General features: G+C 37.6%; 1 protein-coding gene across 6 annotated transcripts; it reads left to right on the forward strand.

The window, feature by feature from the left end:
• The first annotated feature begins 1,752 nt into the window (after positions 1–1,752).
• Positions 1,753–92,198, forward strand: TDRD5 (tudor domain containing 5). Of its 6 annotated transcripts, none has more exons than XM_010375673.2 (18): positions 1,972–2,265; positions 2,743–2,988; positions 3,593–4,000; positions 5,745–5,935; positions 29,295–29,378; positions 31,752–31,808; positions 38,084–38,237; positions 41,173–41,345; positions 42,380–42,600; positions 47,136–47,348; positions 47,691–47,757; positions 55,656–55,856; positions 56,832–56,990; positions 58,990–59,151; positions 66,840–67,022; positions 68,402–68,545; positions 73,954–74,155; positions 91,625–92,198. In XM_010375673.2, the coding sequence occupies exons 2-18, from the start codon at positions 2,757–2,759 to the stop codon at positions 91,870–91,872; spliced, it is 3,099 nt and encodes a 1,032-aa protein (XP_010373975.2). In that variant the 5' UTR covers positions 1,972–2,265; positions 2,743–2,756; the 3' UTR covers positions 91,873–92,198. The 6 variants fall into 6 exon arrangements, with proteins under 6 accessions (XP_030792122.1, XP_030792120.1, XP_010373975.2 ...); XM_010375674.2 differs by having other exon boundaries at positions 1,972–2,210; XM_030936262.1 differs by lacking the exons at positions 1,972–2,265; positions 58,990–59,151 and adding an exon at positions 1,753–1,965.
• Positions 92,199–126,351: the final 34,153 nt, after the last annotated feature.

A 126,351-nucleotide genomic window follows, 5' to 3' on the forward strand; every position in this document is an offset into this window, starting at 1 on the left:
CCACGTTGTGATCGCAATACTCTTAGAAGCATCATATTATCCCAGACATGTTCTTTCAAGCCCCTGGAGTCCTCCTTTCTAAATTTACTGTCATACTTTAGTATCTGTTTAATTTTTCAGTTCAAAGAGAGGAAATCAGTTGTCGAGTAACTTTCTTTTGACTGCGGTCTCCTTGGTACAAAAACAAAATGGGAAAAATAAGAATAACTCAGAAATTCAAAAGGAAATCACAAATTCAGCTAATAATAGCATTTTGAGTATATTTTGTAAACTAAATAAACACACAAAAGGCTATTTTTTTCCAACTGTAAGAGATATTTTCTGTCCTTTTGCCAAGGTGGATGTGTTAGTCTCAGGCCTTCCTGGGCCACATTGCCCAACTCACACGGGCTTCTGTATTATGTATTTAGTTAAGATGTGTGAAAATATATTTGAATAAAAGAAGTTCATAAATATGCATTGATTTGTTTTACAGACAAATGGCACCTCTCTTAATTTATAAATTGAACTTGATGTGAACTAATAATATGCAACTAGTTAAAACTAGTTAAGAGGGTTACAGATCATTGTACATGGAAAATATTTCCAGCAGTAAACACTTCCATTAATGTGATCTACAGCTTTTAAAAAGGAGCATCTCAGAATAAGACGGTGGTACAATTTGCTTATTAAAATTGAGGAAAAAAAAGACACACTGGAACACATTAGAAAGGGAAAAGAAGGAATGTGATTTCTCATGATTGAAAGCATGATTTAGATCGGATACAGCTTTTGCTAACTAAGACCAAGGGGCTCTGGCAAGACGGGGTGGTTTTTCCGAATGCCAAACCGAGGTGCCTTACAAAGGCAGCTGCCGATAGTTCTGTGGCACAGACTGGCTCCTGAGAACCCAGACGACCTTGACCCGGCACCCCCACCCTCCATGCCAGTACTTCGCCTGATTTCCATCGCCACGGTATCTGGCCGCTTCAGACATTAGTGGGGGTAGTCAAACGTAGTGAGCCAAACCATGGCATCCCTTAGGTTAAAAGAAAACGGAGTAGCTTTCCCAGAGCCTGTTGGCACTGGGGGGTGGGGGGGTGGAGAGAAGGGTTGTCACGATGGAAGACGAGGACACTAGGCTCATGTAGCACAGAAACACGAAGCCACACGTGCTGGCACAGCCTCTGGGGTGTTCCTTGCTCCCCTTACATTTTATAGGGGGAAAAAAAGAAGGAAGATAAGGTCGTTGTGTGTGCTCAAGCCTCTTTGTTGGTTCAAATTATTTGGTTATTTTGGTTTGTCTTGTTTCTTTAATTAGACTGTACATTTTAAGGTACAAGCCTTTCTATTATACAATGCCTCCCTATTCTGTATCTCTTAAACTACCGTTTTCTGGTTTTCAAGGACTTTGTAAATCTGGCTCATTCTACCAAACCAACAAATACATCCAGATAAATCTCCAGTGGCACCTAGAATGTTGTCCACTCATTTAAAAAGGTCTCCTAGCCCCACCCATTCCTTCATCAGGGATCCAGAGTTGCATTGAGCTCTGCAGGGATTCTCCACCAAGAATCAGAATTGTCTGTGATTTTCCTCAAATGAATCCAGAGCTATTGAATGAGAATCTCTGCTTATCAGACGCGTGCATCCTTTTCTCCTCTTAAATAGTCCCGCAGGTGATTCTGAGGCCCACACGGTCCGCTTCCCTCCCTGCGCCCTGCCGGGCCCCCGGGCTGGAGGTGGTTGGATTGGTTCAAGTACTACAGCCCCACCTCGCGTCTTCTCACCGCTTCGGAGGAGGTAGGCGCCTGGGATCCTGGAAGGCGGCCCGCCTTTGCAGCCCGGCCCAGCGGCTCCTGAGACTGGGGCGGACCTCACACCTGACCCCCGAGCGGCTAATCCTGCCCAACGGTCCCACCCGCCACGTGCCCTCGGGGCTGGAACGCTGCGCCCCGGGAGCTGCCTCCTGGTCAAGAGGCGCCGGTGCGCAGGCGCGCGGGGCCGCCGTCGCAGCTACCTTCCTGCGCCGCTTCCGAGAGGGCGCCCTAGTCTCTACCCGGCGCGCAACGGCAGTATTGGCGTCAGGGCGCGGTGGGGGCAAGACGGGTGACGGGCAGCTGGGCGGTGCCGGGCCGAGAAAGGCGCCTCACCTGGCGCCTCCTGCCTTCCTTTTCACCTCAGGTTGCAGAGAGCCGCCAGGGCAGGTGGAAGGGCCACGCCCCGCTCCCGCGAGGGGCACCGAGAGATGCTGGGGGAGGGGCAGGGACCCCAACCCTAGACCAGGTAGGCGACGTGCGAAGATTGGTGATACCTTCAGGTAAGAGGGAGCAGGGAGCGCCCCCTCGGCTTGGGGTGCCGGAGGTGTGCGGCGGGAGCCTTTCCGTGGGGCCCTCGCCCTGCACGGCGGAGGCGGCATTGCGTTGGCCTCAGTTCCTAGTCCTGGTTCGCGAGGAGCTCCTGAAGGCTTCGCATAGGAAGTTTGCGTTGGAGTCGAACACCCCACAGGAACCCTAGTTAACGCCTCACCATGGCCAGGGGCGGAGTTCTTGACACCTGTAGCTTAATCAACGCAGGTGGAGATTCAGGGCTTGAATCGCCCGGCCACGCGCAAGCCGCAGGGCACCCTCTCGGTACTGCTTCTGCCTTATTACCCTTAAAACAGGCGTCTCAGTTATTGGTATCCCACTGTTGGTTGTTTAAAAAAAATCTTTTTTCATGGGTTTGCCCTCTTTTCCTCATGAGCTGCTTTTCTGTCTTCAGTCCTGTAGGACACAATGTCTGAACAAGAGCGTATACAGGAATGTCTGCGGAAGGAAATAAGATCACTTCTCATTTCCACCAAAGATGGTTTGAGCCCACAGGAGTTGGAGAAGGAGTACCTTTTGATGGTTGGCAACCATCTACCACTCCGAATCCTTGGGTATCGGTCCACTATGGAGCTGGTATTGGACATGCCTGATGTTGTTAGTGTCTGCCACGGTGCAGGTGGTACTGTAATACTGAAAGGTAGGTTTCAGATTTTTGAAGGTCTGTAAACTTTGTAATAAAAACAATTGCTTAGTAAATAATTATTCTAGTTCTGCAGTTATTATGCATCCCAGCCAGTGGGTTTTAATTTGGCGGGGGATGGAGACTCATAGGTGCTTTTGAGGTTGTGGGCAAAGTTAGAACCTCTGCAAAATTAACCGTTCCCCAGACAATCGTGCACTCACAAAAACTACACTTTTACATATGATTTCAGGTTATTGGACCTTAAGTCGGGAGAAATAAAAAAAGGACTTCTTAATTATAAAAATAGGTTTTAAATTCCGTGAAGCACAAGAAAAAACTATTGTAGGGAAGTTTGCACTTCATCCCAAGGGTTTCAGATCTGTCAGGAGTCAATTAGTTGTAGTAATAATACATTAAGTTATCTTTTCTTCAGCTGGTAGAATAGCTAGCAAGCTGTTGCCCAAAATGCAAGAAATCGAGGAATCAAGAGTTACTGTTTATCATGCTGCCTGGATAAACAGCTCCTTGGAGAGTTAAAAACTATAAACACAGATACTAAGGATAAAAATGGGAGTAAGTTTTCTACCTAAATATGATTTCTTTTTTTCACATCTCTTAGCCATTCCAGATGAATCTACCAAAGGAATAGCAAGTTTAGTTGCAAAACAGAGGAGCAGCCATAAGGTTCGAAACTCTATGCATAAGGGAAGACCTAGTATTTATTCTGGACCAAGATCTCATCGGCGAGTACCTTACCGAGGAAGGGTTGCCCCTATTCTTCCAGCTGTTGTGAAGAGTGAGTTGAAGGACCTGTTGGCGTTATCTCCTGTTCTCCTTTCTGATTTTGAAAAGGCATTTGCCAAAAGATTTGGACGATCATTCCAGTACATGCAATATGGATTTCTCTCTATGTTTGAAGTGCTGAATGCGGCTTCAGATGTCATTTCTGTAGAGCAGACCAGAGCAGGTTCTTTGTTGATGCTAAAGAAGAATGTAACAGAGGAAAAGCAGAGAGGATGTCCAGCAGGTATGCATGTGAGCAAATGTTGGAGCAGTCTTGGCACATAGAGGGGTGCGTAATGGCTAAGGTCCATGAGTTTGTTAGAGTTGAAGCCTGGCTCTACTACTTGCTAGCTCAGTGGTCCCGGGCAAACTGTTCAATCTACTTAAGCCTTAGTTTCCTCGTCTTTAAAATAGAAATAACAATATTTGCCTCTCAGGGTTGTGTTGAGTACCTTACATGAGGTGAGTTCTGTAAAGTCTCTGGCATTTAGTAAGCTGATAATAAGTGGTAGCTGTTATTATTTTAAAAACCACAAGATCAGCTCTCGAACACTGTAAGTGAACTTTACATGAATGTGTTCATGTAAATAAGCTACATGGAAAATGAAAAGTTAAAATATTTAAATGATTAGCCTTAACCCTTCTAATCTTTGCCATCACTGGGGCTTATCCTAGGGGACACTTTGGTAATTTTTGTGGTGTAATAATAACCACCTTATCTGCATAGCATTTTACCTTGCATTCTCATTACCATACTAGGTAGGGTAAGTAACCGTGTCTTATAGATAAGGAAATCAAAGCTCAGGAAAATTAAATGACTTTTCCAAAGCCACATGGCTGGAAAAGTGGTGCAGCTAGAGTTAGATACCCAGCTGTTATTGCTGCCCATGCAGTGAGTTTCTGCCCAACTGCTGTGTACATTAAAGGCTCAAGAGACCAATGTGACCATCTGCATAGTATCTCCCTTGACAATATATGGTTTATACACTGAGCATAGACGGAGCCTACTTGGGAGCATTCTATGCCTATTTCAGTGATTTTCTTTTTCTCTAAAATCTGTATTTAGATTAATGTAGGTGAACCATGAGGATGTGTCGCACGTTTATAAACCAATATTTACACTGTGCTGGGTGATGTAGTTTGAGGATATGAGGATATACTTGGATAGGGAAGGCTCTGGAGGCCAGTAAGTGTTTCAAGTCTAGCCCTCAACTTTATCAGTATTCTTGAAGTCCTAAAACTTGGGAAGACTAACTCATACTATTAAACTTGCAAGAGGTTGAGTTGTAGAAAGCACTTTACCAATTTATTGAATAGTGGGGGGGTGAATATTCCTTTCCAGTGATTTTGTTCATGTTCTCCATCCATGGTTCCTACTTCTATCATCAGGATATCTTGAAGTCAACTGGTGGGTTTTTTTTTGTTTTGTTTTGTTTGTTTGTGAACTTGGCCTTAGGGTAAAGAAAGAGCTAGGCTGTGGTGAAGTCTGGTGATGTATCTTTCATGTCATACAACAGAATACACCTCTCCAGTGGTATTCCCCCTTCCTATAAATCTTGAAGAATTTATACTTTATTCTGTAGCTTTTCATCCTCCCAGAACTGTGGTACTACTAGTGGTTATCCAGTTTGAAAAGCATAGTGCTAAGCAGGCTCCTTGGAGACTTTTTTATCTCCTAAATAGGATACAGCTTTTTACATATTGAATCCCACCTCTCTGTAATTATATTCAGGTGACCTTAAGTGGACTTTTAGATAGCCCCAACCTTTTTGGTAACAGTTATGATCTCTGTCTTCCTCTATGGATGACTAATAACTTATACTATATGTAAGTTTTGGCTTGATATAAAATTGTAAGCTTTCTTTTATTAATTTTTACTTCTAAGTTGAAGGCAGTTAGCTCACAGTAGCCTCTGTATGTAGCCACCAGAAAATGAAATAGAAGTTGCTAGTGACAATTTTTCTCTCTTCTTCTATTACTCACAAAAGGTAAAATTTTTACCCAGCCATTTAGAATGAAACAAGGGTCATACTCCACAGGCTTTCCGGTAGCAAAGGCATGCTTTTCACAACCCACTTCAAACATGGAACCACAGAAGCAAATAATGAGCATGGAAAAGACTTCCAAGTTAACTGTAGTGGAGACTTCAAGGCTGAATCACGCTGAAAAATTAAACCAGGTGAGAGATAAGAATTTGGAGATATAAATATATGATGTTTTTAAATTCAGTGGTGTTAACACTTTGATCTGATGGAAAAGTTGACCTTTTAAAAACTGAAGTCATTCAGTTATTTCAAATTTGACTAAGCATTTCCTATGGTTCTGTAGATTAGTAAGCAGTGAGAAGTGGAGTGAAAGAAGAGTACAATTGTATCAACTCCACGGTTTCCACTATTTTCTGCAAATGACTCCCAACTCCCAAACCTGTATCTCTTGTTCCAGTTCCTCACCAAAGTTACAGAAGTGTATTTGCAATTTATCTCATGAATATCTTCTGAATGGCTGCTCCTGAGCATAATAATCCTGGTATTTTTCTGTGACTGTAAATGCTGAAGGACTTTGAATAAAATCTATTAGAATATAACCGATAAATGCCTGGCTAAATCATCATGTTAACAACTTAAGTTAGAGCTCAGAACTAGTACATGGAAATTAAGTTCAAAACATGAAAATGCCTGATTTCTACTAAAATTAGCTTTAGTAACATAATTTACATGTAGTAAAATTTACTCATTTTAACTGTACAGTTTGAGTTTTGATTAATATATAATTATGTAATCACCATCAAAATAAAAAACAGAACGTTTCCATCACCCCCAAAAAAGCTCCTTCATGCCACTTTTGTAGTTTTTTCCCCAACTGCAGCCACAGACAACCACTGCTTTCTATGATTTTGACTTTCCAGGAATTTCGTATAAATGGAATCAAACAGTATCTAAGCTTTTGTGTTTGGCTTTTTAAACTTAGTAGAATACTTCTGAGGTTCATCCAAGATGTATATATCAGTAATTTGTTCCTTTTTCTTGTTTGGTATTAGTACATTATACAGATACACCTAAATTTGTTATCCCTTCCCCATTAGATGACATTTGGGTTATTTCCTCTTTGGTCCTTTACTTATAAAGCCGCTATCAATATTTGCATACATCTTGTATGGACATAGTTCATTTCTCTTGTGTAAATACCTAGGAGTTGGATTACTGCATCATATATAGTAAGTGTATGTTAATAAGAAATTGCCACCGTTTTCCAAAGTGGCTGTATGACTTTCCTTTCCCATGAGATATGTATAAGAGTTGTAGTTGTTACACATCTTTGTTAACATTTGGGATTGTCAGTTTTAAAAATACTAGCCATTTGAGTGGGTGTGTAGTGCTATCTCATGGTTTTAAGTTGGATCATAATAATATAATGATAATGTTGAACATCTTTTCACATGTGTGCTTGCCATTTGTATTTCCTTTTTGAAGTGTCTATTCAAATATTTTGCCAATTTTATAAAACTGTGTTGTCATTGTATTGAATTGGAAAAATTTACACATTCTAGATGTAAGTCCTTATCAGAGACATGTTTTGCAAATATTTTCTCCTGGCCTATGTTTGCTTCTTCATTTCCTTAATCCTGTGTGTTGTGGAAAAGTCTTTAATTTTGATACAGTCTAATTTATTCATATTTTTCTTTCTTTTCTTTTCTTTTTTCTTTTTTTTTTGATAGGGAGTCTAGCTTTGTCGCCCAGGCTGGAGTGCAATGGTGTGATCTTGGCTCACTGCAACTTTTGCCTCCTGGGCTCAAGTGATTCTCTTGCCTCAGCCTCCTGAGTAGCTGAGATTACAGGTGTCTGCCACCATGCCTGGCTAATTTTTGTATTTTTATTAGAGACAGGGTTTCACCATGTTGGTCAGGCTGGTCTCGAACTCCTGACCTCAGGATCCACCTGCCTCAGCCTCCGAAAGTGCTGGGATTACAGGCATGAGCCACCATGCCTGGCCCATATTTTTCTTTTATTCTTTTTTTGAGACGGAGTCTCGCTCTGTCGCCCGGGCTGGAGTGCAGTGGCCGGATCTCAGCAGCTCACTGCAAGCTCCGCCTCCCGGGTTTACGCCATTCTCCTGCCTCAGCCTCCCGAGTAGCTGGGACTACAGGCGCCCACCACCTCGCCCAGCTAGTTTTTTGTATTTTTTAGTAGAGACAGGGTTTCACCGTGTTAGCCAGGATGGTCTCGATCTCCTGACCTCGTGATCCGCCCGTCTCGGCCTCCCAAAGTGCTGGGATTACAGGCTTGAGCCACCGCGCCTGGCCTGTTCTTGCCTATCTAATGGATTTTAATCTGAAGTTACAAAAATTTTCTCCTATGTTTTCTTGAAGTTTTATGTTTTCAGTTCTTTTATTTAGGTATATTATCCATTTCAAGCCAGATTTACATAAGGTACCAGGCACAGATCAAAGTTTTCTGCATATAGACAGTTAGTTATTCCTTATTATTTTGGCACCTCTATCAAATCCATTGACCTCACATGTGTAGCTCTATTTTGAGACTCTGTTCAGGTCCATTTATCTACATGTCTGTTTTTGCCAGTGCTGTACTATCTTTATTATTATAGCTTTATAATATCTTAGTCATATATAGTTTTGTGTCAATAACAGAGATATTATCTGAGAAGTGTGTTGTTAGGTGATTTTATCATTGTATGATCATCCTAGAATGCAGTTACACAAACCTAGATGGTATATAGCCTACTACACACCTACGCTATATGGTATAGCCTATTGCTCATAGGCTACAAACCATTATAGCATGTTATTGCACTGAATGCCGTAGGCAGTTGTAACACAATGGGGTATTTGTGTATCTAAACATAGAAAAGGTACGGAAAAAATACAGTATTATAATCTTGTGGGACCACCATCATACAGGTGGTCTCTTGTTGACCATAAGTCATAATGCAGCCCATGACTAGTTAAGTCTTGCAACTTTGTTATTTTTCAAAAAATGCTTTGGATATTCTTGGTTTGCATTTGTAGATACATTTAATTTGATACAAATCAACTTGTCAGTTTCTGCCAGAAATATATAAGATTGTGATCTTTGTTAGTATCACATTGGATCTATAGATAAGGTTGGGGGAAAAATGACGTCTTAACAATATCAAGTCTGCTGATTCAAAAGCATGGTATATCTTCATTTATTTAGGTCTTTACATTCTCTCAGCAATGTTTTATAGTTTTCAATGCATAAAGCTTGCATATATTTTGTTAGACTTATCCTTTATACCTTTCATATTTTTTAGCTATTATAAATGGTATTTAAAATTTCTAATCATTGCTAATAGAAAATCAATTGGATTTTTTTTTTGGTATGTTGACCTTGTATCCTGTGACCTTGAGTCATGGTACTTGATAAACTCAGTTCTGTAATTCAAATCATTCTAGCAGCTATTTTGTAGAGTTTGGATTTTCTGCATAGACCGTCATGCCATCTGAGAGTAAAGACAGTTTTACTTCCTCCTTTTCAATCTATCTTCCTTTCCTCCAACCCTTACCATACCGTGTAGGCTCTCTAGTATTATATAATATTATAGAAATGTGAGAGTAGAAAAACTTAACTTGTTCCTAACTGTATGGGGAAAATATTCAGTCTTTCATAATTATGATATTAACTGTAGCTTTTTAGATGCCTTTTATCAGGTTGAGGAAATTCCCTCCTGTTCCTAGTTTCTCAGGGTTTTTTTCATGCATGTATGTTGAATTTTGTCATACTCTTTCTCCATACATTGAAGTTATTATAGGACTTTTTAAAAAATTACTTTTCTTGGTTTTATATTCAGCCAACCTTATATTTCTGGATGAATCCCACTTGGTCATTATATAGTATCTTTTTTATATGTTGCTACCTTAATTTGCTAGTATTTTAAGGGTTTTGCATTTATGTTCATAAGATATATTCTGTAGTTTTCTTGTAATGCATTTATCTGGTTTTGGAATCATTTTAATACAGGCCTCATGTGAAATGATTTGGGAAGTTTTTTTCCACCTCTTTATTCTGAAAGAGTTTGTGTAGCATTGGTATTTGTTTTTCTTAAATATTTCGTAGAATTTATCAGTGAACCAAATTGGGCCTGGAGCTTTCTTTGCGGAAAGGTTTTAAACAACAAATTCAGTTTCTTTAACAGATATAGGGCTATTTTGGATTTTATGCTTGCTTTTTTTTTTTTTTTTTTTTTTTAAATGAGCCTTGGTACCTTGTCTTTCAAGGTGCTGTCCATTTCATCTAGGCTGTCAAATTTATTGAAATAAAGTTGTTCATAATGTTCCCCCAATAACATTTTAAGTTCTGTAGGGTCTGTGATGGTTGCTCCTTCTCTCTCTCACACATGTAAGTCTTGCTAAAGATTTATTCACTGATACACAGTCATGCTCCACATAATGACACTTGTGTTAACAAGACTGCATGTGCAACAGTAGTTCCATAAAATTATAATAGAACTGAAAAGTTCCTGCCACCTGGTGGTGATGTAGCTGTTGTAACAACATAGTGCAATGCAACACTTGTATTTGTGGTGACAGTCATATATATAGCACAATTATGTACAGTACATAATAGTTGATAATGACAATGAACAACCATGTTGTGGGTTTGTGTTTTTACTGTAGTTTATATCATTAGAGTGCACTCCTAGCTAAAAAAATTAATTGTAAAACAGCTTCAGGCATTTCCTTCAGGAGGTATTCCAGAAGGAAGGCATTGTTATCGTAGATGATGACAGCTCCATGCATATTATTGTCACTGAACACCTTACCACATGACAAGATCAATTTAGTGTAGCCTAAGTGTAAGATGTTTATAAAGTCTACAGTAGTGTACAATAATGTCCTAGGCCTACACATTCACCACCCACTCACCCAGAGCAACATAAAACCCTGCAAGTTCCATTTACGGTAAGTGCTTTATACAGATGTGCCATTTTATCCTTTATACTGTATTTTTACTGTACCTTTTCTGTGTTTAGATACACAAATACTACTGTGTTACAATTGCCTATAGTATTCGGCACAGTGACATGCTGTACAGGTTTGTAGCCTAGGAGCAATAGGCTATGCCATAAAGCCTAGGTGTGTAGTAAGGTTATACCATCTAGGTCTGTGTTACATACATTCTATGTTTGTACAACAATGCAATTGCCTAATAATGCATTTCTCAGAGTGTATCCCCATTATTAAAAGATGCATGGCTGTATTTTTCAAAGAACAGGTTTTTGGTTTTGATAATTTTTTTTATTTTTTCACTTTTTATTTCGTTGATTTCTGTTCTAATTGTTTTGTAACTTCTGTTTACTTTGGGTTAATTTCCTCTTTGCGCTTAAGGTAGAAGTTTGGTCATGGATTTTGGTCCCTTTTTAATGTAAACATTTAAGGTTATAAATTTCTTGTAAGTATTGCCATAGCTACATCTCCCAAACTTTGATATGAAATTCAAATTTGATATGAAAACTCATCTTCAGGTCAAAATTTACTAACCTCCCTTTTGGTTTTTTTCTTTGTATCATGGATTATTTAGAAGTGTGTTGTTTAATGTCCAAATATTTGGGGATTTTTTTCAGAGATGTTTCTGTTCTAATTTCATTGTGGTCCAACAACGTAGATTTTGTTCCTTATATATTTATTGAGACTCATTATATGGCTCAGAATATGTTTAGGTAAATGTTTCATAATTCACTTCAAAAGAATATTTTGCAATATTTGGGTATAATCTATAAATGTCAATTAAGTCAGTTATGTCATTGAGGATTTCTTTTTAACTGATTTTTAATGAACTACTGAGGGAGGAGTATTGAAATTTTCAAACATAATTATAGATTTGTCTATTTTACCTTTTAGTTCAGTTAGTTTATGCTTTACCTATTTTGTTTTTGGGGTTTTTTCCACAGATTGTTGGGGTACAGTTGGTATTTGGTTACATGAGTAAACTCTTTAGTGGTGATTTGTGAGATTTTGGTGCCCCCATCACCCAAGCAGTATACTCTGCACCCTATTTGTAGTCTTTTATCCCTCGCCCCTTCCTACCCTTCCCCTCATGTCCCCAAAGTCTTTGTATCATTCTTATGCCTAGGCGTCCTCATAGCTTAGCTCCCACATATCAGTGAAAACGTGTTTCCATTCCTGAGTTACTTCACTCAGAATAATAGTCTCCATTCTCATCAAGGCACAGCAAAATGCCATTAATTCATTCCTTTTTATGGCTGAATAGTATTCTATCATATATATCTCTCTCTTGAAGATATATATTCATATATATGAGAGAGAGAGAGATATCATATATATATGATATATATATATGCGCCATAGTTTATTTACTTGATTGATGGGCATTTGGGTTGGTTCCATGATTTTGCAATTACAATTTGTGCTGCTATAAATGTGCATCTGCAAGTATCTTTTTCGTATAATGATTTCTTTTCCTCTGGGTAGATACCCGGTAGTGGGATTGCTGGATCAACTGGTCGTTCTACTTTTAGTTCCTTTTGAGACGGAGTCTTTCTCTGTCGCCCAGACTGGAGTGCAGTGGTGTAATCTCGGCTCACTGCAACCTCCACCTCTCAGGTTCAAGCAGTTCTCCAGCCTCAGCCTCCTGAGTAGCTGGGACTACAGGCACATACCGTCACACCCAGGTAATTTTTTGTATTTTAGTGGATATGGGGTTTCACTATGTTGCCCAGGCTGGTTATGAACTCCTGAATTCAGGCAGTTCATCCACCTTGGCCTCCCAAAGTGCTGGGATTACAGGCATAAACCACCGTACCTGGCCTACTTTTAGTTCTTTAAGGAATCTCCACAGTGTTTTCCGTAGCGGCTATATTAGTTTACATTCCTACCAGCAGCGTAGACGTGTTCCCTGTTAACTGCATCCATGCCAACATCTGTTTTTATATTTTTTGATTTTTGATAATGGCCATTCTTGCAGGAGTAAGGTAGTATCTCGTTGTGGTTTTGATTTGCATTTCCCTGATCATTAGTGATGTTGAGCATTTCTTCATGTTTGTTGCCCATTTGTATATATTCTTTTGAGAATTATCTGTTCATGTCCTTAGCCCACTTGATAGGATTGCTTGTTTTTTTCTTACTGATGGGTTTTTGGTCATGAAATCCTTGCCTAAGCCAATGTCTAGAAGGGTTTTTCCAATGTTACCTTCTAGAGTTTTTATAGTTTCAGATCTTAGTCTAAGTCCTCAATCCGTCTTGAGTTGATTTTTGCATAAGGTGAGATATGAGGATCCAGTTTCATTCTCCTATATGTGGCTAGCCAATTATCCCAGCACCATTTGTTTAAAAGAGTGTCCTTTCCCCACTTTATGTTTTTGTTTGCTTTGTTGAAGATCAGTTGGCTGTAAGTATTTGGGTTTATTTCTGGGTTCTCTGTTCTGTTCCATTGGTCTATGTGCTTATTTTTATACCAGTACTATGCTTTTTTGTTGACTATGGCCTTATAGTATAGTTTGAGATAAGGTAGTGATATGCTTCCAGATTTGTTCTTTTTGCTTAGTCTTGCTTTGGCTATGTGGGCTCTTTTTTGGTTCCATATGAATTTTAGAATTGTTTTTTCTAATTCTGTGAAGAATGATAGTGGTATTTTGATGGGGAATCTGTTGAATTTGTAGGTTGCTTTTGGCAGTATGGTCATTTTCACAATATTGATTCTATCCATCCATGAGCATGGGATGTGTTTCCATTTGTTTGTTTCATCTGTAATTTCTTTCAGCGATGTTTTGTAGTTTCCATTGTAGAGGTCTTTTGCCTCCTTGGTTAGGTATATTCCTAAGTATTTTGTTATTTTTGCAGCTATTGTAAAAGGAGTTGAGTTCTTGATTTGATTCTCTGCTTGGTCACTTTCGGTATATAGAAGGGCTACTGATTTGTATACATTAATCTTGTATCTGGAAACTTTGCTTAATTCTTTTATCAGCTTTAGGAGCTTTCTGGAGGAGTCTTTAGGGTTTTCAAGGTAAGTGATCATATTGTCAGCAAACAATGACAATTTGACTTTCTCTTTACTGATTTGGACGTCCTTTATTTATTTTTCTTTTTTTTTTTTTTGAGATGGAGTCTGGCTCTGTCGCCCATGCTGGAGTGCAGTGGCCGGATCTCAGCTCACTGCAAGCTCCGCCTCCTGGGTTCACACCGTTCTCCTGCCTTAGCCTCCCGAGTAGCTGGGACTACAGGCGCCCGCCACGTCGCCCGGCTAGTTTTTTGTATTTTTTTTTTAATAGAGACGAGGTTTCAACGTGTTAGCCAGGATGGTCTCGATCTCCTGACCTCGTGGTCTGCCCATTTCGGCCTCCCAAAGTGCTGGGATTACAGGCTTGAGCCACCGTGCCTGGCCTATTTATTTTTCTTATCTGATTGCTCTGGCTAGGACTTTCAGTACTATGTTGAAGAGGAGTGGTGAGAGTGGGCATCTTTGTCGTCTTCCAATTCTCAGAGGGAATGCTTTCGACTTTCCCCATCCAGTATTGGCTGTGGGTTTGTCATAGATGGCTTTTATTACGTTGAGGTTTGTCCCTTGTGTGCCGATTTTGCTGAGAGTTTTAATCATAAAGCAATGCTGGATTTTGTCGAATGCTTTTTCTGCATCTGTTGAGTTGATCATGTGATTTTTGTCTTTAATTCTGTTTATGTGGTGTATCACATTTATTGACTTGCATATGTTAAACCATCCCTGCATCCCTGGTATGAAACCCACTTGATCATGGTGGATTATCTTTTTGATATGTTACTGGATTTGGTTAGCTAGTATTTTTGTTAAGGATTTTAGCATCTATGTTAGTCAGGGATATCGATCTGTAGTTTTCTTCTTTGTTATGTCCTTCCATGGTTTTGGTATTAGGGTGATGCTGGTTTCATAGAATGAATTAGGGAGGCTTCCCTCTTTCTCTCACTTGTGGAATAGTGTCAAAAGGATTGGTACCAATTCTTCTTTGAATGTCTTTTCGAATTCTGCTGTGAATCTGTCTGCTCCTGGACCTTTTTTTGTTGGTAATTTTTAAATTACCATTTCAGTCTTGCCATGTATTATTGGCTGTTCAGGGTATCCAATTCTTCCTGACTTAAGCTAGGAGGGTTGTATTTTTCCAGGAATTTATTCATGTCTTCTAGGTTTTCTGGTTTATATGCATAAAGGTGTTCGTAGTAGCCTCGAATGATCTTTTGTATTTCAGTGGTGTCAATTGTAGTATCTCCTGTTTCGTTTCTTAATGAGGTTATTTGGATTTTCTCTCTTCTCTTCTTGGTTTATTTTTCTAATGGTCTATCAATTTTATTTATCTTCAAAGAACCAGCTTTTTGCTTCATGTATCTTTTGTATTTTGTTGTTGTTGTTAATTTCATTTAGTTCTGCTCTGATCTTGGTTATTTCCTTTCTTCTGCTGGGTTTGGGTTTGGTTTGTTCTTGTTTCTCTATTTCCTTGAGGTATGACCTTAAAATGTCAGTTTGTGCTCTTTCAGCCTTTTTGATGTAGGTATTTAGGGCTATGAAGTTTCCTCTTAGCACCACCTTTGCTGTATCCCAGAGTTTTTGATAGGTTGTGTCATTATTGTCATTGAGTTTGAAGAATTTTTAAATTTCCATCTTGATTTCGTTTTTGACCCAGTGATCCTTCAGGAGCAGGTTATTTTCCACATATTTGCATGGTTTTTAAGGTTCCTTTTGGAGTGGATTCCCAGTTTTATTCCTCTGTTGTCTGAAAGAGTGCTTGATATAATTTCAGTTTTCTTAAATGTATTGAGGCTCGTTTTATGGCCTATCATATGGTCTATCTTGGAGAAAGTTCCATACCCTGTTGAATGAAGTGTGTATTTTGCAGTTGTTGGATGAAATGTTCTGTATATATCTGTTAAGTTCATTTGTTCCTAGGTATAGTTTAAATCCATTATGTCTTTAACTTTCTGTCTTGATGAACTATCTAGTGCTGTCAGTGGAGTACTGAGGTCCTCCACTATTATTGTGTTGCTGTCTATCTCATTTCTTAGGTCTATTAGTTTTATAAATTTGGGAGCTCCAGTGTTAGGTGCATTTGTGTTTAGGATTGTGATATTTTCCTGTTGGACATGGCCCTTTACCATTATATAATGTCCCTCTTTGTCTCTTTTAACTGCTGTTGCTTTAAAGTTTGTTTTGTATGATATAAGAATACCTACCCTTGCTTGCTTTTGGTGTCCATTTGCATGAAATGTCTTTTCCATCCCTTTAAGTTATGTGAGTCCTTATGTGTTAGGTGAGTCTCCTGAAGGCAGCAGATAGTTGGTTGTGGAATTCTTATCCATTCTGCAGTTCTGTATCTTTTAAGTGGAGCATTTAGGCCATTTGCATTCAGTATTAGTTTTGAGATGTGAGGTACTATTGCATTAATCCTGCTATTTGTTGCATTCATCGTGCAGCAATGAGGTCTCTCAGCTGTGGATACCAGCACCTGTTCAGGAGGAGGTGGGGGGTAGGGGAGTTTGCTGTTGGTGTTGTACATTCTGCAGGTTTTGACAAATGTGTAATGGCATGTATCCACTACTGTAGTATCATACTGAATAGTTTTCACTCCCCTAAAAGTCCTCTGTGCTTGCACCTATTCATCTGTCTCGTCCCTTAATCCCATGGTAACCACTGGTCTTTTTACCTTCGCCATAGTTTTGCTTTTTCCAGAGAGTCATATAGTTGGACTTATAGAGCATGTAGCCTTTCAAATTGGGTTCTTTCACTTAGTAATATGCATTTAAGGTTCCTCTATGTCTTTTCATGGCTTGATAGTGCATTTCTTTTTGGCACTGAGTAATATTCCATTGTCTGATACTACAGTTTATCCACTCAAACTGAAGGACATCTTGGTTGTTTCCTCATAAAGTTGCTATAAACATGTGTGTGGGTTTTTTGTGTGGATAGCAGTTTTCAATTCATGTGGGTAAATACCAAGGAGTACAGTTGCTAAATTGTCGGATAAAGGTATGTTTGTTTTTATAAGAAACTGCTAAACTGTCTTCCAAAGTGGTGGTACCATTTTGCATTCTCACCAGTGTTGAGTGAATATTTCTGTTGTTCCCCATTGCTGGTCAGCATTTGGTGTGGCTAGTGTTTTAGATTTTGGCCATTCTAATAGCTGTATAGTGGTATTTCATTGCTGTTTTAATTTGAAATCCCCTAATGACATGATGCTGAACATCTTTTCATATGCTTACTTGCCATCGGGTATATCTTCTTTAGTGAGAGATCTGTTCAGGTATTTTGTCCATTTTTTAAAAATTTGATTGTTTATTATTGCTGAGTTTTAGAGTTTTTTTTTTTTTTTTTGAATAATAGTCTTTTATCAGATGTGTCTTGCAAATATTTCCTTCTAATCTGTGGCTTGTTTCTCAATCTTTTGACATTGTCTTATAGAGAAAAAGTTTTTAATCTTAAGACCAGGCAATCAATTACTTCTTTCATGTATTGTGCCTTTGGTGTTGTATCTAGAAACTCATCACCTTATCCAAAGTCAGCCAGTGTTACCTATGTTGTCTTCAAGGAGTTTTATAGTTTTGAATTTTACATTTAGGTCTATGATCCATTTTAAGTTAATGTTTGTGAAGGGTGTAAGGTCTAGATATGTGTGTGGGGGGGTCATTTTTGTTTTCGTGGGTTTTTTTTGCAAGTGGATGTTCAATTCTAGTACCATTTGTGAAAAGACTATGTTTGATTCATTCGGTTGCGTTTGCTCCTTTATCAAAGATCAGTTCACTATATTTATGTGAGTCTATGTCTAGGTTCTCTAGTCTGTTCCACTGGTCGGTCTGTTCTTTCACCATTACCATACTGTCTTGGTTACTGTAGCTTTTTTAGTAAGTCTTGAAGTTAGGTAGTGTCAATCCTCTGGCTTTATTCTTCAGTATTTTGTTGGCTATTCTGGATCTTTTGCCTCCTATATAAATTTCAGTGTCAATTTGTTGATATTCACAAAATAACTTGCTGAGATTTTGTTTGGGATTGAATTGAATCTATAAATCAAGTTGGGAAGAACTAATATCTGGACAATATTGAGTTTTTCTATCCATGAACATGGAATAGTTCTCCGTTTATTTCTTCTTTGATATCTTTCATCGGAGTTTTGCAGTATTCCTTATACAGATCTTGTACATATTTTGTTAGATTTATACTTAAGTATTATATTTGGGGGAGTGCTAATGTAAATAGTATTTTTTTGAATTTCAGATTTCACTTATTACTGGAATATGGCAAAATGATTGACTTTTGTACATTAACCTTGCATCCTGCAACCTTGCTATAATTGCTAGTTAGTTCCAGGAGTTTTTAAAAAATTCTGTCATATTTTCTACATAGATTATGTGATCTGTGAATAAGGGACAGTTTTATTTCTTCCTTCCCAGTCTGTTTGTTTCATTTCCTTTTCTTGACTTATTGCATTTGCTAGGACTCCAGCAAGATGTTGCAAAGCAGTGGGAGGGAACACTCTTTGCCTTGTACCTGGTTAAGTATTTTTTAGAATTTCACTTTATCTTTTTTGTTTATTATCTATATTTTTCTATTTTATAGTTTTAGTGGATGCCTTAGGGTTTTCAACCTGTATTTTTAACTTACCACAATTGACCTTCATATAATATTATAACATTTCATATAAAATATAAGAACCATGGAACAGTAAATTTACATTTCCCCTCTTCCATCCTTTGTGCTCTTATTGTGATACATTTTAGTTCTCATGTTGTATACCTCTTAATACATTGTTATTTTTGCTTAGAAAATGTTTAAGGTAAATAGGAATATTTATTTTAATACTAAAATATTAAAAACATAAAAGTCAAATTTTAAGAAATTAAACATGAAAAAAACTTGTTTACTTACACTTATTTCTGATGCTCTCCAATTCTTTCTGTTTAAATTTCTCTCCAGTATAGTTTTCTTTCTGCTTGGAAAATTTTAACATATCCTCTAAGATAAACCTGCTGGTGGTGTATATTCTTAGCTTTTATCCATCTGAAAAAGTCTATTTTTCATTTTCATTTTGAAATATTATTTTTCCAGGTATAGAATTCTATCTAGTTTGATAGTTTTTGCCCCCTTTTAGTGCTTCAGAGACGTTATTCCATTTTTTTGTCTTCGTAGTTTTTTTCCCTCTAATGCTTTCAGGATTTTCTCTTTGTTTGGTTTTCCACAGTTTGATTGTAGCATCCCTTGGTGTACTTTTCTTTATTTTTCTGCCTAGGATTCATTGAGCTTATTGTATCATTGAGCTTCTTGTATGTAGGTTTATAATTTTCATGAAATCTGGATATTTTGTCTTCAAATATTTTTTTCTCCTTTCCTCTTTTGGAGTACAATAACATCTATTTTAGACTGCTTGTTATTTTCTTGCAGGTCACTGATGCTCTTTTTCTTTCATTGCAGTTCTCTTTTTTTCCCCACTGTGTGCTTCATTTTATATATTTTCAATTGCTGTCTTCAAACTGGTTAATCTTTTCTCCAGAATGTAACCTAATTCCATCCAGATTATTTTTCATTCAGATGTTGCATTTTTCATCTCCAGGTATTCCACGTGGGTCTTTTTAATATCTCATTTCTTCTATTCATTATGTTAATACCTTATGGACATAAGCATATGTGTAAGGTTTATAATAACTGTTTTAGAGGGCTTGTCTAGTTTTATTATCTGTGCCATTTCCAGTTTTTTTTTTCCTATTGATTTTTTTTCTCTGACATGATCATATTCTACCACTTCACATGGTTGGTAACTTTTGACTGGATGCTAGACCATTGTGAATATTTCATTGTTGGGCTTTACATATAAATTACTTTGACTCAATTTGATCATTTTTAGTTTTTCTTTTAAGCTGTATTAGAGTGGGTGCTATAGACTGAATTATATTCTCCCCATATTTATACATTTAAGCCCTAGCCTCCAATATGATGATATTAGGAGATGGGGTCTTTAGGAAGTAATTAAGGTTAGATTAGGTTATGAAGGTGGGGTCCTTATAATGGGATAAACAGCTTATAAGAAGAGACACTTAAGAAGAGAGTTTGCTGTCTCCACGGGAGCACCCTGAGAAAAGGCCATATAAGTACACAGCAAGAAGGTGGCCATCTGCAAGTCAGAAAGAGAGTGCTCACCAGGAACCAAATTGGGTAGTACAGGTCAAATATCCCTTATCTGAAATGCTTGGTTGAGTATCCCTTATCTGAATATTTGCATATACATAATGAGATATCTTGGAGATGGGATCCCAGTCTAAATATGAAATTCATGTATGTTTCATATATACCTTATATACATAAGCTGAAGGCAATTTTATACAATGTTTTAGATAATTTTGTGCATGAAACAAAGTCTTGACTGTGTTTTGACTGTGACTCATCACATAAGGTTGGGTATGGGATCTTCTACTTGTGGCATCATATTGGCATTGAAAAATTGGGATTTGGGAGCATTTCAAATTTCAGATTTTTGGATTTGGGATGTTCAATCTATGCCTTAATCTTGGACTTCCCAGCCTCCAGAACTATAAGAACAATTCTGTCATTTAAGCCACCCAGTCTATGGTATTTTGTTATGGCAGCCTGAGCAGACCAAGATGCGCGGGTCCAGAACAGCCTTCAATCTAGGGCTAATTTAGCCCCACCACTGAAGCATTACCTTTCTAAGGATTGACTCAATGCATTACGAAGTACTCCTACTCTGTCTAGTGGGAACACTGTTCCTAGCCTTATGTGAGCTCGGAGTATTGTTCAGCCTGTTGCTTCTTGTTTGTTTCTCCAGCCTCAAAGAACTTCTCTCCACTTGCACAGATCGGTACTCATCCAGAAACTTAAGGGAGTTCGTCTGCAGATCTCTAGAGCTATTTCTGTGCCACTCCTCCTTTTCCATACTCAATCCTGCAAATTTTAGCATCCTCGTTATCTCAAAATCTGTCTCCTCAATTCATCTAGACTGCCAGGCTCTGTTTCTGTTGCTTCTTCCTACACTATCCTGAAAGCTCTCCAGGCTGTAAGGTGGACAGGGTGTAGGAGGGTGGGTTCAAGGCTCACCTCTCAGTTCTGCATTGTTATTCAACAGCTCTAGATCATTGTTTCGTACATTTTTCCAATTTTCTAGTTATTTATGACAGGAGAGTGGAAGCTATAACTTTTATTTTAAATGGTGAAAGTAATTCTTAATACAGAAAACTCAGCCTAAAAGGAGTTATAGTCTTACTACCAAGAAAGAGTGTTCATTTGTTGCTTTCTTAGTAATTTTCCTATTTTTAGATTATTTTGATTTCTTTTGACATTTCCTGTTTTGAAGAAGCCTGAAACCAGCCTGTTTATCTTTCTTTGTAGGTAAGCTGACTAACTGCATGCTTGTCAAAATCTTTTTCTTTGAAATTCAGAAAGATGATCATGAATTGTTCTGTTCTTTCTCATTCTTTTCATCAAAGAAAATCTTCATTTTTTAAAAATGGATTTTAGTTAAACTGACCTCCAGAAAAGTATCAATACATGCTTCAACTCAGAGTGTGGTAGTGTCTTTTTTCCCATAGTTTCTGATTGTATAACTCTCAGGATTCTGTGTGGTTATTAACTCAAATGTCAATCCTTGAAAGATGGTTAAGTACAAAAATTTTTTCTCATCAAAAAGCCAAACATAGAGTCTAATTGTTTCACATCCATTTTTGGTTACTGACAAAGTTGATTTTTTAATCAGCCATTTTTATTACTTTTAAGTTACTTTTAAAAAGTTCATTTTAATGTTTTTTAAGACAAGTCTCCCCTGGTTAGTCTCCTTTCAGACTTTTTTTCTATTTTTTTCCTGAAAGTTTAGAATTGTTTTTGTAAGTTCCAAAATTTCAATGAGATTTCTTAGAATTAAGTTTAAAATTTTTGAAGAGACTTCATGCATTTCATTAAGTGTATTCATTCATTAACATGTTGTAGTTCTCTGTTTATTCAAGTTTTAATCTTATGCCTTTCATTGCAGATATGTAGTTTTCTTTATTAGAGTTTGGCACATTTCTCGAAATTGTATTCTTAGATATTATATGTTGTGATACTTTTTTCTTTTTCTTTTTTTTTTTTTTGAGATGGAGCCTTGCTCTGTCACCCAGACTGGAGTGCAGTGGTGCGATCTCAGCTCACTGCAACCTGTCTCCTGGGTTCAAGCAATTCTCCTGCCTCAGCCACCCAAGTAGCTGGAATTACAGAGCTGTGCCACCACACCTGGATAATTTTGGTATTGTTTGGTAGAGATGGGGTTTCCTCATGTTGGCCAGGGTGGTCTTGAATTCCTGACCTTGAATGCCTGCCTCAGCCTCCCAAAGTGTTAGGATTATAGGCATGAGCCACCACGCCTGGCCAGTTGTGATACTGTTTTTGCCATTAAGACTGGAATTCTAAGTGCTCATGGTTTAGAAAGAAAGAAATTGACTATTAAATATTGTTTTGAAACTACCGTAGCAAACTTGGTTTGTCAATAGTTTTCCCATAGGTTTTCCCAGTAGACTACCCTATCATTTATGAACAGTAGATTTGCTGTTCCCTTTTCAGTATTTAAAGTTCTTATTTCCATTTTCTAAATTTATTGTGCTGACTAAAACTTCCAGAAAAAAATAATTATAATGTATATTTCTTTTTTTCAGAAATTTTCCATTCTATAGAATTTAGCAGGAAGACTCTACCTTTTAACTGTGAGAGCCAGGCAATAACGAATGCAGAGTTGAGGACATTTGCTCATGGCATGGCTCCAAGTTGAGGAGTGAGAGAGATGCAGATACACTTTCTTCTGTATTTTCTTTGAGTTTCATCCTGAGTTTTGCAGCTCTAATAATTCCTCATAGATGCAGCCTAATAACCACAGTTCACTTCCAGTTGAAGTTTTTGCCACCAGAACAATTTAAATCTTGTTCTGAGAGGGGGGTGGGTTCTAATTCCTAAACTATGAATTTTAATTTATGGTAGGACTACATAATTATCACTACATAATTATCAGATCTCACATAATCCTATTTACAAAAAGTGCGTCTTTCCATTTCTTCAAAACTGTACATCTATTAGTTTGCTAGGTGTTTCCTCAAAACTCTACAAATTTATGTTTTTATGTGCATGGAAAAACATATAACAAAGTTAAAGTGTAAACTTTTTTCTTTTTGATCATCTGTATCTTTTGTTCTTCCATAGTGAACATGCATCATTTTTGTCACAAGAAAATATTATTAAAATGAAAAAAGTTTTTCCTTTGTAAAATGAGGATCAGAATATCTTCACTTTCCTCCTGCAAGAGAAACAGGCTGGCTTGGCCATTTGTATCCCACCCCTGCCCGTTGCTTTATTTCACAAAGCAATTTGTTAGAACAGTTTAAGGCCTCTTTTGAAAGGCATTCAGTTTTATTTTGACTTCTTGAGAGGGAATTTAGAGGAGAAATGAACATTTTAATGGGTGAATAGCATATGGATTTAGCTATACTTTCTGGTGGGTGAAGCCTCAGGTGCTGTGTCCAGCCCAGGTCATCAGAATTTTCTGCATTGTGTGTAGTTCTAGACCACAGATTAGATTGCTTTCCGTTAATAGGTATTTACCTTTAAGAGTAGCAATTTGTCAAGGAATAGAGATCTTGCATTTCTAGGATCTCTAGCCTTAATACCATTTAAGAGTACACCATCCTGCCAGGTGCAGTGGCTCATGCCTATAATCCTAGCACTTTGGGAGGCGGAGGTGGGCGGATCACTTGAGGTCAGGAGTTCAAGACCAGCCTGGCCAACATGGTGAAACCCCATGTCTACTAAAAATACAAGAAATAGCTGGGGTATGGTGGCACGTGCCTATAGTCCCAGCTACTCAGGAGGCTGAGGTGGGAGAATCTCTTGAACCCAGGAGGCAGAGGTTGCAATGAACCGAGACTGCGCCACTGTGCTGCAGCCTGGGCGACAGAGTGAGACTTTGTCTCAAAAAAAAAAAAAAAAAAAGAGTACTCCATTCTACCTGTTCCCTGCCCCCTCTGTCTTATAGATTCAAGACCTTATTGTAACATTCACCATGAGATTAAGGTAGATAAACTTGGAGTTATAAAGAAATATCTTCTCATCTAAATGAAATCAGGGTGGTCTTAGTTTGCACGTAACTTTTAATTTGCACCTAAACAATTGATAGTTTTTACATGAATTAGATGCTTTGCTTGGCATTGCATATAAGAGGTGAAGCATTTTATTTCACCTGATAACCTGACTCAACTGTAGTTCAAGATAAATAATTGGATATATTAAAAATTATCAGAAGGAGCTACTCAGTGGGTTAATTAATACAGTTCTCTGGGGGTTACATTCTCTGGCCAACTTAGAGTAGCTGTTCTGTAGCTATTTTCCCACAAGTTCAGATGAAGTATTTAGTATGGCAAATCAAATTCCATCCTGCCTGGCTTTTAGTCAAATAAGTCAGACCCTACATAATCCTATTTATAGGGTTTTAGTTCTGGCTGCTGTAACAAGCTACAACAAACTGGGTGGCTTGTAAACAACAAACATTTATTTTTCAACGTTCTTGAAGGCTGAGAAGTCAAAGATCATGGCTGTGGTATATAAGGTGTCCAGTGAGAGCCTTCTTCCTCATTCATAGATAGAGGTCTTGTGTACTCACAAAGCAGAAGGGGCAAGGGATCTCGCCAAGGCCTCCCTTATAAGGGCACTAATCCCATTCACGGCGGCCTTTCCCTCATGAGCTAATCACCTCCCAAAGGCTCCATCTCCTAATACTATCACCTTGGGGGTTAGGATTTCAACTTAGGGATTTGGGGAGTAGGGGGTAGAGAGGGATACATCTATACTATAGCATATACCCAACAAATATTTAAGCAGCTGAAAGCATTGCTGCTGTATGTTTCTATGCCAGTTTTGTGATCTTTGTAAGAAATGTATTAATGTTTTCCCATATGGCCAAAAGGTCTGAAGTATATTCATCTGAGATATAACTTCTGTTTCTTTCTGCTTTTAGCCTCGTACATCCTTTTTCCAAAATGCATTCATCATTAGATGTTTCTAAATTATCCAGTTGTCTGTTTTTAAATTTTTTATTACAAAAGTAATATAGATTGATTACAGAAAACTTGCAATACAGACAAGCACAGAAGAAAATAAAAATCACCTGTGTACTCTTATCACGTGAAAATTTGACTTAAAAAATTAAAATCATTCTGGTTCTTAGTTTGTGACCTGCTTTTTTTCCTCTTATGCATTGTTAACGTGCTACATTATTAAATATTCTAATGCAATATAATTTTAACTGATGGTATGATGTGCCGTAATTTAACTTATAGCCTAAGTTGGGCATTTGCTGTATATACAGTTTTTGCTATTAAAAATAACCTTATGATGAAAATCTTGCTCAAGTATGCGCACATCTCTGTTACTCCACAGGATAAATTTCTAGAAGAGCCATCATTGACTGAAAGGAATGTTTACTTTTATGGCTTATCCTGTATGTGGCTAGGCTGTCATCCATAAGAATTGTTTCAGTTGACACTCGCATAGATTGTGTGTGTGCTCCTTTCCTTGTACCTTTGCTGTTACTCAGTACAAATGGACAGTTTCCTTCAGAGATCCCTCCCCACCCACCTGCATTGCCTTTCTGATACCTTCAGGCATATTATCCTTTTGTGACACTCGGGGGAGGGGTGTTTAAAAATATCTTTAATTGACGAGTAAAAATTTTATATGTGGTGCACAACTTGATGTTTTGATGTATGTATACATTGTGGAATGGCTAAATCAAGCTGTTTGACATGTAGTACCTCACATACTTGTCATTTTTTTGTGATGAGAACACTTACAATTTACTCTTAATTTTCAAATACAAAATATATTGTTAAGTGTAGTCAACATGATACATAATAGATATTTTGAACTTACTCCTCCTAACTGAAATTTTGTGTCCTTTGGCCAATGCCTTCTCAATCCTCCCACCCCTTAGTGTCTGGTAACCATCATTTTACTCCGTGTCTACAAGTTTGACTTTTATGTACTTCCCATATAAGTAAGATCATGTGGACTGTGGGTTTTTTTCATTATAATAATTGTAATTACATATATTTATGATCAATTCAGGTCTATCTCTGCAAGTTCCATGAGGACAGGGACCATATCTAGTTTATTTACCTCTGTATATCCAGCACTTAATACGGTGTGAAGCACATACTATGATCTCAGTGCATATTTGTTGAATGAATAAGTGGGTATTTTTAAAATTTTATAATTTGATGGGCAAATAACTATATCTGTTAATGTGTATTTATTTGAGGTTCAGCTTTATGCTTTAATTTGCTACTTAGTCTTCTATTTTATTGCCTATTCATGTTTTGGTTCATTTTTCTGAAAAGTATATCTTTTTGATTCAAAGCTCTTTCTCTTCTGTGGTCCTATAAGCTCCTATCTGAATATAGTGTATTTTGTTACTTTCCATCTTCATTTTCTAGTTCTATCTCATTAACTTGATGTATTCCCCAGTCTTCATGTTTGATGTACAGGCATCTGACACTAAAAGCCTTGTTGAAATCACTGATTACCTCTCAATCTTACTTTGCCCTTCCACATTGTAACTTCTGCCCTCTATAATTATAGATATCCCCAACTTTTCCTGGGCTTTAAAAAATCTCCACTGCATTCAGTTTAAAGTCACCTTAATTTAGACATTTTGCTTGAGATAAACTTTTTTGTTTTAATTTTACTTTTTTCAGAAGCTTTCTATTCCTAGCTAAAAGCTCATCATTTTACTCATCATTTTGCTATCTTAAACCCGAGACTGGCAAATATCTCTTCGTATAGACTACATAGTAAATATTTGAGGCTTTGCAGGCTAAATGTTCTCTGCATCTACTAAACACTGTCCTTACAGCGCAAGAGCAGCCGTAGGCAATACATGAATGAGTGAATATGACTGTGTTCTAATAAAACTATGGACACTGAAATTTGAATTTCATATAATTTTCACATGTCACCAAATAATACCTTTTCCTACAGCCATTTAAAAATATGACCATTCTTAGCTTATGGGAAGCACAAAAAGAGGCCATAATTTGCTAACCTTTGTCATAAGCCATGATCCAGAGAGACACATCAAGTCTGTAATCACCATCCTGCCATTTACCTCCCAGTTTTCCAAACTTTTAGAATTAAGAAATAACAAAAGCCTACCTCTCTGTTCCGTGGTACTTTTGTTTCCTACACAGAATTTGAGGTCCTTGAGGCTGTTTCTGGTCTCATCATTCATCCCTGTAGAATCAGTGATTCCTTCCTCTCTATTGTCTTTCCTAATTTCTGTGGATTCCACCTTTGTCATATCCCTTCTTTTTCTATTCTCTCCCAGCACCCTAGTTAAAACTCTTGCCTAGAGAGTTGCAGTGGTTTCCTAACTGGTTGTCCACCCATCCAATCTAATTTTCGGTTGCCAGATTATAGTTCTGATAATCTCTCTCCCTTGCTAAAAATCTCTAGTATCAGTATCTCTGTTTTTGCCTGTATAACCAAGAAAAACTTCTTAGCTTGGCATTTAAGGTATTCTGTAATAGGACATTAATCTACCTTTCTAGTTTTTCTTTCACTATTTCCCTGATGCCTTAGGCAAACTATTTTATTTAATTTTCTTTATGAAGTTCCTTCTACCTTCAATATTCTCTCTCCCATGTCTGTCTGCAGAATTCTCTCCATCCTGCAAGGTCCTTACAAAAGGAATCCTTTTGTGTGTTTACAGCTTAATGGTACTTACAGCCTTAGGTTGTAGATGTTTATGCGTTGATCTCACTTCCCTACTTAATTGTAAGTGCCTTGAGAGGAATTACACCGTCAAAGGTAATCATCTTTTGTCCCTGAAACACCTAGCACAGTGATAATTTAATACGTTATTGTTATCGAATCTACAAATGGCAGGAGAACCTTCGGATGGAAAGATCAGTTATCTTTAGAAAGATTATCTTACTGATCACTGGGAGACCTTTAGGAAATTATCGCATGGCAACTACAGAAGAAATGTAAAGAATCTAAGACTAAGGGGTAGGACCTTTTGTTAAAGCTAATGATGTAATCATAAGTATCTAATCCTCTCCTTCCCAGAGCCATGGAAATGCCCAAGAAAATGTGAAAATAGGGGAAAACCCTCAGAAGCTTGATAGGGAGCCATGCACTTGCCAAAACTTGGAGGGGTTTCCGCTGAATGCTGTGCCAATGATATTGGATGAAAAGAAGAGTAGTCAGTGCCAGAGGGAGAATCCTGCAATGGTAAGCGCTGCTTGCCAAAGGAGCAGGCAAGGGTCATGCTCACACCATGTGCCAGGCATTATGTTATGCACTCTTTGTGCCTCATCACATTTAGTTTTCTTGTCAGCCTTGTGAGAGATGGAGATTGTCTTCATTTTTTGGGTGAAAAAACAGACCTAAAAGGGCACACAGTTTGTGAGTTATGTCAGGCCAAGTAAGAGTGAGAAGAAAGACCAAAAGAAACAGTTGAGAAGGAAAAAGTATTAATAGTGATTGTGTCTGGGTGGTAGGATTTTAGGTAATTGGTATTTTTCTTTATATCTTTGTGACTTAACTTTTTTTTTTTTTTTTAATATTCAGTTATCAACTTTAATGTCGACTGAACATAACTCCACAGTCTTTCACTCTGCTTTAGTTCTCCTGCTGTGGCTCTTCACTGGACCTTGGCTAAATGGATGTTCTCCCTGCTACTTTCTGATCACATCCTCCTGTCCTTCCAGCTTACTTTTCAATTATTGCCATGCATGATTATTTTATTTTAGTGGGGCCTCTGTATGCCATTGAATTCTCTCTACTAAAATCCTCAGACTCCTACTGTCTTAACTCAGATTCCTCCTGTCCTCACTTCCTATCTGCTAAGTTCAGGTTATCATCCAATATTTCCTTAACTTTATTTTCCCACTTTTTCTACTTTCTGAAATGTCTGACCTCCCTCCTCTTTCCTTCTACTTTCAGGAGTGGGCCTTGCTGCTGAAATCAGAGAATGCAGGAGCTATCAGATATTAACTGTCTGTACTTCTGACTCCACATTCACAGAGCCTTTCTTTGTACCCTTACCCTTTCCCCCACTCTCTTTGCTTCTATTGTAACAGAAAAACTTTACCTTCCTGCCTACTGTGCAGGAACGTTCTACCATCCCATCTCTTCCCTGCAGTAGGCATTCATTAAGTATGCTTTTTAGTAAACATGGAATACTTTCATAAATAGGAGAAAATTAGTAACAATTCTTTCTGGGTAAGAATATGGGATTGAATAATAGATTCTAGAATAATTGTGTTAGAAAATGTTAGTTAACCTAGAAAATTCCTCAGCATTTAGTTTCATAATGATTCTATCTACTCTAAGTGTATTTCATATGGTATGAAATGTTACAGTTCCTCTTAAGAACAGTGTTTTGTCTATTTAATTGCAATATGTCTCCTTTTATACATCTTTTCTTTACATATTGTTTAGATCTACCTTTGACTTTCTTTGGGCAGGGGAACTATGACTTGACTTTTTTTTCTTTTTTCATAGCTGGAGAACACATTCAAATCGGTTATTGCACAGATTGGACCTGGAGGAACTATCAGTTCAGAACTAAAACATAAGATAAAATTTGTAAGTAATTTCTGTTTCTGGGAGACAATAATAATTGATTTATAAACTTATATATCATTTGTGGTTGAGTTTGTCTGCAAGTCTTAGTTTACATCTAATCTTTTCTAATATACTGCAAACTAAGTGCCAATTCTTTTAGAATAAGCAAAAGAAACAAAACACGCACTCCTAAAAATTTTTAATGTAAAACTATTTAGCAAATAAGTTCTTCCATAAGTTCTGTCTTCCTTTCCTTCTTCCCCCATCCCATTAAATTACTGTTGACAAACAGTTCAAGATCTTTCCAAATGCCAATTTTATAAATGTACATTACATATTATTCCAGTGTGTGGTATCCCATTATATTGATTTACCCTGTTTCATGTAGAGATCCATGATGGATTAAAGTTTTGGTGTTTTTATCTTTGGCTATGGAAAAAGTACTCCAGTTAATGTCCATGGACATTTTTCTAGAAGTGGAATTGCTAGTCAGAGGCATCTTATGTTTTGATTATAAATATTACTAAATTGCCCTCTAAAATGCTTGAACAAATTTATACTCCCACTGACAGGTGTTATTATCCAATCACATTGTTTTAGTTTATCTCTTGATTTTTACATTAAGCATCTTTTCATATGCTTAGTAGTCATATATATTTTTTATGTGAATTGCCTGTTTATGTCATTGGTCTTACTTGTTTTGCCTTACTAATAAGGGAAAGCTCTTTGGTGTTATGTATTGAGCCAAAGAGTTATGTATACTTAAATTTTTGGTGGGAGCTGTTAATCTTGCTTCGAGTAATCAAGGTGCTATTACAGCTTGTACTGCCTTATATTATTCCATTTCAACTGTCATGATTTTACTAGGAGAGATGTAAAAACCTTGATGCATTCAGGCCCTGTTTTTTTGTTTTTTTGTTTGTTTAGACACTTGAGCAAGTGTCCAATCATTTGTTAAAGGATGTTCAATATGACTTTTTTTTTTTTTTTTTTTTTTTTTTTAAAGAGCTGAGGTCTTGCTCCATCACCCAGGCTAGAATGTCGTGGTGCAATCATAGCTCACTGCAACCATGAACTCCTGGGCTCAAGCAGTCCTCTGGCATCAGCCTCCTGAGTAGCTGGGACTACAGGTGCATGCCACCACACCCAGCTAATTAAAAAGGTTTTGTAGCAACAGGGTCTTGCTGTGTTGCCCAGGCCTGTCTTGAACTCCTGGTCTTAGGCATTCCCCAACCTCAGCCTCCCAAAGGCTGGGTTTACAAGAGTGAATATGATTTTTTTGTGGTACCAAAAATTAGAGAAAAATTAGGCATTAATTTTAAAGGATTGGTTATTTATCAATATTGGATATTCTCCAAACTAGGGATGTCATGTAGCTTAGAAAGTTTATGTATATCTCTCTTAGTTTACATGGAAGTTTCTCCTTGACATATTGTTGGACTTTAAAAACAGGTTTTAGAGAATAGTGTGTTTAGAATTGTTCTTTCATATAAAATCATGAATAACATATATGCACACATACAGGGGTTTCTGAAAGGATGTTTCTTTAAATGTAGCAATGGCTGTCTCTGGGTCACAGGATTTTGAAATAATTTTTACTTTATATTTTTCTGAAGCTTGAATTGGAATTTTGTATAAAATATATCTGGAAAAATTTAGAAAACAAAGATTTTTATACTTTATTGGGATCGAGTAAGTCTACTTTCAGGAAATTATTCTAAAAATCATTGAACTAGTGTGCAGAACTCAAGCATGAGGATAATCATTGCAATATTTGGGATGAAAAATAAGAAACAAAATAGAAGATCAAATAAATTTAGGTGTCTTTAATATTTTGAAATATCTGTGGCCAGTAAAAATGTTTATCTGTTTTTACTGACATGGAAAGATGTCTTTAGTATGATACTTAAAAGCTGGCTATAGAAATATTGACTTATTTTAATATTAAATAGATATTTTGATGTTCATATGGACAATAATGCTGTTTACAGATCTTATTTTTGCTTAACTGTATTTTCCAAAGTTTTTTATAGTGTTTATTGCATTGCTTTTCTAGTAATTAAAATGATTGAAATTATGCTATAGGATGTTTTATGTGAGCTGAAGTTAAATGTGTTAGCTGAGCTTAAAGAAGTGCAGGAATTTCTGGAGAGTTGTGGTATTGCAAAATCATGTAATAATGATTTCTCAACTCTGAAAATGTTGGAAATCACAGTCTCTTTTGTTCTGATGTTTTTTAAAACTGGAAAATCATTTTTTAAAAAACAATGTAATATGACTAAAATTCATTTAATAATGTTACTTTTTCCTTTGTTATTTGTTTATATTATTTTAATATTGTGTCACTCAGCATTTCAGTTGTGTCTATATTGTATTTCACTTTCTATTTATTAGGTTGTATCTAAGTTCCCAGAGGGTTTGTTTATTTCTAAACTGCTTGGAGAGTATGAGGTAAGTGTTTTGCTTTTCCCCAACGCTAATTTTTTATGGCTTATATTTCTTGTGATAGATGGAAATTTTGTAGCTACTCCTTGGATTCTCCAGGTCTGTGCTCTAAAATGGAAGCATTTTGTTTTGCATTTTAGTGTCTTTATTATGAGACTTGAGAATATGATATTTAACAAATAGTTGATTATGTATATGAAGGATATTTTTACCACTTATTGTTCCAATATTATTAGAATAAACATTATCTCATTAATGTCTGACAGTATTATACCAAGTGTCAGTGGGGATGCAGGGAAGCAGAATACCTCATACACTGCTTGTGGGACAAAATGCTCTTAGGGAGCACTTTGGCATTATCAAGTAAAGTTGAAGGTGTGCACCCTCAAGGATTCAGTAGTTTCACTTTTACATATGCGCTCTAGAGAAATTCTTGCACAGGTACACATGAAGACATGTAAAGAAGTGCACAGCATGACATAGGAACAAATGAGAAACAAACGGTCATCAGTAGGATAGTGGATATTGACATTTATACAATGGAATTGTATGTAGTAGTATAAAATAAATCTGCTCTGCAACATGGATCATTTTTAAAACCATAATATTGAGTGAAAAAAAATCAAGTTGCAGAATAATTCAGATAATGCCATATATCCAGTTTTTAAAAAGATAAGTCCTATACATATATTAACTGTGTGCCAGGCTCTATTCAGAGCATCTTTCATATTGGGATATGTTCGTTTTGTTTTCACAACAAATAGAGGCACAGAGAAGTAACTTGCTTAAGCATCAAACATCCAGTAATAGGTGGAGCCAAGATTTTAACCTGGGCAGTCTGGTTTCAGAATCCTAACTCTTAACTACTGTGCCATGAAAACTGTAGGATATTTATAGGTAAAAACATAGATACTGTGAGATAGTATAGCCTAATGGTTAAGATACATAATTCTGTGTGCTATCTTATAGACAATATGGTAGGTCAAGATAATACCTACTTTATAGAGTTTTGTGAAGTTTAAATGACTTAAAAATAAGGCACTTAGAACAGTGTCTGGCACATAAGCTCTGCTCAGCTCTCTGCCTGACCTTTAACTGCACATGCTTGGAGCAGACATAGAGCAGCCTCTGTTCTTTTAAGGCTGAAAGAACTGAAGATATTTCAGCTGTTGCCCAACACAGGGTGGCAGATTTTGGGTTGAAGTTCAGCCAAACTTAAATAATACTGTCCAAAGGAGCATAAAAGATTCCAGATTCTCTACAATACATCTATCATGATGCCTGGAACACAAACCAAAATTACTAGATATAGTAAGAAACAAGAAAATGTGACCCTTTGACAAAGAGAAGGTAATCAATGGAAACTCTGAGATGGTGCAGTTATTGAAGTCAGCAAAAAAGGTTTTAAAGTAACTCTTTTAACTATATTAAAGGATATAAAGGAATATGTATTCAGAGTGAATGAGCAGATAAGATATTTCAGTGCAGAAAAAGAAACTATAAAAACCAAGTGATTTTCATAACTTAAAATATCTGAAGTAAAAAATTCACTAATAACAAATTGAAAATGGCAGAAGAAAGCATTAGTAAACTTCAAGACAGATCAATAGAAATTATCCAATTTGAAGAACAGGGAAACAAAACAGAACTTGAGTGACCTGAGACCTATGGAATAATGCCAAACGGTCTAATGTATCTATTAATATAATTGGAGCCCAAGAAAGCACAGCAGAAATATATTTGAAAAAATAATGGCCCAAGTTTTCCAAATCTTGTGAAAGAAGTTTATAAATCTAAGAAGCCCAGAAAACCCCAAACAAGTAATACAGAGAAAACCTTACATAGGCACATCATAGTAAAAATGCAGAAAACCAAATATAAGTAGAAAATTCTGAAAGCAGCCAGACTAAAAATAACACACTTCATACAGGAGAACAGTGATACAAGTGATGGCTGACCTCTTGAAGCAATGCTAGAAGACAATGGAATGACATCTTTAATGTACTCAAAAGAAAAGTACTGTTAACCCAATATTTTATATCCAGTGATAATATCAAGAATGAAGATGATGAGATAGACATTTTCAGGTAATCAGAATTGCAAGCAGACTGGTACTATAAGAATGCTAAATAACGTTCTTCAGGCTGAAGGAAATAATGCCAGATTGGAACTTTAATCTTCAGGAAGGATTGAATAAAGGATGTAGTAAATATCTGGGCATATATGAAAGACTGCCTTTTCTGATCAGTTAAAATATATGACTGTTTAAAGCAAAAGTTACAGCATTAAATAATTGGGTTTGTAACATGAACATGTAATGCATATGAAAACTACTGCATAATGAGTGGAGGGGCAATACCTGGAACTATAGGGTTGCAAGATTCTTTTATTTGAAGTGGTACAGTAAGACTGAAAAGGATGTATGTTGGTTTTGCTGGTGAATTCTGTAAAACATTTAAGGAAGAAATTATATTAGTCATGTACAGATTGTTTCTTAAAATAGCAAATAATATTCCCCAACTCATTCTTTTTTTTTTTTTTTTTTTTTTTTTCCTTTAAAGAGTCACTGTCACCCAGGCTGGAGTACAGTGGCATGATCTTGGGTTACTGCAGCCTTGAACTTCTGCTCTCAAGTAGTCCTCCTGCCTCAGCCTCCTGAGTAGCTGAGACTGTAGACATGTGGCGCCATGCCCAGCCAATTAAAACAAAAAATTGTTTTAGAGACAAGGTCTCACTGTGTTACCCAGGCAGGTGTTTAACTCCTGGCCTAAAGCAATCCTCCTACCTCAGCCTCCCAAAACGTTGAGATTACAGGCATGAGCCACCATGCCTGGCCTCCCCAACTCATTCTATGAATACATTGTCCTGCTACTAAAGCTTGACATAGACATTACAAGAAACCAATTAGGATATGTTTCTCATAATGTGGACACAAAAAGTCTATTACAAAACAGTAGTAAATTGAATTCAGCAATCCCTGAACAAAGAGGGGTTTATCCTCAGAATGCAAGGTTGAAGTAACATTTCAAAAGGAATTAAGGTAATTCACCATTTTAATAGAATAACAAGGAAGAAAAGCCATGTGATTATTTTGGTAGCTGCAGAAAAAGAATTATCAAAATTTAATACCCATCCACAATTGAAGCTCTCAGAAAACTAGGAATAGAGAAGAAATTCCTCATTCTGATAAAGTGCATTGGTGAAAACCTATTAATATATTTGTCATACTCGATGGTGAAACACTGAACAATTCCCCCTTAAAGTCTGGAACAAGGCAAGTATATCCGGTCATACGGCTTCTGTTCAACATTGTATTGCAAGTTCTAACCAGTGTAATAAGAAAAGGAAATAAAAGGCATGAAAACCTAAAAGAGAAAAAGTTAAACTTTATTTGTAGAAAACATGATTGTTCATGTAGAATATACTAAGGAATCCATGAAAAAAGCTACTAGACTATTTATTAGGTCAAATATGCAAGGTTAGTATACAGAAATCAATTGTATTTTCATATGTAAGTAGCAAACTATCAGAAAATGAAATTTTAAAAATTCTGTTTATTATATTGTCAGATTACTTGGAAATAAAAAAAAGAGATGACCAGATATTATGTGCCCCTCTTTAGAACATAGCATCACTTATAGTATTGTCAAAGAGATCAAACATAAATCTAATCAAGCCTGTGGGGATATCCATTATGCTAATTTGCAGGAAATAAAGTGTTTGTACTATAAGATTGTCAGACCTTGAGGAAACAAAATCATGTAAACAGGATATATACACATATTTGAAGGCATAAATCTAAACTCTAAGAAAAGGATAATTAAAATTTGGTTGAAGATGGAAGGAAAGTAAGGAGGGTGGGAGTAGAAATATATCAATTTCTTTCTTTCTTTCTTTCTTTTTTTTTTTAAGACAGGATCTTGCTGTTACCCAAGCTGGAGTGCAGTGGCACAATCATAGCTCACTGCAGCTTCAGCCTCCCAAGTAGCTGGGATTACAGGCACATGCCACCATGCCCAGCTAATTTTTTTTTTTTAAGTTGTAGAGGCAGAGTCTCATTATGTTACCCAGGCTGGTCTCTAACTCCTGGTCTCAAGCAGTCCCTCCTGCCTCAGCCTCCCAAAGTGCTGGGATAACAGACATGAGCCTCTGTTCCCAGCCCATCAATTTCTTCATTGTTCATAGTTGGGAGCCAATAAAGCAGAAAGCATAACAAAGGAATTAGGATAAAATATATCTGACATAATAAATTGACTAACCTTTTAAAAGAAACTGAGTCTCAGGATCAGATAGCAAAACTCAACTGTGTCTCATGTACTGATATAGTAATTGAAAAAAAGCAAGATGTACCTAGTATATGTAATCTATTATGTTGAATCATGTTAGAGTTTTGATAATTTCTGGAACGTTTTAACAAGGAACTGGCAATACTGGTTACTTTCAGGGAAGTGATTGCTAGGTGACTGAGGAATTTTTTGTTGTTGTTTTGTTTTTTGCCAATTTAACTGAAGTGTTTATTTTTAAAATAGTTCCTGATTAAACTCACATCCTACTTTTTAATAACCAGATCACTCAGCATCATTACAGTTTACTGAAATACAGATAAATTCTAAAGGAGAATGTGATTTCTGAATAAGAGCTGTCAAGTCAAAATGATTGAGAAATCCAGATGAGCACTGTGTTCTCATCTGCTTGTTTCTCTTGGTGCAGAGGAGACAGCTGGAAGATGGCAACTTAACATTTTCATGACCGATTTAGCAGATAACAACCCAATATAAAACTCAAAAATAAATTCACAACATAAATTGAGGAAACTGAAGCTTATTCACTTTAAAAACCAAAAGGATGGAGAATAATATATTAAAATTCAAATGGGAGACTACCTGAAGAGCCAAGATGAGGATACATATCAGAAGGTTTTCCACTCAGAGCATTAAAATTTGCGTTAAAAAGATAATTTGCACGATAAGTTTTTCAGTATGAAATGCATCTAAAGAATGAAGATAGAAGTCATTCGACAACAAAAAAGTCTCTTTAGATGTAGCAGGTTTTGTTTTGTTTTTTAGGCTCAGAAATAAGCAAATTTGTCACCTTAGGATAATACAATAAATGCAACATATTTATTGTCTTTCTTAGAATAATACCTACAATAGCTGCAAAATATGAAGACTGAAGGCAGCTTTGGAAGAACATTTCACTTTTAACCCTTTGGAGTAGATTTTGTTTAATGTTTTAAGAATTTGTGTAAGATAGACTTATTATAGATGAGTGAAACTAAAACAATGTTGGTGATGCTTTTGACTATGGAATAAACAACTGATGATAGACGGTCCTTTTAAGACATATAAAATGTTTTCTGTTTGAGGAATGTATTCTATGTGTCTATCCCATATATATTGTCTCCTGTCTTCATTTGGTATGACTTTTCTTCTTTTCTAAGGCAAGAAAATCAAACTGTATGCTATGGGAAATACACCGATAGATATCTGCTCATTTATTCCAACTTCTCTTTTTTTTTTTTTTTTTTTTTTGAGATGGAGTCTCACTCTGTCACCCATGGAGTGCAGTGGCGCAATCTTGGCTCACTGCAAGTTCCACCTCTCGGGTTCACGCCATTCTCCGGCCTCAGCCTCACGAGTAGCTGGGACTACAGGTGCCCGCCACCATGCCCGGCTAATTTTTTGTATTTTTAGTAGAGACGGGGTTTCACCGTGTCAGACAGGATGGTCTCGGTCTCCTGACCTTGTGATCCACCCGCCTCGGCCGCCCAAAGTGCTGGGATTACAGACATGAGCCACCATGCCTGGCCTTTATTCCAACTTTTAAGGCAAAATAATAAAATTTAAGGAAATATTTTTAAACAATAATTTCTCTACATGTTGGAGGTGATATTGAATATTATCTTTATTGGAAAATAGAGAAATACCAATAGTTTTATTACAACTGTTGTAATTTGTGCATTCTCCTCTTGTTTTTTTTAAAAGAAGACTTGCTTTATATTCAGATATTGTTAAAAATGAGAAGTGAAAAGCGCCCACCCTAACTTTTACTTTAGTTTACCACATTCTCTAAAAGGAACTTGACATTGACCTAGAAGTTTTATGGTAAGGGATTATTGGTCACTTGGTTTGTTTTATACTGGTATGGAAGTGAGCCTTTACTCTTTAATACTTGAGTTCATTGACCATTTAAGATTTAGTTTGGTTGTCCAAGGACAACTGTATATGTTATATATCTGTTATCTAATGCTGTTTCATGTAATTTCTATTTTCTTGTGACAGGTGATTTTTAAAGAGCAACTATCGCCAAAAAAATTAGGCTTCTTAAATGTGACAGAACTTGTTGGAGCTCTTAGTGACATTCTTCATGTTGAGTTCAGGGAAGGACAGCAAGACTTACTAGTGTTTGATGTGGATAAGAAGCCTCTACCACCTGGTGAGTAGAACCGCAGTATGATGCAAACCTCATTTTTATTGTCCTTATGAGGACAAAGAAAACACGAAATAATGCCTAGCCATGAAATGTTTTATATAATGACCGCCTTTCTGGTGGCATTTGTTGTAATAAGGTTAATCTGTATTATTAATAAAAATTATCTGAATTTTAAAATTTTGCTTTCTTCGGCCGAGTGCAGTGGCTCACATCTGTAATCCCAGCACTTTGGGAGGCCAAGGTGGGCGGATCACGAGGTCAGGAGATCAAGACCATCCTGGTTAACACAGTGAAACCCCATCTCTACTAAAAATACAAGAAAACCAGCCGGGTGTGGTGGCGGGTGCCTGTGGTCCAAGCTACTCGGGAGGTTGAGGCAGGAGAATGGCGTGAACCCAGGAGGCGGAGCTTGCAGTGAGCCAAGATCACACCACTGCAGTCCAGCCTGGGAGACAGAGCGAGACTCTGTCTCAAAAAAAGATTTTTTTTTTTTTGCTTTCTTCATTGTCTAGACTTTTTGATAATGCTGAAGGAAATAAAGTTTCTAAAATGGTGATCTGATAGTGCAGTGGTTCTTAACTCAGGCCGTGCATCAAAAGCTTTTTAGAAATATATGGAGATGCAGAATAAATGGGTGTGCGTTGGGACCCAGCACTTGTATTTTTTAAAATAAACTTTCAATTTTAGGATAATTTTAGTGTTAGAGAAAAATCATAAAGGTAGTACAGAGTTCCCATATACCTGTCACCCAGTTTCTTCTAATATTAATGTCTCATTTACCATGATACATTTATCAAAACTAAGAAATTAACATTATACATTGCTAGTAACTAAACTCTAGACTTTATTCTGATTTTACCAGTTTTTCCAAGAATGTCCTTTTTCTGTTTCTGTATCCACTCCAGGATAATACCACATTGCATTTAGGGCACTTGATTTGTGTTTTGTATTTTGGGGGGATGGGGGAACCTTCTTTTTCTTGAGATATTTTTATATCTCAAGATGTAAAGGTTTTATTGAGATAATTTTATATTCACATGGAGTTGTAAGAAATAATACAGTATGATCCCATGTACCTTTTACCCAGTTTCTCCAATGGCAACACCTCACAAAACTAGATTGCAGTATGGTACTTGTATTTTTGTAAGCCTGAATGAGTGGTTATGATGGACAGGTTTTTTTTTTTTTCCCCCCAAATGTAACTACCTTTATTGATTTTTCTGATTTTTAAAGTAACTCGTGTTCATTCTAAAAATATATAAACAGCACAGATGAGTAGAGAGAGAACATTTTCTATTATTTTATCCCCCCCTGAAATAATGCTGTTAGAATGTTTATATAGCCTCCAAGAGTTTTTCCAATGAATATGTAAGACATAGATAGATCTTTTTTTTTTTTTAAATCACAAAAGCTGCACATGCTTGTTTAAACAATTCCAACAATACGGAGGTAACTAGCATTAATAGTTTTAGTGTGTTTATTTCTGGACCTCTTCTGTATGATATAGCTAATTATCACATGTATAATTTTTCCTATACAAAACAGTAGTGTATAAATACAAATTTACCTCAACTTATGATGGGGTTCTATCCCAATAAACCCACCATAAGTAGACAGTGCATTTAATACACCTAGCCTACTGAACATCAGACCTTGGCCTAGCCTACCTTAAACATGCTCAGAATACTTACGTTAGCCTACAGTTGGGCAAAATCATCTAATACAAAGCTTATTTTATACTAAAGTGTTGAATATCACCTGTAATTTATTGAATACTGTACTGAAAGTGAAAAACAGTGTTGTATGGATACTGGAAGTATGGTTTCTAATGAATGTGTATCACTTTCATACCATAAGAAAGTCAAACCACTGTGGACATCTGTATTGTGTGAATCCTCATTTCTTACACTTCATATACTGTGGATGTTTTTTTGTATTAGTACAAACAAGCTTATTTCATCATTTGAAGTTACATATAATTATAATGTACTTAACCAGTCTTCTACTGATGGACATTAGGATTGTTTCTGTTTTTTACCATCACAAAGAAATACAGTGACAAATATTCTTGTACCTACATCTTTGTGTCCTTATAACTTCATTTTTTAAGTAGTCACCATGCTTGTAGGTCTATCTGGAGTCTTTTTTTTTTTTTTTTTTTTCGGTGGTAGAGTCTTGCTCTGTTGCCCAGGCTAGAGTACAATGGTGCTATCTCGGCTCACTGCAACCTCCGCCTCCCAGGTTCAAGCGATTCTCGTGCCTCGGCCTCCCAGGTAGCTGGGACTACAGGCACCTGCCACCATGCCCGACTAATTTTTGTATTTTTAGTAGAAATGGCGTTTCATCATATTGGCCAGGCTGGTCTCGAACTCCTGACCTTGTGATCCGCCTGCCTCGGCCTCCCAAAGTCCTGGAATTACAGGTGTGAGCCACCGCACCTGGCCCAGAGTCTGTTTTAATGTGCCAATCTCTTGTAGTTATCATACACATGTAAATTTGAACACAATACATTATTAACTTGAACATTTCCTAAGAATTAAGGAATTGTATTATGGAATGTTAAGTAGGTACGTACATTCTATGTTAAGCAACGAAGAATGTTCCCTGTTTAATTTGAACAAAAAGTAAATTGAAATCAAGATGCTGAAAAAAATTAAGTCTTTTACTAAAGTTTAAGATACCTTATCAGATCACAAGCCTCCCTCCCCCTAACACAAATAGTTTAAGATTTGTTCCCATCTAGAACTTCCCTTATATTTTGCCACACTGAAAGTTCTGCAAAGACAGGTTTATATCTCTCATTTATCATTATCTTTCTAACACCTGGTGTGTTGAAAGTGCTTAGTAATGGTTGTACAGCTATTTAACAAATATGCATAGGCTGCTGTATTGGCCATTTGAGATGGAGTTGTTTCATCAGTCAGAAATTTGTGTTTAGTTCAATCAGATAAGAAAATAGAAGCCAAAGCTTGTGTCTCCAGTCCACCTAGAAATTCATTGTCTACTGTTGCTGTCAAAGAGACTGTATGGAATTGCCCTTCAAAAAAACAAAAAGAGCCACAACAGAAGATTTGCAAGAAGCCTAATGTGATAGTAAAGCCTTTACAGCTGGTGAGTGAGGTTTAAAGACTTTGTGCACTGGATATTCAGCATTATGAAAAGTAAATGAATGTATGTTTCTTTAAACCAAAATTCTTTTTAGAAAAGTCTTATTTCTGGATATGCCATTTATTAGAAGAAATCATCTTTGTACTGAAGTTATATCGTATAGCATTCTTTCTAGTTTTCAGTCTTTTATATAGCTTGCTTTTCCTCAAGGCTCATTTTAAAGTTTTCAGATGGTTTTGAGAGTTGACAGCTCTCTCATGATGTCTTGAAAACCCACAGGGGCTTTAGAGGGAAAAATTGAGAGGCTTTGTTTTGACTGTGTGCCTCAACACTGCTGCAAATTGCCTCTACACCCATCCTCAATTATAGGGTGCTTTTTTTTTATTCTTTTATTGCATCTCCACACACAATTCACCATTTTTGTGTTTTCATCTCCCGTTACTTATTTTGTTGTTATTAAGGATCATTGCGTGCTCTTTTGCCCTTCTACCCTCTCTACCTGGTTTCTTTCATGGAAGGAAAAAGTTTTGTTTGGAGAGCTTGCTGTGTTTTCTGGAGGAAAATAGAAGGCCTAGAGGAAAATGATATGTTTCAGAATGAGAGTATTTGAGAAATCCTGCTTTTGATTGGAAGACTAGTCTGAAATTTAACCTATTAAAGTTACCTTTGACTGCTGATATGTTTGAGTAGGACTTCACTTGGTTCAGCCTGAATGTTTGAAGTATCATATTTTCAATTTTGTATAGGGCAATTGTGTAACACTTTAAACTCTATACCTAATGTTATAAGGCAGTAGTTTTCATATTTTAACATAGGTAAGAATCACCCAGAGAATTTTTTTAAATGCATAATTGTGGGCCCCATTCCCAGGCATTCTGAATCAGTAAGTCTGGGCTAAAGTTCAAGAATCTGTATTTGTATAATTTCCCAAGTGATTCTGATAAAGGTGGTTCATGAAATATACTTTGAGAAACATGCCATGGGGTTTGAAATCTCACCAAGAGATTTTTAATGTTTTTTTTTTTTCTAACTTATAGCAAGTAGAAACAAACAAATCACAGCTCAACCTGGCAATGGCAAATCATGACATCCCGCCAGATGCTGTGCCGGACAAGAAATTATGCAGACTCCCACCATTAGACACCAGTTCCCTCGTAGGGGTCTTTGTGGAGTATATCATCTCTCCCAGTCAATTCTACATCCGGATCTATAGTAGGGATTCGTCAGAGTTACTCGAAGACATGATGATTGAAATGCGGTAGGAGTCTGTTGTTTTCAATGTGTTTTTCACATATCTCTTTTTTTGTTTTGTTTAACTTTTTTTTTTTTAAATACTTTTAAGTTCTAGGGTACATGTGCACAACATGCAGGTTTGTTACATATATATACATGAACCATGTTGGTGTGCTGCACCCAGTAACTCGTCATTTACATTAGGTATATCTCCTAAAGCTATCCCTCCTCCCTCCCCACAATAGGACCCGGTGTGTGATGTTCCCCTTCCTGTGTCCAAGTGATCTCGTTGTTCAATTCCCACCTATGAGTGAGAACATGTGGCATTTGGTTTTCTGTTCTTGCGATGGTTTGCTGAGAATGATGGTTTCCAGCTGCATCCATGTCCCTACAAAGGACACGAACTCATCCTTTTTTATGGCTGCACAGTATTCCATGGTGTATATGTGCCACATTTTCTTAATCCAGTCTGTCACTGATGGTCATTTGGGTTGATTCCAAGTCTTTGCTATTGTGAATAGTGCCGCAATAAACATATGTGTGCATGTGTCTTTATAGCAGCATGACTTATAATCCTTTGGGTATATCCCCAGTAGTGGGATGGCTGGGTCGAATGGTATTACTAGTTCTAGATCACATATCTCTTAAATCAGCAGTTCTCAAACTTTTTGGTTTCAGGACTCTTAAAAATTAAAGACCCAAGAGAGCTTTTGTTTGTCAGTATTTATTGTATAGAAATTAAAACTGTAAAATTTTAATATTAAAATAATTCTCGTATTAATATAAATAACATTTTTATGAAAATAACTTTAAAAATTTAGAAGGGTGGCATTGTTTTATACTTTTGTAGATCTCTTTAATATCTGGCTTAATAGAAGAAAGTTGATTTTTCATATTTGCTTCTGCATTTAATCTGTTGAGATATGTTTTTTTGGTTGAAGTATCTGATGACATCTGGCCTCACACCAGCGTTTAGTCTGGGAAAAAGTATTTTAATAGCTTTTTCAGAAAATTGTGAATATTCTTTTTTGATAGTATGCTAAAACTTGAGAAATGGTAGTTTCTCAAATGTTGTTTGGAATTTGAACTTTTTGTACTCTATTATGTTAAACCACATTGGTCTGCCTTTACAATTTGAATGAATCTAAGACTGGCTGTGTAATTGCTGGCCCTGGTGCAAAATTAAAATGCAGGGCTCCCTGTTTAAAAGTTACTAATTTCAAGATGGCAACAGCAGAATATTAAAGCAAGCACAAAGCTGCTTCTAAGCATGGATTCAAACTATCCCTGAATGGGTCATACAACTTTATAATATCATGTATTGGTCATTTGGAAAATAACTAGTTTGCTGAATTATGCGGATCTTCCAAATGTTGACACATTTCATTATGCAGTATAAAAATATCACATTAATATCATCACTGATCTCATAAGAAAAGTATTTAGAATTGGGAAGCTGTCAAGCTCACAGTGGTGGATGCAACATTTCCAAAATCCTTTTACTCGAAAGTTTGATTTTTGTCATTGACAACGTGTACTGTGAGTTGTTTTCCTTGAAGTGACAAGCTTGCTTCATTGTTGAAAAATGTATGTCAAAAACCCAAGTCTGTTTTCTAGTGGTTCTTTAAAGCAAAAATGATATGAAAGAAATGGCTAGTTCATATTCCAGGTAAAAATCATGTTTGTGGACTATACTTTGAGAACTACTAACTTACATTATCTCTTTTCTCTACTAAAAACTGTCCTTTGTTAGCAAACACTGTGTAAAATGTGGACATTTTCAACCATTTTAGATTTATTCATGAACAACAATGTCTGATTTACATATTGTTGTTATAGAAGAATAATTTATTTCATTTTATTTTGTATCTCAAAAAACATTCCATGTTTTAAACTTGACAACAGTATGTATTCTTCTACTCAAGGACACCTGGCATAATGTAAGTCGCATAATCACGTAGTAAAAATATATATTCCATTCCAGTATGCCTATGGGACGTTTGTACATGTTTTAAAAGCACACTTACTGGCTCTGTGACCTTGAAGTTACTTTACTTCTCTGGGCCTAGTTGTCTTATCTCCAAAATGAGATAATAATAGTACCTACTTCACAGAGTTCTAAAAATTAAAGTACTTGGAGCATAGCCCAAATGTTGGTGGCTATTATTATTAATACTATAGACTGGGTATAGTGTTGTTCATGCCTGTAAACTTGGCACTTTGGGAAGTCAAGGTGGGAGGATTGCTTGAGCCCAGAAGTTCTGGGCAACATAGTGAGACCCTGTATCTACAAAACAAATTTAAAAATTAGCTGGGCATGATGGTGCATGCCTGTAGTCCCAGCTCCCCAGGGGTCGAGGCTGCAGTGAGTCATGATTGTGCTACTGCACTCCAGCCTGGGCAACAGAGTAGACCCTGTCTGGAAAAAAAAAATACTGTAACTACTGTGTACTTGGTGTCAGAATGTTGAGGCACTTGCACTACACGGATAAGTAAGACATGGTCCTTTGCCTTTGTGAATACCATGGTTGGCTTAAGAAGATGGGAGATACATGGGATATTGTAAAAGGAAGTCATTCTGCCTGGGCAAGGTTGGGGAAAGCTTCACAAAGAGATAATTGAGCTAGGCCTCAAAAACAAGAATTTGCCAGTCAAGGAGGTTATGAGTGGGTATAATCAGGTCCAGTCATTGGAACCAAGGCCAACATTAACAAAGGAGTAAGTGGCATGCCTTGGGAACAGCAATAAGGAAGTGATGTTAGCACCAGTTGAGGTTGCAGGAGTCAGGAAGTGGGAGACAGTGACTGGATGTGATGCTGCAAGACTAAGAAAAAGCTAGATTCTGAATACTATGGGAAGATGTTTTATCTTATTCTGTAGACAGTGGGGAAACACTGCTGGTTTTAAGAAAGCCATTGGAGTGAAGGGACGAAGATCTATTAGTGGATTAGTCTTGATGAGAGTGAGACTAGAAAGGAAGAAATAAATTAGGAAAATGAAAATTGCCAGGTGACAGGAAGAGTGTTGAGAAGAATAAGGGAAGGAGATGATGAAAACTGTTTGCTTTAGAGACTGCATAGGTTTGAGCTGGGTTGAAAACTTATTAGTAGAAGTTTACCTGTGGTGTCTCTAAGTTGACCATGAGAGTCATTGGCAATGTTGAATAGATGGTATGAGTTAGAATTAGGTTTAGCCACTGTTAGATATAATTTTATCATAGTAGCTTAAAGAAGATAAAAGTTTATTTCTTCTTCCCATAATAGTCCAAATATACACAATACATTCTGATATGATAGCTCTGTGGTGGGAGGGGGATGCAGGTGTAGAATCTTGCTGCTCCAGAATAGTGTGTTGTCCCTGTTCACGTGGTCTTGGGTGTGGCTGACCACTACCACCACCCAGTCCTCCTGCCAGTTAGTGGGGAGGGGAAAATTAAGTGGGGGGGATGGGAGAGATACCTGTTTTATTAAAAGACACAACTCAGAATTTTCACTCTTGAAACTGTGGGTAAAATACACATTAAATGTACTCATTTTAACTATGTACACTTTTTCTCATATCCCATTGGCCAAAATTTAATATTCACATAGCCACAGCTAGATGCAGGAGAGCTTGGGAAACCTGAATGACCATTTACCCAATTAAATGGTGGGAGAATCTATTACTAGAGAAAAGAGAAAGATGAGAATGGGTATTGAGGAACAAGTAGCATGTCTTCCATATAATTGGACATATTCCAGTTTTGAAGTGCAGAAAGGATACAGGGTCTTCTAGAGATAGATTGAGAATTAACAATTGATCAGTAGTATGGTATAAGACATGAAAATGGGTGAGACAGTATATAGCAAGAACAATAGCTAATATTTGAGTGCTTACTATATGTGTACACTGTCTTAAACTTTCAGATGTTTTAACACGTTTTATTTTTATCATCCCCATCCTGAACAAGGAAACTGAAGTACAGAAAGATTGTCACACAACTGGTAAATGAGGGAGTCAGGATTTGGACCCAGGTTATTGGTTCCTAAGCTTATATTATGTTATACTTCCTAAAGATAAGACCCCAGTGAACCTCAACATTTAAGGCAATACAGAGCCAATAAAAAAATAACTGTTGACAAAGAAGTAGAGAATTGTGTCTTAGAAACTAGGAAGGGGTTTGAAACAGGACAGGGTAATGCTGCAGCAAGATCATGTGTATTGAAGGCTGAAGAGAGAGGCTGCTGGATTTGGGAGCCATCAAGTCATTGATGTCTTAAAACTAATTTATCCTAGGAAGTACTGGGGAATGAAGTTGGGGTACGTTCTAACCAGCAGAGAATGTGAGAGCAGAAAATGAGTATGTAAGTTTCTCTTTGAAGAAGTTTGTTGATGAAGAGATGGGACTCAGATAAGAAAAAACAATTAGTTGGTATTAATGAGCATTAACAATTTGACAAAGTCAAAATTTTTTTCTTTGCTTTTTGCCAAGACTTTCTGGTTTGATACGTTGATAAAAATTATCTTTAATTTTTTCTTCCCCTATGGATTTCTCTTTCTCTGTATTATGGAATTCCACAGGCGCTGTTATTCTAATCGGCTGGTTTCTGATCGATATGTCATGCCAGAATGTTTTATTCAGCCGGGACATCTCTGTTGTGTGAGGATTTCTGAGGATAAGTGGTGGTATCGGGTCATTATCCATCGAGTCCTTGGGAAACAGGAAGTTGAAGTGTTCTACCCAGACTTTGGAAATATTGGAATTGTTCAGAAGTCCTCCCTGAGGTTCCTCAAGTGAGTTGAATTGAATTAGAACAATGGATGAATTAAATTTTGAATCACAGTGTTGAAGCTCTGTGGGGTTGGGATCTCTCTTTTCTCTTGCCTTCCTCCCTCCAGTCCTTCCTTCCTTCCTTCCCTTCCTTCTTTCTTCTTAGTGCATATTTGACAACTGGGTCATTTCGTTTCACAGATGGATTGTAACTCTTGTGTTGTCTTTTACATGACACTGAATTTTGAATGTACGATGAGACTACGTTTTAGTCTCTTGTTAAGAAAGTGATTATTTGGGTCATGCTAAGAGGTGCATTTAAATAGCAGGAAGATTTAACTTATATATTTGATTATCTATTGCAGGTGCTGCTACACAAAGCTTCCAGCTCAGGCTATCCCTTGTTCTTTGGCTTGGGTGAGACCAGTAGAGGTATGTTTGCTTGTCTCCCATTTAATCAGCAAACACTTGAGTGCCTATTTTGTGCCACGAACAGTTTTACACGCTCAGGATATAAAGATAAAACACAGAACCAGCCCTCAAAGAAGTCAGTGTTATAGAGTATGGAAGACAGACATGTAGACAGAAATTGTTATGCCATATAAAATTTGCTATAGGACAGGTTTCAAGAATGTATGATAGAGGTGCAAAAGGAAGATTGCTTGTTTCGGTCCAAGGTAATCAGGGAGGCATTTGAGTGGCACTTTGAAGGAAGATTAGGAAGATAACTGGATGAAAAAAGAAAGGCATTCCAAGCAAAGGGAGAGTAGCATGAAACATCTCAAATGGGAGAAATTTTAAGTAGTTCTGTTTGGCTACAGAATATAGGATGAGCTAATGTGGGTGCATGGTAGAAAATGTCAAAGAAATAGGAGCCTAATGTGAAACCCACATTCAGAAGTCTGAACATTGTCGTCCTTTAGAGGCTGGGGAGCAACTAAAGGATGTAAATAGGAAACTGCCACCGACAGATAACATTTTCTAGTTTTCAAGATTATTTTCTAGCAACATTTTGGCAGAGATTTGAGGTGGAATGGAGCAGGAGTCATTTTCGTGTATGTAGGTGCATTTCTGTAGTTATAATTATCTTATATACCTAACTTTGTATTTTTCCTTCAGAACTCTTACTAGCGCATACCTACACATTTATTATGCCGTATTTGTCTGCTTAATCTATCAGTTGCTCACATATAAATGGATTTTTAAAATATTTTTTACCTGAAAAATTCTGTAAAGGAGAAAGAGAAACTCACTTCTGTAATCCCAGCACTTCTGGAGGCCGAGGCAGGCGGATCTCCTGAGGTCAGGAGTTCAAGACCAGCCTAGCCAACATGGTGAAACCCCATCTCCACTAAAAATACAAAAAGCCGGGCATGGTGGTGGGTGCGTGTAATCTTAGCTACTCTGGAGGCTGAGACGGGATAATCGCTTGAACCCAGGAAGTGGAGGTTGCAGTGAGCCGAGATTGTGCCGCTGCACTCCAGCCAGGGCAACAAAGAGCGAAACTCCATCTCGAAAGAAAAAGAAAAACAATTACCTGTAATTCCACCACTCGAACATACATAGTTTAGAAATTTGGTGTATGTTTCTTCCAGTTTGTTTTATTGGATGTTGGGAGCGAGGGGTTTTTTGTATGGTTTTCAGCATATTTAAAATAGTAATCATAATATTTTGTATTCTGCTCTTTTGCTTAGCATTATAGCGTAAGTATTTTTATATGTTAAGTTCTCAGTTTTATTGGATTCATAGTGTAATCTGTTAGGTAAATGTGCATCATAGCCTGCTTAACCATTATTGTTTGATATTCAAACTGCTTTTAATTTTTGACTATTAGAAACAATGTATGCAAAATATGTTTTTTGATGGAAGCTTGTATTCAAGGTTGTTTTCTTGGTTGCATTTTATTCCCGAATAAGTTTCTTTTTACCATTTTGCCATCAGGAAGCACAGGATTAAATTTGTGACTCAGTTGTAGCCAGTGTTCATTACTTTCATATCAGTCAGATAGCTTCCATTTTTTGTTCTCTTCTTTTTTCTTTTTTCCTTTCTTTCTTTTTTTTGGAGGCGGAGTCTCCCTTCATTGCCTGGGCTGGAGTGCAGTGGCACAATCGTGGCTCACTGCAACCTCCGCCTCCCTGGTTCAAGCAATTCTCCTGCCTCAGCCTCCTGAGTAACTGAGATTATAGGCGTGCGCCACTATGCCTGGCTAATTTTTTTATTTTTGTAGAGATGGGGTTTCACGATGTTGTCCAGGCTGGTCTTTAACTCCTGGCCTCAAGTGATCCGCCCGCCTCGGCCTCCCAAAGTGCTGGGATTACAGGCGTGAGCCACCGCGTCCGGCCCTCCTTTCTTCCTTTCTAAACTCCTTCTGGCCTTAGGGCTTTTGCATATTCTAATAACTGGAATAGCTTATTCACAGTAATCTCATGGTTGTCCTTCTTGTCATTCAGATTTAAGTCCAAAAGTTATTTCCTCAAAAAGGACTTCTTTGACCTGACAATTAAAAATGCACATTTCACTTCAGTTGTTCATTGTCACCTTGTTTTATCTTCATAATGCTTTATCACCATCTGATATTGTCCTTGTGAGCCCCTGAAATTAAGGAAATTGTCTTGTTCACCACTGAATCTCCAGTGCCCAGAGCAATGGCTTTGTGCATGGTAAATGCTCAATAACTAGGTTTTTAACTAAATGAATCTGTCTCACTTTATTTCTGTGTCTTTTTTTCTGATTTAAAAAATAATTAATGCATTTGGTAATAGCATAATAGCAACAGACTATTATGCCCATTAGCAAAATCGGAAGCAGGCAAAAAAGCAGAAATAAAATGGCAATGGGACTTTTCAAGCTTCTTTTCTGAGAATCTGCAGTCTTGCTGTCTTAAAGAATTATAAGACATTGTTTGGAAATAGCAGAACAGCTGGAAGTTAGGGTGGAAATACTTGAAAGTAGGGAACCACAGAATGGATGAGTTCCCAAATCATTACATATGATCTGCCCGAATCCTTGGGTGACTACTGAACTGTCTTAAGTGCTGGGGAGAACTCAGTAGCCTGGTGAAAAATCAACAGTTGGCATTTGAGGTGACTGAACAGAGATTTCTGTTGCTACAGACTGCAGAAGAGACAGTTTAGAGTTTGGGTCCAGACAGTTTTAACTGCCAGTTAAAAGAAATCATTCTTGAGCATAACAGAATCCAGAAGCTCTAAAACATATTGATAATGTTTGCTATTCAACTAAAAATCACTAGACATGGAAAAACAAAAAACAAAAACGGGAAAATGTGACATATACTCAAGGAAAAAAGTAGTTGGTAGAAACCGACATTGAGATGTCCCAGACATTGCAGTTAGCAGATAAAGACTTTAAAGCAGCTATTATGAGTATGTTCAAGGACTGAGAGATTTACTCATCATTAAGGAACAGAGAAGGAATTTCTGCATTAAGAAACTATTTAAAATAAATGGAAATTCTGGAGTTGTAAAGTGAAATAAATGAAAAGTTTCTGCATAGGCTTAATAGCAGATTTGGAGACAATGGAGGAGTCTATGAACTTTAAAAACAGATCAAAAGAAATTATCCAATATGAAGAAGAGCATAAAAAATAATTAAAATGAAAATGGACAGAGACTTGGTCTCTGGTTCAATATCAGCTACCCCAACAGGGATGTAATTGGAGTCCCAGAAAGAGAGTTGAGAGAGAGAATAGGATGGAAAAAAGAAAGGCCAAATATTTCCACAATGTGGTGAAAGAGGTCAATATTCAGATCCAAGAATATCAACAAACTCCAAGCAGAATAAATACAAAGAAAACCATACCTAGGCACATCATAATCAAACTGCTGGAATCTAAAGCGAAAGGAGAAAATCCTGAAAGCAACGAGAAGGGGGAAAATTCAGGACACAATAATATAAATAATAACTAACTGCCCATTGAAAGGAACAACATGGAAATCTGAAAGAGAAAAAGAAGTCAAGGTGGAATTCTGTATCTAGTGAAAATATCTTATCAAAATGAAGAAATGGAGACATTTTCAAAAAGTAAAAACTGAGCTCATCACTAGCAATCTTGAACAACAAAAAATACTGAAGGAAGTTCTTCCAATTCTGAAGTGAAGTGAAACCAAATGGTAATGCAGATCTACAGGAAAGAATGACGATTATGGAAAATGGTTAAGATGTGGGCAAATATGAAAAACTGTTATTTTTAATTTTATTCTCTGAATTTCTTTAAAAGACATAGAACTTTCAAACTAAATTGATAATACTGTATGTTGGACTTTATAGCATATGTTGATGTAATATATATTTATCCCAAAAGTCTTAGTGCAGTTTAAGCTGTAATAACTATAGAAGTATAAAGGCTACAAATCATGAAATTATTCAAAAGTTTAATTTTTAACCTAATATATACTTGTTTATATGTAATACTCATTTTGTAAATTTTGAGTAATTTTTTAATCTTAATATTTTGTTGCAACTTTTACCACCCCAACAAAAATTGAAATGTAATATTTATAGTAGACTTTCCATTTTTTATTCCTTCTTTTTTGATGTCATTTAAATTTTGTTTTTGGCATAAATTGTTCATAATTTTTTTTATCCTTTTGATGTTGACATCTGTAGTGATATGTCCTTTTACATTCCAAATATGTATTTGTATCTTTTTTAAGGATCTAAAGAGACAGATGTTTGCCATTTTGAATAGTTTTTTCAAAGAACCAAGTTTGGCTTTCTTGTTTCTATTATAAACATTATTTTTCTATTTTGTTTATTTCTGTCTTATTTTTACTGTTTCCTTAATTCTACTTTCTTTGGGTTTATTTTGCTGTTCTTTCCCTAACTTCTGGATGTGCAAGCTTAGGTTATTTCTAGCCTTTAGGTGGATCTCATAAGTTTTACTGTGTAGTAGTTTTATTATTGTTCAGTTAAAAATATTTTCTAATTTATATTTTGCTTTCTTGTTTGATTCATGGATTATTTAGAAGTTTCTCAGTTTATAAACATTTTTCTAATTTGTCCTTTTGTAGTTGATTTCTAGTTTAAATACACTGTGGTCAGAGATCCTCCTCTGGATAGTATCAGCCCTTTAAATAGGAGGCTGCTAGATGGTCCAGTATAGTGTCACTTTTGGTAAATGGTTGTATCTTCTTTAAAAGTATATATTCTGCAGTTGTTGAGTGTAAGATTTTATATATGTCCATAAGGTCAACTTTATTGTGTGAAACTTACTTGTTCCGATTTTTCTGTATTGCTTTTCTGTAATTATTGAAAGAAGTGTGGCTTTTGTCTATGATTATTCTTTTGTGTATTTCTTCCTATAGTTCAGTCAGTTTTTCTTTTGTATACAATTGAGGCTATATTATTAGGTACATATACAGTACCAAAATTGTTATATCTTCCTGGCAGACCGAATGTTTTATCATTATGAAGTTAACCTCTTTTATTTCTACTAATGCAAAAAAAAAAACTTATTTTGTGTGATATTAATAAAACTATCATTTTCTATTTAATATTATCCTGGTTTGTTTTTAAACTATCATTCTACTTTCAACCCTTCTGTATCTTTATATTTAGATATGTCTTTTATGAACTATATAGTTGTATTTTTTTTTTTTTTTTTTTGAGATGGAGTCTTGCTCTGCCGCCCAGGCTGGAGTGCAGTGGCCGGATCTCAGCTCACTGCAAGCTCCGCCTCCCGGGTTCACGCCATTCTCCTGCCTCAGCCTCCCGAGTAGCTGGGACTACAGACGCCCGCCACATCGCCTAGCTAGTTTTTGTATTTTTTAGTAGAGACGAGGTTTCACCGTGTTAGCCAGGATGGTCTCGATCTCCTGACCTCGTGATCCGCCCATCTCGGCCTCCCAAAGTGCTGGGATTACAGGCTTGAGCCACCGCGCCCGGCCATTGTATTTTTTTTTAATCCAGGCTAATACCTTTTGTCTTTCACCCAGAATGTTTAGATTGATTACATTTATTGTAATAATTGAAATATCTGGGTTTAACTCTTACACTTCATTTTGTGTATACTATATAGTCTACCTATTCTTTTTCTCACCATGCATGTCTTATTTTGAAGAGATTTTTAAAATAATTCACTAAGAAATACACTATTATTTTAATAATTACTCTAGGAAATACAATATCCATAACAATGCAAGGATATTAGAGCACTTTAACTCCTTTACCCTCCTCTTCTGACCTTTTTGTTGTGTAATGTTATCATTTTTAACCCCTCAAGAAATTGCATAAAATAATGTCAATTTAGATTTAATTATGTATTTCTCTGCTCTTCATTCTTCAGTCAAACCCTTTGTCGGGACCTGTTCTCCTTCGTTTGAACTGTGTGTTCTTAGGATTTTATTTAATGAGGGTCAGCTGATAGCAAAGTTGTATTTTTTTTCCAAAAATATCATTTATTTTCCACTTATTATACAAACATGTATTTACTAAATATAGAATTCTAGGTTAGCAGTTAGTATCTTTAGCACATTGAAGATACCATTACTGGCTTCTGGTTTCCCTTTTCATTTTCTGAGAAGTCAGCTGTCAGTTTAATAGATTTTCTCCTTTGAAGGTAGTGTCCTTTCTGTCTCTAGGTGTTTTTTAAATTTTCTATTAGTTGCTCATGTTCTTCAGTATTAGTGTGATGTGTTTATGTGTGAATTTATTATTTATGCTACTTTATGGTTCATCAGACTTCATTTGTATTTTGTTACTTTTTTTCATCTTGCAAATTCCCAACTATTATCTCTTCAGTTACTGCCTATTTCCCATATTTATATTTGTATTCTTCTTATTTCTGCTGCTTTTTTTCTGGGACCATAATTAAAAGTGTTAAAACTTCTTAGTTTTTCTTCCATTTCTCTTAACCTTTCTATCATATTTTACATCTGTCTGTCTTTCCATGCTGCATTCTGGGAAATTTTTTCCAAAATACCTCACCCTTCACCAATTTACTCTTTAATTATATCGATCTGTTATTGAATTAACCTATGAGGTTTTAAATTTTGGTTATCATGTTTTTACCTTCTAAAACTTCTTAGTTTTGCTAGATCAATTTTTATAGATTGCTAATTTCTGCAGAAGCTTTCAAGCTGAACTGGTTTTTGTTTGGGTTTTTTTGGCTTTAAGCATAGTAAGTTTAGTTGTTTTATAATTTGTCTAGAAGTTAAAATATCTAAAATTGAGGATTTGTTATATTGTTTCTGTTCTTTTTTGAGTCATTGTTTCTTTGTATGTTTTATTATCTTTGCCTGTGTACTGCTCATTGTCTTTGAAAAATTAACCAGAAGAATGATTGAATAATAAAGACTGAGGTTGCCTACCTCCAGAAAGGATTTACATGTGCTTCTGCCAGATATTTAGAAATATTACCAGTCTGGGACCATGTTAATTTGAATTAACAACTTGAGGATGTGTAGACCACCCTGGTAATGTGAAAATTGAGCTGCAAATCCATGTGAAGGACAATTTATTTTCTTCCTCCCTTACCCTGAGAGTATATCTCCTTAGGGACTCAGTTTAATGAAGGAAAGTTCTCCTGTAAACTCCCCACCATGGGTGCACCTCGGCTTTGATGTCTGTCCCTTTTGACCTGTTAGACCGTCCAGTGGGTCACGCCTGTAATCCCAGAACTTTGGGAGGCCGAGGTCAGGAGCTCAAGACCAGTCTGGCCAACATGGTGAAACCCTGTCTCTACTGAAAATACAAAAATCAGCCGGGTGTGGTGGCATGCACCTGTAATCCCAGCTACTCAGGAGACTGAGGCAGGAGAATAGCTTGAACCCGAGAGGTAGAGGTCACAGTGAGCCGAGATCGCGCCTTTGCACTCCAGCCTGGGTGACAGAGCAAGACTCTGTCTCAAAAAAAAAAAAGAAAAAAACCAAAGTTCAAATTACCGGGATTAGCAGGTTCCCTTAAGACAAAAGTAGTTCTGATTTTCCCTTCAGTTTTGGCCTGATAATTTGTTCAAGCTTGTCAGTTCTTTGATGCCTTTTGGATATATTTCATAATTCTTTTACCTAGAATTTTTAGTTGTTTTCTATGGGAGGGTTGGTCTAATAATCTAACTCACAATTTCTGAAAATGGAAGTTGCACATTACATAATTATTTAAATTTTTTCAGTAATTGCATTTTTTATCATTTTTCCTTTATTCTGACTTTTCTCATCCCCAAATAATATATATCCTCCTATGTGTTATTCTAGTACTTTTATGGTTTTATTTCCACTTCAGTCTCTAGTTCATCAGAATTCATTGTTGTATATGATTATTATAATTCATGTTTAGATCTATCACCTGAATCCAATATCTTGATCATATTTCAGGAACACTGGACATCGAAAGCTATTTTGCAGTTCCAGAAGTTGTGCGGTTTGAAGCCATTAGTGGGGGTAGTGGATGAATATGTAGATGGAATCCTTAACATTTTTTTGTGTGACACATCCTCAAACGAAGATATCTATTTCCATCATGTCTTGAGAACAGAGGGCCATGCTATTGTATGCCGAGAAAATATCTCTTCTAAGGTGGAGCAGTCTGGATGTATTTTGTAATATATTTTGTTTAATTTCACCACGTCAAGGTATAAGATAATTTAATAAAGAAGTTTATTTGGTTTATTCTTTAATCCACGAGATTCCTGGCTTTTTAATGCAGAGCACTCTTAATTTTCATATGACCACAGAAAAACTGCATTTGACTAATTGTCCTTTGAAATGGGAATATTTATATTTTAAATAATTAATTTAAAAAGTAGTTATCTGGCCGTGCATGGTGGCTCATGCCTGTAATCCCAGCTACTTGGGAGGCTGAGGCAGAGAATTGCTTGAACCCGGGAGGTGGAGGTTGCAGTGAGCCAAGATGGTGCCACTGCACTCCAGCCTGGGCAACAGAACGAGACTGTCTCAAATAATAATAATAATAAAAAATAAATAAAAAGTAGTTATCTGAAGTTGTCCTAGAGAAGAATATCACTCCTATTTTGCAATTATTGATAGTATCTATTTCACTGTTATGTTGATAATTTTTGTAACTAGCAAAAACTGTCAATAATGGAGACATTTTTAACTGTTAAAATTTGGAAGATAGGCTGGGCGTGGTGGCTTACACCTGTAATTCCGGTACTTTGGGAGGCCAAGGTGGGTGGATCAGGAGGTCAGGAGATCAAGACCATCCTGGCTAACACAGTGAAACCCTGTCTCCACTAAAAATACAAAAAATTAGCCAGGCGTGGTGACACGCGCCTATAGTCCCAGCTACTCAGGAAGCTGAGGCAGGAGAATCACTGAAACCTGGGAGGCAGAGGTTGCAGTGAGCTGAGATCACGCCACCGCACTCCACCCTGGGCAACAGAGCGAGACTCCATCTCAAAAAGAAAAAATAATAAATAAAATTCTGAAGATAATATACTTCCATAGTATTTGAAAGTTATTAAGTGCTTTCTCACCCTTTTTCTGTTTGTCATGTAAATTAAACCATCGCTTTTCTTTTTTTAATCTTAGGGTTTCAGTGAGCTCAACCCTTTAGCTTTATACACGAAATCCAGTGGAGGGCCAGAGGACATTGTCTTGACAGAACTGGGTTATCCTTCCCAGCAGCACTATTTTAATGAAGACCGAAAGATAAGTCCACAGTCAAAAGAGAGTGAGTTACGTATCCTGGTAAGAGATTTTTGCAAATAGTATTATAATTCTTTTTATTACTGTAATCCTCATTTTTTTAGATGAAGAAACCAAGGCTTTCCAAATTTTGGGGAGTTTGGAAATTTTGCACAGTGATCTTAACAATTTGTCTCTTTATTTGCTGGCTTAAACATTTGCTTCAGTCATGCCTCTTCCTGAACAATTGCTCTTATATACTAAATTCCATTGCTGCCTTTGTGCAGTTGTGACTTCACTACGCTGACTCTGAATGCTATTCTTCTTTCCTCTGCAGTACACAGGTTCTTCTGGTATTCTCATTTCTTACTTTCCCTATAAACTTTCAGCAACTCCTCCCTTCACAGTAATAATAGTATTATAATATTATTATGTATTTTTTCCAGCCCACAGTAATAAGAACAACAGCATTATTTATTGAACTTGTACCACATGGCAGGCACTGTTAAAAAGCATTCACGTGTTAACTAATTTAATCTTTACAGCAACTTACCAGGTTTGTACTTTCATATCTTCATTATAAAGATAGCTTGTACATCTCTAATGCACAAACCCAAAACCTGAAATGCTCCAAAATCTCAAAATTTTTGAGTCCTGACATGATATCACAAGTGGAAAGTTCCACACCTAAACTCGTATAACAAGTTGCAGTCAACATACAGTCCAAACTGTTTCATGTACAAACTTATTTAAAATATTATATAAAATTACCTTCAAGCTATGCATATAATGTATATATGAAACATAAATGAATTCCATGTTAGACTTGGGAGTTATCCCCAGGTTATCTCATGTATATGCAAATGTTTCAAAATCCAAAATTATCCAAAATCTGAAACACTTTTTGTCCCAAGCATTTTGGATAAGGGATACTCAATGTGTAAAAGGCAAGTGAAGCATATGGTGAGGACTTAATGTTTCTTGAACAAATAAACCATGTTCTCCAAGTCTTATATTCCTCATGACAACAGATACTGGGCTAAGAATACAGGATGTGTTTAATTTGAGGGCCAAAAATGTTTTGTTTTATTGATACAATGTCTTTTTATTTTCTTTGAATAAAATGTAAAAGTATTATTTTGTTTAATGTGTTTTATATATCTGACTTTTAAAATAAAATTATAGAGATGGTTTTTTGAGTAGACATTTACTAATTATTAGAAAAGATAAAGGCCATTTTGACTACTGGGAGATTACCTATTATGAAAATTATGTACCGATGTTTCCTACTGCATGTTCAAAACAATATAAAGATTTTTAGATTTCTAGTTAATGTTAAAATTAATGAAGCTTGTATGCCCATAACACTTTCCAAAGCCTGAATTTTTCTTAGTCATTATTACTGGATTAGGAGAATTCTGTTTCTTCATTCTTAAATAGTAAATTGAATTCAACCTTTAATATTTTTAGAATATCCTATCACTCTGTTGGTGTCTTCAAATAATCATAGTTTTATTCTGGAAATGAAATAAGAACCATCTTTTCTGCAAAAGAGAAAGGGCTTAAAACTCTACTATTCCACCCTAGTCTGTACTTTGACATATTAAGACTCCCATATGCTACACACACACCTACACCTCTACACCCAGTTCCTTGTGAATTCCTACTCATCTTTTAAGTGTTATCTTCTTCATTGCATCTTCTCAGATGTCCTCTTCTATCAATCATATTTTGGTCATATCTTTGTGATGGCTGGACTTGGAAGACTGATTCTAGGTCTTTCCACAATATTTTTTAGTTCCTTTAGAGCCAGAATCTGTTGCATTCATCTTTGTATTCACAGAGCTGTCTTGTAGACATTTCGTAATAAAGGCTCAATAAATGTTCGTTGGCTGGAACTAGTATAGCAGGATGGGAAGACCTAGGATCATGGATAAAGCTCTAAAATAATGTAGCATTTTTGTGAACCGTAGCAAAAACTTCCCCCAAAATGTGTAAGCATGTAGATTTTGGAAACAGCATTAATATTGAAAATAAAGGAATTCTCTTTCATATCTACTAGCAAGATATTAATGATGAAAAGTGTTTAAGTCATCTTAAATCTGAGTCAAAGGAGCCATTAAAGGATTCTGAATTTGATTATTTGAAAACCTGTAATAAGAGCTTTGAAGAAGATCCAAAGTGGTCCAACCCAGAGCCAAATGATCTGAAGGAAGAAAATGAGGTAGGAGAAGGAAAGATAGTCTTTGAATATGTAATTAATATAATACACTGAATTCATAAGTGAAGAGGATGGGAATAAACTCTCTTTAAACCCCACTGCTTTTAGTATTACAAATTCTTAGTCCAAGTGCAGTGGTTCACACCTGTAATCCCAGCACTTTGGGAGGCTGAGGCAGGCGGATCACTTGAGGTCAGGAGTTCGAGACCAGCATGGTCAACACGATGAAACCCTGTCTCTACAAAATGTACCAAAAAAAATTAGCCAGCCATGATGGCATGTGCCTGTAATCCCAGCTACTCAGGAGGCTGGGACTTGAGAATGCTTGAACCCGGGAGGTGGAGGTGGCAGTGAGCTGAGATCGTGCCACTGCACTCCAGCCTGGGTGATAGAGTGAGACTCTGCCTCAAAAAAGTAAATAAATAAAATAAGTAAATAAATTTGTTTGTAGTAACCAATACCAAAGTTGTAGCAACATAACCTTGATCATAAAAAAGGTATCTGGCTTTGATGTGTTAGTTCATATCCTGTGACTTGGGGTGGTCTTCAAGAATTATACAGTGGCTAGAAACTAGTATCAAGAAATTACATCTTGAAAAACCCATTGGGAAAAATGTTTACAACTTTTTTGGAGGATGTATTTTTATTTTAATCAAATGTTCATGTATACAAAACTTAGGATCCCCCATGACTCCTTCCCCTGTATTTCCTATTTTCCAGAGCAACCACGTTTATCTCTTTTAGCTGCTTTTGGAATTTACTTCTGTTTCTTTCATTAAATAACATCCTCATGTTGTTATTTCCTGATTTTTCAGTTTTAAGTATCTGTGGATTTGCCACTATGAAAGATGAGGGCTTAGTTCTCTTTCATTGCCTTACCACCACCACACACAAACATAATGTTTTTGTCCCTTCCCCTACCATGTTATTGATATAGTATGTCAAACTTTCCATCAGATCACCATTCAATATTTATATTACTGTGACTATGTAAATGCTCTTCACAGCTTGGCCAAGTATTATAGTACACTATTACACCTTTTTCTTCCCTTGTATGACTTTTTTTTCATGTTAATATTTCTTTCCTTTTATAATAAATTAACACATAGTAAAATTGACTCTTTTGGTGTGCTGTTCTATCAACTTTAATAAATGCGTAGATTTGTGTAACCAACACTGCGATTGGGATGCAGAACAGTTCCATTATCTAAAATAACCCTTGTGCTACCGCTTTGTAATCACAGTCTCCCCACATCTCTAACCCCTAGCAACTGGTCTGGGGTCTGTTTTCTGTCACTCTAGTTTTACCTTTTCAGGACTGTCATATAAGTAGAATCATATAGTATGTAACCTTTGGAGACTAGCTTCTTTCATTCAGTATAGTTCTGTACCTTTGAGATTCGTCCAAGCTCTTGCATGTATCAATAATATGTTCTTTTTGATTGCTGAATAGTATTTCATAGTGTAAATATACCACAGTTTGTATACCCATTCACCTATTGAAGGACATTTGGGTTGTTTCCAGTTTGGGGTATTTATTCAAGAGCTGCTATAAATATTCATGTACAGGTTTTTGTGTGAACATAAGCTTCATTTATCTAGGGTAAATACCCGGGAGTAAGATTGCTGGGTCATGTGATAAGTGTATGTCAAACTTTTTTCCAGAGTGACTATACCATTTTGCATTTTCGCCAGCAATATATGAGTTCCAGTTGCTCCGTTTTCTTGTCAGCACTTGACATTGTCAGTAATTTTGCTTTAGCCATTCCAATAGATGTGTAGTAGTATCACAGCATGATTTTAAATTTGAATGACTAATGATGTTGAACATCTTTTCATGTGCTTAGTTGCCATCTATACACAATTCTTGGTGAAATTTCTGTTGAAGTCTTTTTCCCATTTTTTGATTGGGTTGTTTTCTTACTCTTGAGTTTTGAGAGTTCTTTATGTATTTGGGATACTAGTTCTTTGTCAAATAATGTGATTTTCAAAATATTCTCCCACTTGTAGCTTGTCTTTTCATTCTCTTAATAGTGTCTTTCATACAGAAGTTTTTAATTTTGAAAAAACCTAACGTATCAACTTGTTTTCTGTTATGGACAGTGTTTCTAGTGTCAAGACATCTTGAGTTAATTTTAGTATAAAGCGTGAAATTTAGGTCAGGTTTCATTTTGTTACATGTGGATGTCCAATTGATGCAGCATCCTTTGTTGAGAAGGCTATCCTATCTCCATTGAATTGTCTTTGAAGCCTTATCAAAAATCAATTGTCTATATTTCCGTAAGTCTATTTCTAGGCTCTATGTTCTTCTCCAGTGACCTATATGTATGTCTCTTCATCACTACCACATTGTCTTGATTACTGTAACCTTATATAGTACCTCTTAAAATCAGGTAGTATGGGCTGGGTGCAGTGGCTCATGCCTATAATCCTAGCACTTTGGGAGGCCGAGGTGGGGGGATTACCTGAGGTCAGGAGTTCAGGACCAGCCTGGCCAACGTGGTGAAACCCTGTCTCTACTAAAAAATACAAAACCTAGCTGGGTGTGGTGGTGGGCACCTGTAATCCCAGCTACTTGGGAGGCTGAGGCAGGAGAATTACTTGAACCCAGAAGGCGGAGGGAGGTTGCAGTGAGCTGAGATCACACCATTGCACTCCAGCCTGGATGACAAGAGCGAAACTCTGTCTCAAGAAAAAAAAAATCAGGTAGTATGATTCCTCCTATTTTATACTTTTTCAAAATTGTTTTTAATATTTTGGTTCCTTTTTCTTTCCTTATAAATTTTAGAATCAGTTTGTCTATACCTGAGATTTTGATTGGAGTTGTTATATATATAGATAATTTTGAGGAAAATTGATACTTTAGTCCATGAACATGGTATATCTCTCCATGTATTTAGGTTTTCTTTTATTTCTTCAACAGTGTTATAATTTTCAGTGTACAGGATCTGTACATGTTCTGTTAATTTTATACCTAAGTATTTCACTTATTTTGAGAGCTATTATAAATGTTTTCCTCAATTTTTGTATTTTAATTGCTAGTATATAGAAATTGGTGTTTTTTTGAACTACCTAACCTCACTAATCAATTCTAGGGGGTGTTTTGTTGATTTCTTTTGTGATTTTCTATATCAGTAATGTTGTCTGCATTCGTATGTGCAAATGGATGTCTGTTTTCATGAGATATTGGTCTGTAGTTTTCTTGTATTGTCTTTGGTTTTTGTACTGGATAAGCCTGGCCTCATAAAATAAATCCGAATATGTTGCCCTCTTTGCTGTTTTCTGGGAAAGATTATGTAGAATTGTATTTCCTTTTTATTTATTTTTGTTGTTTGTGTGGATCTTTATTTTCTTAGTTTTTTAAGTAAAATTGCATATATGGTGTATATGTTTCAGTATATGTATACATTGTAGCATGTATAAGTCAAGCTATTTAGCATATGCATTACCTCATATATTTGTATTTTTTTGTGGTGAAAACACTTAAAATCTACTCTGCTGACAATTTTTAAGTATACATTATGTCACTATTAACTGTATAGTTAATAGTTAACATCACTATTACCAAGATGTATAGCAGATCACTTGAACTTACTCCTCCTGTCTACTGAAATTTTGTGTCCTTTGACCAACATCTGCCCAATCCCTCCACCTCCTAGCCTCTGGTAACCACTATTTCAGTCTGCTTTTTTAGATTCCACGTGTAAGTGAGATTGTGTTATTTGTCTTTCTGTGTCTGGCTTCTTTTATGTAACATAATGTCCTCCTGGTTCATCTATTGTGTCACAAGTTACAAGATTTCCTTCTTTTTAAAGGCTGAATAGTATTACATTGTGTATATGTAGCACGTTTTCTTTATTTGTTTATTGACGTACACTCTGTACAGGGTGAGAGTTGGAAGTATTTGCTCATCTATTTTCTGGAAACAATTATATAAAATCGGGTTCTTTTTCAGGGAGAGAAGTTGATTTTTAAAATGTTTGGTATTACCTTATAAAACCATCTGGGCCTGGAGACTTTTTCCCAGAAGAATTTAAATTATAAAATCAATTGCTTGAATAGATACAGGATTATTCAAATCAGCTATTTTATCTTAGTCTTGGTATTTTGTGGTTTTTGAGGAAGTGACTCATTTATCAAATGAGGAATTGGTTCACTTCATCTAAGTTGTCAACTATATCTATAACATTGTTTATAGTATTCCCTTATCCTTTTGTTATCTGCAGGGTCTGCAGTGATAATCTCCTATTACATTCCTGATGTTGGCAATTTGTCTTCTCCCCTTTTTGTTAGTCTTGCTAGAGATTTATCCATTTTATTGAACTTCCCATTCCCAGAGAATAAGCTTTTGGTGTCACTGGTTTTATCTCTTGTCTTTCTGTTTTCAAGTTCATTGATTTCTTTCTTCTTTTATTTTCTTTGGGTTTATTTTTGCTTTCTTTTTCTATTTTTTTTTTACGATGGAAATTTACTTTATTGATTTGAGACCTTTCTTTTCTAATGTAAGCATTGATCTATGAGTCTCTACATATCACTTTAGCTGCATTTCACAAATTTGAACATATTGTATTTTCATTTTCTTTCAGTTCAAATATTTTATAATTTATTTTGAGATATTATCTTTGATCCATGAATTATTTGGAAGTGTGTTGTTTAATTTTCAGGTGTGTGGAAATTTTCATGTTAACTTTCTGTTATTTCTTTCCAGTATAATATGGTCTTAGAACATACTTAGTATGATTTCAGTTATTTAAATTCGTTAAGGTTTGTTTTGTCAACAGGATGTGGTCTAGCTTAGTAAATGTCCATGTGTCTTTAATAAAAACGTGTATTCTGTTTTTGGGTGGAGTTTCTATAAATGTCAGATCCAGTTGACTGGTTGTATTGTTCAGTTCTTTTGCTCCTTGCTGTCTACCAATTTTGTTGATTACTGAGAAGAACAGTGAAGTCTATAACTATAATCTTGGATTTTGTCTATTTCTCCTTTCATTCTATCAGTTTTTTTGTTGTGCATTTTTAAGTTCTGTTGTTAGGTGTTATCCATTTAGGATTCTTATGTCTTGATGAATTGACCCTTTTATCATTATGAAATGTCTTTCTTTATTCACAATTACTTTTTTTTGCACTGAAGTCTGCATAATCTGATATCAACATAGCCATTCCAGTTTCCGTGTGTGTGTGTGTGTGTTTGCCTGGTATATTTTTTTCCATCCTTCTAACCTACCTGTGTCATCATATTTGAAGTAAGTTTCTTGAGACAGCATATAGTTTGATTATTTATTTATTTATTTATTTAATTTTTTTGAGATGGAGTTTTACTCTTGTTTCCCAGGCTGGAGTGCAATGGCATGATCTCGGCTCACCACAGCCTCTGCCTCTCGGGTTCAAACTATTCTCCTGCCTCAGCCTCCTGAGTATCTGGGATTACAGGCATGCACCCCATGCCCTGCTAATTTTGTATTTTTAGTAGAGATGGCTTTTCTCCATGTTGGTCAGGCTGGTCTCGAACTCCCGACCTCAGATGATCTGCCCACCTTGGCCTCCCAAAGTGCTGGGATTACAGGCTTGAGTCACTGCGCTTGGCCTAGTTTGATTATTTTTTAATCCACTCTGACAATCTGAATTTTAATTCGTATGGTTTGGACCATTTATGTTTAATGTGGTTATATATATGTTTTTATTTTAGATCTGCCATTTTATTTTTCTGTTTGTTCCCCTGATTTTCATTCATCTGCCTCCTCTTTCTTGTTGGTTATTTGAACATTTTTTTAGTATTCCATTTTATTTAGTATGGTTATTTGTTTATTTATTTATTTGAGATGGAGTCTTGCTCTGTTGCCCAGGCTGGAGTACGGTGGCACGATCTCGGCTCACTGCAAGCTCCATCTCTCAGGTTCATGCCATTCTCCTGCCTCAGCCTCCTGAGTAGCTGGGACTACAGGGGCCCACCACCACGCCCAGCTAATTTTTTTGTATTTTCGGTAGAGATGGGGTTTCACCATGTTAGCCAGGATGGTCTCGATCTCCTGACTTCATGATCTGACCACCTTGGCTTCCCAAAGTACTATGTTTTTATTATATTTATTTGTACAGTGTTTTTAGTGGTTGCTCTAGGAATTACAGTTGTCATTCTTGACTTTTACAGTGTACTTAGTCAGCATTTTACCACTTTGGAATGTCAGTATCTTACTCTACTATTTAGGTCTTTTTACCCCTTCCTTTTTCCTTTATGCCATCCTTGTCTTATGTATTACACCTACATACAATTTATGATGTTATAATTTTTGCTTTCCATCTTCAAGAATATTCTTCTAAGAATATTCTTTCAAAGTTCAACAAAATAGTCTATTATATATACCCAGATATTTATCATTTCTGTTGATCTCTCTTTTTCTGATATTCCAAGTTTGCTTCTGATATCTCCTTTCTGTCCAAAGAATTTCCTTTAACAATTATTTTATAGTAGGTATGCTGACCATGAAATCTGTTTTCTTTATTGAGAATATATTTATTACTTCATTCTTGAAGGGTATTTTGGCTGTATATAGAAACCTAGGTGCCCATTTCTTCTCTTTTAGCACTTTAACAGTTTCATTCTTCTTCTTTTTGCCCTTCATGGTTTCTGATGCAAAATCAGCAGAATTGAAATTGTTCTTCCTTTATAAGTAATATGTTATTTTTCTTTGGCTACATTCAAGACAGTTCTTCATCTTTAGTTTTCAGCAACTTGAATAGAACCTGTCTAGGCATGGATTTCTTTAGGTTTATCCAGTTTGGGTTTTGGTGAACTTCTTGAAGCTATAGATTTATGTCTTTCGCCAAATTTTGGATGTTTTCAGCCACACTTCTTCAAATTGTTTTTCTGCATTATACTCTTTCTGTTTTCCTTGTGAGACTCTGATGACACATATGTTAAATCTTTTGGTATTGTTCCACAGTTCCTGAGGCTCTAGTTTGGGTTTTTTGTTTGGTTGTTTTTTTTTTTTTTTCCCCAATATTTTTTTCTCTTTTGTTTAGATTTGATGATTTCTATGGATCTGTCTTCAAGTTCATGCATTCTTTCATTTCTGTTCTGTTGAAAAGAGGGCCAGGGATCTCAATATTCATTATAAAAACCTTCATTTATTTCCTTAATAATTTTTTATTATGATTGCTCCATCCTCAGTTTTACCCTCCAGAATATTTCTGGTCTTCTGGCAGATAAAGGAGATGTAGTTGCCTGAGTCCTTGGAATAGGGGAGAGTATCTGGAGATCTAAGTCCTACTTACACAGACTTTCAGCCAGTGTGCTTTTTTCATTCCCATTTTACACCCTCAATTCCAAAAACCTTTTAGTACAAATTTCTGAGTTTTTAAGGTGTATATTGTATAGATTTGGGTTGCTTCTCAATTTTTTCACTACAAACTCAGGATTCCACTTTCTCAGGACTGCTTAATCAGTTGTCACTTGTCTGCTTTCCTGTACCCAGAAAGTAGATGGTGTTTTCTCCTCTTCTGTTCTCTTTGACTCTAAAAATTATATCCTAAATCTCTTTATTATTTTGGTGGCATTTCAGAAGGGAAAGTAATAAATTGTGAATTCAAACTGTCATCTTTACTTGGATTCAGGAAAAAACTATAAAACCTAAATTTTATATGCTCATATAGGAACTATAAATGATAGTTTTTCTTTGTCTTCTGTTACATTTTAGGATGAGATCCCCACTGGAATGCCATGCCTGGAGTCAGTGACCATAGGTGATGACATTTGGGATGAGAACTGGTTACCTCTACAGGCTAAGATGGGAAAAGGAGGTGATGCTGCCTCCCATCTATTTACTGCAAGCGTTGGTGGAAAGAATCAGTATTCATCATGTAAAGAAATGCCACAGAAGGTTAGATCCTAGGAAAAATAGAAAGCAAATCAGGCTGGGCAATGCAGCTCAAGCCTGTAATCCTAGCAGTTGGGGAGGCCAAGGCAGGTGGATCACTTGAGCTCAGGAGTTCATGACCAGCCTGGGCAACATGGTGAGACCCTGTCTCTACTAAAAATAGCCAGGTGTGGTGGTGTGCACCTGTGTTCCCAGCTACTTGGGAGGTTGAGGTGGGAGGATCAGTGCTTGAGCCTGGGAACTGGAGGTTGCAATGAGCCAAGATCATATCACTACATTCCACCAGCTTGGGTGACAGAATAAGACCCTATCTCCAAAAAAATATAAAAAATAAAAAAAGGAAAAGAAAGCAAATCAGTACTGAGAAAAGGAAATTTAAATTTCATTGTCTAGGTCTCAAGAAATCTATATATTCTGGAATTCAAAAGTATTTATCAGACCATAATTCAAAGAATACATGATTTTAAAAAATGGTAGTGGCATGTAGGGGGACAGAGGTTTCATCATGGGACAATAAACCATAGACCAATTTTTGCATATCTGCCCTTTTAATCATTGTGATTTTTATTTTATAATTGGCCCCTAGTCAAGGCCCTTAGGATCTATAAATAAGTTAAAGAAACCATTTTCTCTAATTCTACTTTTGTTGCTTTAGCCTTGTAATATAACAAGGCTTTCTGGAGTCAGCATATTTGCTAATATTAGGTCTAACTATATATATAAATTATTTCCCAGTGGCTATAATAGTATCTGAAATTATGTTGCTCCTTCCTGTTTGTGCTATTTAAATACTAGATGATCATGAAAAAAATCATCTAGCCATGAAAAAGATATTAAAGAAAACACTACAAAAAGAGTTGTATTTATTTTTGAGATCCATGTGTTCAGAGTTCAAGATACTGGGTATGGACCAATAGAGCAAGGAGGAAAGTCACACTGATATAGAAAGTTAATAAATACCTTTTGGTTTAATATGTGTTGCTTTCTTGCATTTATCTTGTCCAAGTTATCCTTTTTGGATCATGGGCACTTTATCTCAGTTTATGTTGCCATTTTTTCATTATAGGACTGGTGTTTTTCTTTTTTCTTTTTTTTTCTGAGACGGAGTCTCGCTCTGTCGCCCGGGCTGGAGTGCAGTGGCCGGATCTCAGCTCACTGCAAGCTCCGCCTCCCGGGTTTACGCCATTCTCCTGCCTCAGCCTCCCGAGTAGCTGGGACTACAGGTGCCCGCCACCTCGCCCAGCTAGTTTTTTGTATTTTTTAGTAGAGACGGGGTTTCACCGTGTTAGCCAGGATGGTCTCGAACTCCTGACCTCGTGATCCGCCCGTCTCGGCCTCCCAAAGTGCTGGGATTACAGGCTTGAGCCACCGCGCCTGGCCAGGACTGGTGTTTTTCTATCCCCAAAGATACATGGGATGATTCTTGGCAGCCTTCAGGCCTTGTAAATGGAACGAAAGTAGAAGTTCATAAACCAGAAGTACTGGGTGCTCAGCAAAAAAATACTGGCACAAACAGGACTCAAAAGGTAAATATCTAATGCAGGTTATTGGGACAGGTTTGCATAAGGAAGTCCTTTCATTTTTAGAAAGCAAAATTGTCTCAATTTACATAGTTTGATATTGCCTATCTCTTAACAGGTTCCTGTAGCTATTACTGTTGATAAATTTGACTTTTTGGGCTTTGTACTAGAGTTATGAGTGCATTTGCACCCCAGAATGCTTGTGGTTAATGACCGCTCTCAGCAGTTGTAGAATACATATACATAAAATATAGGTTGATTTAAAAATGAAAACATAATTCCTTATTGCTTCAGAAGAGAATCCTGAGCCTAGAATTTTTAAAATGATTAAACCTCTCTTAGAGATAGAGAAAATTGGGATTTTCCTATAACTTAGTCATAATTTTAAACTCTGCGTCTGTTGCACAATATAGACTAGTTTCTTCTTTCACATTGCTTTGGCAGAAAGCAGTAATCCTGGTGTAGAATATTTGTTTCAGGTTTCCTGAATATATTATGAGCATCCTGAAAACAGCAGGACAATTTGTGTGAATCATAAAATTTGACTGCCAGACCTCTTTACTTTTTGTGTTACATTGAAAATAAAGAGCCTAAGTCTAGAAGACTTGTTGAAAAGCAGATCTAGGGAAGAAGAACCTTCTAAGTGACACATTTCCTTCAGACTATGGTTACTTTGTATGACAATAGTAAAGTCATTCTGTATTTCATAGAATGGTCTCTTCCAGAAATGTAGCTTACTTAATGCATGAATTTAGTTTTAGGATAAAGTAGGCTTTTATATTTTGTTTCTCATGTTTTTTTTTTTAAATACAGCTTTATTGAAATATAATTGATATACCATTATAATTTGCTAAAGTGCACAATTCAATGTTTTTAGGATACATAGCTGTGCAGCTATCACTACAGTCTATTTTAGCATATTTTCATCACCCTCTCAAAAAAACCCACCCATGACCATTAGCAGTCATATTCCTTCCCCTTCCTCTCATAGCCTTAGGCAGCTACTTACTGATCTGCTTTCTGTCTCTACAGATTTGTCTGTTAAAAGGCATACAGTATGTGCTTTTCTGTGATTGTCTTCTTTCACCTAGAATTAATAATGTCTTCAAAATTCATCCTTGTTGTAGCATGAACCAGTACTTCATTCTTTTCTATGGCTGAATAATATTCCCTTCTATGATATACCACATCTTGTTTATCCATTCATCAATTGGTGGGAATTTGGGCTGCTTTCACATTTTGGCTATTATGCTGCTAAGAATGTTCAAGTACAAAGTTTTGTGTGAACACATTTTAGTTTTTCTTAGGTATATAACTAGAAGTGGAGTTTCTGGATCGTATGGTATTTCTGCTTTTAACATTTTGTGGAACTGGCATACTGTTTTTCAAAGTGGCTGCAACATTTTATGTTCCCCCCAGCCGTGTATGAGGGTTCCAGTTCTCCATATCTTCAACACTTATTGCCTGTTCTTTTGATTATGGCCATGCTAGTGGATATGAAGGGTGTCTCATTATGGTTTTTATTTCCATATCCCTGATGGCTAATGATGTTGGGTGTCTTTTCATGTGCTTATTGGCAGTTTATCTTCTCTGACAAGATATTCAGATCCTTTGCCCAATTTAAAAGTAGGTTGTCTTTTGTTATTTAGATATACGAAAATATCATATTACAAGTCCCTTATCAGATACATTATTTTCAAATTTTCTACTCTTCTGTTTTTCTTTTTCACTTAATGGTGTGCGTTGCAGCACAAAAGGTTTTTTTTTTTTTTTTTTTTTTTTTAAGTAAAATCCAATAGATTTTTTTATTTGGTTATTTGAGCTCTTGGTATCCCCTAATAAGCCATTGTGTGACCCAAAGTTACAAAGATTTACACCTGTGTTTTCACCTAAGCATTTTATAATTTTAGCTCTTACATTTAGGTTTTGATCCATTTTGAGTTAATTTGTTATGGTGTGAGACAGGGTCCAACTTTATTCTTTTGCATGTAGACATTCAGCTGTATCAGCACTAGTTGTTGAAAGGATGATTCTTTCCCCATGAATTGTCTTGGCATGCTTATTGAAAATCAGCTGACATAAATGATTGGGTTTCTTTCTGGACTCTCAATCCTATTCTCTATGTGTCTGTTCCTATACCAGTGTCACATTGTCTTGATTACTCTAGCTGTTTAATAAGTTTTGAAATCAGGAAATCTGAGTCTTCAAACTTTTTCTGTCGTGTAGTTTTATGCTATTACTTTATACCCCATGAAGAGAATTTACAATGTTAAAATCTTTACTGTATCATAATGAACTTCTTAAGGTGTATTTCTTAAGAAAGTTTTCTTTTTCTATGCCTTTTTCTATTCCTATTCTAAAGCAACCTGTACTTACTATGCAGGTTGAATATGCCTTATTCAAAAGGCTTGGGACTGGAAGTATGCTTAGGATATAGTCCTCTCCTGCTGTCTGTATCTTCAACCTCTTTCTACTGGAGTGTTCTCATAAGCATTTAAACATGTTAATGTACCTTCCATCTAAACAAAATTTAAGCATTATAAATTTTTTTAAACCCACAGTCCTCTCTAGCTGCCACACTTGTTTTTCATCCCCTCTGTAGACAAACATGTTTTGCCTTTGAAAATCATAAAAGTACTACATATGCAGGATTTTAAAATTCAAGTAGTTCTGAAAGTTATGGAAATAAGATATCCTTGCCTCTTCTAATCCAACTCCGTCATAAGCAGTTTCTTGTGTGTTCTTCCGAGAAACTAAACACATACATGAGAACATAATACACATACCATTCAGCACCTTTCCATATGAGTACTTACAAACCTACCTCATTGCTTTAAACTCTGGCAGAGTATGGATATGCCACGCTGATTTAAATAGTTCTGATGAATATCTTGTTTTTAAGATTTCGTGTGACTGTCAACAATACTACAGTGATTATCCTTCAAGTCACCATCTTTTCCCATGTTGCTGAATTAGGTGGACATGTTTTAACCTTACAGTACCTGATTGCTCAGCAATATTTGAAAGTAACCTTGCATTCCTTCTTGAAACATAATCTTCCTTTGGCTTTTGTGATGCAGTGATCTTTTTTCCCCCACCTCCCAACGTACTTTCTAGGCTTGCTCCCTGTGATGTCTCCCAGAGTTCTGCCCTATGCCATTTTCTTACTCCTTGCCATGTTATCATTTATTTTGGTATGTAACTAGATAAACATATGGTAACCCTATGTGTAACATTTTGAGGAACTACCAGGATATTTTCCAGAGCAGCGGTGCTATTTTACATTCCTACCAGCAATTTAAGAGTACTCCAGTTTGTCCATGTCAACACTTGCTGTTCTTTCCAATGATTATAATCATCTGTCTTTTTTATTATAGCCATTCTAGTGGATGTGAAGTGATTTGGGGCATTTCTTCATGTTATGAAACATGTTTCATAAATCATGAACATGTTTGTTGAGACTAACGTGTAGTTCCATCATGGTATATTTCCAAACAACTGTGAGGGAATCAATTGTTTATAACTACAGAAGAATAAATATGGTAGAGCAGTGCTTCTCAAACTATAATGTGCATACAGGTCACCTGGGAATCTTGTTAAAATGCAGATTCTTATCCAGCATATCTGGGGTAGGGATCAAAGCTCTTCATGTCTAGCAGGCTTCCAACTAATGCTAATGTTGCTGAGTGAACACCACTTTTGAGTAGTAAGGCTCTAGATTACTCTTAGAAGGGAAAGACTTACTGTCAACTAATTGCTTAAATTTACTATACATACTTGCTTTCAAATGTCATACAAATTTAGAGTGAAATTCAGAGTGAAAGCTATCAGGATGCATTTAAATATGTGTCAACAGTGCATCTTTCTTAAATCATATTTGTCAAGAAAGAAGATATAGCTGTTTAAAAATTTTTCTATGTATTATCTATTACACAGCAAAACATAGGCAGTAGGGCATGACGTAAAAAGCACTGTTCTGTGAGTGCTATAATCTAGGTCCTAGTCTTTACCCCTGACTAGTAATTTTAAACAAGTTACCTTTTGTGCTCTGAGTTTGCCCACCTGCAAAGATTGGTTTGAACTAGTAATCTCCCCAGCTTAAAAAATTTATATTAATAAATATTGATTTACTTAATTATTGTAGTTTATTGAAAGAATTCACTGATTCTCAGCCTCATTTTAAATGAAGATAAAAGGTAGCTCAAGTACACATGTGAATTGCATAAACTATGCAAAAATTTGAGTCCAGATCTTTGGTTTCCTGAAATAACACACTGTATTGCCCAGTATAGCTATCTGGAGTTTTAGAATTTCTTTTTTGCAACCAAAAAAGGTTATACACACAGGCATTTGTATATTATATAATTACATAAGCCACATTCATGCCAGCCATCTTTGAAAGTGAGCCGCTATAGATTTTTGCCACAGAAGGAACATTTGCTGATATTAAATGTGTGATGTATATAAGCCAGAAAAACAAGCCTACATCTGTTTGTACATTTTTTGTTTCAGTTTGCTCTAGGCAGATCCCAGATGATAAACCACTTAGTTCAGTTTGTTACAGCTTGATCTGATGGGGTCCTTTTTACTCATGTTAATGTCAGTTGACATCACCAAAGATGAATGCTATTAAATGACCATAGAGTATACTTACTTCAGCAATGACTATATGGTAGGAAATGGGGTCTGTTTCATAATGGTTAAAATTTGGCACTCCCTTCACTTAAGCTCAAGTTCAGTCTCAGTTTGGAAGTTCATCTTTTTCTCTCAAACCCTGGCCTTTTTGTCCCTTCTGAGGAGCATGCAGCTCTTGCCTCCTTTCTTGGCTAGCTGCACACACACTGTTTCCCTGACTGAGGACTGAGTGCCCCTTAGGGACGGGGATCCTGTCTGACAGGGAGGTGGCATGGTAGAGCACAGAGAACATAAACTGGCCTCAGTTCAGATCTACACCCTGCCATTTACTGATGGACGTTGGATAACTTAACCACTCTGTAAAAGCATTATGCTAAGTGAAAGAAGACGTAGTAGCACCTACCTAGGACACCTGTTCTGATGTTCAAATGAAGAAACACATGCAGATAAGCTAGCACTGCGCCCAACACGGGGTGCTCAGTGAACGTCACTTCTCTCGTGCCCTGCCCCCCTTTCCCAGCCTGTGTATGGTAGCACTCGGTGCCCTGTTTGCTTATGGGATGTGTTCCATAAATGTTTCTTGAATTGAATTTATGTTCATTAAGATAGAGACGGACTCGCTTTTTCTAGAGAGTATCTAGGTTCTTGAAAGTGGGTAGTTTTATTTATTAATTATAATATGGAAATATTTGTATTTTGCTTATAAGTAAGGAAATAGGGCTTAATTCTTCTTATACTAACATTTTTCATGCTTTTGCCCCATTTTTCCCATTCTGCAGCAACTAGACATAAATGGTTCTTCAGATTCTTCCACACTGCCCAAATTGGAAGAATTCTATACCTCTCTCACCCAGTCAGAGGACCAGAGCCAGTCTGAACCCAACAACAGTCAGACTCAGCCAAAGCAAATTCAGCTTTCCACAGCAGTACCCCGTTCAACTCCTGCAGTGGATGATTCTGCAGAAAAGCCCTCTGGTTCTGGTATGTTTGTGTGTACTTGAGCATGCTCACAGTTGACAAACATGATGGTTTGCCAGGTTGCTAAAAAAACCTTCATTTATCCCTTGCAAAATATGTCTTGAAACTTGACATTACTGACATTTGTGTTAAGTCCTTGTTTTATGTTTGGGCTCAATTGTTCCTTTAACTTTGCCACTCTTCTTTCTGCACTTCTTTTGGGGGGTGGGGGGTCCTATTTGTATAGAGTAAAATTTTCTGGCTGTCAAGTGTATAGTTCTTTGAGTTTTGACAAGTGGATAGTCTTGTCATCACAGCCATAATCATGATAACATTTCCATCAGCCTGAAAAGTTTCCTTGTGCCCCTTTGCAGTCAGTCCCATTGCCTGCTTGCTGGCTTCTGGCATGTCACATTCCTTTTTCTAGAATTTCATATAAATGGAATAATACATAGTTTTTATGTCTGGCTGGCTTCTTTCACTTACCGTAATATTTTAGAGTTTCATTTATGTTGTGCCAGTATCAGAAAGTTGTTCCTATTTATTTGCTGAATAGTATTCAGTTACATGGATATACCACAATTTACCTGTTTACCAGTTAATGGACACCTATGTTGTTTCCAGAATTTGACCATTATGAATAAAGCTGCCATGAACATTTGCACACAGCTCTTTGTGTAGAAGTATGTTTTGATTTCTATTGAATATATACATAGAAGGCCGGGCACGGTGGCTCATGCCTGTAATCCCAGCACTTTGGGAGGCTGAGGCAGGTGGATCACGAGGTCAGGAGTTCAAGACCAGCCTGGCCAAGATGGTGAAACCCCATCTCTACTAAAAATACAAAAATTAGCTGGACATGATGTCAGGAGCCTGTAATCCCAGCTACTTGGCAGAGGCTGAGGCAGGAGAATCGCTTGAACCTGGGCGGCAGAGGTTGCAGTGAGCTGAAATTGCATGACTACACTCCAGCCTGGGTGACAGAGTGAAACTCCGTCTCAAAAAAAAAAAAAATTTATATATACATACACACACATAGGAGTGGATTTGCTAGGTCATACAGTAACTGCATGTTTAACTTTTTAAGAAGCTGCCACAATGTTTTCTAAAGTGATTGCACCAATTTGCAATCCCACCAGCAAGGAATAAAAGTTTCAAGCACTCCACATCCTTGCCAACAGATGTTATTGTTGTTGTTTTTTTTTTTAATTTTCACGTATTTGGTTTTTTTTTATTATACTTTTAATTTCTAGGGTACATGTGCAGAAGGTGCAGGTTTGTTACATATGTATACATGTGCCATGTTGGTATGCTGCACCCATTAACTCATCATTTACATTAGGTATATCTTCTAATGCTATCCCTCCCCCCTCTCCCCACCCCATGACAGGCCCTGGTGTGTGATGTTCCCTGCCCTGTGTCCAAGTGTTCTCATTGTTCAGTTTGCACCTATGAGTGAGAAGATGCAGTGTTTGGTTTTCTGTCCTTGCAGTAGTTTGCTGAGAATGATGGTTTCCAGCTTCATCCATGTCCCTACAAAGGATATGAACTCATCCCTTTTTATGGCTGCATAGTATTCCATGGTGTATATGTGCCACATTTTCTTAATCCAGTCTATCATTGATGGACATTTGGGTTGGTTCCAAGTCTTTGCTGTTGTGAATAGTGCCGCAGTAAATATACATATGCATGTGTCTTTATAATAGCATGGTTTATAATCCTTTGGGTATATGCCCAGTAATGGGATGGCTGGGTCAAATGGTATTTCTAATTCTAGAGCCTTGAGGAATCGCCACACTGTCTTCCACAATGGTTGAACTAGTTTACAGTACCACCAACAGTGTAAAAGTGTTCATATTTCTCCACATCCTCTCCGGCACCTGTTGTTTCCTGACTTTTTAATGATAAGCCATTCTAACTGGTGTGAGATGGTATCTCATTGTGGTTTTGATTTGCATTTCTCTGATGGCCAGTGATGATGAGCATTTTTTCATGTGTCTGTTGGCTGCATAAATGTCTTAGTCATGAAGTCCTTGCCTATGCCAATGGCCTGAATGGTATTGCCTAGGTTTTCTTCTAGGGGTTTTACGGTTTTAGGTCTAACATTTAAGTCGTTAATCCATCTTGAATTAATTTTTGTATAAGGTGTAAGGAAGGGATCCAGTTTCAGCTTTCTACATATGGCTAGCCAGTTTTCCCAGTGCCATTTATTAATTAGGGAAACCTTTCCCCATTTCTTGTTTTTGTCAGGTTTGTCAAAGACCCGATGGTTGTGGATGTGTGGTATTATTTCTGAGGGCTCTATTCTGTTGTTCCATTGCTCTATACCTCTGTTTTGGTACCAGTACTAGGCTGTTTTGGTTACTGTAGCCTTGTAGTATAGATAGTATAGTCAGATAGCATGATACCTCCAGCTTTGTTCTTTTTGCTTAGAATTGTCTTGGCACTGCAGGCTCTTTTTTGGTTCCATATGAACTTTAAAGTAGTTTTTTCCAATTCTGTGAAGAAAGTCATTGGCAGCTTGATGGGGATGGCATTGAATTACCTTGGGCAGTATGGCCATTTTCACAATATTGATTCTTCCTGTCCATAAGCATGGTATGTTCTTCCATTTGTTTGTCTATTTGATTGCGTCTATTTGATTCTTCTCTCTTTTCTTCTTTATTAGTCTTGCTAGCGGTCTATCAATTTTGTTGATCTTTTCAAAAAACCAGCTCCTGGATTCATTGATTTTTTGAAGGGTTTTTTGTGTCTCTATCTCCTTCAGTTCTGCTCTGATCTTAGTTATTTCTTGCCTTCTGCTAGCTTTTGAATGTGTTTGCTCTTGCTTCTCTAGTTCTTTTAATTGTGATGTTAGGGTGTCAATTTTAGATCTTTCCTGCTTTCTCTTGTGGGCATTTAGTGCTATAAATTTCTCTCTACACATTGCTTTAAATGTGTCCCAGAGATTCTGGTATGTTGTGTCTTTGTTCTCATTGGTTTCAAAGAACATCTTTATTTCTGCCTTCATTTCGTTATGTACCCAGTAGTCATTCAGGAGCAGGTTGTTCAGTTTCCATGTAGTTGAGTGGTTTTGAGTGAGTTTCTTAATCCTGAGTTCTAGTTTGATTGCACTGTAGTCTGAGAGACAGTTTGTTGTAATTTCTGTTCTTTTACATTTGCTGAGGAGTGCTTTACTTCCAATTATGTGGTCAATTTTAGAATAAGTGTGATGTGGTGCTGAGAAGAATGTATATTTTGTTGATTTGGGATGGAGAGTTCTGTAGATGTCTATTAGGTCCACTTGGTGCAGAACTGAGTTCAATTCCTGGATATCCTTGTTAACTTTCTGTCTCGTTGATCTGTCTAATGTTGACAGTGGGGTGTTAAAGTCTCCCATTATTATTGTGTGGGAGTCTAAGTCTCTGTAGATCTCTAAGGACTTACTTTATGAATCTGGGTGCTCTGGTATTGGGGGCATATATATTTAGGATAGTTAGCTCTTCTTACTGAATTGATCCCTTTACCATTATGTGATGGCCTTCTTTGTCTCTTTTGATCTTTGTTGGTTTAAAGTCTGTTTTATCAGAGACTAGGATTGCAACCCCTGCTTTTTTTTATTGTCGATCTTTTTAAATTTTGCCAGTCTGTTGGGTATGTAGTGGTATATTATTGTAGTTTTAATTTGCATTTTCCTGTTTACCACGATGTTCACCATCTTTTTCGTGTCCTTATTTGCCATTCATATATCTTCTTTAGCTAAGTGCCTGTTCAAGTACTTATTCACTTTTTAAATTGGGTTATCTTCTTACCTACTTGTAGAAGTTCTTTATTCTGCACACACATTCTTTGTCAGGTATAAATATTCCTCCAGTCTGTGTCTTGCCTTTTAGTGTCTTTGGAAGAGCAAAAGTTTTCAAGTCCAGTTTAGTGATTTTTTTTCTCTTTACAATTTGAGCTTTGTGTATCTTGTTTAGAAATCTTTAACTCAAATAGCTAAGATTTTCTTCTATATTTTCTTATAAAATGTTTAAAGTCTAAGATCCAATTCAAGTTAATATTTGTATAGGGTATGATGTGAGGATCAATGTTTATTTTGTTTGCATCTGAATGTCCAGTTGTTCCAGCACCATTTGTGGAAAAGACTATCTCCAGTAAATCGCCTTGATACCTTTGCCAAAAGTCAATATACTATATTTGTGAGGATCTGTTTCTAAAATTTCCATTTTGTACTCTTGGTCTATATGTCTGTCTTTATATTGCTGTCTTAATTACCATGGCTTTATAATAAGTATTGAAATCATATAATGTTAGTCCTCCAACTTTCTTTTTCCCAGGTTGTTGTGCTATTATAGGTCCTTTGATTTTCACATAAATTTTAGAATTAGCTTGTCAATGTCTACACAAAGTCTGCTAAGATTTTGATCTGATTAAGTTTGTAGATCAATTTGAGGAGAATTCTCATCTTAACAATATTAAGTCTATCCACATACTACATTTTTTGTTTTGCAACAAAATTTTAATTAGAATGTAAGTTGTTCAGTTATACTGTACTTCTTATGTATAATTTTCATAAAATATTTTGTAAAAACCTAGGATAAATTATATGATTTAAAAAATTTTTTAAATTGTTTTACTTCAGTATGTTTTTGGGGAACAGGTGGTGTTTGGTTACTTGAATAAGTTCTTTAGTGATGATTTCTGAGATTTTGGTGCTCTCATCACGTGAGTGCTATACACTGTACCCAATGTGTAGTTTTTTTATCCCTCAACACCTCCACCCTTTCCCTTGAGTCCCCAAAATCCAATGTATCATTTTTATGCCTTTGCATCCTCATAGCTTAGCTCCCACCTATGACTAAGAACATATGATGTTTGGTTTTCCATTCCTGAATTACTTCACTTAGAATAATAGTCTCAAATTCCATCCAGGTTGCTGTGTATGCCATTATTTCATTCCTTTTTATGGCTGAGAAGTATTCTATATATACACACACACAACACACATATATATACACACACATATATATATATATATCATATTTTCTTTATCCACTCGTTGATTGATGGGCATTTGAGCTAGTTCCATGTTTTTACCATTAAAAACTGTGCTGCTATCAACGTGTGTGCAAGTATCTTTTTCGTATAATGACTTCTTTTCCTTTAGGTAGATACCTACTAGTGGGACTGCTGGATCAAATGGTAGATCTTAGTTCTTTAAGGAATCTCCACACTGTTTTCCATAGTGGTTGTAATAGTTTACATTCTCACCAATATCATAAAAGCATTCCCTTTCCACCACATGCATGCCAACATCTTTTTTTTAATTATTTTTTGATTATGGTTATTCTTGCAGAAGTGAGGTGGTATCACATTGTGGTTTTTAATTTGCATTTCCCTGATAATTAGTGATGTTGAGCATTTTTCCATATGCTTGTCAACCATTTGTATATCTTCCTTTGGGAATTGTCTGTTCAAGTCCTTAGCCCACTTTTAATGGGATTGTTTCTTTTTTTCTTGCTGAGTTCTTTGTAGATTTTGGATATTAGTCCTTTGTTGGATGTATAGATTGTGAAGATTTTCTCCCATTCTGTAGGTTGTCTTGTTAACGCTGCTGATTATTTCTTTTGCTGTACGGAAGCTTTTTAGTTTAATTAAGCCCCATCTATTTAACTTTGTTTTTGTTGCATTTGCTTCTGGGTTCTTGGTCATGAATTCTTTGCCTAAGCCAATGTCTAGTAGGGCTTTTCCATTGTTATACTCTACAGTCTTTAAGGTTTCAAGTCTTAGATTTAAGTCTTTGATCCATCTTGAGTTGCTTTATAGGGTGAGAGATGAGGATCTAATTTCATTCTTATACATGTGGCTTGCCAATTATCCCAGGACCATTTGTTGAATAGGGTGTCCTTTCCCCACTTTATGTTTTGGTTTGCTTTGTCAAAAATCAATTGGCTGTAAGTATTTGGCTTTGTTTTTGGGTTTCCTATTCTGTTCCATTGGTCTATGTGCCTATCTTTATGCCAGTACTGTGCTGTTTAGGTAACTATGGCCAAAAAAAAGTTTGAAGTCAGGTAAAGTGATGCCTCCAGATTTGTTTTTTTTTTCTTAGTCTTGTTTTGCTACAGGGGCTCTTTTTTCGCCCCATATGAATTTTAAGATTGTTTTTTCTAGTTCTGTGATGAATGATGGTAGTATTTTGATGGAAATTGCGCTGAACTTGTGGATTGCTTTTGGCAGTATGGGCATTTTCACAATATTGATTCTACCCATCCACGAGCATGAGATGTGTTTCCATTTGTTTGTGTCATCTATGATTTCTTTCAGCAGTATTTTGGTTTTCTCCATATAGAAGTCCTTCACGTCTTGGTTAGCTATATTCCTAAGTATTCTATTTTTATTGCAGCTATTGTGAAAGGGGTTGAGTTTGTGAACTCAGAAAATCTGAGATAGGTCTCAGTTAATTTAGAAAGTTTATTTTGCCAAGGTTGAGGATGTGTCTGTGACAGAGCCTCAAGAAGTCCTGATGACATGTGCCCAAGGTGGTCAGGCACAGCTTGGTTTTATACATTTAGGGAGACATGAGACATCAATCAATATATGTAAGAAGTACGTTGGTTTGGTCTGGAAGGTGGAACAACTTGAAGCAAAGGCAAGCAGGGAGGGAGCTTCCAGGTCACAGATAGGTGATTCACAAACGGTTACATTCTTTCGAGTTTCTGATCAGCCTTTCCAAAGGAGGCAAATCAGATACGCATCTCTCTCAGTGGGCAGAGGAGTGACTTTGAGTAGAATGGGAGGCAGTTTTGCTCTAAGCAGTTTCCAGCTTGAGTTTTCCTTAGTGATTTTGGAGGCCCAAGATAATTTCCTTTCACAAGTTCTTGATTTGATTCTCAGCTTGGTCACTGTTGATGTATAGCAGAGCTACTGATTTGTGTGCATTAATTTTGTACCCCAAAACTTTGTTGAATTCATTTACCAGTTCTAGGAGCTTTTTGGATGAGTCTTTAGGGTTTTCTAGGTATACAATCATATCAGCAAACAGGAACAGTTTGACTTCCTCTTTACCGATTTGGGTGCCCTTTCTTTCTTTCTCTTGTCTGATTGCTCTGGCTAGGACTTCCAGTACCACGTTGAATAGAAGTGGTGAAAGTGGGTATCCTTGTCTTGTTCCAATTCTCAGGGGAAGTGCTTTCAACTTTTCCCCATTCAGTGTAATGTTGGCTGTAAGTTTGTCATAGATGGATTTTATTACCTTAAAATATGTCCCTTTATGCCGATTTTGCTGAGGGTTTAATCATAAAGGGATGCTGGATTTTGTCAAATGCTTTTTCTGCATTATTGAGATGATCAAGTGATTTTTGTTTTTAATTTTGTTTATGTGGTGTATCACATTTATTGACTTACGTATGTTAAACCATCACTGCATCCCTGGTATGAAACCCCTCTGTCCATGGTGGATTATCTTTTCAATATGTTACTGGATTCAGTTCACTAGTATTTTGTTGAGGATTTTTGCATCTGTGTTCATCAGGGATATTGGTCTGTAGTTTTTTTGTTATGTCCTTTCCTGGTTTTGATATTAGGGTGATACTGGCTTCATAGAATGATTTAGGGAGGATTCCCTCTTTATCTTTTGGAATAGTGTCAATAGGATTGGTACCAATTCTTCTTTAAATGTGTGATAGAATTCAGCTGTGAATCCATCTGGTCCTGGACTTTTTTTGTTGACAATTTTTTTATTACCATTTCAATCCCACTGCTTGTTATTGGTCTGATCAGAGATTCTGTATCATCCTGGCTTAATCTCGGACAGTTGTGTATTTCCAGAAATTTATCCATCTCTTCTAGGTTTTCTAGTTTACGTGTGTAAAGATGTTAAAAGTAGCCTTGAATAATCTTTTGTGTTTCTGTGTTATCAGTTGTAACATCTCCTGTTTCATTTCTAATTGAGTTTATTTGAATCCTCTATCTTCTTAATCTCGCTAATGGTCTTTCAATTTTTATCTTTTCAAAGAACCACCTTTGTTTTTCATTTGTCTTTTGTACTTTTTTTGTTTCAATTTCATTTAGTTCTGCTCTGATTCTGGTTATTTGCTTTCTTCTGCTGAGTTCGTGTTTGGATTTTTCTTGTTTCTCCAATCCCATGAGGTATAACCTTAGATTGTTTATTTATGCTCTTCTAGACTTTTTGATGTAGGCATTTAATACTATGAACTTTCCTCTTAGCACCAACTTTTGCAGTATTCCAGAGGTTCTGATAGGTTGTATCGTTCAGTTCAAATAATTTTTAAATTCCCATCTTGATTTCATTGTTGACCCAGTGATCATTCAGGAGCAGGTTATTTAATTTCCATCTATTTGCATGCCTTTGAGTGTTCCTCTTGGAGTTGATATCCAATTTTATTCTGTTGTGGTCTGAGAGAGTACTTGATATAACTTCAATTTCCTTAAATTTACTGAGGCTTGTTTTGTGACCTATCATGTGGTCTGTCTTAGAGAATATTCCATGTGTTGATGAATAGAATACATATTCTGCATTTGTGGGGTAGAATGTTCTATAAATATCTGTTAATTCCATTTGTTGTAGGGTATAGTTTAAGTCCATTGTTTCTTTGTTGACTTTCTGTCTAGTGCTGTCAGTCGAGTATTAAAGTCCCCTACTATTATTATGTTGCCATCGATATCTAATTTCTTAGGTCTAGTAGTAATTGTTTTATAAATTTGGGAGCTCTAGTGTTAGGTGCATGTATATTTAGAATTGCTATGTTTTCCTGTTGTACTAGTCCTTTTGTCATTATATAATGTCCCCCTTTGTCTTTTAACTACAGCTGCTTTAAAGTTTGTTTTGTCTGATGTAAAAATAGCTACTCCTGCTAGCTTTTGGTGTTCATTTGCATGGAATATCTTTTTCCACCTCTTTACCTTAAGTTTATGTGAGTCCTTATGTGTTAGGTGAGTCTCCTGAAGGCAGCAGAAACTTGGTTGGTGAATTCTTATCCATTCTGCAGTTCTGTATCTTTTAAGTGGAGCATTGAGGCCATTTACATTCAATGTTACTATTGAGATGTGAGGTACTATTCTATTCATCATGCTATTTGTTGCCTGAATACCTTGTTTTTTTTTTCATTGTTATTGTTACATAGGTCCTGTGAGATTTATGCTTTAAAGGAGGTTCTATTTTGGTGTATCTCAAGGATTTGTTTCAAGATTTAGTGCTCCTTTAGCAGTTCTTGTGCTGGCTTGGTAGTGGCGAAGTCTCTCAGCATTTGTTTGTTTGGAAAAGACTGTATCTTTCCTTCATTTATGAAGCTTAGTTTTGCTGGCTACAAAATTATTGGCTAACAATTGTTTTGTTTAAGGAGGCTAGAAATAGGACCCTAGTCTCTTCTAGCTTATAGATTTCTGCTGGGAAATCTGCTGTTAATCTGATAGATTCTCCTTTATAGGTTACCTGATGCTTTTGCCTCACAGCTCTTAAGAGTATTTCCTTGGTCTTGGCTTTAAATAACCTGATGACTGTGTGCCTAGGCAGTGATCTTTCTGTGATCAATTTCCCAGGTATTCTTTGAGCTGTTTGTATTTGGATGTCTAGATCTCTAGCAAGACCAGGGAAGTTTTCCTTGATTATTCCCTCAAATACATTTTCCAAACTTTTAGATTTCTCTTCTTCCTCAGGAACACCAGCTATTCTTAGGTTTGGATGTTTAACCTAGTCCCATACTTCTTGGAGGCTTTGTTCATTTTTTAAAATTATTTTTTCTTTGTGTTTGATGGATCAGGTTAATTCAAAAGCCTTGTCTTTGAGCTCTGAAGTTATTTCTTTTGCTTGTTCAATTCCATTGCTGAGCCTTTCTAGTGCATTTTGCATTTCTCTAAGTGTGTCCTTGATTTCCAGAAGTTGTGATCATTTTTTATTTATGCTTTCTATTTCACTGAAGAATTTTTCTTTCATATCCTGTATCATGTTTTTGATTTCTTTAAGCTGGACTTCATCTTTTTCTGGTGCCTCCTTGATTAGCTTAATAGTCAACCTTCTGAATTATTTTTCTGGCAATTCAGAGATTTCATCTTGGTTTGAATTCATTGCTGGTGAGCTGGTGTGATCTTTTAGGGGGGTTAAAGAACCTTGTTTTGTCATATTACCAGAATGATTTCTCTGGTTCCTTCTTATTTGAGTAGAGCATATAAGAGAAAAGATCTGGGATTCGAACGGCTGCTGTTCAGATTCTTCTGTCCAACAGGATGCTCCCTTGATGTGGTGTTCTCTTCTTTCCCCTAGGATTGGGGCTTCCTGAGAACTGAACTGTGATGATTGTTTTTGCTCTTCTGGGTTTAGCCAGTAAGTGGAGCTACTGGGCTCTGGGCTGGTACTTGGGGGTGTCTGCAAAGAGTCCTATGATGTGATCCATCTTCAGGTCTTGTAGCTCTAGATACCAGCACCTCTTCTGGTGGAGGTAGCAGGGAAGTGAAGTGGACTCTTTGAGGATCCTTGGTTGTGTTTTTGTTTAGTGCACTGGTTTTGTGTTGGTTGACCTCCAGCCAGGAGACAGTGCTTTCAAGAGTACATCAGCTGTGGCCCTATAGGGAGGATGCAAACTTGCCCTAGGCATACCTGGTTAAGTATTCAGGTTTCTCAGCCAGTGGGCAGGGCCATAGAGCTCCCAAGAGATTATGACCTTTGTCTTTCGCTACCAGGGCAGGTAGAGAAAGATCACCAACCAGGTAGGGGCAGGGATAGGTGTGTCTGAGCTTAGCCTCTTCTTGGGGAGGGCTTGCTGCGGCTGCTATGGGGGTGGGGGGTGGGGGGTGGTTCCCAGTCCAGTGGAGTTATACTCCCAGGGGGATTATGGCTGCCTCTACTGAGTCATACAGGTTGCCAGGGAAGTGGGGGAAAGCCGGCAGTCACAGGCCTCACCCCGCTCCCACGCAGCCTGAGGTTCTAAAGGCCAGTCTCACTCCCACCGTGGCACGGAGCACCGAGTCTATTTCTAGGCAGCTGGTGACCAGGGCTGAGAACTTGCCCTAGACCACGAGCCTCCCCGTTGAGTAAGCAAGAAGACTCAGTTTTTCGGCATCTCAGGCAGCCTTCAGGGGTGATCCAGTTTCTTCAAAGGGTCTGTGGATTCTCTCAGCTTTCCCTGTTTGCTACAAGAACTACCACAGGAACATAAGTTCACGACGTGAGTGTCCACGTGCTGCTTTGTCTGTCCAAGCAGGAGCTACAAGCTAGTCCTGCCTCCTATCCAACATCTTAATCAACTATATTTAAACATTTATCCTTCTTTAATTTCTAGCAATGATGTTTTGTAGTTTTCAGTGCATAGGTGTTTTTCATCTTCTGTTAAATTTATTCCTAAGTATTTAATATTTTTATACTATTGAATAAATGGCATTTTAAATTCAATTTTTTATGATCACTGGTATATAGAAATATAGTTGGTTTTCATATATTCCGTGACCTTGCTAAACTAATTGGTTCTAATAGCTTTTTTGGGATTTTCTGTATAGACATTTCGTATGTTGGGGGAAAAAATCAGTTTACTACTTGTGAAATTGTTTGCCATTTTTCCTTTTCCTTGCACTGGTTAGGACTTCCATTATAGAGTTGAATAGGAGAGGCCAGAGTGACGTCCTTGCATTGTTGTTGATCTTATAGGGAAGCATTTTATCTTTTACAAATAAAGTATAATGTTAGCTGTAGCCTTTTTGTAGATGCTTTTGGTAGGCTGAGAAAGTTCCAATTTATTCCTAGATTTCTGATAGTTTTTATCATGAATGGGTGTTGAATCTTATCAAATGCTTATTCTGCATCTGTTGAGATGATTATGCTGTTGCTTGTTTTGACTGTTTATGGGATGGTGAATTACATTGATTTTCAAATATTAAACCAACCTTAAATTCCTGGGATAATGCCCTCCTGGTCGTGATATACTATCCATTTTATATAATGTTAGACTCTATTTGTTAAAGTATTGTTAAGGATTTTTATGGCCATGTTCACGAGGGATATTTATCTGTAGTTTTCTTTTTTAATAATGTTTTTGTTTAATTTTGGTATCCAGATAATGCTGCTGTCATAAAATAAGTTGGGAAGTGTTTCCTCCTCTTCCATTAATATTTTCTGGAAGAATTTGTGTGGAATTCATATTATTTCTTCCTTAAATGTTTGGTAGAATTCAATAGTGGGGACCTCTGGACCTAGAGTTTTCTTTGAAGGAAGGTATTTTAAGCTAATGTCTTTAACAGATACAAAGTTATTGATTATCAGTTTCTTCTCAAATAAACTTTGGTAGTTTTCTCTTTCAAGGAATTTATCCATTTCATCTAAACTGTAAAATTTATTAACATACATTTTCATATTCCCTTATTTTAATATCTCTAGATATTAGTAATTTGTGCCATCTTTTTCCCGCTTGATCTTAGTGTGCCTAGAGGTTTATCAATTTTATTGAACTTCTCAAATAACCAGATTTTTTGTTCCATTGATTTTCCTGTTTATCTGTGTTCTATTTCATTATGTTCTTTCTTTTCCCTTCCATTTGATTACTTTGGGCTTAATTTTCTTTTTCTAGTTTTTCAAATTGAAACCTTAGATCATTCATTTTATAGTTTTTCCTAATATGTGTTTAGTGATACAATTTTCTGTCTAAACCCTGCTCTTGCTGCATCCCATAAATTTTGATATGTTGCATTTTCATTTTCATTCATTTCAAAATATTTTATAATTTCCCTTGTGAATTTTCTTCTTGACCTATTGGTTATGTAGAATTATGTTGTTTAATTTCCACATACTTGGGGGTTTTCCAGATGTCTATTATTTATTTCTAATTTAACTTGTTGTGATCAAGTAACATAAATTTTAATTCTTTAAAATTTTTGACACTTTTATAGCCTACAATGTGCTCTACTTTTGTAAATGCTTTATCTGTACTTTAGAACAATGTATATAGTCTGATGATAGGTAAAGTATTTCATAATATCAGGTCGAGGTGATGAATAGTGTTGTTTCAATCTTCTGTATCCTTACTAATTTACTAATTGTTCAATCACTTATTGAGAGATAATTGTTGAACTCTCTAATTATAGTAGTTGATTTGTCTTTTTCTTTTTTCAATTTTAACAGGTTTTGCTTCAAGAACTTTGAAGCTCTGTTAATTAGGGTTATTATGCTCTCTGGATGAATCAATCCACTTATTATTAATTTACTCTTTATCTTTCATAATATTCTTTGCTTTGAAATCTATTTAGTTGATATGAATAAAGACACTCCAAATTTCTTTTGATTTGCATTTGCAGGGCATATTATTGCCATCCTTTCACTTTTAACCCATCTGTATCTTTATACTTAAAATAGCTTTCTTGGCTGGGTGCTGTGGCTCATGCCTATAATCCCAGCATTTTGGGAGGCCAAGGCAGGAGGGTCACTTGACCCTAGGAGTTTGAGATCTGCCTGTGCAACATAGTGAGACCCTGTCTGTACAAAAACTTTTTAAAAAACTAGCCGGGTGTGCTGGTGTGCACCTGTGATCCTAGCTGCTTGAGAGGCTGAAGCAGGAAGATCACTTGAACCCAGGAGGTTGAGCCTGCAATGAGTGGCGATTGCAGCAGTGCATTCCAGTCTGGGCAGCAGAGTGAGACCCCATTTCAAAAACATAAAAATGTAGATAGATAAAATTTTGTAAACACGTGGTGTGGTTTTGCGTTTTTATCAATCTTGACAATCTCTTTTAATTGGAATGTTTGGACAACTTAAGGTGACAATTGATATGGGTTAATATACATTATTTTGCTGTTTGTCCATTTGGTCTTATGCCCTTTTTTCTCTTTTCCTACCTTTAAAGTGAGGTTTTTAAAATTCCATCTTTATCTCCTTTATTGGCTTGGTAGTTTTGTTCTTTTTTTAGTGGTTTAGAGTTTATAGTATATATCTTTAAATTGTCTCCTTCAAATGATACCACTTTATGTATAACATTAAAACTTTTCATTTTTCCCATGCCAGCCTTTTAGCTATTGTTATTATATATTTCACTTTTTAAATACGTTGTAAACCCCACAATCCAATTCTTGGATTGGATATCAAAAATATCCAGTTCTTATTATTTTTGCTTTATAGTCAGTTATCTTTTAAAGATATTAAAAATGAGAAAAGTTTATGTTTACTCACACATTTTCCATTCCAGTGTTCTTCATTCCAATGTATAAATTGGGGTTCAGCAGAGAGCCAAAAAATAAATCTTTTTAGCTTTGTAGGCCATATGATCTGTGGCAATTATTCAACTCTGCTGTTACAGCATGAAAACAGAAAATAGGTAAATGAGTGAGAGTAGCTGTGTTACAATAAAACTTTATAAAATCAAGTGGATTTGGTCCACAGAGCCAAAAAAATTTAATTTTTTTTCTGTCACCCTTCCCCGGTTTTCTTGCAACTGCAGTTACACATGTGGTAGACTGTTTGATGTTGTTCTATTGCTCACTGATACATTTCTTACTCTCAGAGTTTGCTGTGTCTCATTTGAGTTTGTTTCTACTACTATGTCTCCAAGTGTATCAGTCATCTTGTTCAGTTTCTAATTCAGTGTTTTTTGTTTTTGTTTTTTAAGACAGAGTCTCGCTCGGTCACCCGGGCTGGAGTGCAGTGGTGCACTTTCGGTTCACTGCAACCTCTTCCTCCCAAGTTCAAGCGATTCTTCCACCTCAGCCTTCCAAGTAGCTGAGATTACAGGCTTGTGCCACTACATCCAGCTAATTTTTTAAGTTCTAAAATAATGGATTATGCCTCCTTTTTCTCTGAAATCTATGTTTTTAAGATCTAGAGACAGGGTTTCACTGTGTTGGCTAGACTGGTCTCAAACTCCTGACCTCAGGTGATCTGCCCGCCTCTGCCTCCCAAAAGTGCTGGGATTACAGGTGTGAGCCATGGCACCTGGCCCAGTGTATTTTTCTTCTCTAGAGGTTTGACTTGGGTCTTTTTTATATCTTCCATTTTTTTCCACATTATAGTCATGTTTTCCTTTTTATCTTCTTGAATAGAGTGCTCTTTAAACAAGTGTTATAATATCCATGTCTTATGATTCTATCATATATATAACTTTTGAATTCTGTGTCATTTCTGAATCTGTTTATATTGATTTTTCTCCTGATTATAGGTCTTATACATTCTCTGTATCTGGTAATTTTTTATTGAATGTCAGACACTGTGAATTTTACATTGTTGGCTTAATTTCTTTCTAAATTATTATTATACTTAAGTTCTGGGATACATGCGCAGAATATGCAGGTTTGTTACACAGGGTATACACGTGCCATAGTGGTTTACTGCACCCATCAACCTGTCATCTACATCAGGTATTTGTCTTAATGCTATCCCTCCCCTTGCCCCCCACCCCCCAACAGGCCCCAATGTGTGATGTTCCCCTCCCTGTGCCCATGTTCTTATTGTTCAACTCCCACTTATGAGAACATGTGGTGTTTGGCTTTCTCTTCCTGTGTTAGCTGAGAATGATTGTTTCCAGCTTCACGCATGTCCCTGCAAAGGACATGAACTCATTCTTTTTTATGACTGCATAGTATTCCATGGTGTATATATATGTTGGCTTAATTCCTTCCCTTTCTCCTTTTCTTCCTGTCTTTTTTTGGGGTGAGGAGATGCAGTTTAATTTCCCAATTTTTTTTTTCTTTCAGTGTTCCTTTTAGGTTTACTAGGCTGGTCTGGAAAAGCCTGTGGTCTAGGTCTGGTTTGGTTTGGCTTTGCTATTTAGGCAGTACCTAATACCTTCTGAGATTATTGATGGACTTGATGTTGCATGTGTTAGGATGTCTTTCCACTATGGCTGATGAGAACACAAACTGTTTTGTCCCAATGTAAGATCTAATGATTATTCTGCCTGCTCCTTTCTGGTAGTTTTTCCCTGGCCTTCATAGTTTGCTCACACACACAGGAGTCAGATGACTACTCAGTCCAAGACTCAAGGAGACCTCTCAGCAGATCCTCAGTTTCTTCTCTGTCTCTCTGCAGCTGCCTCCTCTCTGGTACTTTATATCCACAAATTCTAGACGCCTAGCCTTTCTGAATTCTGAACTTTCTTTTCTCAACTCAGTAAGACTACCTGGTTCAATCTGGATTCCTCCTCCTCATACTACAGCCTGAAAATTCTTTTCAAGCAGTGAGCTAAAGCACTTACAGATTGCCTTCTCTCAGGGGTCACTGTCCTGGGATGCTTGTTCAATGTCTGAAAGCTGTTGTTTCATACATTTTGTCCAGTTTTCCAGTTGTGTAAGGCAAAAGAGTAAATATTCTTGTCGAAAAACACCATGACTGAAAGCAGAAATTTTGCTACTCCTAAATTCTTTGGTCATGTGTTCCTGCTTTTCATGCCTTTTAATATCTGAGCTCACCTAAGACTTCCTGTAAAATCACATTATTTAATTAAATTATTCTTTTTCCTCTCTAGTAGACACTGTAGTTTTATGATCAGAATTTCACTTTTTAGAATATGCTGTCAAATCCTCCTTGAACATCTCTTCACAAAAGTGTAGAACATATACCACGCGTTACTCTGCTAGATGCTAAAAATGCAAAGATGAATTAAATAATGGATTATGCCTCCTTTTTCTCTGAATTTTTGAAATGTATGTTTTTAAGATCTAGAACAATGCTATTCAAAACGTAGCCTACATACTGGTGCCAGTTTGAAGGGTTTGCCGCAGTGGACTACACTGTAAGGAGTTTATTCCAGAGTATTCAAGCAGCTACATTGCTGAACACGTGCTTAGCTCACCTGAGTTTTTTTTTTTTTAAGCAGGACTTTCTTGAAAGAAGCAATGTGTTGGTTTAGATGCCAGAAGAAGCACCTTCTTTCATTGTAGGCAGGTAATAAGCGGTTTATAGACCAGCTACGAGTACACATCTCAGAGTGCTTAGCATCCCCTTCCTTGGCTGTTAGGAAATCTCAAGCATTGCAGTTCCAGCCATTTTATTAAAAGGGTTATTTCTTCTTAATTAAAATGAATTACTTAGGCATTCATTTTATGGCTGATAACTGGTTTGGGGGATTTCTTAGCAACCACAGTCTAGGATGGTTTTATTTTTATCCTGGCACAGACTTGGAATTGGAACAACTTTGGCAACAGAGAGAATGCCTGTGGGACACCATTCAGCTTAGTGCTGGAAGGAAATAGAAGCACTTATGGGCTCTTCTCTGGGATTTCTATTATATCCAATTTATTTTTATGACATCCTAGAAATAAAGCATCCCTTCCTTGTTCATAAGTATATTTTCCCTCTCTCACCTTCATCCCAACAAGATTTATTTTATCTCAATTCATGATTCCCCATTTCCTTTCCATTTGTTGACTGGTTTCTAAGTCTCATCTTCTCTGATTAACCATTGGTAATTGTCGCTACCTAACAGAAAATGATTGTAATACCAATTAATATAGAACTAGAATGGGGGAGAGAAGGCAGTAAGTATGAGAACCCCGTGAAAAGATGTTTGTGTACTCCTTCTTTTCCAGTGGAAAGCTCACCAGAGATCCTAAAGAATGAAGATTTTTCTAGCAGCCGTGCTGTTACAGTGTACAATGACAAGAGCCAAGAATCCATGGACCAGCTGTCTTTGATTTTGTCTTATGAGTGCCAGATTTCTCAGAAGCTCTACATTCCTCGAAGTACAGCCACTGCTGCCTTAGGTGCTGCTGCACGGTTAGCTACATCCAGGAGCTTCTTACACTGGTACCCCAGTGTGAAAAGGATGGAAGCATGAGGGAGGGAGGGAGGGAGGGAGAAAAACAGAATCCAGCCACTTAGGCCTTGATAAACTCCCAGGCCAAAATGAGGAGGTGTTGAAGCAAAATCGTATCTTGATTGTTGATACTTTTGTCTTTCTGTGGCTATATGTTAGCTTTATTAGGCTAACAGTCTACTTTGATGTGTAAGTATTGATATTTACTGTTAATCTTGATTTTTCTTGATTTTATTGTGTGTTGTTTTGTTCACCTTTGTTTTTAATGTAGTTTAAAGGATATTTTGTGTGTGTGTTTGTTTTTCTTGTACATTATCATGACTGATAAATGAAAATTGAAAAACTAATGTTTGTGATCCATATTTGGCAAGACAAAATAGTCTCACATTCCTATCTCCAGAAAAAAAGGATATCTGACTCTTAGGGCTGCTTTCTAACTTGAAGTCTTCTATATCATAGAGCATCATCATGTCTTTGAAATATTGGGATCAATAAGAAAATCTACACCCTGAAGCATTGGTCATATGAATACTTTTACATTTCAAAAAAATTAAGCTGTTTGCAGTAAAGGTAGTTTCTGAAATGTAGCCAAGCCATCTCTATAATTATCACAGTTCCCAAGAGCCTTAATGTAGCAATCGTTCCACAGTGGCATTTTTTTTTTTTTTTTTTTTTTTTTTTGAGACGGAGTCTCGCTCTGTCGCCCAGGCTGGAGTGCAGCGGCCGGATCTCTGCTCACTGCAAGCTCCGCCTCCCGGGTTCACGCCATTCTCCTGCCTCAGCCTCCCGAGTAGCTGGGACTACAGGCGCCCGCCACCTCGCCCGGCTCGTTTTTTGTATTTTTTAGTGGAGACGGGGTGTCACCGTGTTAGCCAGGATGGTCTCCATCTCCTGACCTCGTGATCCGCCCGTCTTGGCCTCCCAACGTGCTGGGATTACAGGCTTGAGCCACCGCGCCCGGCCACAGTGGCATTCTTTAAGCATTTATATAACATGATGTTCTCTGAGGTCAAATTCTGTGAAATGTGATATGGTAGTCTGTTCAGCTCATAATATAAATCATCAAAAAAGACTGAAGGTAAAATTTTAAAATGTGAGTAATGCTAATTTTTTTTTTACCAGACTTACACCTAGATTTTAAAAATATTTTACACACAGCATTAACCCCCAAAACAGAATTTCTTAGAAGTAAAATCTGAGAAAGAGCTGTAAATCGTGAGCTTGCTTCATGTAACAACAAGCTGTATTCTCACCCATATAGCTGCTCTTCTAAGGCCTCCTTTTTTGGCATTAAATGACAGAGCTGGTCTCCTGGTTCCTCTCTCTTTTTCTACAATAAGGAATTCCTCCTCTTTCCTTCTCAACTACTTAATTAGCAAAGTATCCACTAAGGAAGGGGGTCGGAGGGGGGTAAATACAGAAATACATTCAGAGTATTATCATGAGACAAACCAAAAGTCTTTACTGATCATTTTCTGTTTAAAAGCCTTAGGGAAAACATGTTTAAATGTAGTACAATTTAAAAGCTCAGATTCACCTCTGATTCCAATATATCTGTAAGAATAATGTAAGGATACACTAATTGACAAAAAAAGACAGAAGTAATCTGGAAACATCACTGATAGTTAATCCAACTGATGAAACAGTTTCGGGCTTTTGTGATTTTGTATTACACATCTTTATTGGAGAAGGCAGGTGGAGAGTTATATGGAGGGTCAGTGGACAGTTAAATATCATGTGATGGTTAAATATTATATATATGTGATGCTCCATTGGTATGAACTGGTGGAGCTGTTTTTCATATAATTTTAGATAATTAGACAAAATGTGTTTCAAAAGAAGAAAATTCATTGTGAAGTGCTGACACTTTTGATTCTTCCTTTAAAGCAGCTGCCAAATCATATTATATTTTACTTTTCCAGGTGAACACTTCACTTAAACTGAGTTTGGGGCAAGGTGAATCTGGTAGAAGCAATATGTCATAAGGGTTGATGGAAATACACATTTAGTAAGCTAAACTGTAACCCTCCCTATAATAGCATCCAGATACCAGAAGGAAGTCTGCCAAAACTGGGTAGCCTTTTTGCAAGTTTGATAGTTGGTTTCATAATCTGACAGGGACTAATTTTACACCTTGCAAACTGGATGGGGATTATGAAATAACTGTGCTAAGGCTGTTTCAGAATCTCATTTGCCTGTGGCTGGATAGAGAATCATTTAGACAAAACTATCTCAAACTTATTTCAAATGAGTGTCAACACACTTTGAAAGAAGCCTATTTAATAATTAATACCTCATTTCAGTTGGTGTGAAGAAAGAGCCTTTGAGAGGCTTGTACATGTTGACTACTTGGCTTTGACTAGGATAGCCACCCTGTCAATCTGTTTACTTATTATACCTTCTCCCAAAAAGGTGGGCTTTGTCTAGTAGTTAACTAAACTGTCAGCAAAGAATCAAAGTAGATACATCATTTGAAAATGAGTAGATTTCTGTATATGGGCAGGAACAGTGATAAAGAAATGTACAAAAGATATGTAGATGCTATGTGTTGTAGAGTTAATTTTATTGTATTGTCAAAAGATGGGCTGACATCTGTACTCTGAACTGTTCCCTGCCCCACCCCCAACATTTTTGGTATTCAAGAGCTGTTTGCAGTAATGGAGGTCCCCAATGAGTGTTGAATGGGAAGTGGGAGCCTGAGGTATGTGAAAGGAAACAAGTGAGAACATAAAGGAAAATCCTGGTGCTAAATTCCTTAGGGATGGAAGAGGGACTGGCTTTACTAAAAACGACTCTGGTTTCACCTCCAGTGGCTTGTAGCCAATACTACCCATCTCCCATCCAAAAATACCCCCAAAAGCCTAGGGTGGGGGGTGGCTCATGCCTGTAATCCTAGTACTTTGGGAGGCTTGGGTGGGTATATTACTTAAAGCCAGGAGTTCAAGACCAGCCTGGCCAACATGTTGAAACCCTGTCTCCACTAAAAATACAAAAATTAGCTGGACTTGGTGACATGTACCTGTTAGTCCCAACTACTCAGGAGGCTGAGGCATGAGAATCATTTGAACCTACGAGGCAGAGGTTGCAGTGAGCTGAGATTGCACCACTGCACTCCAGCCTGGGCAACAGAGTGAAACTGTCTCCAAAAAAAAAAAACCACGAGATTTCAAAAGAGGAGCTATTCCAGCAGCAAGCAGCCTTTCCCCTCTAAATTTCATGTTTGAGATGTCAGTTGCCTGTTTCAAGGCATGGGGAGTAACTAGAGGCTTCTGCCCACAATCAGCCTATGTCTAACTAAAGACTTAGAATTACAGAATTTTGATCTAGAAGGGAACTTACATGAGGAAATTTGAAGTCTAGAAAGATCAACTTGACAGCAGCCAGGCGTGGCTGGCAAGATGGCTGAATAGGAACAGCTCCGGTCTCCAGCTTCCAGCGAGATCAACACAGAAGGTGGGTGACTTCTGCATTTCCAACTGAGGTACCAGGATCATCTCACTGAGACTGGTTAGATAGTGGATGTAGCCCACGGAGGGTGAGCCAAAGCAGGGGAGGGCATTGCCTCACCCAATAAATGCAAGGGGTTGGGGATCTCTCCACTAGCCAAGGGAAGCCATGAGGGACTGTGCCATGAGGAATGGTGCATTCCAGCCCAGGTACTACACTTTGCCAATGGTCTTCACAACCCACAGACCAGGAGATTCCCTTGGGTGCTTACACCACGAGGGCCCTGGGTTTCAAGCACAAAACTGGATGGCCATTTGGGCAGACAGCTAGCTGCAGGAGTTTTTTCATACCTCAGTGGTGCCTGGAATGCCAGCAAGACAGAACCGATCACTCCCCTGGAAACAGGGCTGAAGCCAGGGAGCCAAGTGGTCTAGCTCAGTGGATCCCACCCCCATGGAGCCCAGCAAACTAAGATTCACTGGCTTGAAATTATCACTGCCAGCACAGCAGTCTGAGCTTGACCTGGGATGCTTGAGCTTGGTGGGGGAGGGGCGTCTGCCATTACTGAGGCTTGAGTAGGTGGTTTTCCCCTCACAGTGTAAACAAAGCTGCCAGAAAGTTAGAACTGGTTGGAGCCCACCGCAGCCTGGCAAAGCTGCTGCAGCCAGACTGCCTCTCTAGATTCCTCCTCTCTGGGCAGGGCATCTCTGAAAGAAAGGCAGCAGCCCCAGTCAGGGCTTATAGAGAAAACTCCCATCTCCCTAGGACAGAGCACCTGGAAGAAGGGGCAGCTGTGGGCACAGCTTCAGCAGACTTAAATGTTCCTGTCTGCCGGCTCTGAAGAGAGCAGCAGATCTCCCAGCACAGCGCTTGAACTCTGCTAAGGGACAGACTGCCTCCTCAGGTGGGTCCCTGACCCCCATGCCTCCTGACTAGAAAACACCTCCCAGCAGGGGTCTACAGACACCCCATGTGGGAGAACTCTGGCTGGCATCTGGTGGGTGCCCCTCTGGGATGAAGCTTCCAGAGGAAGGAACAGGCAGCAATCTTTGCTGTTCTGCAGCCTCCATTGGTGATACCCAGGCAAACAGGGTCTAGAGTGAACCTCCAGCAGACCTGCAGCAGAGGGCCTGACTGTTAGAAGGAAGACTAACAAACAGAAAGGAATAGCATCAACATCAACAAAAAGGACGTCCACACAAAAATCCCATCTGAAGGTCACCAACATCAAAGGCCAAAGGTAGATAAATCCACAAAGATGAGGAAAAACCAGCTCAAAAAGGCTGAAAATTCCAAAAACCAGAATGCCTCTTCTCCTCCAAAGAATCACAACTCCTCTCCAGCAAGGGAACAAAACTGGACGGAGAATGAGTTTGATGAATTGACAGAAGTAGGCTTCAGAAGGTGGGTAATAACAAACTTCTCTGAACTAAAGGAGCATGTTCTAACCCCATGCAAGGAAGCAGAGAACCTTGAAAAAAGGTTAAATGAATTGCTAACTAGCATAACCAGTTTAGAGAAGAACATAAATGACCTGATGGAGCTGAAAAACACAGCATGAAAACTTCGTGAAGCATATACAAGTATCAATAGCCAAATCGATCAAGCAGAAGAAAGAATATCAGAGATTGAAGATCAACTTAATGAAATAAAGCAAGAAAACAAGATTAGAGAAAAAAGAATGAATAAAGCCTCCAAGAAATATGGGACCATGTGAAAAGACCAAACCTCCGTTTGATTGCTTTACCTGAAAGTGACGGGGAGAATGGAACCAAGATGGAAAACACTCTTCAGGATATTATCCAGGAGAACTTCCCCAACCTAACGAGAAGAGCAATCCCAAGACACATAATTGTCATATTCACCAAGGTTGAAATGAAGGAAAAAAGGACAGCCAGAGAGAAAGGTCAAGTTACCCACAAAGGGAAGCCCATCAGACTATCAGCAGATCTCTCTGCAGAAACCCTACAAGCCAGAAGAGAGTGGGAGCCAACATTCAACATTCTTAAAAGAACTTTCAACCCAGAATTTCATATCCAGCCAAACAGCTTCATAAGTGAAGGAGAAATAAAATTCTTTACAGACAAGCAAATCCTGAGAGATTTTGTCACCACCAGGCCTGCCTTACAAGAGCTCCTGAGGGAAACACTAAATATGGAAAGGAAAAACTGGTAGCAGCCACTGCAAAAACATACCAAATTGTAAAAACCATCGACACTCTGAAGAAACTGCAACTAACTGGCCAAATAATCAGCTAGCATCATAATGACAGGATCAAATTCACACATAACAATATTAACCTTAAATGTCAATGGGCTAAATGCCCCAATTAAAAGACACCGACTGGCAAATTGAATAAAGAGTCAAGACCCATTGGTGTGCTGTAGTCATGAGACCCATCTCATGTGCAAAGACACACATAGGCTCAAAATAAAGGGATAGAGGAATATTTACCAAGCAAATGGAAAACAAACAAACAAACAAAAAGCAGACATTGCACTCCTAGTCTCTGATGAAACAGACTTTAAACCAACAAACATTAAAAAAAAAAAGGGTATTACATAATGGTAAAGGGATCAATGCAACAAGAAGAGCTAAGTATCCTAAATATATATGCACACAGGAGCACCCAGATTCATATAGCAAGTTCGTAGAGACCTACAAAGACACTTAGACTCCCACACAATAATAGTGGGAGACTTGAATACCCCACGGTCAACATTTGATCAATGATACAGAAAATTAACAAGGATATTCAGGACTTGAACTCAGCTCTGGACCAAGTGGACCTAATAGACATCTACAGAACTCTCCACCCCAAATCAACAGAATATGCATTCTCAGCACCACATCACACTTATTCTAAAATTCACCACATAATTGGAAGTAAAACACTCCTCAGCAAATGCAAATGAATGGAAATCATAACAGTCTCTCAGACCACAGTACAATCAAATTAGAACTCAGGATTAAGAAACTCACTCAGAACCACACAACTACATGGAAACTGAACAACCTGTTCCTGAATGACAACTGGGTAAATAATGAAATGAAGGCAGAAATAAATAAGTGTTTTGAAACCAATGAGAACAAAGACACAACCTACCAGAATCTCTGGGACACAGCTACAGCAGTGTTTAGAAGGAAATTTATAGCACTAAATGCCCACAGGAGAAAGTGGAAAAGATCTAAAATTGACACCCTAACTTCACAATTAAAACAACTAGAGAAGCAAGAGCAAACAAATTCAAAAGCTAGCAGAAGGCAAGAAATAATTAAGATCAGAGCAGAACTGAAGGAGATAGAGACACAGAAAACCCTTCAAAAAATCAATGAATCCAGGAGATGGTTTTTTGAAAAGATTAACAAAATAGAAGACCACAGGCCATAATAAGAGAGAAGAATTAAATAGATGCAAAAGTGATAAAGGGGATATCACCACTAATCCCACAGAAATACAAACTACCATCAGAGAATACTATAAACACCTGTATGCAAATAAACCAGAAAATCTAAAAGAAATGGATAAATTCCTGGAAACATACACCTTCCCAAGACTAAGCAGGAAGAAGTTGAATCCCTGAATAGACCAATAACAGGTTCTGAAATTGAGGCAGTAATTAATAGCCTACCAATCAAAAATAGCCCAGGACCAGATGGATTCACAGTCAAATTCTACCAGAGATACAAAGAGGAACTGGTACCATTCCTTCTGAAACTATTCCAAACAATAGAAAAAGAGGGACTCCTTCCTAACTCATTTTATGAGGCCAGCCATCATTCTGACACTAAAACCTGGCAGAGACCCACCAAAAAAGAAAATTTCAGGCCAATATCCCTGATGAACATCAATGTGAAAATCCTCAATAAAATACTGGCCAACCAAATCCAGCAGTGCATCAAAAAGCTTATCCACCATGATGAAGTTGGCTTCATCCCTGGGATGCAAGGCTGGTTCAACATACACAAATCAATAAACATAATCCATCACATAAACAGAACCAATGACAAAAACCACATGATTATCCCAATAGATGCAGAAAAGGCCTTTGATAAATTCAACATCCCTTCATGTTAAAACACTCAATAAACTAGGTACTGATGGAATATACCTTAAAATAGTAAGAGCTACTTATGACAAACCCACAGCCAATATTACACTCAATGGGCAAAAGCTGGAAGCATTCCCTTTGAAAACTGGCACAAGACAAGGGTGCCCTCTCTCACCACTCCTATTCAACATGGTATTGGAAGTTCTGGCCAGGGCAACCAGGCAAGAGAGAGAAATAAAGGTATTCAAATAGGAAGGGGGGAAGTCAAATTGTTTCTGTTTGCAGTTGACATGATTGTATATTTAGAAAACCCCATCATCTCAGCCCAAAACCTCCTTAAGCTGATCAGCAACTTTGACAAAGTCTCAGGATACAAAATCAATGTGCAAAAATCACAAACATTCCTATACACCAATAATAGCCAAATCATGAGTGAACTCCCATTAACACTGGCTACAAAGAAACAAAATACCTAGGAATAAAACTTACAAGGGATGTGAAGGACCTCTTCAAGGAGAAATACAAACCGCTGCTCAACAAATAAGAGGACACAAACAAAAATATTCCATGCTCATGGATAGGAAGAATCAATATCATGAAAGTGGACATACTGCCCAAAGTAATTTATAGATTCAATTCTATCCCCATCAAGCTACCATTGACCATTGACTTTCTTCACAGAATTAGGAAAAACTACTTTACATTTTATATGGAACCAAAAAAGAGCCCATATAGCGAACACAATCCTAAGCAAAAAGAACAAAGCTGGAGGCATCATGCTACCTGACAAACTATACTACAAGGCTACAGTAACCAAAACAGCATGGTACTGCTACCAAAACAGATATATAGACCAATGGAACAGAACAGAGCCCTCAGAAATAATGACACACTTCTACAACCATCAGATCTTTGACAAACCTAACAAAAACAAGCAATGGAGAAAGGATTCAGTATTTAATAAATGGTGTTGGAAAAAGTGGCTAGCTATATGCAGAAAACTGAAACTGGACCCCTTCCTTATACCTTATACAAAAATTAACTTAAGATGGATTAAAGACTTAGATGTAAGACCTAAAACCATAAAAACTCTAGAAGAAAACCTAGGCAATACCATTCAGGACATAGGCATGGGCAAAGACTTCATGACTAAAACACCAAAAGCAACAAAAGCCAAAATTGACAAATGGGATCTAATTAAAGAGCTTCTGCACAGCAAAAGAAACTATCATCAGAGTGAACAGGCAACCTACAGATGGGAGAAAAATTTTGCAATCTATCCACCTGACAAAGGGCTAATATCCAGAATCTACAAGGAACTTAAACACATTTACAAGAAACAACCCCATCAAAAAGTGGGTGAAGTGTATGAGCAGACACTTCTCAAAAGAAGACATTTATGTAGCCAACAAACATATGTACAAAAGCTCATCATCACTGGTCATTAGAGAAATGCAAATCAAAACCACAATGAGATACCATCTCATACCAGTTAGAATGGTGATCATTAAAAAGGGAACAACAGATGCTGGGGAGGATGTGGAGAAATAGGAACGCTTTTACACTGTTGATGGGAGTGTAAATTAGTTCAACCATTGTGGAAGACAGTGTGGCAATTCCTCAAGGATCTAGAACCAGAAATACGATTTGACCCAGCAATCCCATTACTGGGTATATAACCCTACTGATTGTAAATCATTCTATGAAGACACACGCACACATATGTTTATTGCAGCACTATTCACAATAGCAAAGACTTGGAACCAATCCAAATGCCCATCAATAATAGACTAGATTAAGAATATGTGGCACACGGTGTATGCCCAAGATGGCCGAATAGGAACAGCTCCAGCCTCCAACTCCCAGTGTAAGTGACACAGAAGACTGGTGATTTCTGCATTTTCAACTGAGGTACCAGGTTCATCTCACTGGGTCGTGTCGGACAGTTGGCGCTGGTCCATGGGTGCAGCCCGACCAGCGAGAGCTGAAGCAGGGCGAGGCATCGCCTCACCTGGGAAGCGCAAGGGGGAAGGGAATTCCTTCTCCTAGCCAAAGGAAATTGAGACACACAACACCTGGAAAATCGGGTAACTCCCACCCTAATACTGTGCTTTACCACGGGTCTTAGCAAATGGCACACCAGGATATTATATCCCACACCTGGCCCAGAGGGTCCACGCCCATGGAGCCTCCCACATTGCTAGCACAGCAGTCTGAGATCTAACTGCAAGGTGGCAGCAAGGCTGGGGGGGGGCGCCCACCATTGCTGAGGCTTAAGTAGGTAAACAAAGCCTCTGGGAAGCTCGAATTGGGTGGAGCCAACCACAGCTCAAGGAGGCTGGCCTGCCTCTGTAGACTCCTCCTCTGGGGACAGGTCATAGCTAAACAAAAAGCAGCAGAAACCTCAGCAGAGGTAAATGCCCCCGTCTGACAGCTTTGAAGAGAGCAGTGGATTTCCCAGCACGAAGGTTGAGATCTGAGAACAGACAGACTGCCTGCTCAAGTGGGTCCCTGAACCCTGAGTAGCCTAACTGGGAGACATCCCCCACTAGGTGCAGACAGACACCTCACACTGGTGGAGTACACCCCTGAGACGAAGCTTCCAGAGCAAGAATCACACAGCAACACTCGCTGTTCAGCAATATTCTATCTTCTGCAGCCTCCGCTGCTGATACCCTGGCAAACAGGGTCTGGAGTGAACTTCAAGCAAACTCTAACAGACCTACAGCTGAGGGTCCTGATTGTCAGAAGGAAAACTAACAAACAGAAAGGACACCCACACCAAAACCCCATCAGTACGTCACCATCATCAAAGACCAAAGGCAGATAAAACCACAAAGCTGAGGAAAAAGCAGTGCAGAAAAGTTGGAAATTCAAAAAATCAGAGCGCATCTCCCCCTCCAAAGGAACGCAGCTCATTGCCAGCAACGGAACAAAGCTGGATGGAGAATGACTTTGACGAGAGAAGAAGGCTTCAGTTGATCAAACTTCTCAGAGCTAAAGGAGAAACTACGTAACCAGCGCAAAGAAACTAAAAACCTTGAAAAAAGATTTGACGAATGGCTAACCAGAATAACCAATGTAGAGAAGTCCTTAAAAGAACTGATAGAGATGAAAACCATAACACGAGAACTACGTGACAAATGCATAAGCTTCTGTAACCAACTCGATCATCTGAAAGAAAGAGTATCAGTGATTGAAGATCAAATGAAGCGAGAAGTGTAGAGAAACAAGAGTAAAAAGAAATGAACAAAGCCTCCAAGAAATATGGGATTATGTGAAAAGACCAAATCTACGTCTGACTGGTGTGCCTGAAAGTGACGGGGAAAATGGAACCAAGTTGGAAAACACTCTGCAGGATATCATCCAAGAGAACTTCCCCAACCTAGTAAGGCAGGCCAACATTCAAATTCAGGAAATACAGAGAATGCCACAAAGATACTCCTCAAGAAGAGCAACTCCAAGACACATAATTGTCAGATTTACCAAAGTTGAAATGAAGGAAAAAATGTTAAGGGCAGCCAGAGAGAAAGGTCGGGTTACACACAAAGGGAAGCTCATCAGACTAACAGCAGATCTCTCAGTAGAAACTCTCCAAGCCAGAAAAGAGTGGGGGCCAATATTCAACATTCTTAAAGAAAAGAATTTTCAACCCAAAATTTCATATCCAGTTCCCATATCCATAACTAAGTTTCATAAGTGAAGGAGAAATAAAATCCTTTATATACAAGCAAATGCTTAGAGATTTTGTCACCACCAGGCCTGCCCTACAAGAGATCCTGAAGGAAGCACTAAACATGGAAAGGAACAACAGGTACCAGCCATTGCAAAAACATGTCAAAATGTAAAGTCAATTGATGCTAGGAAGAAACTGCATCAACTAGCAAGCAAAATAACCAGCTAATATCATAATGACAGGATCAAGTTCACACATAACAATATTAACCTTAAATGTAAATGGGCTAAATGGTCCAATTAAAAGACGCAGACTGGCAAATTGGATAAAGAGTCAAGACCCATCAGTTTGCTGTATTCAGGAGACCCATCTCACATGCAGAGACACACATAGGCTCAAAATAAAGGGATGGAGGAAGATCTACCAAACAAATGGAGAACAAAAAAAAAAGCAGGGGTTGCAATCCTAGTCTCTGATAAAACAGACTTTAAACCATCAAAGATCAAAAGAGACAAAGAAGGCCATTACATAATGGTAAAGGGATCAATTCATCAGGAAGAGCTAACTATCCTAAACATATGCAACCAATACAGGAGCACCCAGATTCATAAAGCAAGTCCTTAGAGACTTACAAAGAGACTTAGACTCCCATACAATAATAATGGGAGACTTTAGCACCCCACTGTCAACATTAGACAGATCAACGGAGACAGAAAGTCAACAAGGATATCCAGGAATTGAACTCAGCTCTGCACCAAGCGGACCTAATAGACATCTACAGAACTCTCCACCCCAAATCAACAGAATATACATTCTTCTCAGCACCACATCACACTTATTCCAAAATTGACCACATAGTTGGAAGTAAAGCACTCCTCAGCAAATGTTAAAGAACAGAAATTATAACAAACTGTCTCTCAGACCACAGTGCAATCAAACTAGAACTCAGGACTAAGAAACTCAATTAAAACCACTCAACTGCATGGAAACTGAACAACCTGCTCCTGAATGACTACTGGGTACACAATGAAATGAAGGCAGAAATAAAGATGTTCTTTGAAACCAATGAGAACAAAGATACAACATACCAGAATCTCTGGGACACATTTAAAGTAGTGTGTAGAGGGAAATTTATAGCACTAAATGCCCACAAGAGAAAGCAGGAAAGATCTAAAATTGACACCCTAACATCACAATTAAAAGTACTAGAGAAGCAAGAGCAAACACATTCAAAAGCTAGCAGAAGGCAAGAAATAACTAAGATCAGAGCAGAACTGAAGGAGATAGAGACACAAAAAACCCTCCAAAAAAATCAATGAATCCAGGAGCTGGTTTTTTTAAAAGATCAACAAAATTGATAGACTGCTAGCAAGACTAATAAAGAAAAAAGAGAGAAGAATCAAATACATGCAATAAAAAATGATAAAGGGGATATCACCACCGACCCCACAGAAATACAAACTATCATCAGAGAATACTATAAACACCTCTTAGAAAACCTCGAAGAAATGGACAATTTCCTGGACACTTACACTCTCCCAAGACTAAACCAGGAAGAAGTTGAATCCCTGAATAGACCAATAGCAGGCTCTGAAATTGAGGCAATAATTAATAGCCTACCAACCAAAAAAAGTCCAGGACCAGACGGATTCACAGCTGAATTCTACCAGAGGTACAAGGAAGAGTTGGTACCATTCCCTCTGAAACTATTCCAATCAATAGAAAAAGAGGGAATCCTCCCTAACTCATTTTACAAGGCCAACATCATCCTGATACCAAAGCCTGACAGAGATACAACAAAAAAAGAGAATTTTAGACCAATATCCCTGATGAACATCGATGCAAAAATCCTCAATAAAATACTGGCAAACCGAATCCAGCAGCACATCAAAAAGCTTACCCACCATGATCAAGTGGGCTTCATCCCTGGGATGCAAGGCTGGTTCAACATCGCAAATCAATAAATGTAATCCAGCATATAAACAGAACCAAAGACAAAAGCCACATGATTATCTCAATAGATGCAGAAAAGACCTTTGACAAAATTCAACAGCCCTTCAGGCTAAAAACTCTCAATAAGTTCGGTATTGATGGAACGTATCTCAAAATAATAAGAGCTATTTATGACAAAGCCACAGCCAGTATCATACTGAATGGGCAAAAACTGGAAGCATTCCCTTTGAAAACTGGCACAAGACAGGGATGCCCTCTCTCAGCACTCCTATTTAACATAATGTTGGAAGTTCTGGCTAGGGCAATCGGGCAAGAGAAAGAAATCAAGGGTGTTCAATTTGGAAAAGCAGAAGTCAAATTGTACCTGTTTGCAGATGACATGATTGTATATTTAGAAAACCCCATTGTCTCAGCCCAAAATCTCCTTAAGCTGATAAGCAACTTCAGCAATGTCTCAGGATACAAAATCAATGTGCAAAACTCACAAGCATTCTTATACACCAGTAACAGACAAACAGAGAGCCAAATCATGAATGAACTCCCATTCTCAATAGCTTCAAAGAGAATAAAATACCTAGGAATCCAACTTACAAGGGATGTAAAGGACCTCTTCAACCACAAACCACCTTTCAACTACAAACCACTGCTCAGTGAAATAAAAGAGGACGCAAACAAATGGAAGAACATTCCATGCTCATGGATAGGAAGAATCAATATTGTGAAAATGAGCATACTGCCCAAGGTAATTTATAGATTCAATGCCATCCCCATTAAGCTACCAATGACTTTCTTCACAGAATTGGAAAAAACTGCTTTAAAGTTCATATGGAACCAAAAAAGAGCCCACATTGCCAAGACAATCCTAAGCAAAAAGAACAAAGCTGGAGGCATCACGCTACCTGACTTCAAACTATACTACAAGGCTACAGTAACCAAAACAGCATGGTACTTGTACCAAAACAGAAATATAGACCAATGGAACAGAACAGAGCCCTCAGAAATAATACCACACATCTACAGCCATCTGATCTTTGACAGACCTAAAACCATAACATCCCGAGAAGAAAACCTAGGTAATACCATTCAGGACATAGGCATGGGCAAGGACTTCATGTCTAAAACACCAAAAGCAACAGCAACAAAAGCCAAAATTGACAAATGGGGTCTAATTAAACTAAAGAACTTCTGCACAGCAAAAGAAACTACCATCAGAGTGAACAAGCAACCTACAGAATGGGAGAAAATTTTTGCAATCTACTCATCTGACAAAGGGCTAATACCCAGAACCTATAAAGAACTCAATCAAATTTACAAGAAAAAAACAAACAACCCCATCAAAAAGTGGGCAAAGGATATGAACAGACACTTCTCAAAAGAAGACATTCATACAGCCAACAGACACATGAAAAAATGCTCACCATCACTGGCCATCAGAGAAATGCAAATCAAAACCACAGTGAGATACCATCTCACACCAGTTAGAATGGCAATCATTAAAAAAATCAGGAAACAACAGGTGCTGGAGAGGATGTGGAGAAATAGGAACACTTTTACACTGTTGGTGGGACTGTAAACTAGTTCAACCATTGTGGAAAACAGTGTGGCGATTCCTCAAGGATCTATAACTAGAAATACCATTTGACCCAGCCATTACTGGGTCATTACTGGGGATATACCCAAAGGATTATAAGTCAGGCTGCTATAAAGACATATGCACACGTATGTTTATTGCGGCACTATTCACAATAGCAAAGACTTGGAATCAACCCAGATGTCCATCAGTGACAGATTGGATTAAGAAAATGTGGCACATCTACACCATGGAATACTATGCAGCCATAACAAAAGGATGAGTTCATGTCCTTTGTAGGGACATGGATGCAGCTGGAAACCATCATTCTCAACAAACTATCGCAAGAACAGAAAACCAAATACTGCATGTTCTCACTCATAGGTGGGAACTGAACAATGAGATCACTTGGACACAGGAAGGGGAACATCACACACTGGGTCCTATTGTGGGGAGGGGGGAGGGGGAGGGATAGCATTAGTAGATATACCTAACGTAAATGACGAGTTAATGGGTGCAGCACACCAACATGGCACCTGTATACATATGTAACAAACCTGCACGTTGTGCACATGTACCCTAGAACTTAAAGTATAATTCAAAAAAAGAAAAGATGCTTATAAGGGGGAAAAAAAAAAGAAAATGTGGTATATATATACCATGGAATACTACTCAGTCATAAAAAGGAATGAAATAATGGCAATCGCAGCAACCTGGATGGAGTCGGTGACCATTATTCTAAGTGAAGTAACTCAGAAGTGGAAAACCAGACATCGTATGTTCTCGTTTACAAGTTGCAGCTAAACTATGAGGAGGCAAAGGCATGAGAATGATATAATGGACTTTGGAGTCTTGTGGGGAAAGGTGGGAGAGGAGTGAGGGATAAAAGACTGCACACTGGGTACAGTGTACAATGCTTGGGTGATGGGTGCACCAAAATCTCAGAAATCACCACTATGCAATTTATCCATGTAAACAAAAATCACCTGTTCCCCAATAACTATTGATTTTTTTAAAAATAAAGTTCATTAGTGAGGAAAAAAATATATATGTGGCACATATACACCGGAATACTATGCAGCCATAAAAAAGGATGAATTTAGGTCCTTTGCAAGGACATGGATGAAGCTGGAAACCATCATTCTAAGCAAACATTCTAACACAGGAACAGAAAACCAAACACCGCATGTTCTCACTCTTAAGCAGGAGTTGAACAGTGAGAACACATGGACACAGGGAGGGGAACATCACACACCAGGGCCTGTCGAGAGGTATGGGGTTAAGGGAGGGATAGCATTAGGAGAAATACCTAATGTAGATGATGGGTTGATGGGTGCCGCAAACCACCATGGCACGTGTATACCTATGTAACAAGCCTGCACATTCTGCACATGTATCACAGAACTTAAAGTATAATTTTTTTAAAAAGATCAACTTGCCTGTGGTCACACAGTTTGAATTATCATATCTGCTGATTCCTAGCTCAATGCCCTTTCCATAGGAAATATTGCAGCTCCATCTTGTGTACTTGAAATGATTTGATGCTAGAAGACACAGCTTTGATAGATCAGTCCATAAGAAAGGTGCTTGTTGGCAGTGTTGGGGCAAGGGACTAATTAGCAGGCTTGGTCATATCCTTGAATGTGGATACTTAAATAGTGGGCCAGTTCTACAGCTGAAGAACCTGAAAAAGGAATAGGATAGCATAAGGAATGAGAAACCAACTTCTTACAGAGAAATCTTTCTGAAGCTTTCTATTAACATTTATACTAATAGGCATTTCTAACATTTTTGATATATTTTCATAATCTTATATAGTCCAATGGATAGCATTCACTATATGCCTTATTTATAATTCTGCAGGAGCTGTCACTAAGATGTTGAATATATTTCATTTCATGAAGCCCATTCAAAGCTTGACCTTTTCCAAGATTCCAACCAAGGAGCATAGCTGTATGAACTAAATCTATGTGCTTTGAATTTAGCCCCATTCCTAACAAGTGGTGTTTGTTTCATTTGGACAGTCACCAGTCATTCTAGCAAACTTTAGGTCCCACTGGCCTCCTGAAACCAGAATCCTTTAGACACTTGTTTTAACTGTGGACAGATGTAACTACTCAGTTAAGGAATTCTTTAATATTTAGTATCATAATTGACTTGTATGCCACTTTTCATGTGAAATTGAGTGACCATACCTCAAAACTGAATAGAGAATTTATTCATAGCTAAATTTTCCTGTTTTTTTTAAGCTTAGTTTTCAGGAAATGCTTTTAGCTTTCTGTTTGGTGTAAACTTTGTTGTATGTTTCCATTCAAATTTTTTAATTTATGGAAAAATTATAATAAACAATATTTACTTGATTTTAACTTCTTGGTGCAATTTAAATAAATAATCTCATGAGGAAGTCAAATATATAACTCCATCTCTGCCCTCTAAACTTTTGTTACAGAACTAATGGGAAGTTGTTGAAATCAAGAAATGATTAGTTTAATCTTTAATCTTTGGTGTTTGTAACAGTATTTTGTTTGATTTAAATACTTATGAAGTTGAAATTTGTTTTTTCAAAAATGTCTCTTTCTTTGTAAATTAGTGTTGTTGATCCTATAGGAATGAACATTTCATTGAAATACGTAAAGCACTTGAGTAAAATGCAAAATTTATGTAGTTGGAAAACAGATTTGACTCTTGACTAAACCATTTGTCTTCATTTTTGGCATGACCTCTTTATTTTCAGAATACGGGCCTAGTCAGCCTTTCCTGTATTTTAGATAATTCCATGAAATTGGAAATTCATTAATGTTGGAGCCACTTCTTAAGTACCTGACAGCTACATTTCAAAGAATTATTTATCTTGTGTATAGCAACGTGTGAAACCCTAAGTCATCATCTAGGTTCTTAAATTCCCTTTTGAAACTGTTCCAAACACCAAATACCAAACCTAATTCTGTCTAGCAACTATAACTCATTGCTCATTCAGCTGCCTCCTTGATTTATTGATTCCACATTCAGAGCCTTTGCTGCAGTCCAGCTCTTCTGCCTAGAGCAGAACATTTCCAGATGGTTCTGAAATTCCAAAACTTTTCCTTAATCTGTCATTCCACTGGACTATAAGTAGAAGCTGTAAACAAGTTCAGTTCATTACTTACTAGAACAAATGGTTCCCTGACAAAAGCATTCATTACTGCAGTGTTGTTACTCTGATGGAGAATCTCTTCTGACACCACATGTATGAAAACACCTTTCAGTTAAATAAGATGATATGTACCACTTAGGATACTGACTGTTAGGCAAAGAATATCCCCATGTATTTCCTCTTCATGATACCCTGTTTGACATGAGTATAATGTCTAAGACTTTTCAAGTTTCTATATGCTAGGGACCAGTGATCTCCAACTTTTATGGGGTCATTAACTTTCTTTTTAGAGACAGGGTCTCGGTCTGTTACCCAGGCTGGAGTGCAATGGTGCACTCATAGCTCACTGCAGCCTCAAACTCCTGGGCTCAAATAACCCTCCCACCTTAGAGTAGCTAGAACTACAGGTGCATGCTACCATGCCTGGCTAATTTTCTTTTTTTTTTTTTTTTTTAATTTTTATTAGGGACAGGGTCTTGCTATGTTGCCCAGGCTGGTCTTGAAATCCTGATCTCAAGCAATCCTCCCACCTCGGCCTCCCAAAGTCCTGGGATTACAGGAATGAGCCACCATGGCTGGCCCAGACTTTGTTGAATAGGAGAAGTTCAGAAAAATCTTCCTCTTGCTCAAGCCCCACCTCTGCCCTGTGTTCCTCTCCTAGATATGAACTGGGAGTAGATTCCTGGCTACTCGTAGCCCTTCACCCTGTGATCTGAGAGACAACGACAACAACAAAAAGCCCCTTTATCAACTAAGAAAGACACTAAGGTTAAAAAAAAAGTTACCTACGGCTCAAGGGTTCAGGACTCAGTTGACATGATACCTTCCTGAACGCCTAGGTGACGAGGAAAACTACACTCTTGCTAAACCCTCTAACAATAGGAGCTATTATCAGACTCCTCCTAACTGATTTCCAGCCGTACATGCATTCTTTTCTGATAAGCACACCTGTAGACTCTAAGCCCGTTTCAGCCAGCTTATAGAGGCTGTACACAAACTGTGTTCTGTAGTTCACCTTTTAATGTAAAGAGCCAAATTCTACCTCATTGTAATGTTAAAAGTCCACTCTAGAGTGAACATGAGATGTGTGTTACACACATGTCTATACAACTGGGCATGTGCTCGACCCCTCCCTTTCATAAATATGTATAGCTTTTCCACCAATCCTGCTGAATGTGTATAACTATTATGCGATACAGCCCAGTGAGCTATCAAACTCAACCTCTCTTCCCCTCTTAGAAGATGGAGCACCTTCATCCATGCTGGAGACTATCTCTTCCCTGTTTGCAAACTGATACCACAAATAAAGCTCTCCTTTTCACTATTTAGCCTTTTCTGGTGGTTTTAGATGACATGCCTCGCATTCAAGTCCCGTCAAATTCTACCTCCTCATTATCTCATTAGTCCCTCTTTCTCTGTAGACCTGCTGCCACCCCAGGCTAAACCACTTCCATGTCTTTCCTGGCACATGGTAGATGCTCAGTAAATTTCATTGAGTGATAGAATGAGTAGATAGAACAGGGAATAGGATATCAATTAAGGCCAATTGAGATCTTGATCTTTTCTCTGCAACGCTGTGTTCTGAATATCTATAAAACAGAAGACTTATTGGAAAGAGCCTAATCAAACATGAGCAAACATCCCATTTAAACTTTGCATTTCGAATTGGATGAAAAGCACGTCCTCCAGATAAGCATACTGAATAGAAAGGCAGGAAGTATTTTGTTAAGGTTATTCGTCTGCAGAAACCATATCTGATCATTTTTCTGGTTGGTTTTGTGAAGGAAAGTATCCCCCCAAAAAAGCAATTTGATATTTTCTGTTTTTCAGCAACAGCCTCTTAGTCTCCCCAGAAAACATTGATTTGCCAAATTGGCTCCTTTTAATTTATTGTTCCTCATTCTTGGAGGTTTTACCTCTGACTTCATGGTTTATTTCCCAGAAAATTTTTCTAACACCACAAACCCCAGTGCAACAGGTAAACAAGTCAAAAGAAATTCATTTAAAGCTGCCCTTTACAGTTAATATTTATCTTGAACTTTAACTTCTTTCTGTGGATCTTCTGGTGGTCTTAAAGTTTGTGGCTAAATCAAGGGACGTGTGTGTGTGTCAGAGAGTGAGACAGAGTGTGTGCTAGCCTGAGCACTGGCTATGTGGTGCGCCAAATAATGAACTCCAGGGACAAAAGAAAAATGAAAGAAACCAAAGAATTTGCTCTACTTACCAAGAAATGTCTGTATTTTGTGGTGGCCTTTCTTCCATGAATCCTTTTTAAGTATATATTGACTTTGAATGTTAAAATCGTGAGATTTTTGTTTTGAATGTGGTGTAGTGTGAGAAAATGTGATTTTAAAAAACAATAATACAACTAAAGAAATGAGCAAGGAAAGTACCACCAATTTTAACTTTCTATTAGATAACAAAGATTAAATCATGGATTTACACTGAAGAATAAAATGCATTAAAATAACCATTGCCAATGCAGCAGGCACAGCAGCAGTTTGCAAGCTTGGCCTTGCACTTTCATCCCCTGGAGGAGCTTTCAAAAACTTCTGCGGCTTGGAACACATCTCCTAAAGACTGATTTAGTGTCTCCTACGTGATTGATTCTAACGAGCAGCAAGAGCTGAGAACTGCCACGCGGGAGGATAACACCGACTACATACAAGAAACAAACACAAACACCTATGTCCTGACCTTTCTCACTGAAACTTTAAAGTGGTGATTCTCAAGGGAAGGAGCTGGAGGAGCACACTGCCTGGATGAAGAGAGAACTTCATCAGTCTATTCACACTGCTCCTCATCCCCACCCCATTTCTTCAGTCCTTCTGTGAAAGCTGATTGCATGAATTGGGCCATTCTTGTCACACCCACGTGAAACAGTTGAGAAGCCATGGGGGAAAAGGACTCAGGACCCATAACGTTGCTCCAAAAATGTAATTCTCTGCACACCTGGCTGCTGAAACTGTGTGCTGTAATCTGAAACCCATTTCATCGAATAGTTGCTAAAATGATTTGCTGCAATTCTAAGACTAATTTTACCTACTGCCATCACTCACTAATCAAAACTTGCAGCTCCCTAGAACCTTATTAGTACCAAAGAACTTTCTCAAAGAGCAGTATGTAACATTTCTCTTTTTTGTTTGTATTATTATTATTTTTTGAGGCTGAGTCTCGCTCTGTCACCAGGCTGGAGTGCAGTGGCGCGATCGTGGCTAACTGCAACCTCCGCCTCCTGGGTTCAAGCAATTCTCCTGCCTCTGCCTCCAGAGCAGCCAGGATTACAGGCACCCGCCACCACGCCCAGCTAATTTTTGTATTTTTAGTAGAGACAGGGTTTCACCATGTTGACCAGGATGGTCTCGATCTCTTGATCCGCCCGCCTCGGCCTCCCAAAGTGCTGGGATTACAGGCATAAGCCACTGCGCCCGGCCACATTTCTCTTTTTTATAAAACCCCAACCTTCTCTTTGTTCTTCAGACATACCAAAGACTGCCCTGTATGACATGAATTGCAATTCTTTCTCCCCAAATGAAAGTGAGAGCCACTGTGACATATCCAAGGGTTTTATCCCTCAGACGTGTGAGCATGGGCATAAGCAGCTGAGAACTCCTATGTTAGAAAGTAATTTTATTTTTAATAAGTGAAATAGAGTAGCAATAGGTTACTGTAACTCATCTGAATTTGATTATCCACTATCTAAGTTCTATATTCTTTTATCTCCCATAGTGGCATTTTCCTACCAAATATTGTAAAAAATGTAATGTGGGCCATATCATGAACAATACTTGAATTGTGATGGCTTTTTTCCCCTCTCAATACTGGCCAAATGGATGGCAACGTGGGAAGAGTTGAAACAACCTTCCCAGCAGTGGAATCAATGGCAACTCTTCGTTTGTTTGTTAATGCCATGACACTGATTGGGCAAGATAAACTGATATCATTGGAACTTTTGTGAAACCTTAACAAAATTGAATTTGCTGTTGTCTTTGAAATGAGTCTTTAGGAGTGTCAGGGTGTCATAAGGAGTGTTTAGTGTCATAAGGGCATTGGCCGCGGGTTAGTTGGTAATACTACCCGGATAGCTGAGCTTTCAGTAGCAGCTGCTAAAACGGATAGCAAGGGGAAAGTAGCGTGTGAAAACCTCATTCGAGTTTTCAACTTGGAGATGATAAGCCCAGGATTTCTCTACCTGAATTACTCCTCAGAGTAGACTTGGTGAGGGGAATACTTCACCAAAGCTGGATTTTTAAAAAATTGTTTTGTTCTAAAGTCAAATTAATTATTCTTTAGAGGGTTTTACTTTTTCCTTGCTGCTAGGTGGCGCTCTAGGACAGGAGTTCTGTTGCCAGGCCAGCTGCTAAAAATCTTTCCCTTGTGCGTTTCATCGCAGGTTTTAAAGTTAAAAATGGAGTTAGGAGCTAACTTCATCCAACCCCTCTTTTACTTGGAAGAAAAAAAAAAAAAGTTAAGTGACCTAGAACTAGAACATGAATTCATTGGAAATAGGGTCTTAATGTGTGATCTTCCCACAGATTAAAATTTCCCTTTCTAATTTTACACTCCAGGAAAGGGCCATAGAGCACTCCCTTTTTACAGAACTTAAAAGTTTAATACTGCATAGTTATCTATTATTTTAATGTGGTGGGGAAAGACCAACAACCCCTAATCTCATTCAGAAGCTACAAGTACTGATTCTATCTTGCTCCATTGAAAAAGGTTTAAGAAAAAAAAAATCACTTTGCCATCTTTATTTTGGCCTTTCCAGGCAGGTGTGTTTTCACCTCCTTTATAAATTACTGCTATAGGAAAAAATGCAAAATTATTACAAGTTAGGCACATTTTTTAGTCTTTAAAATGATTTTTTAAATTCCAGAGCATTAAATTTTGTGTTTGTCTGCCTGTCTGCATGAGGCCGGGCGCAGTGGCTCATGCCTGTAATCCCAGCACTTTGGGAGGCCGAGACGAGCAGATCACCTGAGGTTGGGAGTTCAAGACCAGCCTGACCAACATGGAGAAACCCTGTCCCTACTAAAAATGCAAAATTAGCCAGGTATGGAGGCGCATGGCTGTAATCCCAGCTACTCTGGAGGCTGAGGCAGGAGAATCACTTCAACCTGGGAGGCGGAGGTTGCGGTGAGCCAAGATCGTGCCATTGCACTCCAGCATGGGCAACAAGAGTGAAACTCCATCTCAAAAAACAAAAACAAGAATGCCTGCAGGAATTCAGCATCCTGTAATATGACTATTTGCTCACCAGATTCTCTGTGAGATGGAAAACTGATTAACCCTTGCGACTTCACTCTCAAATGAAGACAAGCAAATTCTGTGGTCAGAGCCTGGTTTTAACTCACATCAGGAGTCAGCTCTAATAACCATCACTTGCAGAGGACTTTACAAATTGCAAAGCAGCAGAGGCTGCTGCCAACAAAAGTTTAAATCACATTAACACAAGGATAGTATATAAGACCAGGGAGTTATTTGATAAGTTCTACACCCCTGTTCACTTCTAGGAAGCAAAACATTTACAAAGGAGATAGACCAGCATTCACAAGAGAACTGATTGGATAATAAGAGCTTTATGGAGTTCGTATGTGCCACAAGCTATTTATTTTGTGTGCTTTTATGTAGATTACATCATGTAATCCTTACAACACCACCATGGGATAGGTGGTATTACTACTCCCATTTTACAGATAAGGAAATTGAGGCACAGAAATGTATTTTGACAACATGTCAGAAATTAATATTGTTTTACAATAATCTTAATATCCAATTACTAAATGCTTATTATATGCCAAAACTTTTACATATTTAATATTTACAGCATCCTTGTTACTATTCCTTTTTTTACAAGAGGAAAAACTTGAGGATCAGAAAATTAAGTTATTTACCAAGAATCATGCTAGTAAGTGGTAGGACCTTAAATATGTGAGATTTCGCCAAAGAGTTGCTGGTATTATCTTCTTATACTTCTCTGATTTCCTCTTAAACCAATTCCAGTTCCACCTACACCACTCCACCAAAACTGCTCCTGTCAAGTTCTCCAGCAACTCCATGCTGAATCCACCAGTCATCCCTCAGTCATCCCATCTGACTTATCAGTAGCATTTGAATCACTTGACAATCCTCCTCCCTGACACTCTTTCTCTTCTCCCAGGACATCTCATTCTCTAGGGTTTCCTCTTACTCACTGATCAAAGCCTTAGCATCTTTTGTGCCTCCTCCTCTTTTCCCCCGACCTCTTAATGCTGCAGGGCACCAGGCCTCATTCTCTTGGGAATTCCTCCAGTCTCCTGGCTTTAACTGCCATCTACATCTATAGGAAATCCTGTTGGCTGTGCTTCCAAAATGTGTCTGGAATCTGCTGGCTTCTCACCACCCCTGCCTCCACCACCAGGTCTGAGTTATTGTGCTGAGCCTGGACCACTTCGCAGCCTCGTCTGGCTTCCCTGCTGTCCACAGTGCTCTCTCTCTCTCTGCTCTCCACAAAGCAGCCAGAGTGGCCGTTTCAAGCTCCAAGGCAGCTGGCATCCCTCCTCTGCCCAAGGCCCTCTGAGGGCTCCCATTCTTACTCAGAGTCCTTACAATGATCCACAGTGGTATTGCCAAAGACAATGTAGGATGCCCAGTTAAATTTGGATTTCAGGTAAACAGCTAATAACTTTCTAGTTTAAGTATGGTTTCATGCAATATTTGAGGCATATTTGTATTTTTAAAATTATTCATTATCTGAAATTCAAATTTAGCTGAGATTGCATATTTTTATTTGCTAAATCTGCCAGGCATATCCACCAGCTCTACATGATGCCCCCTGTTACCTCCTTGACCCCATCCCCCATGATCTCCCCCTTATTCAGTTCACTCCCCCACACTGGCCTCCTTGCTTTCTTCCAGTGCATAGTTCCTCACTTTGGGCTCTTGCCTTGGCTGTTCTTCTTCCAGCATCTGCATCATCTTAAAGAGGTGATTTCTAAAATGACTTCTCAACCCTGCGCTCCCAATGCCCCTCATCCTGCTCCACTCTTTTCCATAGCACCTGACTTCTAACATGACTTACTCGTTTTATTGTGAACTGTAGGTCTCCACCAACCAGAATCTAAACTCCACCCGTTAGGTATTTTTGTCCATTTCATGCATTATCATATCCCAAGAGGCTAGAATAGCACCTCAGTACACAGTGTTTGTTTACTTTGAATGAATGCTTTCAAAGGCTTTTGCTCCTCTCCATTGCATTATATATTCCCTCTGTTTCAACTTATGATAAATATCTGAACAAACTGAGAGTGCACAGCCTGGAGAGGAGATTATGGGCAGAGGTGGAGAATGTGCTCACACCTCAACTGGAATGGTCCTTTTGTTGTGGGACAGTCTGGTTCAAGGCACATAACTGTCCACAGCTCTCTGCCCAGGCAATTGCCACGTTCCCCACACCCTGAGTATTGCCCTCTATTTAACAACAACAAAAAAGCGTGTATTTTCTGTGTCGGGTCCTGTGCTAACCTCCAATACAAGGATAAACAAGATAATGCTAGCTAGGAGGAACAGGCAATGAGCTTGAGGTTCTTGCCTGACTGATAAAATGAAAAAGAACTGGGCCTGACTGGCCAGAATCACTGCAAGAGCCACAAGCCCTTATAGCCTATCATCTCCCCCCAGGTTATTTCCTACTTTGGTAACCGCCAAGAGAAAACCCAAAGTGAATATTAAGCAGGAGCAGTGAGAAGAGCATCTGCTGTAACCTCTCTCTGACCCCAATGCAGTAGCTCAGCAGAGATGAATTAAAGCGCAGGAAGCTTGTTGGCGTCAGTCTCGATTGACGCCAACAGGAAGGTGGAGCAGAGAAGCAGATTTGCTGCTGAAAATCATTTCCCCTGGAAAGTCCCAGGAGAAAAAAAAAAATCATTACAGCTGGGATAATAATGTTTACTCAACAGCTTTGTGTACATTTTTGACGCACCTTGTTTCTGCACTATTAGGGTCTGGAATTACTGATTAAAGATACTATAGGTTGGTGCAAAAGTAATTGCGGTTTCTGCTATTATTTTCAATGACGCAAAAGTAATTGCGGTTTCTGCTATTATTTTCAATGACAAAAACCTCAATTACTTTTGCACCAGCGTAATATTCAATTGTTAGCTCGAAAAGTCTAGGGCATGTTACAGAGGTGTAGTATTAACATGGCTAAAACACACACAATAGAAAGTGGAGAAAGAAGTAGTATCTTGAGGGGAGGATGGTTTGCAATGCCCTTTTCTCCCTTTCCCCTTTCATTCCAGGTGGGCCTCCAGCATGTCCTAGTCACCAAATTAGAGCTGTCATTTTCTAATTCAATGAAAATTTACTGAAGGCCTGTTTGACACAGGCTGTGTCACTTCCTGTCTCCAGGGTATTAAATTGACTAAAAGAGCTCATCCTGTACTAAAGAGGGTAGCTCCCTAGTGCAACTGTGAGCAGGCACAGAGGGGTAAAAAGTCGACCCTGGCATTAACTAAATGCCCACAGCAAGAGCTTGTTCTTTCTTTAAAAAATGACCAAATGCTAGAACTCCGGACACCTTGGAGGACACCCAATATTCTAGAGGAAAATCATAGATAGACCTGGCAGGTCTCGTAAGGCAGAGCTGGCCTGGCAAAACTGGGAAGTGAGCCATACTTATCCTCAACATTCTCTAATTTTCATTTGCAGCTCTTTTCCCTCTGACCACTATTTGGTTCTGCCCCATGAGTGGCCACAAAGTCCCCCTGCCCTGCCCTCCCCTATCACAACCCACCCAGGACCTTGCTAGGTGACACTGACCCATTCCACATTTTAGAGTTTGAAATTATTTCCCAGTCTTCCCAGCACTTTGGGAGGCTGAGGCGGGTGGATCACGAGGTCAGGAGTTCGAAACCAGCCTGGCCAATATGGTGAAACCCTGTCTCTACTAAAAAATACAAAAATTAGCTGGGTGTGGTGGTGTGCGCCTGTAGTCCCAGCTACTCGGGAGGCTGAGGCAGGAGAACCGCTTGAACTCAGGAGGCAGAGGTTGCGGTGAGCCGAGATTGCGCCACTGCACTCCAGCCTGGGTGACAGAGTGAGACTCCGTCTCAAAAAACAAAACAAATACCCAAGGAATATTGCTATCTAGCAAGGGAATGTGACAAAACCAATTGAAAAGGAATAAACTAATGACTATAAATAGTTTAGATAACTTCCTGGAGTGCTTGCCTTTTGGAGAGGCAATAAATGAGAAAATGAGGCTCTGAATGACCAGGACCAAATAGAACCTTCTTAGAGTCTATACTATTCCTCAAAGTAATATGAGAATTAACTAAAAGTTTGAGATTTTTGCCAAGGAGAAAACATTACATTGACTCTTTTAGTCACTGAGACAACTGCACTTCTTAATCCTCCCTTTTCCAGACAAATATCAGCCAGTAGGTCCCTCATTTCTAATTCCTCATATATGGCAATAGGACATGGCATTTCTAAACTCTGAAAAGATGTTAAATTTCATCACTTTAACAATGTATAATTTAATCACATATAAAATGAAAGATGGTTGTTAGATTTCTTCCAAGATAAGTCTCTAGCTCCTCACAAATTTAAAGGATCCATTTTGAACTGATGAAGAGGCTCTAAGAAGAGACACTAGAACCAAGTGTGAACCGACATCTAGACAATTGATTCCAGATGGCTAAAGCTCAACTTCTTCATTTAATTAACACAAACACTTGTTGAGGACTTACCGTGTGCCAGGCATCAGGCTCGATGCTGAAGATGAAAGACTGTTCCTGTCTTCAGGGATCTCACAGTTTGGGGGGATAGGGCAGAAGAAACTTATAAATAAGCCACCACAACAGGCTGTGATAAGTGCCATTATGGAGCACATGCAGGGAGCACTGGGAGCACAGAACACTTCACTCACTCTAGAGTGGGAGAGAGGGTATATTGGAGAAAGATTTCTTAAAACAAAAAACAAAAAAAAAAAAAAAAAAAAAAAAAAAAAAAACCTGTACTGGATTTTAAAGGTCATATACCTGTCTCTAGTTTTAGTGTATGGAAGGTATTTCCAAAGCACATAAATGGTATTTCAAAAGCACAAAAGAAAAAAGGGAAATGTGGGAGATATTATTCCAGTTGGTTGGGGAAAAAAGTAAAAAATAAGTTAAAGGGGCCAGACGCAGTGGCCCATGCCTGTAATCCCAACACTTTGGGAGGCTGAGGCAGGCAGATAATTTGAGGTCAGGAGTTTGAGACCAGCCTGGCCAACATGGTAAAACCCCATCTCTACTAAAAATACAAAAATTAGCTGGGTGTAGTGGCGCATGCCTGTAATGCCAGCTATTCCAGTGACTGAGGCACAAGAATCACTTGAACCTATGAGGCAGAGGTTGAAGTGAGCTGAGATCTTGCCACTGCATTCCAGCCTTGGCAACAGAGTGAGACTCTGTCTCAAAAAATAAAATAAAATAAGTTAAAGGAAAATTACCCAAAACTTGTAGACAAAAGGTGATTATGACTTTTTATGTCATGCTAACAACATTTTCTAATGAACCTACTTTATTTACACAACTGATCATGACTCAAACATTTTACAAGTCTGTAAAATTTGTAAGGTGATTTTTGTTTCTACCAATGTAAAGAAGACCCATGGGTTATCTTCTTTACATTGGTAGAAAAGGTTCTTTACATTGGTTAAGAAAAAGGTGGGGGTGGGTGTAATTTTCCCAAGCTAGGACAGTTTGTAACTAGCAAATTTATTGCAGAATTCCTTTTTTCCCCCTCATTATAAAAATCTCAGTTTCTCACTCTCTTTGGAACCTTCTTGGCCATCCTACTGGTTTCATCATGAAAGAGTTAAATTATACTTTGAAATGAGCTCACCATTTTTTTGTATAAGGATTAGGTTTTTAAATTCACATGGAAACTTGAGGGGCTCTGAATAGCTAAAAATATCTTGAAAAAGGACAAAGTTGGAAGTCTCATGTCCAGATTTTAAACCTACTACAGAGCTACAATAATCAAAATAGCGTGGGACTAGCATAAAGAAAGACACATAGACCAATGAATAGAATAGAGATGGCAGAAATAAACGTCCAATTAAATGGTGATTGAATCTTCAACAAGGGTGCCAAGACCATCTAATGGGCAAAGGACAATCTTTTCAACAAATGGTGCTGGGAAAACTGAATATCCATATGCAAAAATATGAAGTTGGCCCCTTACCTTACACCATATACAAATACAACTCAAAATAGATCAAAGGCCTAAACATAACACCTAAAATTATAAAACTGTTAGAAAAAATATATAGTGGGAAAGCTTCATGACATTCAGTTTGACAACGGTTTTTGGATATGATACCAAATGCACAGGCAACAAATGTAAACAGATAAATTGGACCAAATTTGAAACTCTATCAAAGGACACAACCAATAGAATGAAAAGGCAACCTACAGAATGGGAAAAATATTTGGGTTTTGCAAAACATTAGTAACCACACACATACACACATAGGTACACACACACATAGCCAGCTAGCTATCTGCCACATTTTTTTTACCCATTCATCTGTTGATGGACACTTAGGTTGTCTTCTCCATATCTTAATATTTTTGTCTTTTAGTCTTCATACTTAAGATATAAGTGGTTTATTTAGCACTTACAATTTTTCTTTCAGGTTGAGGAACTCCCTTTAGCACTTCTTGTAAGGCAGGTCTAATGTAGATTAATTCCCTCAGTTTTTGTTTGTCTGGAAAAGTCTCTCTCCATCCTATTTGAAGGATAGCTTTACTGGGTACAGTATTCTTGGTTGGCAGTATTTTCCCTTTAGCACTTTGAATATAGCATCCCATGTCTCCTGGCTTGCAGAGTTTCTGTGGAGAAATCTGCTGAAAGCTGTATTGGGACTCCATGGAATGTGATACATTTCCTTTTTCTAACTGCTTTGAGTATTCTTTTTTTGTCTTTGATTTTTACTAATTTGATTATGATGTGCCTTAAGGAATTCCTCTGCTTCGAATTTGATTGGTGTCCTCTGAGATTCCTATACCTGGATGCTGTTGTCTTTCTCCAGATTTGGAACATTTTCAGCCATTATTTCCCTAAAGATACCTTCTAGGCCTTTTTCTCTCTCATCTCCTTTGGGAATTTCTATTATGTGAAGGTTAGTTCTCTTGACAGTGTCCCATAATTCCCCTAGGCCTTCTTCATTCTTTTTAAAAATTTTTTTTGCTCCTCTAATTGGATAATTTCATGTGTTCTGTATTCATGCTTGCTAATTCTTTCCTCTGTTGGATGAAGTCTACGCTGAAGCTTTCTAATGAGTTTTTCAGTTTAGCTATTATATTATTTATTTCTAGTATTTCCATTTCATATTTTAAAATTGTTTCTATTTATCTGTAAAATTTCTCATTTTGTTCTTGGATTGTTTTCCAAATTTCATTCAGTTTTCTGTCTTTTCTTATATTTCTTATGATTCCCTGAACTTTTTAAAGAGGATTATTCTGACTGTCTGTGAGACATTTCACAGATCCGCAGTTCTTGGTCTATTGCTGGATCTTTGTTGGTTTCTCTTAGTGGTGTCATATTTCCCTGAATTTTCAATCTTTGTATAGCTTTATATCAACACCTGAGCATTTGAAGAGATAGCCACTTTTTTCAGGTTTTGCAGGTATTCTTAGGTGGTATAGAGTTTTACTACTTAGTATCAGAACTTAAGCACTGGTCAACATTGCTTCCTGTTCTGGGGAGGACTTAAAGTGAGCACCAGAATGAAAACACTGCAATGGAACTAACTCACTGCTCTGTCATTATTTCTTCATCTAGGGAATAATAATAGCAAACATCAGAACTTAAACATTGCCCTGGAACTATATTGCTATCCTGCTGTTATTTCCTGGTCTGGAGAAGGCTTACTTAAATAGGCACTGGAACTTAATCCTGATCATTTAGTTGTTTCTACATCAGAGAAATGCTCCACATAAGCACTTGGGCTTTGTAAAAAAAAAATTAGCCAGGAATTTGGGCCTTCCCATTAATTGTGCCCCTTGCAGTGCTATGGGGCAAGCCAGTCTCTTGAATGTGGTGTCGCTGCTGTCCAGAGCACAGAATAGCCTCTAAGATCCATGGATCAGTTATTGTCATCAATGCCTTCTTCTTTGGCCCCAATTCATCGCTGGTGGTTCAACTTTCCTATTACCCCTAATGGTTCCTGCAGGGTGAGACCACAGTCGACTTCCTGTGAAGATTCCCAGACTGGTGGGAAGATCCGTTGTCCACCTCCAATTCCCTCCTCTCACTTCAGAAACTGTAAGTCTAGGGAAATTCTCTGTGAGTGGCATTATGCCAGCTTGGGGAGTGGCTAGCTCAGCCTGAAATGACCATTTTTCTTACCAGTTGCCGTTTCTCTCAACTCTGTGGGCCCAGGAGGTTTCTCTACTTCTCTCTTGAATTCTGTTGAATTCATAGTGGTATTCTCCTTTAGACAGTTTCTCTTTGTATTGTTGTAGGGGAAGTGATGCCAGGAGATCTATTCCACCATCTTGCTAACATCACCAATCTGTTTCCATATCCTGGCTTTTGTGAATGCCGCTGCAAATATGGGCATGCACATATTTCTACAAGATACTGATTTCATTTCCTTTGGATATACATCCAGAAGTGGGAATGCTGGATCATATGGTAGTTCTATTTTTAATTTTTTGAGGAATCTCTATATTGTTTTCTATTTTACATTTGACGGCACCATTTTTTTTTTTTTTTTTTTTTTTTGAGGCGGAGTCTCGCTCTATTGCCCAGGCTGGAGTGCAGTGGCCAGATCTCGGCTCACTGCAAGGTCCGCCTCCCGGGTTTTACGCCATTCTCCTGCCTCAGCCTCCCGAGTAGCTGGGACTACAGGCGCCCGCCACCTCGCCCGGCTAGTTTTTTGTATTTTTTAGTAGAGACGGGGTTTCACTGTGTTAGCCAGGATGGTCTCGATCTCCTGACCTCGTGATCCGCCCGTCTCGGCCTCCCAAAGTGCTGGGATTACAGGCTTGAGCCACCGCGCCCGGCCAAAGGCACCATTTTACATTTCTACAACAGTGTACCAGGGTCCCTCTTTCTCCACATCCTCCTCAACATCAATCATGTGTCTTTTGTCTTTCTGATAATTTGGTATTTGTCTTTTTGACAAATAATGGCCATCCTAACAAGTATAAGGTGATAGCTCGTGGCTTTGTTTTGCATTTACTTGATGATTAGTGATGTTGAGCATCTTTTCATATATTGTTGGCCATTTGTATGTGTTCTTAGGAGAAATGTCTGTTCTGGTCTTTTGCTCATTTTTTATTGTTTGTTTTTGTTGTTGTTTTTGTTTCTTGTTTTGCTGGTGAGTTGTGTTAATTCCTATATATTTTGGATATTAGCCCCTATTAAATATATGGCTTGTGAATATTTTCTGTCTTTCCAAAAGTTGCCTTTTCATGCCACTGATTGTTTCCTTTAACGTGCAGAAGCTTTTTAGTTTAATGTATTCCTACTTGCCTATTTTTACTTTTGTGACCTGTGCTTTTGGTGTCACACCCAATAAATCATTGCCAAGATCAGTGTCAAGATTTTTCCCTATGTCTTCTTCTAGGTGTTTTACAGTTTCAAGTCTTACATTCAAGTCTGTAATCCATTTTGCGTTGACTCTTGTGTATGGTGTAAGATAAGGCTCCGATTTTATTCTTTTGCACTTAACTATTCAGTTTTCCCAACACCATTTATTGAAAAGACTATCCTTTTCTCATTGTGTATTCTTGGCACCTTTGTCTAAGATTAGTTGACTGTACACGTATGGCTTTATTTCTGGACTGTCTATCCTGTTCCACTGATCTATGTGTTTTTATGCCAGTTCCATAATGTTTTGATTCCTATAGCTTTGTAATACAATTCAAAATCAGGAAGTGTGATGCTTCCAGCTTTGCTCTTCTTTATCTAGATTGCTTTAGCTATGGGTCTTTTGTGGTTCCATACAAATTTTAGAATTTATTCTCTATTTTTGTGAAAAATGTCATTGGAATTTTGATGGAGATTGTGTTAAATTTGTAGATCACTTTGGGTAGTATGGACATTTTTGCAGTATTAAATCTTCCAATCCATAACATGGGATATCTTTCCATTTGTGTTTTCAATTACTTTCATCAATGTTTTATAGTTTTCAGTATGCAGATCTTTCACCTCCTGATTAAATTTGTTCCTATCTCATTATTTTTGATGCTATATAAATGGTGTTGTTTTCATTATTTCTTTTTCAGATAATTCATTATTTTTATGTTGATTTTGTATTTTTTGACTTTAATGAATTTGTTTATTAGTTCTAAAAGTTTTTTGGTGAATAAAAGTTATTAATTTACTGATATTACCCAACCCCCTTCAGCTACATTACCCTCTGTTTTTCCATAGTAAGAAAAAGAATGATTTGCAGTTATTTTCTAGACTCAGCACTCTCTTCTAGGCAGTGATCTCAACTATTGTTCTGTACATGTACACTAACTGGGACAGTTTTTCTCTGCTTCATCTGGAGGCTTTATGGTGATGTTAGTTTATGTTTTTCTTTGTGATTTAAAAATTCTCCCAGAAAGCATATACATTTGCAAAGATTAATTTGAGAACACCAGAACCATGTAGCATCATGTGACAATTTAGAAAATGTGATGCTTGCAGCTTTGCTCTTCTTTATCTAGATTGCATTAGCTATACCTGACAGGAAATCATCTTCCATCCTGCTGGAAGTAGTGCAATATTGTGATTAGGGCACTTTCTACTGAATTTGACCACTACACTATCCAAAAATTTTGATGTGTGTTTAAACTGAGTAATTTTTTAATTAGTGTATAGATATTTTTAAAGGAGTTCATTTCTTCTTCACTTCACTCATTGCACATAAATTGACAGATGAGTGCATAGATTAAACAAGATGGATAGTGGTTATGTACCAAGCAAAGAGGACCCACATGTGCAGAGGCATAGAGATGTGGGGACCAGGAACACAATGTTCCAAATAGGTAAATAGTATTGGATCATTGGGTGCAAATAAGATGATAGAGAAATAAGGCTACCCAAGCATGCAGAAGCCAAGTGAAAATGGATCTTGCAGGCCATACAAAGGAGTTGAGATTTTTTAGTTTAATAGGGAGCCATGGAAGGATTTCAAATGCACTTTATAAAGATGCATTTTGACAGCAAATATGAAGTATAGACTTGAAGGAGGCAAGATTGGAAACAGGAAGACTAGTTCAGGTTATTGTAATAGTCCATAATCCATGCAGAAGTAATGAAGGCCTAAAGTAAGACATAGGGCATAGAGAGAATCAGAGTGTCTCCCCTTGAAAAGGAAACAGTCCAAAGTTCTCGCTCAGAAAATGCAACTCTTTTCCATGTCTTGTCTCCAGAATCTATTTGTATGAAAACAAATAAATAATACTAAAATTTCAAACAGCAATTTTATATGTGTATCTTGGGGTCTATTCAGAGAACAGTATCCATTGGCATTTGGCCTCTCCAGCAATATCTTTTTTTTTTTTTTTTTTTTTTTTTTTTGAGATGGAGTCTCGCTCTGCCGCCCAGGCTGGAGTACAGTGGCTGGATCTCAGCTCAGTGCAAGCTCCGCCTCCAGGGTTTACACCATTCTCCTGCCTCAGCCTCCGGAGTAGCTGGG

Source organism: Rhinopithecus roxellana, chromosome 8 (assembly GCF_007565055.1).
Source record: "Rhinopithecus roxellana isolate Shanxi Qingling chromosome 8, ASM756505v1, whole genome shotgun sequence".
In the NCBI taxonomy this organism is placed as follows: Eukaryota; Metazoa; Chordata; class Mammalia; order Primates; family Cercopithecidae; genus Rhinopithecus; species Rhinopithecus roxellana.

Coding starts and splice junctions, on each gene's coding strand:
- TDRD5 (XM_010375673.2), top strand. CDS start 2,757: ATGTCTGAACAAGAGCGTATACAGGAATGTCTGCGGAAGGAAATAAGA. Junction 42,601..47,135: donor GACATGATGATTGAAATGCG/GTAGGAGTCTGT, acceptor GGAATTCCACAG/GCGCTGTTATTCTAATCGGC. Junction 59,152..66,839: donor ATCTGAAGGAAGAAAATGAG/GTAGGAGAAGGA, acceptor GTTACATTTTAG/GATGAGATCCCCACTGGAAT.